Below are 144,179 nucleotides of genomic sequence, written 5' to 3' on the forward strand. Positions count from 1 at the left end.
AAAAAATTCCAATTGGAGGTCTACATGTCTTGCAAATTTCGTGAAAATAAAAACTTTGTATTTCGTTCCAAGTTTAATTTATTTCGATTAAGCCTGACGTACTGATTCAAAAAAGATATACATACCCCTATGAGAAAATGCACCGTTTGGCCGGAAAATGGAAAAAACTATAATTTTTTGTAATATTTGTTCATCATTTAAACATCCTTTAATCGGATATATGTGCACATTTCTTACATAAAATTTGCTACTTGTTCTTCTCAAGTTCTCAGATTTTTTCTACGTCTTACGGTTCGTGAGAAAAATTTCCAATTGGAGGTCTACATGTCTTGCAAATTTCGTGAAAATAAAAACTTTGTATTTCGTTTCAAATTTAATTTATTTCGATTAAGCCTGATGTACTGATTCAAAAAAGATATACATACCCCTATGAGAAAATGCACCGTTTGGCCGGAAAATGGAAAAAACTGAAAATTTTTAATTCGATTTTTCCATTATTTTTGCCAAACTGTGGGTAGGGGATAGAAAAAAAACACATATTTGGAATAAGTTATACCTAGTGTATATATTAACATTAAAAAAACAATTTCCTAAAATTGGAATTTGCCCAAAAATGTTTAAAGGGGGTACCCTTGGATTTTTTTCAAAATTCAATAATCGGGCATATTGGTGTCAATTTCGGTCCTAGAGTCAAACCGGTGCACTTTTCCTACATAAAATTTGCTACTTATTCTTCTCAAGTTCTCAGATTTTTTCTACGTCTTACGGTTCGTGAGAAAAAATTCCAATTGGAGGTCTACATGTCTTGCAAATTTCGTGAAAATAAAAACTTTGTATTTCGTTCCAAGTTTAATTTATTTCGATTAAGCCTGACGTACTGATTCAAAAAGATATACATACCCCCATGAGAAAATGCACCGTTTGGCCGCAAAATGGAAAAAAACTATAATTTTTTGTAATATTTGTTCATCATTTAAACATCCTTTAATCGGATATATTGGCGTCAATTCCGGTCCTAGAGTCAAACCGGTGCACATTTCTTACATAAAATTTGCTACTTGTTCTTCTCAAGTTCCCAGATTTTTTCTACGTCTTACGGTTCTTGAGAAAAAATTCCAATTGTAGGTCTACATGTCTTGCAAATTTCGTGAAAATAAAAACTTTGTATTTCGTTCCAAATTTAATTTATTTCGATTAAGCCTGACGTACTGATTCAAAAAGATATACATACTCCTATGAGAAAATGCACCGTTTGGCCGGAAAACGGAAAAAACTGAAAATTTTTAATTCGATTTTTCCATTATTTTTGCCAAACTGTGGGTAGGGGATAGAAAAAAAACACATATTTGGAATAAGTTATACCTAGTGTATATATTAACATTAAAAAAACAATTTCCTAAAATTGGAATTTGCCCAAAAATGTTTAAAGGGGGTACCCTTGGATTTTTTTCAAAATTCAATAATCGGGCATATTGGTGTCAATTTCGGTCCTAGAGTCAAACCGGTGCACTTTTCCTCCATAAAATTTGCTACTTATTCTTCTCAAGTTCTCAGATTTTTTCTACGTCTTACGGTTCGTGAGAAAAAATTCCAATTGGAGGTCTACATGTCTTGCAAATTTCGTGAAAATAAAAACTTTGTATTTCGTTCCAAGTTTAATTTATTTCGATTAAGCCTGACGTACTGATTCAAAAAAGATATACATACCCCTATGAGAAAATGCACCGTTTGGCCGGAAAATGGAAAAAACTGAAAATTTTTAATTCGATTTTTCCATTATTTTTGCCAAACTGTGGGTAGGGGATAGAAAAAAAACACATATTTGGAATAAGTTAGACCTAGTGTATATATCAACATTAAAAAAACAATTTCCTAAAATTGGAATTTGCCCAAAAATGTTTAAAGGGGGTACCCTTGGATTTTTTTCAAAATTCAATAATCGGGCATATTGGTGTCAATTTCGGTCCTAGAGTTAAACCGGTGCACATTTCCTACATAAAATTTGCTACTTGTTCTTCTCAAGTTCTCAGATTTTTTCTACGTCTTACGGTTCGTGAGAAAAAATTCCAATTGGAGGTCTACATGTCTTGCAAATTTCGTGAAAATAAAAACTTTGTATTTCGTTACAAATTTAATTTATTTCGATTAAGCCTGACGTACTGATTCAAAAAAGATATACATACCCCTATGAGTAAATGCACCGTTTGGCCAGAAAACGGAAAAAACTGAAAATTTTTAATTCGATTTTTCCATTATTTTTGCCAAACTGTGGGTAGGGGATAGAAAAAAAACACATATTTGGAATAAGTTATACCTAGTGTATATATTAACATTAAAAAAACAATTTCCTAAAATTGGAATTTGCCCAAAAATGTTTAAAGGGGGTACCCTTGGATTTTTTTCAAAATTCAATAATCGGGCATATTGGTGTCAATTTCGGTCCTAGAGTCAAACCGGTGCACTTTTCCTACATAAAATTTGCTACTTATTCTTCTCAAGTTCTCAGATTTTTTCTACGTCTTACGGTTCGTGAGAAAAAATTCCAATTGGAGGTCTACATGTCTTGCAAATTTCGTGAAAATAAAAACTTTGTATTTCGTTCCAAGTTTAATTTATTTCGATTAAGCCTGACGTACTGATTCAAAAAAGATATACATACCCCTATGAGAAAATGCACCGTTTGGCCGGAAAATGGAAAAAACTATAATTTTTTGTAATATTTGTTCATCATTTAAACATCCTTTAATCGGATATATTGGCGTCAATTCCGGTCCTAGAGTCAAACCGGTGCACATTTCTTACATAAAATTTGCTACTTGTTCTTCTCAAGTTCTCAGATTTTTTCTACGTCTTACGGTTCGTGAGAAAAATTTCCAATTGGAGGTCTACATGTCTTGCAAATTTCGTGAAAATAAAAACTTTGTATTTCGTTTCAAATTTAATTTATTTCGATTAAGCCTGATGTACTGATTCAAAAAAGATATACATACCCCTATGAGAAAATGCACCGTTTGGCCGGAAAATGGAAAAAAACTGAAAATTTTTAATTCGATTTTTCCATTATTTTTGCCAAACTGTGGGTAGGGGATAGAAAAAAAACACATATTTGAAATAAGTTATACCTAGTGTATATATTAACATTAAAAAAACAATTTCCTAAAATTGGAATTTGCCCAAAAATGTTTAAAGGGGGTACCCTTGGATTTTTTTCAAAATTCAATAATCGGGCATATTGGTGTCAATTTCGGTCCTAGAGTCAAACCGGTGCACTTTTCCTACATAAAATTTGCTACTTATTCTTCTCAAGTTCTCAGATTTTTTCTACGTCTTACGGTTCGTGAGAAAAAATTCCAATTGGAGGTCTACATGTCTTGCAAATTTCGTGAAAATAAAAACTTTGTATTTCGTTCCAAGTTTAATTTATTTCGATTAAGCCTGACGTACTGATTCAAAAAATAAATACATACCCCTATGAGAAAATGCACCGTTTGGCCGGAAAATGGAAAAAACTATAATTTTTTGTAATATTTGTTCATCATTTAAACATCCTTTAATCGGATATATTGGCGTCAATTCCGGTCCTAGAGTCAAACCGGTGCACATTTCTTACATAAAATTTGCTACTTGTTCTTCTCAAGTTCCCAGATTTTTTCTACGTCTTACGGTTCTTGAGAAAAAATTCCAATTGTAGGTCTACATGTCTTGCAAATTTAGTGAAAATAAAAACTTTGTATTTCGTTCCAAATTTAATTTATTTCGATTAAGCCTGACGTACTGATTCAAAAAAGATATACATACCCCTATGAGAAAATGCACCGTTTGGCCAGAAAACGGAAAAAACTGAAAATTTTTAATTCGATTTTTCCATTATTTTTGCCAAACTGTGGGTAGGGGATAGAAAAAAAACACATATTTGGAATAAGTTATACCTAGTGTATATATTAACATTAAAAAAACAATTTCCTAAAATTGGAATTTGCCCAAAAATGTTTAAAGGGGGTACCCTTGGATTTTTTTCAAAATTCAATAATCGGGCATATTGGTGTCAATTTCGGTCCTAGAGTCAAACCGGTGCACTTTTCCTACATAAAATTTGCTACTTATTCTTCTCAAGTTCTCAGATTTTTTCTACGTCTTACGGTTCGTGAGAAAAAATTCCAATTGGAGGTCTACATGTCTTGCAAATTTCGTGAAAATAAAAACTTTGTATTTCGTTCCAAGTTTAATTTATTTCGATTAAGCCTGACGTACTGATTCAAAAAAGATATTCATACCCCTATGAGAAAATGCACCGTTTGGCTGCAAAATGGAAAAAACTATAATTTTTTGTAATATTTGTTCATCATTTAAACATCCTTTAATCGGATATATTGGCGTCAATTCCGGTCCTAGAGTCAAACCGGTGCACATTTCTTACATAAAATATGCTACTTGTTCTTCTGAAGTTCCCAGATTTTTTCTACGTCTTACGGTTCTTGAGAAAAAATTCCAATTGTAGGTCTACATGTCTTGCAAATTTCGTGAAAATAAAAACTTTGTATTTCGTTCCAAATTTAATTTATTTCGATTAAGCCTGACGTACTGATTCAAAAAAGATATACATACCCTTATGAGAAAATGCACCGTTTGGCCGGAAAACGGAAAAAACTAAAAAATTTTATTTCGATTTTTCCATTATTTTTGCCAAACTGTGGGTAGGGGATAGAAAAAAAACACATATTTGGAATAAGTTATACCTAGTGTATATATTAACATTAAAAAAACAATTTCCTAAAATTGGAATTTGCCCAAAAATGTTTAAAGGGGGTACCCTTGGATTTTTTTCAAAATTCAATAATCGGGCATATTGGTGTCAATTTCGGTCCTAGAGTCAAACCGGTGCACTTTTCCCACATAAAATTTGCTACTTATTCTTCTCAAGTTCTCAGATTTTTTCTACGTCTTACGGTTCGTGAGAAAAAATTCCAATTGGAGGTCTACATGTCTTGCAAATTTCGTGAAAATAAAAACTTTGTATTTCGTTCCAAGTTTAATTTATTTCGATTAAGCCTGACGTACTGATTCAAAAAAGATATACATACCCCTATGAGAAAATGCACCGTTTGGCCGGAAAATGGAAAAAATTATAATTTTTTGTAATATTTGTTCATCATTTAAACATCCTTTAATCGGATATATTGGCGTCAATTCCGGTCCTAGAGTCAAAACGGTGCACATTTCTTACATAAAATTTGCTACTTGTTCTTCTCAAGTTCTCAGATTTTTTCTACGTCTTACGGTTCGTGAGAAAAATTTCCAATTGGAGGTCTACATGTCTTGCAAATTTCGTGAAAATAAAAACTTTGTATTTCGTTCCAAATTTAATTTATTTCGATTAAGCCTGACGTACTGATTCAAAAAAGATATACATACCCCTATGAGAAAATGCACCGTTTGGCCGGAAAATGGAAAAAACTGAAAATTTTTAATTCGATTTTTCCATTATTTTTGCCAAACTGTGGGTAGGGGATAGAAAAAAAACACATATTTGGAATAAGTTAGACCTAGTGTATTTATTAACATTAAAAAAACAATTTCCTAAAATTGGAATTTGCCCAAAAATGTTTAAAGGGGTACCCTTGGATTTTTTTCAAAATTCAATAATCGGGCATATTGGTGTCAATTTCGGTCCTAGAGTCAAACCGGTGCACATTTCCTACATAAAATTTGCTACTTGTTCTTCTCAAGTTCTCAGATTTTTTCTACGTCTTACGGTTCGTGAGAAAAAATTCCAATTGGAGGTCTACATGTCTTGCAAATTTCGTGAAAATAAAAACTTTGTATTTCGTTCCAAGTTTAATTTATTTCGATTAAGCCTGACGTACTGATTCAAAAAAGATATACATACCCCTATGAGAAAATGCACCGTTTGGCCGGAAAATGGAAAAAACTGAAAATTTTTAATTCGATTTTTCCATTATTTTTGCCAAACTGTGGGTAGGGGATAGAAAAAAAACACATATTTGGAATAAGTTAGACCTAGTGTATATATCAACATTAAAAAAACAATTTCCTAAAATTGGAATTTGCCCAAAAATGTTTAAAGGGGGTACCCTTGGATTTTTTTCAAAATTCAATAATCGGGCATATTGGTGTCAATTTCGGTCCTAGAGTTAAACCGGTGCACATTTCCTACATAAAATTTGCTACTTGTTCTTCTCAAGTTCTCAGATTTTTTCTACGTCTTACGGTTCGTGAGAAAAAATTCCAATTGGAGGTCTACATGTCTTGCAAATTTCGTGAAAATAAAAACTTTGTATTTCGTTACAAATTTAATTTATTTCGATTAAGCCTGACGTACTGATTCAAAAAAGATATACATACCCCTATGAGTAAATGCACCGTTTGGCCAGAAAACGGAAAAAACTGAAAATTTTTAATTCGATTTTTCCATTATTTTTGCCAAACTGTGGGTAGGGGATAGAAAAAAAACACATATTTGGAATAAGTTATACCTAGTGTATATATTAACATTAAAAAAACAATTTCCTAAAATTGGAATTTGCCCAAAAATGTTTAAAGGGGGTACCCTTGGATTTTTTTCAAAATTCAATAATCGGGCATATTGGTGTCAATTTCGGTCCTAGAGTCAAACCGGTGCACTTTTCCTACATAAAATTTGCTACTTATTCTTCTCAAGTTCTCAGATTTTTTCTACGTCTTACGGTTCGTGAGAAAAAATTCCAATTGGAGGTCTACATGTCTTGCAAATTTCGTGAAAATAAAAACTTTGTATTTCGTTCCAAGTTTAATTTATTTCGATTAAGCCTGACGTACTGATTCAAAAAAGATATACATACCCCTATGAGAAAATGCACCGTTTGGCCGGAAAATGGAAAAAACTATAATTTTTTGTAATATTTGTTCATCATTTAAACATCCTTTAATCGGATATATTGGCGTCAATTCCGGTCCTAGAGTCAAACCGGTGCACATTTCTTACATAAAATTTGCTACTTGTTCTTCTCAAGTTCTCAGATTTTTTCTACGTCTTACGGTTCGTGAGAAAAATTTCCAATTGGAGGTCTACATGTCTTGCAAATTTCGTGAAAATAAAAACTTTGTATTTCGTTTCAAATTTAATTTATTTCGATTAAGCCTGATGTACTGATTCAAAAAAGATATACATACCCCTATGAGAAAATGCACCGTTTGGCCGGAAAATGGAAAAAACTGAAAATTTTTAATTCGATTTTTCCATTATTTTTGCCAAACTGTGGGTAGGGGATAGAAAAAAAACACATATTTGGAATAAGTTATACCTAGTGTATATATTAACATTAAAAAAACAATTTCCTAAAATTGGAATTTGCCCAAAAATGTTTAAAGGGGGTACCCTTGGATTTTTTTCAAAATTCAATAATCGGGCATATTGGTGTCAATTTCGGTCCTAGAGTCAAACCGGTGCACTTTTCCTACATAAAATTTGCTACTTATTCTTCTCAAGTTCTCAGATTTTTTCTACGTCTTACGGTTCGTGAGAAAAAATTCCAATTGGAGGTCTACATGTCTTGCAAATTTCGTGAAAATAAAAACTTTGTATTTCGTTCCAAGTTTAATTTATTTCGATTAAGCCTGACGTACTGATTCAAAAAATAAATACATACCCCTATGAGAAAATGCACCGTTTGGCCGGAAAATGGAAAAAACTATAATTTTTTGTAATATTTGTTCATCATTTAAACATCCTTTAATCGGATATATTGGCGTCAATTCCGGTCCTAGAGTCAAACCGGTGCACATTTCTTACATAAAATTTGCTACTTGTTCTTCTCAAGTTCCCAGATTTTTTCTACGTCTTACGGTTCTTGAGAAAAAATTCCAATTGTAGGTCTACATGTCTTGCAAATTTAGTGAAAATAAAAACTTTGTATTTCGTTCCAAATTTAATTTATTTCGATTAAGCCTGACGTACTGATTCAAAAAAGATATACATACCCCTATGAGAAAATGCACCGTTTGGCCAGAAAACGGAAAAAACTGAAAATTTTTAATTCGATTTTTCCATTATTTTTGCCAAACTGTGGGTAGGGGATAGAAAAAAAACACATATTTGGAATAAGTTATACCTAGTGTATATATTAACATTAAAAAAACAATTTCCTAAAATTGGAATTTGCCCAAAAATGTTTAAAGGGGGTACCCTTGGATTTTTTTCAAAATTCAATAATCGGGCATATTGGTGTCAATTTCGGTCCTAGAGTCAAACCGGTGCACTTTTCCTACATAAAATTTGCTACTTATTCTTCTCAAGTTCTCAGATTTTTTCTACGTCTTACGGTTCGTGAGAAAAAATTCCAATTGGAGGTCTACATGTCTTGCAAATTTCGTGAAAATAAAAACTTTGTATTTCGTTCCAAGTTTAATTTATTTCGATTAAGCCTGACGTACTGATTCAAAAAAGATATTCATACTCCTATGAGAAAATGCACCGTTTGGCTGCAAAATGGAAAAAACTATAATTTTTTGTAATATTTGTTCATCATTTAAACATCCTTTAATCGGATATATTGGCGTCAATTCCGGTCCTAGAGTCAAACCGGTGCACATTTCTTACATAAAATATGCTACTTGTTCTTCTCAAGTTCCCAGATTTTTTCTACGTCTTACGGTTCTTGAGAAAAAATTCCAATTGTAGGTCTACATGTCTTGCAAATTTCGTGAAAATAAAAACTTTGTATTTCGTTCCAAATTTAATTTATTTCGATTAAGCCTGACGTACTGATTCAAAAAAGATATACATACCCTTATGAGAAAATGCACCGTTTGGCCGGAAAACGGAAAAAACTGAAAAATTTTATTTCGATTTTTCCATTATTTTTGCCAAACTGTGGGTAGGGGATAGAAAAAAAACACATATTTGGAATAAGTTATACCTAGTGTATATATTAACATTAAAAAAACAATTTCCTAAAATTGGAATTTGCCCAAAAATGTTTAAAGGGGGTACCCTTGGATTTTTTTCAAAATTCAATAATCGGGCATATTGGTGTCAATTTCGGTCCTAGAGTCAAACCGGTGCACTTTTCCTACATAAAATTTGCTACTTATTCTTCTCAAGTTCTCAGATTTTTTCTACGTCTTACGGTTCGTGAGAAAAAATTCCAATTGGAGGTCTACATGTCTTGCAAATTTCGTGAAAATAAAAACTTTGTATTTCGTTCCAAGTTTAATTTATTTCGATTAAGCCTGACGTACTGATTCAAAAAAGATATACATACCCCTATGAGAAAATGCACCGTTTGGCCGGAAAATGGAAAAAATTATAATTTTTTGTAATATTTGTTCATCATTTAAACATCCTTTAATCGGATATATTGGCGTCAATTCCGGTCCTAGAGTCAAAACGGTGCACATTTCTTACATAAAATTTGCTACTTGTTCTTCTCAAGTTCTCAGATTTTTTCTACGTCTTACGGTTCGTGAGAAAAATTTCCAATTGGAGGTCTACATGTCTTGCAAATTTCGTGAAAATAAAAACTTTGTATTTCGTTTCAAATTTAATTTATTTCGATTAAGCCTGACGTACTGATTCAAAAAAGATATACATACCCCTATGAGAAAATGCACTGTTTGGCCGCAAAATGGAAAAAACTATAATTTTTTGTAATATTTGTTCATCATTTAAACATCCTTTAATCGGATATATTGGCGTCAATTCCGGTCCTAGAGTCAAACCGGTGCACATTTCTTACCTAAAATTTGCTACTTGTTCTTCTCAAGTTCCCAGATTTTTTCTACGTCTTACGGTTCGTGAGAAAAAATTCCAATTGTAGGTCTACATGTCTTGCAAATTTCGTGAAAATAAAAACTTTGTATTTCGTTACAAATTTAATTTATTTCGATTAAGCCTGACGTACTGATTCAAAAAAGATATACATACCCCTATGAGAAAATGCACCGTTTGGCCGGAAAACGGAAAAAACTGAAAATTTTTAATTCGATTTTTCCATTATTTTTGCCAAACTGTGGGTAGGGGATAGAAAAAAAACACATATTTGGAATAAGTTATACCTAGTGTATATATTAACATTAAAAAAACAATTTCCTAAAATTGGAATTTGCCCAAAAATGTTTAAAGGGGGTACCCTTGGATTTTTTTCAAAATTCAATAATCGGGCATATTGGTGTCAATTTCGGTCCTAGAGTCAAACCGGTGCACTTTTCCTACATAAAATTTGCTACTTATTCTTCTCAAGTTCTCAGATTTTTTCTACGTCTTACGGTTCGTGAGAAAAAATTCCAATTGGAGGTCTACATGTCTTGCAAATTTCGTGAAAATAAAAACTTTGTATTTCGTTCCAAGTTTAATTTATTTCGATTAAGCCTGACGTACTGATTCAAAAAATAAATACATACCCCTATGAGAAAATGCACCGTTTGGCCGGAAAATGGAAAAAACTATAATTTTTTGTAATATTTGTTCATCATTTAAACATCCTTTAATCGGATATATTGGCGTCAATTCCGGTCCTAGAGTCAAACCGGTGCACATTTCTTACATAAAATATGCTACTTGTTCTTTTTAAGTTCCCAGATTTTTTTCTACGTCTTACGGTTCGTGAGAAAAAATTCCAATTGTAGGTCTACATGTCTTGCAAATTTCGTGAAAATAAAAACTTTGTATTTCGTTCCAAATTTAATTTATTTCGATTAAGCCTGACGTACTGATTCAAAAAAGATATACATACCTTTATGAGAAAATGCACCGTTTGGCCGGAAAACGGAAAAAACTGAAAATTTTTAATTCGATTTTTCCATTATTTTTGCCAAACTGTGGGTAGGGGATAGAAAAAAAACACATATTTGGAATAAGTTATACCTAGTGTATATATTAACATTAAAAAAACAGTTTCCTAAAATTGGAATTTGCCCAAAAATGTTTAAAGGGGGTACCCTTGGATTTTTTTCAAAATTCAATAATCGGGCATATTGGTGTCAATTTCGGTCCTAGAGTCAAACCGGTGCACTTTTCCTTCATAAAATTTGCTACTTATTCTTCTCAAGTTCTCAGATTTTTTCTACGTCTTACGGTTCGTGAGAAAAAATTCCAATTGGAGGTCTACATGTCTTGCAAATTTCGTGAAAATAAAAACTTTGTATTTCGTTCCAAGTTTAATTTATTTCGATTAAGCCTGACGTACTGATTCAAAAAAGATATACATACCCCTATGAGAAAATGCACCGTTTGGCCGGAAAATGGAAAAAACTGAAAATTTTTAATTCGATTTTTCCATTATTTTTGCCAAACTGTGGGTAGGGGATAGAAAAAAAACACATATTTGGAATAAGTTAGACCTAGTGTATATATTAACATTAAAAAAACAATTTCCTAAAATTGGAATTTGCCCAAAAATGTTTAAAGGGGGTACCCTTGGATTTTTTTCAAAATTCAATAATCGGGCATATTGGTGTCAATTTCGGTCCTAGAGTCAAACCGGTGCACTTTTCCTACATAAAATTTGCTACTTATTCTTCTCAAGTTCTCAGATTTTTTCTACGTCTTACGGTTCGTGAGAAAAAATTCCAATTGGAGGTCTACATGTCTTGCAAATTTCGTGAAAATAAAAACTTTGTATTTCGTTCCAAGTTTAATTTATTTCGATTAAGCCTGACGTACTGATTCAAAAAAGATATACATACGCCTATAAGAAAATGCACCGTTTGGCCGCAAAATGGAAAAAACTATAATTTTTTGTAATATTTGTTCATCATTTAAACATCCTTTAATCGGATATATTGGCGTCAATTCCGGTCCTAGAGTCAAACCGGTGCACATTTCTTACATAAAATTTGCTACTTGTTCTTCTCGAGTTCCCAGATTTTTTCTACGTCTTACGGTTCGTGAGAAAAAATTCCAATTGTAGGTCTACATGTCTTGCAAATTTCGTGAAAATAAAAACTTTGTATTTCGTTCCAAATTTAATTTATTTCGATTAAGCCTGACGTACTGATTCAAAAAAGATATACATACCCCTATGAGAAAATGCACCGTTTGGCCGGAAAACGGAAAAAACTGAAAATTTTTAATTCGATTTTTCCATTATTTTTGCCAAACTGTGGGTAGGGGATAGAAAAAAAACACATATTTGGAATAAGTTATACCTAGTGTATATATTAACATTAAAAAAACAATTTCCTAAAATTGGAATTTGCCCAAAAATGTTTAAATGGGGTACCCTTGGATTTTTTTCAAAATTCAATAATCGGGCATATTGGTGTCAATTTCGGTCCTAGAGTCAAACCGGTGCACTTTTCCTACATAAAATTTGCTACTTATTCTTCTCAAGTTCTCAGATTTTTTCTACGTCTTACGGTTCGTGAGAAAAAATTCCAATTGGAGGTCTACATGTCTTGCAAATTTCGTGAAAATAAAAACTTTGTATTTTGTTCCAAGTTTAATTTATTTCGATTAAGCCTGACGTACTGATTCAAAAAAGATATACATACCTCTATGAGAAAATGCACCGTTTGGCCGCAAAATGGAAAAAACTATAATTTTTTGTAATATTTGTTCATCATTTAAACATCCTTTAATCGGATATATTGGCGTCAATTCCGGTCCTAGAGTCAAACCGGTGCACATTTCTTACATAAAATTTGCTACTTGTTCTTCTCAAGTTACCAGATTTTTTCTACGTCTTACGGTTCTTGAGAAAAAATTCCAATTGTAGGTCTACATGTCTTGCAAATTTCGTGAAAATAAAAACTTTGTATTTCGTTCCAAATTTAATTTATTTCGATTAAGCCTGACGTACTGATTCAAAAAAGATATACATACCCCTATGAGAAAATGCACCGTTTGGCCGGAAAACGGAAAAAACTGAAAATTTTTAATTCGATTTTTCCATTATTTTTGCCAAACTGTGGGTAGGGGATAGAAAAAAAACACATATTTGGAATAAGTTATACCTAGTGTATATATTAACATTAAAAAAACAATTTCCTAAAATTGGAATTTGCCCAAAAATGTTTAAAGGGGGTACCCTTGGATTTTTTTCAAAATTCAATAATCGGGCATATTCGTGTCAATTTCGGTCCTAGAGTCAAACCGGTGCACTTTTCCTACAAAAAATTTGCTACTTATTCTTCTCAAGTTCTCAGATTTTTTCTACGTCTTACGGTTCGTGAGAAAAAATTCCAATTGGAGGTCTACATGTCTTGCAAATTTCGTGAAAATAAAAACTTTGTATTTCGTTCCAAGTTTAATTTATTTCGATTAAGCCTGACGTACTGATTCAAAAAAGATATTCATACCCCTATGAGAAAATGCACCGTTTGGCTGCAAAATGGAAAAAACTATAATTTTTTGTAATATTTGTTCATCATTTAAACATCCTTTAATCGGATATATTGGCGTCAATTCCGGTCCTAGAGTCAAACCGGTGCACATTTCTTACATAAAATATGCTACTTGTTCTTTTTAAGTTCCCAGATTTTTTTCTACGTCTTACGGTTCGTGAGAAAAAATTCCAATTGTAGGTCTACATGTCTTGCAAATTTCGTGAAAATAAAAACTTTGTATTTCGTTCCAAATTTAATTTATTTCGATTAAGCCTGACGTACTGATTCAAAAAAGATATACATACCTTTATGAGAAAATGCACCGTTTGGCCGGAAAACGGAAAAAACTGAAAATTTTTAATTCGATTTTTCCATTATTTTTGCCAAACTGTGGGTAGGGGATAGAAAAAAAACACATATTTGGAATAAGTTATACCTAGTGTATATATTAACATTAAAAAAACAGTTTCCTAAAATTGGAATTTGCCCAAAAATGTTTAAAGGGGGTACCCTTGGATTTTTTTCAAAATTCAATAATCGGGCATATTGGTGTCAATTTCGGTCCTAGAGTCAAACCGGTGCACTTTTCCTACATAAAATTTGCTACTTATTCTTCTCAAGTTCTCAGATTTTTTCTACGTCTTACGGTTCGTGAGAAAAAATTCCAATTGGAGGTCTACATGTCTTGCAAATTTCGTGAAAATAAAAACTTTGTATTTCGTTCCAAGTTTAATTTATTTCGATTAAGCCTGACGTACTGATTCAAAAAAGATATACATACCCCTATGAGAAAATGCACCGTTTGGCCGGAAAATGGAAAAAACTGAAAATTTTTAATTCGATTTTTCCATTATTTTTGCCAAACTGTGGGTAGGGGATAGAAAAAAAACACATATTTGGAATAAGTTAGACCTAGTGTATATATTAACATTAAAAAAACAATTTCCTAAAATTGGAATTTGCCCAAAAATGTTTAAAGGGGGTACCCTTGGATTTTTTTCAAAATTCAATAATCGGGCATATTGGTGTCAATTTCGGTCCTAGAGTCAAACCGGTGCACTTTTCCTACATAAAATTTGCTACTTATTCTTCTCAAGTTCTCAGATTTTTTCTACGTCTTACGGTTCGTGAGAAAAAATTCCAATTGGAGGTCTACATGTCTTGCAAATTTCGTGAAAATAAAAACTTTGTATTTCATTCCAAGTTTAATTTATTTCGATTAAGCCTGACGTACTGATTCAAAAAAGATATACATACGCCTATAAGAAAATGCACCGTTTGGCCGCAAAATGGAAAAAACTATAATTTTTTGTAATATTTGTTCATCATTTAAACATCCTTTAATCGGATATATTGGCGTCAATTCCGGTCCTAGAGTCAAACCGGTGCACATTTCTTACATAAAATTTGCTACTTGTTCTTCTCGAGTTCCCAGATTTTTTCTACGTCTTACGGTTCGTGAGAAAAAATTCCAATTGTAGGTCTACATGTCTTGCAAATTTCGTGAAAATAAAAACTTTGTATTTCGTTTCAAATTTAATTTATTTCGATTAAGCCTGACGTACTGATTCAAAAAAGATATACATACCCCTATGAGAAAATGCACCGTTTGGCCGGAAAACGGAAAAAACTGAAAATTTTTAATTCGATTTTTCCATTATTTTTGCCAAACTGTGGGTAGGGGATAGAAAAAAAACACATATTTGGAATAAGTTATACCTAGTGTATATATTAACATTAAAAAAACAATTTCCTAAAATTGGAATTTGCCCAAAAATGTTTAAATGGGGTACCCTTGGATTTTTTTCAAAATTCAATAATCGGGCATATTGGTGTCAATTTCGGTCCTAGAGTCAAACCGGTGCACTTTTCCTACATAAAATTTGCTACTTATTCTTCTCAAGTTCTCAGATTTTTTCTACGTCTTACGGTTCGTGAGAAAAAATTCCAATTGGAGGTCTACATGTCTTGCAAATTTCGTGAAAATAAAAACTTTGTATTTTGTTCCAAGTTTAATTTATTTCGATTAAGCCTGACGTACTGATTCAAAAAAGATATACATACCTCTATGAGAAAATGCACCGTTTGGCCGCAAAATGGAAAAAACTATAATTTTTTGTAATATTTGTTCATCATTTAAACATCCTTTAATCGGATATATTGGCGTCAATTCCGGTCCTAGAGTCAAACCGGTGCACATTTCTTACATAAAATTTGCTACTTGTTCTTCTCAAGTTCCCAGATTTTTTCTACGTCTTACGGTTCTTGAGAAAAAATTTAAATTGTAGGTCTACATGTCTTGCAAATTTCGTGAAAATAAAAACTTTGTATTTCGTTCCAAATTTAATTTATTTCGATTAAGCCTGACGTACTGATTCAAAAAAGATATACATACCCTTATGAGAAAATGCACCGTTTGGCCGGAAAACGGAAAAAACTGAAAAATTTTATTTCGATTTTTCCATTATTTTTGCCAAACTGTGGGTAGGGGATAGAAAAAAAACACATATTTGGAATAAGTTATACCTAGTGTATATATTAACATTAAAAAAACAATTTCCTAAAATTGGAATTTGCCCAAAAATGTTTAAAGGGGGTACCCTTGGATTTTTTTCAAAATTCAATAATCGGGCATATTGGTGTCAATTTCGGTCCTAGAGTCAAACCGGTGCACTTTTCCTACATAAAATTTGCTACTTATTCTTCTCAAGTTCTCAGATTTTTTCTACGTCTTACGGTTCGTGAGAAAAAATTCCAATTGGAGGTCTACATGTCTTGCAAATTTCGTGAAAATAAAAACTTTGTATTTCGTTCCAAGTTTAATTTATTTCGATTAAGCCTGACGTACTGATTCAAAAAAGATATACATACCCCTATGAGAAAATGCACCGTTTGGCCGGAAAATGGAAAAAATTATAATTTTTTGTAATATTTGTTCATCATTTAAACATCCTTTAATCGGATATATTGGCGTCAATTCCGGTCCTAGAGTCAAAACGGTGCACATTTCTTACATAAAATTTGCTACTTGTTCTTCTCAAGTTCTCAGATTTTTTCTACGTCTTACGGTTCGTGAGAAAAATTTCCAATTGGAGGTCTACATGTCTTGCAAATTTCGTGAAAATAAAAACTTTGTATTTCGTTCCAAATTTAATTTATTTCGATTAAGCCTGACGTACTGATTCAAAAAAGATATACATACCCCTATGAGAAAATGCACCGTTTGGCCGGAAAATGGAAAAAACTGAAAATTTTTAATTCGATTTTTCCATTATTTTTGCCAAACTGTGGGTAGGGGATAGAAAAAAAACACATATTTGGAATAAGTTAGACCTAGTGTATATATTAACATTAAAAAAACAATTTCCTAAAATTGGAATTTGCCCAAAAATGTTTAAAGGGGGTACCCTTGGATTTTTTTCAAAATTCAATAATCGGGCATATTGGTGTCAATTTCGGTCCTAGAGTCAAACCGGTGCACATTTCCTACATAAAATTTGCTACTTGTTCTTCTCAAGTTCTCAGATTTTTTCTACGTCTTACGGTTCGTGAGAAAAAATTCCAATTGGAGGTCTACATGTCTTGCAAATTTCGTGAAAATAAAAACTTTGTATTTCGTTTCAAATTTAATTTATTTCGATTAAGCCTGACGTACTGATTCAAAAAAGATATACATACCCCTATGAGAAAATGCACTGTTTGGCCGCAAAATGGAAAAAACTATAATTTTTTGTAATATTTGTTCATCATTTAAACATCCTTTAATCGGATATATTGGCGTCAATTCCGGTCCTAGAGTCAAACCGGTGCACATTTCTTACCTAAAATTTGCTACTTGTTCTTCTCAAGTTCCCAGATTTTTTCTACGTCTTACGGTTCGTGAGAAAAAATTCCAATTGTAGGTCTACATGTCTTGCAAATTTCGTGAAAATAAAAACTTTGTATTTCGTTCCAAATTTAATTTATTTCGATTAAGCCTGACGTACTAATTCAAAAAAGTTATACATACCCCTATGAGAAAATGCACCGTTTGGCCGGAAAACGGAAAAAACTATAATTTTTTGTAATATTTGTTCATCATTTAAACATCCTTTAATCGGATATATTGGCGTCAATTCCGGTCCTAGAGTCAAACCGGTGCACATTTCTTACATAAAATTTGCTACTTGTTCTTCTCAAGTTCTCAGAGTTTTTCTACGTCTTACGGTTCGTGAGAAAAATTTCCAATTGGAGGTCTACATGTCTTGCAAATTTCGTGAAAATAAAAACTTTGTATTTCGTTCCAAATTTAATTTATTTCGATTAAGCCTGATGTACTGATTCAAAAAAGATATACATACCCCTATGAGAAAATGCACCGTTTGGCCGGAAAATGGAAAAAACTGAAAATTTTTAATTCGATTTTTCCATTATTTTTGCCAAACTGTGGGTAGGGGATAGAAAAAAAACACATATTTGGAATAAGTTAGACCTAGTGTATATATCAACATTAAAAAAACAATTTCCTAAAATTGGAATTTGCCCAAAAATGTTTAAAGGGGGTACCCTTGGATTTTTTTCAAAATTTAATAATCGGGCATATTGGTGTCAATTTCGGTCCTAGAGTCAAACCGGTGCACATTTCCTACATAAAATTTGCTACTTGTTCTTCTCAAGTTCTCAGATTTTTTCTACGTCTTACGGTTCGTGAGAAAAAATTCCAATTGGAGGTCTACATGTCTTGCAAATTTCGTGAAAATAAAAACTTTGTATTTTGTTCCAAGTTTAATTTATTTCGATTAAGCCTGACGTACTGATTCAAAAAAGATATACATACCTCTATGAGAAAATGCACCGTTTGGCCGCAAAATGGAAAAAACTATAATTTTTTGTAATATTTGTTCATCATTTAAACATCCTTTAATCGGATATATTGGCGTCAATTCCGGTCCTAGAGTCAAACCGGTGCACATTTCTTACATAAAATTTGCTACTTGTTCTTCTCAAGTTCCCAGATTTTTTCTACGTCTTACGGTTCTTGAGAAAAAATTCCAATTGTAGGTCTACATGTCTTGCAAATTTCGTGAAAATAAAAACTTTGTATTTCGTTCCAAATTTAATTTATTTCGATTAAGCCTGACGTACTGATTCAAAAAAGATATACATACCCTTATGAGAAAATGCACCGTTTGGCCGGAAAACGGAAAAAATTGAAAAATTTTATTTCGATTTTTCCATTATTTTTGCCAAACTGTGGGTAGGGGATAGAAAAAAAACACATATTTGGAATAAGTTATACCTAGTGTATATATTAACATTAAAAAAACAATTTCCTAAAATTGGAATTTGCCCAAAAATGTTTAAAGGGGGTACCCTTGGATTTTTTTCAAAATTCAATAATCGGGCATATTGGTGTCAATTTCGGTCCTAGAGTCAAACCGGTGCACTTTTCCTACATAAAATTTGCTACTTATTCTTCTCAAGTTCTCAGATTTTTTCTACGTCTTACGGTTCGTGAGAAAAAATTCCAATTGGAGGTCTACATGTCTTGCAAATTTCGTGAAAATAAAAACTTTGTATTTCGTTCCAAGTTTAATTTATTTCGATTAAGCCTGACGTACTGATTCAAAAAAGATATACATACCCCTATGAGAAAATGCACCGTTTGGCCGGAAAATGGAAAAAATTATAATTTTTTGTAATATTTGTTCATCATTTAAACATCCTTTAATCGGATATATTGGCGTCAATTCCGGTCCTAGAGTCAAAACGGTGCACATTTCTTACATAAAATTTGCTACTTGTTCTTCTCAAGTTCTCAGATTTTTTCTACGTCTTACGGTTCGTGAGAAAAATTTCCAATTGGAGGTCTACATGTCTTGCAAATTTCGTGAAAATAAAAACTTTGTATTTCGTTCCAAATTTAATTTATTTCGATTAAGCCTGACGTACTGATTCAAAAAAGATATACATACCCCTATGAGAAAATGCACCGTTTGGCCGGAAAATGGAAAAAACTGAAAATTTTTAATTCGATTTTTCCATTATTTTTGCCAAACTGTGGGTAGGGGATAGAAAAAAAACACATATTTGGAATAAGTTAGACCTAGTGTATATATTAACATTAAAAAAACAATTTCCTAAAATTGGAATTTGCCCAAAAATGTTTAAAGGGGGTACCCTTGGATTTTTTTCAAAATTCAATAATCGGGCATATTGGTGTCAATTTCGGTCCTAGAGTCAAACCGGTGCACATTTCCTACATAAAATTTGCTACTTGTTCTTCTCAAGTTCTCAGATTTTTTCTACGTCTTACGGTTCGTGAGAAAAAATTCCAATTGGAGGTCTACATGTCTTGCAAATTTCGTGAAAATAAAAACTTTGTATTTCGTTTCAAATTTAATTTATTTCGATTAAGCCTGACGTACTGATTCAAAAAAGATATACATACCCCTATGAGAAAATGCACTGTTTGGCCGCAAAATGGAAAAAACTATAATTTTTTGTAATATTTGTTCATCATTTAAACATCCTTTAATCGGATATATTGGCGTCAATTCCGGTCCTAGAGTCAAACCGGTGCACATTTCTTACCTAAAATTTGCTACTTGTTCTTCTCAAGTTCCCAGATTTTTTCTACGTCTTACGGTTCGTGAGAAAAAATTCCAATTGTAGGTCTACATGTCTTGCAAATTTCGTGAAAATAAAAACTTTGTATTTCGTTCCAAATTTAATTTATTTCGATTAAGCCTGACGTACTAATTCAAAAAAGTTATACATACCCCTATGAGAAAATGCACCGTTTGGCCGGAAAACGGAAAAAACTATAATTTTTTGTAATATTTGTTCATCATTTAAACATCCTTTAATCGGATATATTGGCGTCAATTCCGGTCCTAGAGTCAAACCGGTGCACATTTCTTACATAAAATTTGCTACTTGTTCTTCTCAAGTTCTCAGAGTTTTTCTACGTCTTACGGTTCGTGAGAAAAATTTCCAATTGGAGGTCTACATGTCTTGCAAATTTCGTGAAAATAAAAACTTTGTATTTCGTTCCAAATTTAATTTATTTCGATTAAGCCTGATGTACTGATTCAAAAAAGATATACATACCCCTATGAGAAAATGCACCGTTTGGCCGGAAAATGGAAAAAACTGAAAATTTTTAATTCGATTTTTCCATTATTTTTGCCAAACTGTGGGTAGGGGATAGAAAAAAAACACATATTTGGAATAAGTTAGACCTAGTGTATATATCAACATTAAAAAAACAATTTCCTAAAATTGAAATTTGCCCAAAAATGTTTAAAGGGGGTACCCTTGGATTTTTTTCAAAATTCAATAATCGGGCATATTGGTGTCAATTTCGGTCCTAGAGTCAAACCGGTGCACATTTCCTACATAAAATTTGCTACTTGTTCTTCTCAAGTTCTCAGATTTTTTCTACGTCTTACGGTTCGTGAGAAAAAATTCCAATTGGAGGTCTACATGACTTGCAAATTTCGTGAAAATAAAAACTTTGTATTTCGTTACAAATTTAATTTATTTCGATTAAGCCTGACGTACTGATTCAAAAAAGATATACATACCCCTATGAGAAAATGCACCGTTTGGCCGGAAAACGGAAAAAACTGAAAATTTTTAATTCGATTTTTCCATTATTTTTGCCAAACTGTGGGTAGGGGATAGAAAAAAAACACATATTTGGAATAAGTTATACCTAGTGTATATATTAACATTAAAAAAACAATTTCCTAAAATTGGAATTTGCCCAAAAATGTTTAAAGGGGGTACCCTTGGATTTTTTTCAAAATTCAATAATCGGGCATATTGGTGTCAATTTCGGTCCTAGAGTCAAACCGGTGCACTTTTCCTACATAAAATTTGCTACTTATTCTTCTCAAGTTCTCAGATTTTTTCTACGTCTTACGGTTCGTGAGAAAAAATTCCAATTGGAGGTCTACATGTCTTGCAAATTTCGTGAAAATAAAAACTTTGTATTTCGTTGCAAGTTTAATTTATTTCGATTAAGCCTGACGTACTGATTCAAAAAAGATATACATACCCCTATGAGAAAATGCACCGTTTGGCCGGAAAATGGAAAAAACTATAATTTTTTGTAATATTTGTTCATCATTTAAACATCCTTTAATCGGATATATTGGCGTCAATTCCGGTCCTAGAGTCAAACCGGTGCACATTTCTTACATAAAATTTGCTACTTGTTCTTCTCAAGTTCTCAGATTTTTTCTACGTCTTACGGTTCGCGAGAAAAAATTCCAATTGGAGGTCTACATGTCTTGCAAATTTCGTGAAAATAAAAACTTTGTATTTCGTTTCAAATTTAATTTATTTCGATTAAGCCTGACGTACTGATTCAAAAAAGATATACATACCCCTATGAGAAAATGCACTGTTTGGCCGCAAAATGGAAAAAACTATAATTTTTTGTAATATTTGTTCATCATTTAAACATCCTTTAATCGGATATATTGGCGTCAATTCCGGTCCTAGAGTCAAACCGGTGCACATTTCTTACCTAAAATTTGCTACTTGTTCTTCTCAAGTTCCCAGATTTTTTCTACGTCTTACGGTTCGTGAGAAAAAATTCCAATTGTAGGTCTACATGTCTTGCAAATTTCGTGAAAATAAAAACTTTGTATTTTGTTCCAAATTTAATTTATTTCGATTAAGCCTGACGTACTAATTCAAAAAAGTTATACATACCCCTATGAGAAAATGCACCGTTTGGCCGGAAAACGGAAAAAACTATAATTTTTTGTAATATTTGTTCATCATTTAAACATCCTTTAATCGGATATATTGGCGTCAATTCCGGTCCTAGAGTCAAACCGGTGCACATTTCTTACATAAAATTTGCTACTTGTTCTTCTCAAGTTCTCAGAGTTTTTCTACGTCTTACGGTTCGTGAGAAAAATTTCCAATTGGAGGTCTACATGTCTTGCAAATTTCGTGAAAATAAAAACTTTGTATTTCGTTCCAAATTTAATTTATTTCGATTAAGCCTGATGTACTGATTCAAAAAAGATATACATACCCCTATGAGAAAATGCACCGTTTGGCCGGAAAATGGAAAAAACTGAAAATTTTTAATTCGATTTTTCCATTATTTTTGCCAAACTGTGGGTAGGGGATAGAAAAAAAACACATATTTGGAATAAGTTAGACCTAGTGTATATATCAACATTAAAAAAACAATTTCCTAAAATTGGAATTTGCCCAAAAATGTTTAAAGGGGGTACCCTTGGATTTTTTTCAAAATTCAATAATCGGGCATATTGGTGTCAATTTCGGTCCTAGAGTCAAACCGGTGCACATTTCCTACATAAAATTTGCTACTTGTTCTTCTCAAGTTCTCAGATTTTTTCTACGTCTTACGGTTCGTGAGAAAAAATTCCAATTGGAGGTCTACATGTCTTGCAAATTTCGTGAAAATAAAAACTTTGTATTTCGTTACAAATTTAATTTATTTCGATTAAGCCTGACGTACTGATTCAAAAAAGATATACATACCCCTATGAGAAAATGCACCGTTTGGCCGGAAAACGGAAAAAACTGAAAATTTTTAATTCGATTTTTCCATTATTTTTGCCAAACTGTGGGTAGGGGATAGAAAAAAAACACATATTTGGAATAAGTTATACCTAGTGTATATATTAACATTAAAAAAACAATTTCCTAAAATTGGAATTTGCCCAAAAATGTTTAAAGGGGGTACCCTTGGATTTTTTTCAAAATTCAATAATCGGGCATATTGGTGTCAATTTCGGTCCTAGAGTTAAACCGGTGCACTTTTCCTACATAAAATTTGCTACTTATTTTTCTCAAGTTCTCAGATTTTTTCTACGTCTTACGGTTCGTGAGAAAAAATTCCAATTGGAGGTCTACATGTCTTGCAAATTTCGTGAAAATAAAAACTTTGTATTTCGTTGCAAGTTTAATTTATTTCGATTAAGCCTGACGTACTGATTCAAAAAAGATATACATACCCCTATGAGAAAATGCACCGTTTGGCCGGAAAATGGAAAAAACTATAATTTTTTGTAATATTTGTTCATCATTTAAACATCCTTTAATCGGATATATTGGCGTCAATTCCGGTCCTAGAGTCAAACCGGTGCACATTTCTTACATAAAATTTGCTACTTGTTCTTCTCAAGTTCTCAGATTTTTTCTACGTCTTACGGTTCGTGAGAAAAAATTCCAATTGGAGGTCTACATGTCTTGCAAATTTCGTGAAAATAAAAACTTTGTATTTCGTTGCAAGTTTAATTTATTTCGAATAAGCCTGACGTACTGATTCAAAAAAGATATACATACCCCTATGAGAAAATGCACCGTTTGGCCGGAAAATGGAAAAAACTATAATTTTTTGTAATATTTGTTCATCATTTAAACATCCTTTAATCGGATATATTGGCGTCAATTCCGGTCCTAGAGTCAAACCGGTGCACATTTCTTACATAAAATTTGCTACTTGTTCTTCTCAAGTTCTCAGATTTTTTCTACGTCTTACGGTTCGTGAGAAAAATTTCCAATTGGAGGTCTACATGTCTTGCAAATTTCGTGAAAATAAAAACTTTGTATTTCGTTCCAAATTTAATTTATTTCGATTAAGCCTGATGTACTGATTCAAAAAAGATATACATACCCCTATGAGAAAATGCACCGTTTGGCCGGAAAATGGAAAAAACTGAAAATTTTTAATTCGATTTTTCCATTATTTTTGCCAAACTGTGGGTAGGGGATAGAAAAAAAACACATATTTGGAATAAGTTAGACCTAGTGTATATATCAACATTAAAAAAACAATTTCCTAAAATTGGAATTTGCCCAAAAATGTTTAAAGGGGGTACCCTTGGATTTTTTTCAAAATTCAATAATCGGGCATATTGGTGTCAATTTCGGTCCTAGAGTCAAACCGGTGCACTTTTCCTACATAAAATTTGCTACTTATTCTTCTCAAGTTCTCAGATTTGTTCTACGTCTTACGGTTCGGGAGAAAAAATTCCAATTGGAGGTCTACATGTCTTGCAAATTTCGTGAAAATAAAAACTTTGTATTTTGTTCCAAGTTTAATTTATTTCGATTAAGCCTGACGTACTGATTCAAAAAAGATATACATACCTCTATGAGAAAATGCACCGTTTGGCCGCAAAATGGAAAAAACTATAATTTTTTGTAATATTTGTTCATCATTTAAACATCCTTTAATCGGATATATTGGCGTCAATTCCGGTCCTAGAGTCAAACCGGTGCACATTTCTTACATAAAATTTGCTACTTGTTCTTCTCAAGTTCCCAGATTTTTTCTACGTCTTACGGTTCTTGAGAAAAAATTCCAATTGTAGGTCTACATGTCTTGCAAATTTCGTGAAAATAAAAACTTTGTATTTCGTTCCAAATTTAATTTATTTCGATTAAGCCTGACGTACTGATTCAAAAAAGATATACATACCCTTATGAGAAAATGCACCGTTTGGCCGGAAAACGGAAAAAATTGAAAAATTTTATTTCGATTTTTCCATTATTTTTGCCAAACTGTGGGTAGGGGATAGAAAAAAAACACATATTTGGAATAAGTTATACCTAGTGTATATATTAACATTAAAAAAACAATTTCCTAAAATTGGAATTTGCCCAAAAATGTTTAAAGGGGGTACCCTTGGATTTTTTTCAAAATTCAATAATCGGGCATATTGGTGTCAATTTCGGTCCTAGAGTCAAACCGGTGCACTTTTCCTACATAAAATTTGCTACTTATTCTTCTCAAGTTCTCAGATTTTTTCTACGTCTTACGGTTCGTGAGAAAAAATTCCAATTGGAGGTCTACATGTCTTGCAAATTTCGTGAAAATAAAAACTTTGTATTTCGTTCCAAGTTTAATTTATTTCGATTAAGCCTGACGTACTGATTCAAAAAAGATATACATACCCCTATGAGAAAATGCACCGTTTGGCCGGAAAATGGAAAAAATTATAATTTTTTGTAATATTTGTTCATCATTTAAACATCCTTTAATCGGATATATTGGCGTCAATTCCGGTCCTAGAGTCAAAACGGTGCACATTTCTTACATAAAATTTGCTACTTGTTCTTCTCAAGTTCTCAGATTTTTTCTACGTCTTACGGTTCGTGAGAAAAATTTCCAATTGGAGGTCTACATGTCTTGCAAATTTCGTGAAAATAAAAACTTTGTATTTCGTTCCAAATTTAATTTATTTCGATTAAGCCTGACGTACTGATTCAAAAAAGATATACATACCCCTATGAGAAAATGCACCGTTTGGCCGGAAAATGGAAAAAACTGAAAATTTTTAATTCGATTTTTCCATTATTTTTGCCAAACTGTGGGTAGGGGATAGAAAAAAAACACATATTTGGAATAAGTTAGACCTAGTGTATATATTAACATTAAAAAAACAATTTCCTAAAATTGGAATTTGCCCAAAAATGTTTAAAGGGGGTACCCTTGGATTTTTTTCAAAATTCAATAATCGGGCATATTGGTGTCAATTTCGGTCCTAGAGTCAAACCGGTGCACATTTCCTACATAAAATTTGCTACTTGTTCTTCTCAAGTTCTCAGATTTTTTCTACGTCTTACGGTTCGTGAGAAAAAATTCCAATTGGAGGTCTACATGTCTTGCAAATTTCGTGAAAATAAAAACTTTGTATTTCGTTTCAAATTTAATTTATTTCGATTAAGCCTGACGTACTGATTCAAAAAAGATATACATACCCCTATGAGAAAATGCACTGTTTGGCCGCAAAATGGAAAAAACTATAATTTTTTGTAATATTTGTTCATCATTTAAACATCCTTTAATCGGATATATTGGCGTCAATTCCGGTCCTAGAGTCAAACCGGTGCACATTTCTTACCTAAAATTTGCTACTTGTTCTTCTCAAGTTCCCAGATTTTTTCTACGTCTTACGGTTCGTGAGAAAAAATTCCAATTGTAGGTCTACATGTCTTGCAAATTTCGTGAAAATAAAAACTTTGTATTTCGTTGCAAGTTTAATTTATTTCGAATAAGCCTGACGTACTGATTCAAAAAAGATATACATACCCCTATGAGAAAATGCACCGTTTGGCCGGAAAATGGAAAAAACTATAATTTTTTGTAATATTTGTTCATCATTTAAACATCCTTTAATCGGATATATTGGCGTCAATTCCGGTCCTAGAGTCAAACCGGTGCACATTTCTTACATAAAATTTGCTACTTGTTCTTCTCAAGTTCTCAGATTTTTTCTACGTCTTACGGTTCGTGAGAAAAATTTCCAATTGGAGGTCTACATGTCTTGCAAATTTCGTGAAAATAAAAACTTTGTATTTCGTTCCAAATTTAATTTATTTCGATTAAGCCTGATGTACTGATTCAAAAAAGATATACATACCCCTATGAGAAAATGCACCGTTTGGCCGGAAAATGGAAAAAACTGAAAATTTTTAATTCGATTTTTCCATTATTTTTGCCAAACTGTGGGTAGGGGATAGAAAAAAAACACATATTTGGAATAAGTTAGACCTAGTGTATATATCAACATTAAAAAAACAATTTCCTAAAATTGGAATTTGCCCAAAAATGTTTAAAGGGGGTACCCTTGGATTTTTTTCAAAATTCAATAATCGGGCATATTGGTGTCAATTTCGGTCCTAGAGTCAAACCGGTGCACTTTTCCTACATAAAATTTGCTACTTATTCTTCTCAAGTTCTCAGATTTGTTCTACGTCTTACGGTTCGGGAGAAAAAATTCCAATTGGAGGTCTACATGTCTTGCAAATTTCGTGAAAATAAAAACTTTGTATTTTGTTCCAAGTTTAATTTATTTCGATTAAGCCTGACGTACTGATTCAAAAAAGATATACATACCTCTATGAGAAAATGCACCGTTTGGCCGCAAAATGGAAAAAACTATAATTTTTTGTAATATTTGTTCATCATTTAAACATCCTTTAATCGGATATATTGGCGTCAATTCCGGTCCTAGAGTCAAACCGGTGCACATTTCTTACATAAAATTTGCTACTTGTTCTTCTCAAGTTCCCAGATTTTTTCTACGTCTTACGGTTCTTGAGAAAAAATTCCAATTGTAGGTCTACATGTCTTGCAAATTTCGTGAAAATAAAAACTTTGTATTTCGTTCCAAATTTAATTTATTTCGATTAAGCCTGACGTACTGATTCAAAAAAGATATACATACCCTTATGAGAAAATGCACCGTTTGGCCGGAAAACGGAAAAAATTGAAAAATTTTATTTCGATTTTTCCATTATTTTTGCCAAACTGTGGGTAGGGGATAGAAAAAAAACACATATTTGGAATAAGTTATACCTAGTGTATATATTAACATTAAAAAAACAATTTCCTAAAATTGGAATTTGCCCAAAAATGTTTAAAGGGGGTACCCTTGGATTTTTTTCAAAATTCAATAATCGGGCATATTGGTGTCAATTTCGGTCCTAGAGTCAAACCGGTGCACTTTTCCTACATAAAATTTGCTACTTATTCTTCTCAAGTTCTCAGATTTTTTCTACGTCTTACGGTTCGTGAGAAAAAATTCCAATTGGAGGTCTACATGTCTTGCAAATTTCGTGAAAATAAAAACTTTGTATTTCGTTCCAAGTTTAATTTATTTCGATTAAGCCTGACGTACTGATTCAAAAAAGATATACATACCCCTATGAGAAAATGCACCGTTTGGCCGGAAAATGGAAAAAATTATAATTTTTTGTAATATTTGTTCATCATTTAAACATCCTTTAATCGGATATATTGGCGTCAATTCCGGTCCTAGAGTCAAAACGGTGCACATTTCTTACATAAAATTTGCTACTTGTTCTTCTCAAGTTCTCAGATTTTTTCTACGTCTTACGGTTCGTGAGAAAAATTTCCAATTGGAGGTCTACATGTCTTGCAAATTTCGTGAAAATAAAAACTTTGTATTTCGTTCCAAATTTAATTTATTTCGATTAAGCCTGACGTACTGATTCAAAAAAGATATACATACCCCTATGAGAAAATGCACCGTTTGGCCGGAAAATGGAAAAAACTGAAAATTTTTAATTCGATTTTTCCATTATTTTTGCCAAACTGTGGGTAGGGGATAGAAAAAAAACACATATTTGGAATAAGTTAGACCTAGTGTATATATTAACATTAAAAAAACAATTTCCTAAAATTGGAATTTGCCCAAAAATGTTTAAAGGGGGTACCCTTGGATTTTTTTCAAAATTCAATAATCGGGCATATTGGTGTCAATTTCGGTCCTAGAGTCAAACCGGTGCACATTTCCTACATAAAATTTGCTACTTGTTCTTCTCAAGTTCTCAGATTTTTTCTACGTCTTACGGTTCGTGAGAAAAAATTCCAATTGGAGGTCTACATGTCTTGCAAATTTCGTGAAAATAAAAACTTTGTATTTCGTTTCAAATTTAATTTATTTCGATTAAGCCTGACGTACTGATTCAAAAAAGATATACATACCCCTATGAGAAAATGCACTGTTTGGCCGCAAAATGGAAAAAACTATAATTTTTTGTAATATTTGTTCATCATTTAAACATCCTTTAATCGGATATATTGGCGTCAATTCCGGTCCTAGAGTCAAACCGGTGCACATTTCTTACCTAAAATTTGCTACTTGTTCTTCTCAAGTTCCCAGATTTTTTCTACGTCTTACGGTTCGTGAGAAAAAATTCCAATTGTAGGTCTACATGTCTTGCAAATTTCGTGAAAATAAAAACTTTGTATTTCGTTCCAAATTTAATTTATTTCGATTAAGCCTGACGTACTAATTCAAAAAAGTTATACATACCCCTATGAGAAAATGCACCGTTTGGCCGGAAAACGGAAAAAACTATAATTTTTTGTAATATTTGTTCATCATTTAAACATCCTTTAATCGGATATATTGGCGTCAATTCCGGTCCTAGAGTCAAACCGGTGCACATTTCTTACATAAAATTTGCTACTTGTTCTTCTCAAGTTCTCAGAGTTTTTCTACGTCTTACGGTTCGTGAGAAAAATTTCCAATTGGAGGTCTACATGTCTTGCAAATTTCGTGAAAATAAAAACTTTGTATTTCGTTCCAAATTTAATTTATTTCGATTAAGCCTGATGTACTGATTCAAAAAAGATATACATACCCCTATGAGAAAATGCACCGTTTGGCCGGAAAATGGAAAAAACTGAAAATTTTTAATTCGATTTTTCCATTATTTTTGCCAAACTGTGGGTAGGGGATAGAAAAAAAACACATATTTGGAATAAGTTAGACCTAGTGTATATATCAACATTAAAAAAACAATTTCCTAAAATTGGAATTTGCCCAAAAATGTTTAAAGGGGGTACCCTTGGATTTTTTTCAAAATTTAATAATCGGGCATATTGGTGTCAATTTCGGTCCTAGAGTCAAACCGGTGCACATTTCCTACATAAAATTTGCTACTTGTTCTTCTCAAGTTCTCAGATTTTTTCTACGTCTTACGGTTCGTGAGAAAAAATTCCAATTGGAGGTCTACATGTCTTGCAAATTTCGTGAAAATAAAAACTTTGTATTTTGTTCCAAGTTTAATTTATTTCGATTAAGCCTGACGTACTGATTCAAAAAAGATATACATACCTCTATGAGAAAATGCACCGTTTGGCCGCAAAATGGAAAAAACTATAATTTTTTGTAATATTTGTTCATCATTTAAACATCCTTTAATCGGATATATTGGCGTCAATTCCGGTCCTAGAGTCAAACCGGTGCACATTTCTTACATAAAATTTGCTACTTGTTCTTCTCAAGTTCCCAGATTTTTTCTACGTCTTACGGTTCTTGAGAAAAAATTCCAATTGTAGGTCTACATGTCTTGCAAATTTCGTGAAAATAAAAACTTTGTATTTCGTTCCAAATTTAATTTATTTCGATTAAGCCTGACGTACTGATTCAAAAAAGATATACATACCCTTATGAGAAAATGCACCGTTTGGCCGGAAAACGGAAAAAATTGAAAAATTTTATTTCGATTTTTCCATTATTTTTGCCAAACTGTGGGTAGGGGATAGAAAAAAAACACATATTTGGAATAAGTTATACCTAGTGTATATATTAACATTAAAAAAACAATTTCCTAAAATTGGAATTTGCCCAAAAATGTTTAAAGGGGGTACCCTTGGATTTTTTTCAAAATTCAATAATCGGGCATATTGGTGTCAATTTCGGTCCTAGAGTCAAACCGGTGCACTTTTCCTACATAAAATTTGCTACTTATTCTTCTCAAGTTCTCAGATTTTTTCTACGTCTTACGGTTCGTGAGAAAAAATTCCAATTGGAGGTCTACATGTCTTGCAAATTTCGTGAAAATAAAAACTTTGTATTTCGTTCCAAGTTTAATTTATTTCGATTAAGCCTGACGTACTGATTCAAAAAAGATATACATACCCCTATGAGAAAATGCACCGTTTGGCCGGAAAATGGAAAAAATTATAATTTTTTGTAATATTTGTTCATCATTTAAACATCCTTTAATCGGATATATTGGCGTCAATTCCGGTCCTAGAGTCAAAACGGTGCACATTTCTTACATAAAATTTGCTACTTGTTCTTCTCAAGTTCTCAGATTTTTTCTACGTCTTACGGTTCGTGAGAAAAATTTCCAATTGGAGGTCTACATGTCTTGCAAATTTCGTGAAAATAAAAACTTTGTATTTCGTTCCAAATTTAATTTATTTCGATTAAGCCTGACGTACTGATTCAAAAAAGATATACATACCCCTATGAGAAAATGCACCGTTTGGCCGGAAAATGGAAAAAACTGAAAATTTTTAATTCGATTTTTCCATTATTTTTGCCAAACTGTGGGTAGGGGATAGAAAAAAAACACATATTTGGAATAAGTTAGACCTAGTGTATATATTAACATTAAAAAAACAATTTCCTAAAATTGGAATTTGCCCAAAAATGTTTAAAGGGGGTACCCTTGGATTTTTTTCAAAATTCAATAATCGGGCATATTGGTGTCAATTTCGGTCCTAGAGTCAAACCGGTGCACATTTCCTACATAAAATTTGCTACTTGTTCTTCTCAAGTTCTCAGATTTTTTCTACGTCTTACGGTTCGTGAGAAAAAATTCCAATTGGAGGTCTACATGTCTTGCAAATTTCGTGAAAATAAAAACTTTGTATTTCGTTTCAAATTTAATTTATTTCGATTAAGCCTGACGTACTGATTCAAAAAAGATATACATACCCCTATGAGAAAATGCACTGTTTGGCCGCAAAATGGAAAAAACTATAATTTTTTGTAATATTTGTTCATCATTTAAACATCCTTTAATCGGATATATTGGCGTCAATTCCGGTCCTAGAGTCAAACCGGTGCACATTTCTTACCTAAAATTTGCTACTTGTTCTTCTCAAGTTCCCAGATTTTTTCTACGTCTTACGGTTCGTGAGAAAAAATTCCAATTGTAGGTCTACATGTCTTGCAAATTTCGTGAAAATAAAAACTTTGTATTTCGTTCCAAATTTAATTTATTTCGATTAAGCCTGACGTACTAATTCAAAAAAGTTATACATACCCCTATGAGAAAATGCACCGTTTGGCCGGAAAACGGAAAAAACTATAATTTTTTGTAATATTTGTTCATCATTTAAACATCCTTTAATCGGATATATTGGCGTCAATTCCGGTCCTAGAGTCAAACCGGTGCACATTTCTTACATAAAATTTGCTACTTGTTCTTCTCAAGTTCTCAGAGTTTTTCTACGTCTTACGGTTCGTGAGAAAAATTTCCAATTGGAGGTCTACATGTCTTGCAAATTTCGTGAAAATAAAAACTTTGTATTTCGTTCCAAATTTAATTTATTTCGATTAAGCCTGATGTACTGATTCAAAAAAGATATACATACCCCTATGAGAAAATGCACCGTTTGGCCGGAAAATGGAAAAAACTGAAAATTTTTAATTCGATTTTTCCATTATTTTTGCCAAACTGTGGGTAGGGGATAGAAAAAAAACACATATTTGGAATAAGTTAGACCTAGTGTATATATCAACATTAAAAAAACAATTTCCTAAAATTGAAATTTGCCCAAAAATGTTTAAAGGGGGTACCCTTGGATTTTTTTCAAAATTCAATAATCGGGCATATTGGTGTCAATTTCGGTCCTAGAGTCAAACCGGTGCACATTTCCTACATAAAATTTGCTACTTGTTCTTCTCAAGTTCTCAGATTTTTTCTACGTCTTACGGTTCGTGAGAAAAAATTCCAATTGGAGGTCTACATGACTTGCAAATTTCGTGAAAATAAAAACTTTGTATTTCGTTACAAATTTAATTTATTTCGATTAAGCCTGACGTACTGATTCAAAAAAGATATACATACCCCTATGAGAAAATGCACCGTTTGGCCGGAAAACGGAAAAAACTGAAAATTTTTAATTCGATTTTTCCATTATTTTTGCCAAACTGTGGGTAGGGGATAGAAAAAAAACACATATTTGGAATAAGTTATACCTAGTGTATATATTAACATTAAAAAAACAATTTCCTAAAATTGGAATTTGCCCAAAAATGTTTAAAGGGGGTACCCTTGGATTTTTTTCAAAATTCAATAATCGGGCATATTGGTGTCAATTTCGGTCCTAGAGTCAAACCGGTGCACTTTTCCTACATAAAATTTGCTACTTATTCTTCTCAAGTTCTCAGATTTTTTCTACGTCTTACGGTTCGTGAGAAAAAATTCCAATTGGAGGTCTACATGTCTTGCAAATTTCGTGAAAATAAAAACTTTGTATTTCGTTGCAAGTTTAATTTATTTCGATTAAGCCTGACGTACTGATTCAAAAAAGATATACATACCCCTATGAGAAAATGCACCGTTTGGCCGGAAAATGGAAAAAACTATAATTTTTTGTAATATTTGTTCATCATTTAAACATCCTTTAATCGGATATATTGGCGTCAATTCCGGTCCTAGAGTCAAACCGGTGCACATTTCTTACATAAAATTTGCTACTTGTTCTTCTCAAGTTCTCAGATTTTTTCTACGTCTTACGGTTCGCGAGAAAAAATTCCAATTGGAGGTCTACATGTCTTGCAAATTTCGTGAAAATAAAAACTTTGTATTTCGTTTCAAATTTAATTTATTTCGATTAAGCCTGACGTACTGATTCAAAAAAGATATACATACCCCTATGAGAAAATGCACTGTTTGGCCGCAAAATGGAAAAAACTATAATTTTTTGTAATATTTGTTCATCATTTAAACATCCTTTAATCGGATATATTGGCGTCAATTCCGGTCCTAGAGTCAAACCGGTGCACATTTCTTACCTAAAATTTGCTACTTGTTCTTCTCAAGTTCCCAGATTTTTTCTACGTCTTACGGTTCGTGAGAAAAAATTCCAATTGTAGGTCTACATGTCTTGCAAATTTCGTGAAAATAAAAACTTTGTATTTTGTTCCAAATTTAATTTATTTCGATTAAGCCTGACGTACTAATTCAAAAAAGTTATACATACCCCTATGAGAAAATGCACCGTTTGGCCGGAAAACGGAAAAAACTATAATTTTTTGTAATATTTGTTCATCATTTAAACATCCTTTAATCGGATATATTGGCGTCAATTCCGGTCCTAGAGTCAAACCGGTGCACATTTCCTACATAAAATTTGCTACTTGTTCTTCTCAAGTTCTCAGAGTTTTTCTACGTCTTACGGTTCGTGAGAAAAATTTCCAATTGGAGGTCTACATGTCTTGCAAATTTCGTGAAAATAAAAACTTTGTATTTCGTTCCAAATTTAATTTATTTCGATTAAGCCTGATGTACTGATTCAAAAAAGATATACATACCCCTATGAGAAAATGCACCGTTTGGCCGGAAAATGGAAAAAACTGAAAATTTTTAATTCGATTTTTCCATTATTTTTGCCAAACTGTGGGTAGGGGATAGAAAAAAAACACATATTTGGAATAAGTTAGACCTAGTGTATATATCAACATTAAAAAAACAATTTCCTAAAATTGGAATTTGCCCAAAAATGTTTAAAGGGGGTACCCTTGGATTTTTTTCAAAATTCAATAATCGGGCATATTGGTGTCAATTTCGGTCCTAGAGTCAAACCGGTGCACATTTCCTACATAAAATTTGCTACTTGTTCTTCTCAAGTTCTCAGATTTTTTCTACGTCTTACGGTTCGTGAGAAAAAATTCCAATTGGAGGTCTACATGTCTTGCAAATTTCGTGAAAATAAAAACTTTGTATTTCGTTACAAATTTAATTTATTTCGATTAAGCCTGACGTACTGATTCAAAAAAGATATACATACCCCTATGAGAAAATGCACCGTTTGGCCGGAAAACGGAAAAAACTGAAAATTTTTAATTCGATTTTTCCATTATTTTTGCCAAACTGTGGGTAGGGGATAGAAAAAAAACACATATTTGGAATAAGTTATACCTAGTGTATATATTAACATTAAAAAAACAATTTCCTAAAATTGGAATTTGCCCAAAAATGTTTAAAGGGGGTACCCTTGGATTTTTTTCAAAATTCAATAATCGGGCATATTGGTGTCAATTTCGGTCCTAGAGTTAAACCGGTGCACTTTTCCTACATAAAATTTGCTACTTATTCTTCTCAAGTTCTCAGATTTTTTCTACGTCTTACGGTTCGTGAGAAAAAATTCCAATTGGAGGTCTACATGTCTTGCAAATTTCGTGAAAATAAAAACTTTGTATTTCGTTGCAAGTTTAATTTATTTCGATTAAGCCTGACGTACTGATTCAAAAAAGATATACATACCCCTATGAGAAAATGCACCGTTTGGCCGGAAAATGGAAAAAACTATAATTTTTTGTAATATTTGTTCATCATTTAAACATCCTTTAATCGGATATATTGGCGTCAATTCCGGTCCTAGAGTCAAACCGGTGCACATTTCTTACATAAAATTTGCTACTTGTTCTTCTCAAGTTCTCAGATTTTTTCTACGTCTTACGGTTCGTGAGAAAAAATTCCAATTGGAGGTCTACATGTCTTGCAAATTTCGTGAAAATAAAAACTTTGTATTTCGTTGCAAGTTTAATTTATTTCGAATAAGCCTGACGTACTGATTCAAAAAAGATATACATACCCCTATGAGAAAATGCACCGTTTGGCCGGAAAATGGAAAAAACTATAATTTTTTGTAATATTTGTTCATCATTTAAACATCCTTTAATCGGATATATTGGCGTCAATTCCGGTCCTAGAGTCAAACCGGTGCACATTTCTTACATAAAATTTGCTACTTGTTCTTCTCAAGTTCTCAGATTTTTTCTACGTCTTACGGTTCGTGAGAAAAATTTCCAATTGGAGGTCTACATGTCTTGCAAATTTCGTGAAAATAAAAACTTTGTATTTCGTTCCAAATTTAATTTATTTCGATTAAGCCTGATGTACTGATTCAAAAAAGATATACATACCCCTATGAGAAAATGCACCGTTTGGCCGGAAAATGGAAAAAACTGAAAATTTTTAATTCGATTTTTCCATTATTTTTGCCAAACTGTGGGTAGGGGATAGAAAAAAAACACATATTTGGAATAAGTTAGACCTAGTGTATATATCAACATTAAAAAAACAATTTCCTAAAATTGGAATTTGCCCAAAAATGTTTAAAGGGGGTACCCTTGGATTTTTTTCAAAATTCAATAATCGGGCATATTGGTGTCAATTTCGGTCCTAGAGTCAAACCGGTGCACTTTTCCTACATAAAATTTGCTACTTATTCTTCTCAAGTTCTCAGATTTGTTCTACGTCTTACGGTTCGGGAGAAAAAATTCCAATTGGAGGTCTACATGTCTTGCAAATTTCGTGAAAATAAAAACTTTGTATTTCGTTCCAAGTTTAATTTATTTCGATTAAGCCTGACGTACTGATTCAAAAAAGATATACATACCCCTATGAGAAAATGCACCGTTTGGCCGCAAAATGGAAAAAACTATAATTTTTTGTAATATTTGTTCATCATTTAAACATCCTTTAATCGGATATATTGGCGTCAATTCCGGTCCTAGAGTCAAACCGGTGCACATTTCTTACATAAAATTTGCTACTTGTTCTTTTTAAGTTCCCAGATTTTTTCTACGTCTTACGGTTCGTGAGAAAAAATTCCAATTGTAGGTCTACATGTCTTGCAAATTTCGTGAAAATAAAAACTTTGTATTTCGTTCCAAATTTAATTTATTTCGATTAAGCCTGATGTACTGATTCAAAAAAGATATACATACCTCTATGAGAAAATGCACCGTTTGGCCGGAAAACGGAAAAAACTGAAAATTTTTAATTCGATTTTTCCATTATTTTTGCCAAACTGTGGGTAGGGGATAGAAAAAAAACACATATTTGGAATAAGTTAGACCTAGTGTATATATCAACATTAAAAAAACAATTTCCTAAAATTGGAATTTGCCCAAAAATGTTTAAAGGGGGTACCCTTGGATTTTTTTCAAAATTCAATAATCGGGCATATTGGTGTCAATTTCGGTCCTAGAGTCAAACCGGTGCACTTTTCCTACATAAAATTTGCTACTTATTCTTCTCAAGTTCTCAGATTTTTTCTACGTCTTACGGTTCGTGAGAAAAAATTCCAATTGGAGGTCTACATGTCTTGCAAATTTCGTGAAAATAAAAACTTTGTATTTTGTTCCAAATTTAATTTATTTCGATTAAGCCTGACGTACTAATTCAAAAAAGATATACATACCCCTATGAGAAAATGCACCGTTTGGCCGCAAAATGGAAAAAACTATAATTTTTTGTAATATTTGTTCATCATTTAAACATCCTTTAATCGGATATATTGGCGTCAATTCCGGTCCTAGAGTCAAACCGGTGCACATTTCTTACATAAAATTTGCTACTTGTTCCTTTTAAGTTCCCAGATTTTTTCTACGTCTTACGGTTCGTGAGAAAAAATTCCAATTGGAGGTCTACATGTCTTGCAAATTTCGTGAAAATAAAAACTTTGTATTTCGTTGCAAGTTTAATTTATTTCGATTAAGCCTGACGTACTGATTCAAAAAAGATGTACATACCCCTATGAGAAAATGCACCGTTTGGCCGGAAAATGGAAAAAACTATAATTTTTTGTAATATTTGTTCATCATTTAAACATCCTTTAATCGGATATATTGGCGTCAATTCCGGTCCTAGAGTCAAACCGGTGCACATTTCTTACATAAAATTTGCTACTTGTTCTTCTCAAGTTCCCAGATTTTTTCTACGTCTTACGGTTCGTGAGAAAAAATTCCAATTGTAGGTCTAAATGTCTTGCAAATTTCGTGAAAATAAAAACTTTGTATTTCGTTGCAAGTTTAATTTATTTCGAATAACCCTGACGTACTGATTCAAAAAAGATATACATACCCCTATGAGAAAATGCACCGTTTGGCCGGAAAATGGAAAAAACTATAATTTTTTGTAATATTTGTTCATCATTTAAACATCCTTTAATCGGATATATTGGCGTCAATTCCGGTCCTAGAGTCAAACCGGTGCACATTTCTTACATAAAATTTGCTACTTGTTCTTCTCAAGTTCCCAGATTTTTTCTACGTCTTACGGTTCGTGAGAAAAAATTCCAATTGTAGGTCTAAATGTCTTGCAAATTTCGTGAAAATAAAAACTTTGTATTTTGTTCCAAATTTAATTTATTTCGATTAAGCCTGACGTACTAATTCAAAAAAGATATACATACCCCTATGAGAAAATGCACCGTTTGGCCGGAAAACGGAAAAAACTATAATTTTTTGTAATATTTGTTCATCATTTAAACATCCTTTAATCGGATATATTGGCGTCAATTCCGGTCCTAGAGTCAAACCGGTGCACATTTCTTACATAAAATTTGCTACTTGTTCTTCTCAAGTTCCCAGATTTTTTCTACGTCTTACGGTTCGTGAGAAAAAATTCCAATTGTAGGTCTACATGTCTTGCAAATTTCGTGAAAATAAAAACTTTGTATTTCGTTCCAAATTTAATTTATTTCGATTAAGCCTGACGTACTGATTCAAAAAAGATATACATACCCCTATGAGAAAATGCACCGTTTGGCCGGAAAACGGAAAAAACTGAAAATTTTTAATTCGATTTTTCCATTATTTTTGCCAAACTGTGGGTAGGGGATAGAAAAAAAACACATATTTGGAATAAGTTATACCTAGTGTATATATTAACATTAAAAAAACAATTTCCTAAAATTGGAATTTGCCCAAAAATGTTTAAAGGGGGTACCCTTGGATTTTTTTCAAAATTCAATAATCGGGCATATTGGTGTCAATTTCGGTCCTAGAGTTAAACCGGTGCACATTTCCTGCATAAAAATTCCAATTGGAGGTCTACATGTCTTGCAAATTTCGTGAAAATAAAAACTTTGTATTTCGTTCCAAGTTTAATTTATTTCGATTAAGTTTGACGTACTGATTCAAAAAAGATATACATACCCCTATGAGAAAATGCACCGTTTGGCCGGAAAATGGAAAAAACTATAATTTTTTGTAATATTTGTTCATCATTTAAACATCCTTTAATCGGATATATTGGCGTCAATTCCGGTCCTAGAGTCAAACCGGTGCACATTTCTTACATAAAATTTGCTACTTGTTCTTCTCAAGTTCTCAGATTTTTTCTACGTCTTACGGTTCGTGAGAAAAATTTCCAATTGGAGGTCTACATGTCTTGCAAATTTCGTGAAAATAAAAACTTTGTATTTCGTTCCAAATTTAATTTATTTCGATTAAGCCTGATGTACTGATTCAAAAAAGATATACGTACCCTTATGAGAAAATGCACCGTTTGGCCGGAAAATGGAAAAAACTGAAAATTTTTAATTCGATTTTTCCATTATTTTTGCCAAACTGTGGGTAGGGGATAGAAAAAAAACACATATTTGGAATAAGTTAGACCTAGTGTATATATCAACATTAAAAAAACAATTTCCTAAAATTGGAATTTGCCCAAAAATGTTTAAAGGGGGTACCCTTGGATTTTTTTCAAAATTCAATAATCGGGCATATTGGTGTCAATTTCGGTCCTAGAGTCAAACCGGTGCACATTTCCTACATAAAATTTGCTACTTGTTCTTCTCAAGTTCTCAGATTTTTTCTACGTCTTACGGTTCGTGAGAAAAAATTCCAATTGGAGGTCTACATGTCTTGCAAATTTCGTGAAAATAAAAACTTTGTATTTCGTTCCAAATTTAATTTATTTCGATTAAGCCTGACGTACTGATTCAAAAAAGATATACATACCCCTATGAGAAAATGCACCGTTTGGCCGGAAACCGGAAAAAACTGAAAATTTTTAATTCGATTTTTCCATTATTTTTGCCAAACTGTGGGTAGGGGATAGAAAAAAAACACATATTTGGAATAAGTTATACCTAGTGTATATATTAACATTAAAAAAACAATTTCCTAAAATTGGAATTTGCCCAAAAATGTTTAAAGGGGGTACCCTTGGATTTTTTTCAAAATTCAATAATCGGGCATATTGGTGTCAATTTCGGTCCTAGAGTCAAACCGGTGCACTTTTCCTACATAAAATTTGCTACTTATTCTTCTCAAGTTCTCAGATTTTTTCTACGTCTTACGGTTCGTGAGAAAAAATTCCAATTGGAGGTCTACATGTCTTGCAAATTTCGTGAAAATAAAAACTTTGTATTTTGTTCCAAATTTAATTTATTTCGATTAAGCCTGACGTACTAATTCAAAAAAGATATACATACCCCTATGAGAAAATGCACCGTTTGGCCGCAAAATGGAAAAAACTATAATTTTTTGTAATATTTGTTCATCATTTAAACATCCTTTAATCGGATATATTGGCGTCAATTCCGGTCCTAGAGTCAAACCGGTGCACATTTCTTACATAAAATTTGCTACTTGTTCCTTTTAAGTTCCCAGATTTTTTCTACGTCTTACGGTTCGTGAGAAAAAATTCCAATTGGAGGTCTACATGTCTTGCAAATTTCGTGAAAATAAAAACTTTGTATTTCGTTGCAAGTTTAATTTATTTCGATTAAGCCTGACGTACTGATTCAAAAAAGATGTACATACCCCTATGAGAAAATGCACCGTTTGGCCGGAAAATGGAAAAAACTATAATTTTTTGTAATATTTGTTCATCATTTAAACATCCTTTAATCGGATATATTGGCGTCAATTCCGGTCCTAGAGTCAAACCGGTGCACATTTCTTACATAAAATTTGCTACTTGTTCTTCTCAAGTTCCCAGATTTTTTCTACGTCTTACGGTTCGTGAGAAAAAATTCCAATTGTAGGTCTAAATGTCTTGCAAATTTCGTGAAAATAAAAACTTTGTATTTTGTTCCAAATTTAATTTATTTCGATTAAGCCTGACGTACTAATTCAAAAAAGATATACATACCCCTATGAGAAAATGCACCGTTTGGCCGGAAAACGGAAAAAACTATAATTTTTTGTAATATTTGTTCATCATTTAAACATCCTTTAATCGGATATATTGGCGTCAATTCCGGTCCTAGAGTCAAACCGGTGCACATTTCTTACATAAAATTTGCTACTTGTTCTTCTCAAGTTCCCAGATTTTTTCTACGTCTTACGGTTCGTGAGAAAAAATTCCAATTGTGGGTCTACATGTCTTGCAAATTTCGTGAAAATAAAAACTTTGTATTTCGTTCCAAATTTAATTTATTTCGATTAAGCCTGACGTACTGATTCAAAAAAGATATACATACCCCTATGAGAAAATGCACCGTTTGGCCGGAAAACGGAAAAAACTGAAAATTTTTAATTCGATTTTTCCATTATTTTTGCCAAACTGTGGGTAGGGGATAGAAAAAAAACACATATTTGGAATAAGTTATACCTAGTGTATATATTAACATTAAAAAAACAATTTCCTAAAATTGGAATTTGCCCAAAAATGTTTAAAGGGGGTACCCTTGGATTTTTTTCAAAATTCAATAATCGGGCATATTGGTGTCAATTTCGGTCCTAGAGTTAAACCGGTGCACATTTCCTGCATAAAAATTCCAATTGGAGGTCTACATGTCTTGCAAATTTCGTGAAAATAAAAACTTTGTATTTCGTTCCAAGTTTAATTTATTTCGATTAAGTTTGACGTACTGATTCAAAAAAGATATACATACCCCTATGAGAAAATGCACCGTTTGGCCGGAAAATGGAAAAAACTATAATTTTTTGTAATATTTGTTCATCATTTAAACATCCTTTAATCGGATATATTGGCGTCAATTCCGGTCCTAGAGTCAAACCGGTGCACATTTCTTACATAAAATTTGCTACTTGTTCTTCTCAAGTTCTCAGATTTTTTCTACGTCTTACGGTTCGTGAGAAAAATTTCCAATTGGAGGTCTACATGTCTTGCAAATTTCGTGAAAATAAAAACTTTGTATTTCGTTCCAAATTTAATTTATTTCGATTAAGCCTGATGTACTGATTCAAAAAAGATATACGTACCCTTATGAGAAAATGCACCGTTTGGCCGGAAAATGGAAAAAACTGAAAATTTTTAATTCGATTTTTCCATTATTTTTGCCAAACTGTGGGTAGGGGATAGAAAAAAAACACATATTTGGAATAAGTTAGACCTAGTGTATATATCAACATTAAAAAAACAATTTCCTAAAATTGGAATTTGCCCAAAAATGTTTAAAGGGGGTACCCTTGGATTTTTTTCAAAATTCAATAATCGGGCATATTGGTGTCAATTTCGGTCCTAGAGTCAAACCGGTGCACATTTCCTACATAAAATTTGCTACTTGTTCTTCTCAAGTTCTCAGATTTTTTCTACGTCTTACGGTTCGTGAGAAAAAATTCCAATTGGAGGTCTACATGTCTTGCAAATTTCGTGAAAATAAAAACTTTGTATTTCGTTCCAAATTTAATTTATTTCGATTAAGCCTGACGTACTGATTCAAAAAAGATATACATACCCCTATGAGAAAATGCACCGTTTGGCCGGAAACCGGAAAAAACTGAAAATTTTTAATTCGATTTTTCCATTATTTTTGCCAAACTGTGGGTAGGGGATAGAAAAAAAACACATATTTGGAATAAGTTATACCTAGTGTATATATTAACATTAAAAAAACAATTTCCTAAAATTGGAATTTGCCCAAAAATGTTTAAAGGGGGTACCCTTGGATTTTTTTCAAAATTCAATAATCGGGCATATTGGTGTCAATTTCGGTCCTAGAGTCAAACCGGTGCACTTTTCCTACATAAAATTTGCTACTTATTCTTCTCAAGTTCTCAGATTTTTTCTACGTCTTACGGTTCGTGAGAAAAAATTCCAATTGGAGGTCTACATGTCTTGCAAATTTCGTGAAAATAAAAACTTTGTATTTCGTTCCAAGTTTAATTTATTTCGATTAAGCCTGACGTACTGATTCAAAAAAGATATACATACCCCTATGAGAAAATGCACCGTTTGGCCGGAAAATGGAAAAAACTATAATTTTTTGTAATATTTGTTCATCATTTAAACATCCTTTAATCGGATATATTGGCGTCAATTCCGGTCCTAGAGTCAAACCGGTGCACATTTCTTACATAAAATTTGCTACTTGTTCTTCTCAAGTTCTCAGATTTTTTCTACGTCTTACGGTTCGTGAGAAAAATTTCCAATTGGAGGTCTACATGTCTTGCAAATTTCGTGAAAATAAAAACTTTGTATTTCGTTCCAAATTTAATTTATTTCGATTAAGCCTGATGTACTGATTCAAAAAAGATATACATACCCCTATGAGAAAATGCACCGTTTGGCCGGAAAATGGAAAAAACTGAAAATTTTTAATTCAATTTTTCCATTATTTTTGCCAAACTGTGGGTAGGGGATAGAAAAAAAACACATATTTGGAATAAGTTAGACCTAGTGTATATATCAACATTAAAAAAACAATTTCCTAAAATTGGAATTTGCCCAAAAATGTTTAAAGGGGGCACCCTTGGATTTTTTTCAAAATTCAATAATCGGGCATATTGGTGTCAATTTCGGTCCTAGAGTCAAACCGGTGCACATTTCCTACATAAAATTTGCTACTTGTTCTTCTCAAGTTCTCAGATTTTTTCTACGTCTTACGGTTCGTGAGAAAAAATTCCAATTGGAGGTCTACATGTCTTGCAAATTTCGTGAAAATAAAAACTTTGTATTTCGTTACAAATTTAATTTATTTTGATTAAGCCTGACGTACTGATTCAAAAAAGATATACATACCCCTATGAGAAAATGCACCGTTTGGCCGGAAAACGGAAAAAACTGAAAATTTTTAATTCGATTTTTCCATTATTTTTGCCAAACTGTGGGTAGGGGATAGAAAAAAAACACATATTTGGAATAAGTTATACCTAGTGTATATATTAACATTAAAAAAACAATTTCCTAAAATTGGAATTTGCCCAAAAATGTTTAAAGGGGGTACCCTTGGATTTTTTTCAAAATTCAATAATCGGGCATATTGGTGTCAATTTCGGTCCTAGAGTCAAACCGGTGCACTTTTCCTACATAAAATTTGCTACTTATTCTTCTCAAGTTCTCAGATTTTTTCTACGTCTTACGGTTCGTGAGAAAAAATTCCAATTGGAGGTCTACATGTCTTGCAAATTTCGTGAAAATAAAAACTTTGTATTTCGTTGCAAGTTTAATTTATTTCGATTAAGCCTGACGTACTGATTCAAAAAAGATATACATACCCCTATGAGAAAATGCACCGTTTGGCCGGAAAATGGAAAAAACTATAATTTTTTGTAATATTTGTTCATCATTTAAACATCTCTTAATCGGATATATTGGCGTCAATTCCGGTCCTAGAGTCAAACCGGTGCACATTTCTTACATAAAATTTGCTACTTGTTCTTCTCAAGTTCTCAGATTTTTTCTACGTCTTACGGTTCGTGAGAAAAATTTCCAATTGGAGGTCTACATGTCTTGCAAATTTCGTGAAAATAAAAACTTTGTATTTCGTTCCAAGTTTAATTTATTTCGATTAAGCCTGACGTACTGATTCAAAAAAGATATACATACCCCTATGAGAAAATGCACCGTTTGGCCGCAAAATGGAAAAAACTATAATTTTTTGTAATATTTGTTCATCATTTAAACATCCTTTAATCGGATATATTGGCGTCAATTCCGGTCCTAGAGTCAAACCGGTGCACATTTCTTACATAAAATTTGCTACTTGTTCTTCTCAAGTTCTCAGATTTTTTCTACGTCTTACGGTTCGTGAGAAAAATTTCCAATTGGAGGTCTACATGTCTTGCAAATTTCGTGAAAATAAAAACTTTGTATTTCGTTCCAAATTTAATTTATTTCGATTAAGCCTGATGTACTGATTCAAAAAAGATATACATACCCCTATGAGAAAATGCACCGTTTGGCCGGAAAATGGAAAAAACTGAAAATTTTTAATTCGATTTTTCCATTATTTTTGCCAAACTGTGGGTAGGGGATAGAAAAAAAACACATATTTGGAATAAGTTAGACCTAGTGTATATATTAACATTAAAAAAACAATTTCCTAAAATTGGAATTTGCCCAAAAATGTTTAAAGGGGGTACCCTTGGATTTTTTTCAAAATTCAATAATCGGGCATATTGGTGTCAATTTCGGTCCTAGAGTCAAACCGGTGCACATTTCCTACATAAAATTTGCTACTTGTTCTTCTCAAGTTCTCAGATTTTTTCTACGTCTTACGGTTCGTGAGAAAAAATTCCAATTGGAGGTCTACATGTCTTGCAAATTTCGTGAAAATAAAAACTTTGTATTTCGTTACAAATTTAATTTATTTTGATTAAGCCTGACGTACTGATTCAAAAAAGATATACATACCCCCATGAGAAAATGCACCGTTTGGCCGGAAAACGGAAAAAACTGAAAATTTTTAATTCGATTTTTCCATTATTTTTGCCAAACTGTGGGTAGGGGATAGAAAAAAAACACATATTTGGAATAAGTTATACCTAGTGTATATATTAACATTAAAAAAACAATTTCCTAAAATTGGAATTTGCCCAAAAATGTTTAAAGGGGGTACCCTTGGATTTTTTTCAAAATTCAATAATCGGGCATATTGGTGTCAATTTCGGTACTAGAGTCAAACCGGTGCACTTTTCCTACATAAAATTTGCTACTTATTCTTCTCAAGTTCTCAGATTTTTTCTACGTCTTACGGTTCGTGAGAAAAAATTCCAATTGGAGGTCTACATGTCTTGCAAATTTCGTGAAAATAAAAACTTTGTATTTCGTTGCAAGTTTAATTTATTTCGATTAAGCCTGACGTACTGATTCAAAAAAGATATACATACCCCTATGAGAAAATGCACCGTTTGGCCGGAAAATGGAAAAAACTATAATTTTTTGTAATATTTGTTCATCATTTAAACATCCCTTAATCGGATATATTGGCGTCAATTCCGGTCCTAGAGTCAAACCGGTGCACATTTCTTACATAAAATTTGCTACTTGTTCTTCTCAAGTTCTCAGATTTTTTCTACGTCTTACGGTTCGTGAGAAAAATTTCCAATTGGAGGTCTACATGTCTTGCAAATTTCGTGAAAATAAAAACTTTGTATTTCGTTCCAAGTTTAATTTATTTCGATTAAGCCTGACGTACTGATTCAAAAAAGATATACATACCCCTATGAGAAAATGCACCGTTTGGCCGCAAAATGGAAAAAACTATAATTTTTTGTAATATTTGTTCATCATTTAAACATCTTTTAATCAGATATATTGGCGTCAATTCCGGTCCTAGAGTCAAACCGGTGCACATTTCTTACATAAAATTTGCTACTTGTTCTTCTCAAGTTCTCAGATTTTTTCTACGTCTTACGGTTCGTGAGAAAAATTTCCAATTGGAGGTCTACATGTCTTGCAAATTTCGTGAAAATAAAAACTTTGTATTTCGTTCCAAATTTAATTTATTTCGATTAAGCCTGATGTACTGATTCAATAAAGATATACATACCCCTATGAGAAAATGCACCGTTTGGCCGGAAAATGGAAAAAACTGAAAATTTTTAATTCGATTTTTCCATTATTTTTGCCAAACTGTGGGTAGGGGATAGAAAAAAAACACATATTTGGAATAAGTTAGACCTAGTGTATATATCAACATTAAAAAAACAATTTCCTAAAATTGGAATTTGCCCAAAAATGTTTAAAGGGGGTACCCTTGGATTTTTTTCAAAATTCAATAATCGGGCATATTGGTGTCAATTTCGGTCCTAGAGTCAAACCGGTGCACTTTTCCTACATAAAATTTGCTACTTATTCTTCTCAAGTTCTCAGATTTTTTCTACGTCTTACGGTTCGTGAGAAAAAATTCCAATTGGAGGTCTACATGTCTTGCAAATTTCGTGAAAATAAAAACTTTGTATTTCGTTCCAAGTTTAATTTATTTCGATTAAGCCTGACGTACTGATTCAAAAAAGATATACATACCCCTATGAGAAAATGCACCGTTTGGCCGCAAAATGGAAAAAACTATAATTTTTTGTAATATTTGTTCATCATTTAAACATCCTTTAATCGGATATATTGGCGTCAATTCCGGTCCTAGAGTCAAACCGGTGCACATTTCTTACATAAAATTTGCTACTTGTTCTTTTTAAGTTCCCAGATTTTTTCTACGTCTTACGGTTCGTGAGAAAAAATTCCAATTGTAGGTCTACATGTCTTGCAAATTTCGTGAAAATAAAAACTTTGTATTTCGTTCCAAATTTAATTTATTTCGATTAAGCCTGACGTACTGATTCAAAAAAGATATACATACCTCTATGAGAAAATGCACCGTTTGGCCGGAAAACGGAAAAAACTGAAAATTTTTAATTCGATTTTTCCATTATTTTTGCCAAACTGTGGGTAGGGGATAGAAAAAAAACACATATTTGGAATAAGTTATACCTAGTGTATATATTAACATTAAAAAAACAGTTTCCTAAAATTGGAATTTGCCCAAAAATGTTTAAAGGGGGTACCCTTGGATTTTTTTCAAAATTCAATAATCGGGCATATTGGTGTCAATTTCGGTCCTAGAGTCAAACCGGTGCAGTTTTCCTACATAAAATTTGCTACTTATTCTTCTCAAGTTCTCAGATTTTTTCTACGTCTTACGGTTCGTGAGAAAAAATTCCAATTGGAGGTCTACATGTCTTGCAAATTTCGTGAAAATAAAAACTTTGTATTTCGTTCCAAGTTTAACTTATTTCGATTAAGCCTGACGTACTGATTCAAAAAAGATATACATACCCCTATGAGAAAATGCACCGTTTGGCCGGAAAATGGAAAAAATTATAATTTTTTGTAATATTTGTTCATCATTTAAACATCCTTTAATCGGATATATTGGCGTCAATTCCGGTCCTAGAGTCAAACCGGTGCACATTTCTTACATAAAATTTGCTACTTGTTCTTCTCAAGTTCTCAGATTTTTTCTACGTCTTACGGTTCGTGAGAAAAATTTCCAATTGGAGGTCTACATGTCTTGCAAATTTCGTGAAAATAAAAACTTTGTATTTCGTTCCAAATTTAATTTATTTCGATTAAGCCTGATGTACTGATTCAAAAAAGATATACATACCCCTATGAGAAAATGCACCGTTTGGCCGGAAAATGGAAAAAACTGAAAATTTTTAATTCGATTTTTCCATTATTTTTGCCAAACTGTGGGTAGGGGATAGAAAAAAAACACATATTTGGAATAAGTTAGACCTAGTGTATATATTAACATTAAAAAAACAATTTCCTAAAATTGGAATTTGCCCAAAAATGTTTAAAGGGGGTACCCTTGGATTTTTTTCAAAACTCAATAATCGGACATATTGGTGTCAATTTCGGTCCTAGAGTCAAACCGGTGCACATTTCCTACATAAAATTTGCTACTTGTTCTTCTCAAGTTCTCAGATTTTTTCTACGTCTTACGGTTCGTGAGAAAAAATTCCAATTGGAGGTCTACATGTCTTGCAAATTTCGTGAAAATAAAAACTTTGTATTTCGTTTTAAATTTAATTTATTTCGATTAAGCCTGACGTACTGATTCAAAAAAGATATACATACCCCTATGAGAAAATGCACCGTTTGGCCGCAAAATGGAAAAAACTATAATTTTTTGTAATATTTGTTCATCATTTAAACATCCTTTAATCGGATATATTGGCGTCAATTCCGGTCCTAGAGTCAAACCGGTGCACATTTCTTACATAAAATTTGCTACTTGTTCTTCTCAAGTTCCCAGATTTTTTCTACGTCTTACGGTTCGTGAGAAAAAATTCCAATTGTAGGTCTACATGTCTTGCAAATTTCGTGAAAATAAAAACTTTGTATTTCGTTCCAAATTTAATTTATTTCGATTAAGCCTGACGTACTAATTCAAAAAAGATATACATACCCCTATGAGAAAATGCACCGTTTGGCCGGAAAACGGAAAAAACTATAATTTTTTGTAATATTTGTTCATCATTTAAACATCCTTTAATCGGATATATTGGCGTCAATTCCGGTCCTAGAGTCAAACCGGTGCACATTTCTTACATAAAATTTGCTACTTGTTCTTCTCAAGTTCCCAGATTTTTTCTACGTCTTACGGTTCGTGAGAAAAAATTCCAATTGTAGGTCTACATGTCTTGCAAATTTCGTGAAAATAAAAACTTTGTATTTCGTTCCAAATTTAATTTATTTCGATTAAGCCTGACGTACTGATTCAAAAAAGATATACATACCCCTATGAGAAAATGCACCGTTTGGCCGGAAAACGGAAAAAACTGAAAATTTTTAATTCGATTTTTCCATTATTTTTGCCAAACTGTGGGTAGGGGATAGAAAAAAAACACATATTTGGAATAAGTTATACCTAGTGTATATATTAACATTAAAAAAACAATTTCCTAAAATTGGAATTTGCCCAAAAATGTTTAAAGGGGGTACCCTTGGATTTTTTTCAAAATTCAATAATCGGACATATTGGTGTCAATTTCGGTCCTAGAGTCAAACCGGTGCACTTTTCCTACATAAAATTTGCTACTTATTCTTCTCAAGTTCTCAGATTTTTTCTACGTCTTACGGTTCGTGAGAAAAAATTCCAATTGGAGGTCTACATGTCTTGCAAATTTCGTGAAAATAAAAACTTTGTATTTCGTTCCAAGTTTAATTTATTTCGATTAAGCCTGACGTACTGATTCAAAAAAGATATACATACCCCTATGAGAAAATGCACCGTTTGGCCGGAAAATGGAAAAAACTATAATTTTTTGTAATATTTGTTCATCATTTAAACATCCTTTAATCGGATATATTGGCGTCAATTCCGGTCCTAGAGTCAAACCGGTGCACATTTCTTACATAAAATTTGCTACTTGTTCTTCTCAAGTTCTCAGATTTTTTTTACGTCTTACGGTTCGTGAGAAAAATTTCCAATTGGAGGTCTACATGTCTTGCAAATTTCGTGAAAATAAAAACTTTGTATTTCGTTCCAAATTTAATTCATTTCGATTAAGCCTGATGTACTGATTCAAAAAAGATATACATACCCCTATGAGAAAATGCACCGTTTGGCCGGAAAATGGAAAAAACTGAAAATTTTTAATTCGATTTTTCCATTATTTTTGCCAAACTGTGGGCAGGGGATAGAAAAAAAACACATATTTGGAATAAGTTAGACCTAGTGTATATATCAACATTAAAAAAACAATTTCCTAAAATTGGAATTTGCCCAAAAATGTTTAAAGGGGGTACCCTTGGATTTTTTTCAAAATTCAATAATCGGGCATATTGGTGTCAATTTCGGTCCTAGAGTCAAACCGGTGCACATTTCCTACATAAAATTTGCTACTTGTTCTTCTCAAGTTCTCAGATTTTTTCTACGTCTTACGGTTCGTGAGAAAAAATTCCAATTGGAGGTCTACATGTCTTGCAAATTTCGTGAAAATAAAAACTTTGTATTTCGTTACAAATTTAATTTATTTCGATTAAGCCTGACGTACTGATTCAAAAAAGATATACATACCCCTATGAGAAAATGCACCGTTTGGCCGGAAAACGGAAAAAACTGAAAATTTTTAATTCGATTTTTCCATTATTTTTGCCAAACTGTGGGTAGGGGATAGAAAAAAAACACATATTTGGAATAAGTTATACCTAGTGTATATATTAACATTAAAAAAACAATTTCCTAAAATTGGAATTTGCCCAAAAATGTTTAAAGGGGGTACCCTTGGATTTTTTTCAAAATTCAATAATCGGGCATATTGGTGTCAATTTCGGTCCTAGAGTCAAACCGGTGCACTTTTCCTACATAAAATTTGCTACTTATTCTTCTCAAGTTCTCAGATTTTTTCTACGTCTTACGGTTCGTGAGAAAAAATTCCAATTGGAGGTCTACATGTCTTGCAAATTTCGTGAAAATAAAAACTTTGTATTTCGTTGCAAGTTTAATTTATTTCGATTAAGCCTGACGTACTGATTCAAAAAAGATATACATACCCCTATGAGAAAATGCACCGTTTGGCCGGAAAATGGAAAAAACTATAATTTTTTGTAATATTTGTTCATCATTTAAACATCCTTTAATCGGATATATTGGCGTCAATTCCGGACCTAGAGTCAAACCGGTGCACATTTCTTACATAAAATTTGCTACTTGTTCTTCTCAAGTTCTCAGATTTTTTCTACGTCTTACGGTTCGTGAGAAAAATTTCCAATTGGAGGTCTACATGTCTTGCAAATTTCGTGAAAATAAAAACTTTGTATTTCGTTCCAAGTTTAATTTATTTCGATTAAGCCTGACGTACTTATTCAAAAAAGATATACATACCCCTATGAGAAAATGCACCGTTTGGCCGCAAAATGGAAAAAACTATAATTTTTTGTAATATTTGTTCATCATTTAAACATCCTTTAATCGGATATATTGGCGTCAATTCCGGTCCTAGAGTCAAACCGGTGCACATTTCTTACATAAAATTTGCTACTTGTTCTTCTCAAGTTCCCAGATTTTTTCTACGTCTTACGGTTCGTGAGAAAAAATTCCAATTGTAGGTCTACATGTCTTGCAAATTTCGTGAAAATAAAAACTTTGTATTTCGTTCCAAATTTAATTTATTTCGATTAAGCCTGACGTACTAATTCAAAAAAGATATACATACCCCTATGAGAAAATGCACCGTTTGGCCGGAAAACGGAAAAAACTATAATTTTTTGTAATATTTGTTCATCATTTAAACATCCTTTAATCGGATATATTGGCGTCAATTCCGGTCCTAGAGTCAAACCGGTGCACATTTCTTACATAAAATTTGCTACTTGTTCTTCTCAAGTTCCCAGATTTTTTCTACGTCTTACGGTTCGTGAGAAAAAATTCCAATTGTAGGTCTACATGTCTTGCAAATTTCGTGAAAATAAAAACTTTGTATTTCGTTCCAAATTTAATTTATTTCGATTAAGCCTGACGTACTGATTCAAAAAAGATATACATACCCCTATGAGAAAATTCACCGTTTGGCCGGAAAACGGAAAAAACTGAAAATTTTTAATTCGATTTTTCCATTATTTTTGCCAAACTGTGGGTAGGGGATAGAAAAAAAACACATATTTGGAATAAGTTATACCTAGTGTATATATTAACATTAAAAAAACAGTTTCCCAAAATTGGAATTTGCCCAAAAATGTTTAAAGGGGGTACCCTTGGATTTTTTTCAAAATTCAATAATCGGGCATATTGGTGTCAATTTCGGTCCTAGAGTCAAACCGGTGCACTTTTCCTACATAAAATTTGCTACTTATTCTTCTCAAGTTCTCAGATTTTTTCTACGTCTTACGGTTCGTGAGAAAAAATTCCAATTGGAGGTCTACATGTCTTGCAAATTTCGTGAAAATAAAAACTTTGTATTTCGTTGCAAGTTTAATTTATTTCGATTAAGCCTGACGTACTGATTCAAAAAAGATATACATACCCCTATGAGAAAATGCACCGTTTGGCCGGAAAATGGAAAAAACTATAATTTTTTGTAATATTTGTTCATCATTTAAACATCCTTTAATCGGATATATTGGCGTCAATTCCGGACCTAGAGTCAAACCGGTGCACATTTCTTACATAAAATTTGCTACTTGTTCTTCTCAAGTTCTCTGATTTTTTCTACGTCTTACGGTTCGTGAGAAAAATTTCCAATTGAGGTCTACATGTCTTGCAAATTTCGTGAAAATAAAAACTTTGTATTTCGTTCCAAGTTTAATTTATTTCGATTAAGCCTGACGTACTTATTCAAAAAAGATATACATACCCCTATGAGAAAATGCACCGTTTGGCCGCAAAATGGAAAAAACTATAATTTTTTGTAATATTTGTTCATCATTTAAACATCCCTTAATCGGATATATTGGCGTCAATTCCGGTCCTAGAGTCAAACCGGTGCACATTTCTTACATAAAATTTGCTACTTGTTCTTCTCAAGTTCTCAGATTTTTTCTACGTCTTACGGTTCGTGAGAAAAATTTCCAATTGGAGGTCTACATGTCTTGCAAATTTCGTGAAAATAAAAACTTTGTATTTCGTTCCAAGTTTAATTTATTTCGATTAAGCCTGACGTACTGATTCAAAAAAGATATACATACCCCTATGAGAAAATGCACCGTTTGGCCGCAAAATGGAAAAAACTATAATTTTTTGTAATATTTGTTCATCATTTAAACATCCTTTAATCAGATATATTGGCGTCAATTCGGTCCTAGAGTCAAACCGGTGCACATTTCTTACATAAAATTTGCTACTTGTTCTTCTCAAGTTCTCAGATTTTTTCTACGTCTTACGGTTCGTGAGAAAAATTTCCAATTGGAGGTCTACATGTCTTGCAAATTTCGTGAAAATAAAAACTTTGTATTTCGTTCCAAATTTAATTTATTTCGATTAAGCCTGATGTACTGATTCAAAAAAGATATACATACCCCTATGAGAAAATGCACCGTTTGGCCGGAAAATGGAAAAAACTGAAAATTTTTAATTCGATTTTTCCATTATTTTGCCAAACTGTGGGTAGGGGATAGAAAAAAAACACATATTTGGAATAAGTTAGACCTAGTGTATATATCAACATTAAAAAAACAATTTCCTAAAATTGGAATTTGCCCAAAAATGTTTAAAGGGGGTACCCTTGGATTTTTTCAAAATTCAATAATCGGGCATATTGGTGTCAATTTCGGTCCTAGAGTCAAACCGGTGCACTTTTCCTACATAAAATTTGCTACTTATTCTTCTCAAGTTCTCAGATTTTTTCTACGTCTTACGGTTCGTGAGAAAAAATTCCAATTGGAGGTCTACATGTCTTGCAAATTTCGTGAAAATAAAAACTTTGTATTTCGTTCCAAGTTTAATTTATTTCGATTAAGCCTGACGTACTGATTCAAAAAAGATATACATACCTCTATGAGAAAATGCACCGTTTGGCCGGAAAACGGAAAAAACTGAAAATTTTTAATTCGATTTTTCCATTATTTTTGCCAAACTGTGGGTAGGGGATAGAAAAAAAAACACATATTTGGAATAAGTTATACCTAGTGTATATATTAACATTAAAAAAACAGTTTCCTAAAATTGGAATTTGCCCAAAAATGTTTAAAGGGGGTACCCTTGGATTTTTTTCAAAATTCAATAATCGGGCATATTGGTGTCAATTTCGGTCCTAGAGTCAAACCGGTGCAGTTTTCCTACATAAAATTTGCTACTTATTCTTCTCAAGTTCTCAGATTTTTTCTACGTCTTACGGTTCGTGAGAAAAAATTCCAATTGGAGGTCTACATGTCTTGCAAATTTCGTGAAAATAAAAACTTTGTATTTCGTTCCAAGTTTAACTTATTTCGATTAAGCCTGACGTACTGATTCAAAAAAGATATACATACCCCTATGAGAAAATGCACCGTTTGGCCGGAAAATGGAAAAAATTATAATTTTTTGTAATATTTGTTCATCATTTAAACATCCTTTAATCGGATATATTGGCGTCAATTCCGGTCCTAGAGTCAAACCGGTGCACATTTCTTACATAAAATTTGCTACTTGTTCTTCTCAAGTTCTCAGATTTTTTCTACGTCTTACGGTTCGTGAGAAAAATTTCCAATTGGAGGTCTACATGTCTTGCAAATTTCGTGAAAATAAAAACTTTGTATTTCGTTCCAAATTTAATTTATTTCGATTAAGCCTGATGTACTGATTCAAAAAAGATATACATACCCCTATGAGAAAATGCACCGTTTGGCCGGAAAATGGAAAAAACTGAAAATTTTTAATTCGATTTTTCCATTATTTTTGCCAAACTGTGGGTAGGGGATAGAAAAAAAACACATATTTGGAATAAGTTAGACCTAGTGTATATATTAACATTAAAAAAACAATTTCCTAAAATTGGAATTTGCCCAAAAATGTTTAAAGGGGGTACCCTTGGATTTTTTTCAAAACTCAATAATCGGACATATTGGTGTCAATTTCGGTCCTAGAGTCAAACCGGTGCACATTTCTTACATAAAATTTGCTACTTGTTCTTCTCAAGTTCCCAGATTTTTTCTACGTCTTACGGTTCGTGAGAAAAAATTCCAATTGTAGGTCTACATGTCTTGCAAATTTCGTGAAAATAAAAACTTTGTATTTCGTTCCAAATTTAATTTATTTCGATTAAGCCTGACGTACTAATTCAAAAAAGATATACATACCCCTATGAGAAAATGCACCGTTTGGCCGGAAAACGGAAAAAACTATAATTTTTTGTAATATTTGTTCATCATTTAAACATCCTTTAATCGGATATATTGGCGTCAATTCCGGTCCTAGAGTCAAACCGGTGCACATTTCTTACATAAAATTTGCTACTTGTTCTTCTCAAGTTCCCAGATTTTTTCTACGTCTTACGGTTCGTGAGAAAAAATTCCAATTGTAGGTCTACATGTCTTGCAAATTTCGTGAAAATAAAAACTTTGTATTTCGTTCCAAATTTAATTTATTTCGATTAAGCCTGACGTACTGATTCAAAAAAGATATACATACCCCTATGAGAAAATGCACCGTTTGGCCGGAAAACGGAAAAAACTGAAATTTTTAATTCGATTTTTCCATTATTTTTGCCAAACTGTGGGTAGGGGATAGAAAAAAAACACATATTTGGAATAAGTTATACCTAGTGTATATATTAACATTAAAAAAACAATTTCCTAAATTGGAATTTGCCCAAAAATGTTTAAAGGGGGTACCCTTGGATTTTTTTCAAAATTCAATAATCGGGCATATTGGTGTCAATTTCGGTCCTAGAGTCAAACCGGTGCACTTTTCCTACATAAAATTTGCTACTTATTCTTCTCAAGTTCTCAGATTTTTTCTACGTCTTACGGTTCGTGAGAAAAAATTCCAATTGGAGGTCTACATGTCTTGCAAATTTCGTGAAAATAAAAACTTTGTATTTCGTTCCAAGTTTAACTTATTTCGATTAAGCCTGACGTACTGATTCAAAAAAGATATACATACCCCTATGAGAAAATGCACCGTTTGGCCGCAAAATGGAAAAAACTATAATTTTTTGTAATATTTGTTCATCATTTAAACATCCTTTAATCAGATATATTGGCGTCAATTCCGGTCCTAGAGTCAAACCGGTGCACATTTCTTACATAAAATTTGCTACTTGTTCTTCTCAAGTTCTCAGATTTTTTCTACGTCTTACGGTTCGTGAGAAAAATTTCCAATTGGAGGTCTACATGTCTTGCAAATTTCGTGAAAATAAAAACTTTGTATTTCGTTCCAAATTTAATTTATTTCGATTAAGCCTGATGTACTGATTCAAAAAAGATATACATACCCCTATGAGAAAATGCACCGTTTGGCCGGAAAATGGAAAAAACTGAAAATTTTTAATTCGATTTTTCCATTATTTTTGCCAAACTGTGGGTAGGGGATAGAAAAAAAACACATATTTGGAATAAGTTAGACCTAGTGTATATATCAACATTAAAAAAACAATTTCCTAAAATTGGAATTTGCCCAAAAATGTTTAAAGGGGGTACCCTTGGATTTTTTTCAAATTCAATAATCGGGCATATTGGTGTCAATTTCGGTCCTAGAGTCAAACCGGTGCACTTTTCCTACATAAAATTTGCTACTTATTCTTCTCAAGTTCTCAGATTTTTTCTACGTCTTACGGTTCGTGAGAAAAAATTCCAATTGGAGGTCTACATGTCTTGCAAATTTCGTGAAAATAAAAACTTTGTATTTCGTTCCAAGTTTAATTTATTTCGATTAAGCCTGACGTACTGATTCAAAAAAGATATACATACCTCTATGAGAAAATGCACCGTTTGGCCGGAAAACGGAAAAAACTGAAAATTTTTAATTCGATTTTTCCATTATTTTTGCCAAACTGTGGGTAGGGGATAGAAAAAAAACACATATTTGGAATAAGTTATACCTAGTGTATATATTAACATTAAAAAAACAGTTTCCTAAAATTGGAATTTGCCCAAAAATGTTTAAAGGGGGTACCCTTGGATTTTTTTCAAAATTCAATAATCGGGCATATTGGTGTCAATTTCGGTCCTAGAGTCAAACCGGTGCAGTTTTCCTACATAAAATTTGCTACTTATTCTTCTCAAGTTCTCAGATTTTTTCTACGTCTTACGGTTCGTGAGAAAAAATTCCAATTGGAGGTCTACATGTCTTGCAAATTTCGTGAAAATAAAAACTTTGTATTTCGTTCCAAGTTTAACTTATTTCGATTAAGCCTGACGTACTGATTCAAAAAAGATATACATACCCCTATGAGAAAATGCACCGTTTGGCCGGAAAATGGAAAAAATTATAATTTTTTGTAATATTTGTTCATCATTTAAACATCCTTTAATCGGATATATTGGCGTCAATTCCGGTCCTAGAGTCAAACCGGTGCACATTTCTTACATAAAATTTGCTACTTGTTCTTCTCAAGTTCTCAGATTTTTTCTACGTCTTACGGTTCGTGAGAAAAATTTCCAATTGGAGGTCTACATGTCTTGCAAATTTCGTGAAAATAAAAACTTTGTATTTCGTTCCAAATTTAATTTATTTCGATTAAGCCTGATGTACTGATTCAAAAAGATATACATACCCCTATGAGAAAATGCACCGTTTGGCCGGAAAATGGAAAAAACTGAAAATTTTTAATTCGATTTTTCCATTATTTTTGCCAAACTGTGGGTAGGGGATAGAAAAAAAACACATATTTGGAATAAGTTAGACCTAGTGTATATATTAACATTAAAAAAACAATTTCCTAAAATTGGAATTTGCCCAAAAATGTTTAAAGGGGGTACCCTTGGATTTTTTTCAAAACTCAATAATCGGACATATTGGTGTCAATTTCGGTCCTAGAGTCAAACCGGTGCACATTTCTTACATAAAATTTGCTACTTGTTCTTCTCAAGTTCCCAGATTTTTTCTACGTCTTACGGTTCGTGAGAAAAATTCCAATTGTAGGTCTACATGTCTTGCAAATTTCGTGAAAATAAAAACTTTGTATTTCGTTCCAAATTTAATTTATTTCGATTAAGCCTGACGTACTAATTCAAAAAAGATATACATACCCCTATGAGAAAATGCACCGTTTGGCCGGAAAACGGAAAAAACTATAATTTTTTGTAATATTTGTTCATCATTTAAACATCCTTTAATCGGATATATTGGCGTCAATTCCGGTCCTAGAGTCAAACCGGTGCACATTTCTTACATAAAATTTGCTACTTGTTCTTCTCAAGTTCCCAGATTTTTTCTACGTCTTACGGTTCGTGAGAAAAAATTCCAATTGTAGGTCTACATGTCTTGCAAATTTCGTGAAAATAAAATCTTTGTATTTCGTTCCAAATTTAATTTATTTCGATTAAGCCTGACGTACTGATTCAAAAAAGATATACATACCCCTATGAGAAAATGCACCGTTTGGCCGGAAAACGGAAAAAACTGAAAATTTTTAATTCGATTTTTCCATTATTTTTGCCAAACTGTGGGTAGGGGATAGAAAAAAAACACATATTTGGAATAAGTTATACCTAGTGTATATATTAACATTAAAAAAACAATTTCCTAAAATTGGAATTTGCCCAAAAATGTTTAAAGGGGGTACCCTTGGATTTTTTTCAAAATTCAATAATCGGGCATATTGGTGTCAATTTCGGTCCTAGAGTCAAACCGGTGCACTTTTCCTACATAAAATTTGCTACTTATTCTTCTCAAGTTCTCAGATTTTTTCTACGTCTTACGGTTCGTGAGAAAAAATTCCAATTGGAGGTCTACATGTCTTGCAAATTTCGTGAAAATAAAAACTTTGTATTTCGTTCCAAGTTTAATTTATTTCGATTAAGCCTGACGTACTGATTCAAAAAAGATATACATACCCCTATGAGAAAATGCACCGTTTGGCCGGAAAATGGAAAAAACTATAATTTTTTGTAATATTTGTTCATCATTTAAACATCCTTTAATCGGATATATTGGCGTCAATTCCGGTCCTAGAGTCAAACCGGTGCACATTTCTTACATAAAATTTGCTACTTGTTCTTCTCAAGTTCTCAGATTTTTTTTACGTCTTACGGTTCGTGAGAAAAATTTCCAATTGGAGGTCTACATGTCTTGCAAATTTCGTGAAAATAAAAACTTTGTATTTCGTTCCAAATTTAATTCATTTCGATTAAGCCTGATGTACTGATTCAAAAAAGATATACATACCCCTATGAGAAAATGCACCGTTTGGCCGGAAAATGGAAAAAACTGAAAATTTTTAATTCGATTTTTCCATTATTTTTGCCAAACTGTGGGCAGGGGATAGAAAAAAAACACATATTTGGAATAAGTTAGACCTAGTGTATATATCAACATTAAAAAAACAATTTCCTAAAATTGGAATTTGCCCAAAAATGTTTAAAGGGGGTACCCTTGGATTTTTTTCAAAATTCAATAATCGGGCATATTGGTGTCAATTTCGGTCCTAGAGTCAAACCGGTGCACATTTCCTACATAAAATTTGCTACTTGTTCTTCTCAAGTTCTCAGATTTTTTCTACGTCTTACGGTTCGTGAGAAAAAATTCCAATTGGAGGTCTACATGTCTTGCAAATTTCGTGAAAATAAAAACTTTGTATTTCGTTACAAATTTAATTTATTTCGATTAAGCCTGACGTACTGATTCAAAAAAGATATACATACCCCTATGAGAAAATGCACCGTTTGGCCGGAAAACGGAAAAAACTGAAAATTTTTAATTCGATTTTTCCATTATTTTTGCCAAACTGTGGGTAGGGGATAGAAAAAAAACACATATTTGGAATAAGTTATACCTAGTGTATATATTAACATTAAAAAAACAATTTCCTAAAATTGGAATTTGCCCAAAAATGTTTAAAGGGGGTACCCTTGGATTTTTTTCAAAATTCAATAATCGGGCATATTGGTGTCAATTTCGGTCCTAGAGTCAAACCGGTGCACTTTTCCTACATAAAATTTGCTACTTATTCTTCTCAAGTTCTCAGATTTTTTCTACGTCTTACGGTTCGTGAGAAAAAATTCCAATTGGAGGTCTACATGTCTTGCAAATTTCGTGAAAATAAAAACTTTGTATTTCGTTGCAAGTTTAATTTATTTCGATTAAGCCTGACGTACTGATTCAAAAAAGATATACATACCCCTATGAGAAAATGCACCGTTTGGCCGGAAAATGGAAAAAACTATAATTTTTTGTAATATTTGTTCATCATTTAAACATCCTTTAATCGGATATATTGGCGTCAATTCCGGACCTAGAGTCAAACCGGTGCACATTTCTTACATAAAATTTGCTACTTGTTCTTCTCAAGTTCTCAGATTTTTTCTACGTCTTACGGTTCGTGAGAAAAATTTCCAATTGGAGGTCTACATGTCTTGCAAATTTCGTGAAAATAAAAACTTTGTATTTCGTTCCAAGTTTAATTTATTTCGATTAAGCCTGACGTACTTATTCAAAAAAGATATACATACCCCTATGAGAAAATGCACCGTTTGGCCGCAAAATGGAAAAAACTATAATTTTTTGTAATATTTGTTCATCATTTAAACATCCTTTAATCGGATATATTGGCGTCAATTCCGGTCCTAGAGTCAAACCGGTGCACATTTCTTACATAAAATTTGCTACTTGTTCTTCTCAAGTTCCCAGATTTTTTCTACGTCTTACGGTTCGTGAGAAAAAATTCCAATTGTAGGTCTACATGTCTTGCAAATTTCGTGAAAATAAAAACTTTGTATTTCGTTCCAAATTTAATTTATTTCGATTAAGCCTGACGTACTAATTCAAAAAAGATATACATACCCCTATGAGAAAATGCACCGTTTGGCCGGAAAATGGAAAAAACTATAATTTTTTGTAATATTTGTTCATCATTTAAACATCCTTTAATCGGATATATTGGCGTCAATTCCGGACCTAGAGTCAAACCGGTGCACATTTCTTACATAAAATTTGCTACTTGTTCTTCTCAAGTTCTCAGATTTTTTCTACGTCTTACGGTTCGTGAGAAAAATTTCCAATTGGAGGTCTACATGTCTTGCAAATTTCGTGAAAATAAAAACTTTGTATTTCGTTCCAAGTTTAATTTATTTCGATTAAGCCTGACGTACTTATTCAAAAAAGATATACATACCCCTATGAGAAAATGCACCGTTTGGCCGCAAAATGGAAAAAACTATAATTTTTTGTAATATTTGTTCATCATTTAAACATCCTTTAATCGGATATATTGGCGTCAATTCCGGTCCTAGAGTCAAACCGGTGCACATTTCTTACATAAAATTTGCTACTTGTTCTTCTCAAGTTCCCAGATTTTTTCTACGTCTTACGGTTCGTGAGAAAAAATTCCAATTGTAGGTCTACATGTCTTGCAAATTTCGTGAAAATAAAAACTTTGTATTTCGTTCCAAATTTAATTTATTTCGATTAAGCCTGACGTACTAATTCAAAAAAGATATACATACCCCTATGAGAAAATGCACCGTTTGGCCGGAAAACGGAAAAAACTATAATTTTTTGTAATATTTGTTCATCATTTAAACATCCTTTAATCGGATATATTGGTGTCAATTCCGGTCCTAGAGTCAAACCGGTGCACATTTCTTACATAAAATTTGCTATTTGTTCTTCTCAAGTTCCCAGATTTTTTCTACGTCTTACGGTTCGTGAGAAAAAATTCCAATTGTAGGTCTACATGTCTTGCAAATTTCGTGAAAATAAAAACTTTGTATTTCGTTCCAAATTTAATTTATTTCGATTAAGCCTGACGTACTGATTCAAAAAAGATATACATACCCCTATGAGAAAATGCACCGTTTGGCCGGAAAACGGAAAAAACTGAAAATTTTTAATTCGATTTTTCCATTATTTTTGCCAAACTGTGGGTAGGGGATAGAAAAAAAAACACATATTTGGAATAAGTTGTACCTAGTGTATATATTAACATTAAAAAAACAATTTCCTAAAATTGGAATTTGCCCAAAAATGTTTAAAGGGGGTACCCTTGGATTTTTTTCAAAATTCAATAATCGGGCATATTTGTGTCAATTTCGGTCCTAGAGTCAAACCGGTGCACTTTTCCTACATAAAATTTGCTACTTATTCTTCTCAAGTTCTCAGATTTTTTCTACGTCTTACGGTTCGTGAGAAAAAATTCCAATTGGAGGTCTACATGTCTTGCAAATTTCGTGAAAATAAAAACTTTGTATTTCGTTCCAAGTTTAATTTATTTCGATTAAGCCTGACGTACTGATTCAAAAAAGATATACATACCCCTATGAGAAAATGCACCGTTTGGCCGCAAAATGGAAAAAACTATAATTTTTTGTAATATTTGTTCATCATTTAAACATCCTTTAATCGGATATATTGGCGTCAATTCCGGTCCTAGAGTCAAACCGGTGCACATTTCTTACATAAAATTTGCTACTTGTTCTTTTTAAGTTCCCAGATTTTTTCTACGTCTTACGGTTCGTGAGAAAAAATTCCAATTGTAGGTCTACATGTCTTGCAAATTTCGTGAAAATAAAAACTTTGTATTTCGTTCCAAATTTAATTTATTTCGATTAAGCCTGACGTACTGATTCAAAAAAGATATACATACCTCTATGAGAAAATGCACCGTTTGGCCGGAAAACGGAAAAAACTGAAAATTTTTAATTCGATTTTTCCATTATTTTTGCCAAACTGTGGGTAGGGGATAGAAAAAAAACACATATTTGGAATAAGTTATACCTAGTGTATATATTAACATTAAAAAAACAGTTTCCTAAAATTGGAATTTGCCCAAAAATGTTTAAAGGGGGTACCCTTGGATTTTTTTCAAAATTCAATAATCGGGCATATTGGTGTCAATTTCGGTCCTAGAGTCAAACCGGTGCACTTTTCCTACATAAAATTTGCTACTTATTCTTCTCAAGTTCTCAGATTTTTTCTACGTCTTACGGTTCGTGAGAAAAAATTCCAATTGGAGGTCTACATGTCTTGCAAATTTCGTGAAAATAAAAACTTTGTATTTCGTTGCAAGTTTAATTTATTTCGATTAAGCCTGACGTACTGATTCAAAAAAGATATACATACCCCTATGAGAAAATGCACCGTTTGGCCGGAAAATGGAAAAAACTATAATTTTTTGTAATATTTGTTCATCATTTAAACATCCTTTAATCGGATATATTGGCGTCAATTCCGGACCTAGAGTCAAACCGGTGCACATTTCTTACATAAAATTTGCTACTTGTTCTTCTCAAGTTCTCAGATTTTTTCTACGTCTTACGGTTCGTGAGAAAAATTTCCAATTGGAGGTCTACATGTCTTGCAAATTTCGTGAAAATAAAAACTTTGTATTTCGTTCCAAGTTTAATTTATTTCGATTAAGCCTGACGTACTTATTCAAAAAAGATATACATACCCCTATGAGAAAATGCACCGTTTGGCCGCAAAATGGAAAAAACTATAATTTTTTGTAATATTTGTTCATCATTTAAACATCCTTTAATCGGATATATTGGCGTCAATTCCGGTCCTAGAGTCAAACCGATGCACATTTCTTACATAAAATTTGCTACTTGTTCTTCTCAAGTTCCCAGATTTTTTCTACGTCTTACGGTTCGTGAGAAAAAATTCCAATTGGAGGTCTACATGTCTTGCAAATTTCGTGAAAATAAAAACTTTGTATTTCGTTCCAAGTTTAATTTATTTCGATTAAGCCTTACGTACTGATTCAAAAAAGATATACATACCCCTATGAGAAAATGCACCGTTTGGCCGCAAAATGGAAAAAACTATAATTTTTTGTAATATTTGTTCATCATTTAAACATCCTTTAATCGGATATATTGGCGTCAATTCCGGTCCTAGAGTCAAACCGGTGCACATTTCTTACATAAAATTTGCTACTTGTTCTTCTCAAGTTCTCAGATTTTTTCTACGTCTTACGGTTCGTGAGAAAAATTTCCAATTGGAGGTCTACATGTCTTGCAAATTTCGTGAAAATAAAAACTTTGTATTTCGTTCCAAATTTAATTTATTTCGATTAAGCCTGATGTACTGATTCAAAAAAGATATACATACCCCTATGAGAAAATGCACCGTTTGGCCGGAAAATGGAAAAAACTGAAAATTTTTAATTCGATTTTTCCATTATTTTTGCCAAACTGTGGGTAGGGGATAGAAAAAAAAACACATATTTGGAATAAGTTGTACCTAGTGTATATATTAACATTAAAAAAACAATTTCCTAAAATTGGAATTTGCCCAAAAATGTTTAAAGGGGGTACCCTTGGATTTTTTTCAAAATTCAATAATCGGGCATATTTGTGTCAATTTCGGTCCTAGAGTCAAACCGGTGCACTTTTCCTACATAAAATTTGCTACTTATTCTTCTCAAGTTCTCAGATTTTTTCTACGTCTTACGGTTCGTGAGAAAAAATTCCAATTGGAGGTCTACATGTCTTGCAAATTTCGTGAAAATAAAAACTTTGTATTTCGTTCCAAGTTTAATTTATTTCGATTAAGCCTGACGTACTGATTCAAAAAAGATATACATACCCCTATGAGAAAATGCACCGTTTGGCCGCAAAATGGAAAAAACTATAATTTTTTGTAATATTTGTTCATCATTTAAACATCCTTTAATCGGATATATTGGCGTCAATTCCGGTCCTAGAGTCAAACCGGTGCACATTTCTTACATAAAATTTGCTACTTGTTCTTTTTAAGTTCCCAGATTTTTTCTACGTCTTACGGTTCGTGAGAAAAAATTCCAATTGTAGGTCTACATGTCTTGCAAATTTCGTGAAAATAAAAACTTTGTATTTCGTTCCAAATTTAATTTATTTCGATTAAGCCTGACGTACTGATTCAAAAAAGATATACATACCTCTATGAGAAAATGCACCGTTTGGCCGGAAAACGGAAAAAACTGAAAATTTTTAATTCGATTTTTCCATTATTTTTGCCAAACTGTGGGTAGGGGATAGAAAAAAAACACATATTTGGAATAAGTTATACCTAGTGTATATATTAACATTAAAAAAACAGTTTCCTAAAATTGGAATTTGCCCAAAAATGTTTAAAGGGGGTACCCTTGGATTTTTTTCAAAATTCAATAATCGGGCATATTGGTGTCAATTTCGGTCCTAGAGTCAAACCGGTGCAGTTTTCCTACATAAAATTTGCTACTTATTCTTCTCAAGTTCTCAGATTTTTTCTACGTCTTACGGTTCGTGAGAAAAAATTCCAATTGGAGGTCTACATGTCTTGCAAATTTCGTGAAAATAAAAACTTTGTATTTCGTTCCAAGTTTAATTTATTTCGATTAAGCCTGACGTACTGATTCAAAAAAGATATACATACCCCTATGAGAAAATGCACCGTTTGGCCGCAAAATGGAAAAAACTATAATTTTTTGTAATATTTGTTCATCATTTAAACATCCTTTAATCGGATATATTGGCGTCAATTCCGGTCCTAGAGTCAAACCGGTGCACATTTCTTACATAAAATTTGCTACTTGTTCTTCTCAAGTTCCCAGATTTTTTCTACGTCTTACGGTTCGTGAGAAAAAATTCCAATTGTAGGTCTACATGTCTTGCAAATTTCGTGAAAATAAAAACTTTGTATTTCGTTCCAAATTTAATTTATTTCGATTAAGCCTGACGTACTAATTCAAAAAAGATATACATACCCCTATGAGAAAATGCACCGTTTGGCCGGAAAACGGAAAAAACTATAATTTTTTGTAATATTTGTTCATCATTTAAACATCCTTTAATCGGATATATTGGCGTCAATTCCGGTCCTAGAGTCAAACCGGTGCACATTTCTTACATAAAATTTGCTACTTGTTCTTCTCAAGTTCCCAGATTTTTTCTACGTCTTACGGTTCGTGAGAAAAAATTCCAATTGTAGGTCTACATGTCTTGCAAATTTCGTGAAAATATAAACTTTGTATTTCGTTCCAAATTTAATTTATTTCGATTAAGCCTGACGTACTGATTCAAAAAAGATATACATACCCCTATGAGAAAATGCACCGTTTGGCCGGAAAATAGAAAAAACTGAAAATTTTTAATTCGATTTTTCCATTATTTTTGCCAAACTGTGGGTAGGGGATAGAAAAAAAACACATATTTGGAATAAGTTAGACCTAGTGTATATATCAACATTAAAAAAACAATTTCCTAAAATTGGAATTTGCCCAAAAATGTTTAAAGGGGGTACCCTTCGATTTTTTTCAAAATTCAATAATCGGGCATATTGGTGTCAATTTCGGTCCTAGAGTCAAACCGGTGCACATTTCCTACATAAAATTTGCTACTTGTTCTTCTCAAGTTCTCAGATTTTTTCTACGTCTTACGGTTCGTGAGAAAAAATTCCAATTGGAGGTCTACATGTCTTGCAAATTTCGTGAAAATAAAAACTTTGTATTTCGTTACAAATTTAATTTATTTCGATTAAGCCTGACGTACTGATTCAAAAAAGATATACATACCCCTATGAGAAAATGCACCGTTTGGCCGGAAAACGGAAAAAACTGAAAATTTTTAATTCGATTTTTCCATTATTTTTGCCAAACTGTGGGTGGGGGATAGAAAAAAAACACATATTTGGAATAAGTTATACCTAGTGTATATATTAACATTAAAAAAACAATTTCCTAAAATTGGAATTTGCCCAAAAATGTTTAAAGGGGGTACCCTTGGATTTTTTTCAAAATTCAATAATCGGGCATATTGGTGTCAATTTCGGTCCTAGAGTCAAACCGGTGCACTTTTCCTACATAAAATTTGCTACTTATTCTTCTCAAGTTCTCAGATTTTTTCTACATCTTACGGTTCGTGAGAAAAAATTCCAATTGGAGGTCTACATGTCTTGCAAATTTCGTGAAAATAAAAACTTTGTATTTCGTTGCAAATTTAATTTATTTCGATTAAGCCTGACGTACTGATTCAAAAAAGATATACATACCCCTATGAGAAAATGCACCGTTTGGCCGCAAAATGGAAAAAACTATAATTTTTTGTAATATTTGTTCATCATTTAAACATCCTTTAATCGGATATATTGGCGTCAATTCCGGTCCTAGAGTCAAACCGGTGCACATTTCTTACATAAAATTTGCTACTTGTTCTTCTCAAGTTCCCAGATTTTTTCTACGTCTTACGGTTCGTGAGAAAAAATTCCAATTGTAGGTCTACATGTCTTGCAAATTTCGTGAAAATAAAAACTTTGTATTTCGTTCCAAGTTTAATTTATTTCGATTAAGCCTTACGTACTGATTCAAAAAAGATATACATACCCCTATGAGAAAATGCACCGTTTGGCCGCAAAATGGAAAAAACTATAATTTTTTGTAATATTTGTTCATCATTTAAACATCCTTTAATCGGATATATTGGCGTCAATTCCGGTCCTAGAGTCAAACCGGTGCACATTTCTTACATAAAATTTGCTACTTGTTCTTTTTAAGTTCCCAGATTTTTTCTACGTCTTACGGTTCGTGAGAAAAAATTCCAATTGTAGGTCTACATGTCTTGCAAATTTCGTGAAAATAAAAACTTTGTATTTCGTTCCAAATTTAATTTATTTCGATTAAGCCTGACGTACTGATTCAAAAAAGATATACATACCTCTATGAGAAAATGCACCGTTTGGCCGGAAAACGGAAAAAACTGAAAATTTTTAATTCGATTTTTCCATTATTTTTGCCAAACTGTGGGTAGGGGATAGAAAAAAAACACATATTTGGAATAAGTTATACCTAGTGTATATATTAACATTAAAAAAACAGTTTCCTAAAATTGGAATTTGCCCAAAAATGTTTAAAGGGGGTACCCTTGGATTTTTTTCAAAATTCAATAATCGGGCATATTGGTGTCAATTTCGGTCCTAGAGTCAAACCGGTGCAGTTTTCCTACATAAAATTTGCTACTTATTCTTCTCAAGTTCTCAGATTTTTTCTACGTCTTACGGTTCGTGAGAAAAAATTCCAATTGGAGGTCTACATGTCTTGCAAATTTCGTGAAAATAAAAACTTTGTATTTCGTTCCAAGTTTAATTTATTTCGATTAAGCATGACGTACTGATTCAAAAAAGATATACATACCCCTATGAGAAAATGCACCGTTTGGCCGGAAAATGGAAAAAATTATAATTTTTTGTAATATTTGTTCATCATTTAAACATCCTTTAATCGGATATATTGGCGTCAATTCCGGTCCTAGAGTCAAACCGGTGCACATTTCTTACATAAAATTTGCTACTTGTTCTTCTCAAGTTCTCAGATTTTTTCTACGTCTTACGGTTCGTGAGAAAAATTTCCAATTGGAGGTCTACATGTCTTGCAAATTTCGTGAAAATAAAAACTTTGTATTTCGTTCCAAATTTAATTTATTTCGATTAAGCCTGATGTACTGATTCAAAAAAGATATACATACCCCTATGAGAAAATGCACCGTTTGGCCGGAAAATGGAAAAAACTGAAAATTTTTAATTCGATTTTTCCATTATTTTTGCCAAACTGTGGGTAGGGGATAGAAAAAAAAACACATATTTGGAATAAGTTGTACCTAGTGTATATATTAACATTAAAAAAACAATTTCCTAAAATTGGAATTTGCCCAAAAATGTTTAAAGGGGGTACCCTTGGATTTTTTTCAAAATTCAATAATCGGGCATATTTGTGTCAATTTCGGTCCTAGAGTCAAACCGGTGCACTTTTCCTACATAAAATTTGCTACTTATTCTTCTCAAGTTCTCAGATTTTTTCTACGTCTTACGGTTCGTGAGAAAAAATTCCAATTGGAGGTCTACATGTCTTGCAAATTTCGTGAAAATAAAAACTTTGTATTTCGTTCCAAGTTTAATTTATTTCGATTAAGCCTGACGTACTGATTCAAAAAAGATATACATACCCCTATGAGAAAATGCACCGTTTGGCCGCAAAATGGAAAAAACTATAATTTTTTGTAATATTTGTTCATCATTTAAACATCCTTTAATCGGATATATTGGCGTCAATTCGGTCCTAGAGTCAAACCGGTGCACATTTCTTACATAAAATTTGCTACTTGTTCTTTTTAAGTTCCCAGATTTTTTCTACGTCTTACGGTTCGTGAGAAAAAATTCCAATTGTAGGTCTACATGTCTTGCAAATTTCGTGAAAATAAAAACTTTGTATTTCGTTCCAAATTTAATTTATTTCGATTAAGCCTGACGTACTGATTCAAAAAAGATATACATACCTCTATGAGAAAATGCACCGTTTGGCCGGAAAACGGAAAAAACTGAAAATTTTTAATTCGATTTTTCCATTATTTTTGCCAAACTGTGGGTAGGGGATAGAAAAAAAACACATATTTGGAATAAGTTATACCTAGTGTATATATTAACATTAAAAAAACAGTTTCCTAAAATTGGAATTTGCCCAAAAATGTTTAAAGGGGGTACCCTTGGATTTTTTTCAAAATTCAATAATCGGGCATATTGGTGTCAATTTCGGTCCTAGAGTCAAACCGGTGCAGTTTTCCTACATAAAATTTGCTACTTATTCTTCTCAAGTTCTCAGATTTTTTCTACGTCTTACGGTTCGTGAGAAAAAATTCCAATTGGAGGTCTACATGTCTTGCAAATTTCGTGAAAATAAAAACTTTGTATTTCGTTCCAAGTTTAATTTATTTCGATTATGCCTGACGTACTGATTCAAAAAAGATATACATACTCCTATGAGAAAATGCACCGTTTGGCCGCAAAATGGAAAAAACTATAATTTTTTGTAATATTTGTTCATCATTTAAACATCCTTTAATCGGATATATTGGCGTCAATTCCGGTCCTAGAGTCAAACCGGTGCACATTTCTTACATAAAATTTGCTACTTGTTCTTCTCAAGTTCCCAGATTTTTTCTACGTCTTACGGTTCGTGAGAAAAAATTCCAATTGTAGGTCTACATGTCTTGCAAATTTCGTGAAAATAAAAACTTTGTATTTCGTTCCAAATTTAATTTATTTCGATTAAGCCTGACGTACTAATTCAAAAAAGATATACATACCCCTATGAGAAAATGCACCGTTTGGCCGGAAAACGGAAAAAACTATAATTTTTTGTAATATTTGTTCATCATTTAAACATCCTTTAATCGGATATATTGGCGTCAATTCCGGTCCTAGAGTCAAACCGGTGCACATTTCTTACATAAAATTTGCTACTTGTTCTTCTCAAGTTCTCAGATTTTTTCTACGTCTTACGGTTCGTGAGAAAAATTTCCAATTGGAGGTCTACATGTCTTGCAAATTTCGTGAAAATAAAAACTTTGTATTTCGTTCCAAATTTAATTTATTTCGATTAAGCCTGATGTACTGATTCAAAAAAGATATACATACCCCTATGAGAAAATGCACCGTTTGGCCGGAAAATGGAAAAAACTGAAAATTTTTAATTCGATTTTTCCATTATTTTTGCCAAACTGTGGGTAGGGGATAGAAAAAAAAACACATATTTGGAATAGTTGTACCTAGTGTATATATTAACATTAAAAAAACAATTTCCTAAAATTGGAATTTGCCCAAAAATGTTTAAAGGGGGTACCCTTGGATTTTTTTCAAAATTCAATAATCGGGCATATTTGTGTCAATTTCGGTCCTAGAGTCAAACCGGTGCACTTTTCCTACATAAAATTTGCTACTTATTCTTCTCAAGTTCTCAGATTTTTTCTACGTCTTACGGTTCGTGAGAAAAAATTCCAATTGGAGGTCTACATGTCTTGCAAATTTCGTGAAAATATAAACTTTGTATTTCGTTCCAAATTTAATTTATTTCGATTAAGCCTGACGTACTGATTCAAAAAAGATATACATACCCCTATGAGAAAATGCACCGTTTGGCCGGAAAACGGAAAAAACTGAAAATTTTTAATTCGATTTTTCCATTATTTTTGCCAAACTGTGGGTGGGGGATAGAAAAAAAACACATATTTGGAATAAGTTATACCTAGTGTATATATTAACATTAAAAAAACAATTTCCTAAAATTGGAATTTGCCCAAAAATGTTTAAAGGGGGTACCCTTGGATTTTTTTCAAAATTCAATAATCGGGCATATTGGTGTCAATTTCGGTCCTAGAGTCAAACCGGTGCACTTTTCCTACATAAAATTTGCTACTTATTCTTCTCAAGTTCTCAGATTTTTTCTACATCTTACGGTTCGTGAGAAAAAATTCCAATTGGAGGTCTACATGTCTTGCAAATTTCGTGAAAATAAAAACTTTGTATTTCGTTGCAAGTTTAATTTATTTCGATTAAGCCTGACGTACTGATTCAAAAAAGATATACATACCCCTATGAGAAAATGCACCGTTTGGCCGGAAAATGGAAAAAACTATAATTTTTTGTAATATTTGTTCATCATTTAAACATCCTTTAATCGGATATATTGGCGTCAATTCCGGTCCTAGAGTCAAACCGGTGCACATTTCTTACATAAAATTTGCTACTTGTTCTTCTCAAGTTCTCAGATTTTTTCTACGTCTTACGGTTCGTGAGAAAAATTTCCAATTGGAGGTCTACATGTCTTGCAAATTTCGTGAAAATAAAAACTTTGTATTTCGTTCCAAGTTTAATTTATTTCGATTAAGCCTGACGTACTTATTCAAAAAAGATATACATACCCCTATGAGAAAATGCACCGTTTGGCCGCAAAATGGAAAAAACTATAATTTTTTGTAATATTTGTTCATCATTTAAACATCCTTTAATCGGATATATTGGCGTCAATTCCGGTCCTAGAGTCAAACCGGTGCACATTTCTTACATAAAATTTGCTACTTGTTCTTCTCAAGTTCCCAGATTTTTTCTACGTCTTACGGTTCGTGAGAAAAAATTCCAATTGTAGGTCTACATGTCTTGCAAATTTCGTGAAAATAAAAACTTTGTATTTCGTTCCAAATTTAATTTATTTCGATTAAGCCTGACGTACTAATTCAAAAAAGATATACATACCCCCATGAGAAAATGCACCGTTTGGCCGGAAAACGGAAAAAACTATAATTTTTTGTAATATTTGTTCATCATTTAAACATCCTTTAATCGGATATATTGGCGTCAATTCCGGTCCTAGAGTCAAACCGGTGCACATTTCTTACATAAAATTTGCTACTTGTTCTTCTCAAGTTCTCAGATTTTTTTTACGTCTTACTGTTCGTGAGAAAAATTTCCAATTGGAGGTCTACATGTCTTGCAAATTTCGTGAAAATAAAAACTTTGTATTTCGTTCCAAATTTAATTCATTTCGATTAAGCCTGATGTACTGATTCAAAAAAGATATACATACCCCTATGAGAAAATGCACCGTTTGGCCGGAAAACGGAAAAAACTGAAAATTTTTAATTCGATTTTTCCATTATTTTTGCCAAACTGTGGGTAGGGGATAGAAAAAAAACACATATTTGGAATAAGTTATACCTAGTGTATATATTAACATTAAAAAAACAATTTCCTAAAATTGGAATTTGCCCAAAAATGTTTAAAGGGGGTACCCTTGGATTTTTTTCAAAATTCAATAATCGGGCATATTGGTGTCAATTTCGGTCCTAGAGTCAAACCGGTGCACTTTTCCTACATAAAATTTGCTACTTATTCTTCTCAAGTTCTCAGATTTTTTCTACGTCTTACGGTTCGTGAGAAAAAATTCCAATTGGAGGTCTACATGTCTTGCAAATTTCGTGAAAATAAAAACTTTGTATTTCGTTCCAAGTTTAATTTATTTCGATTAAGCCTGACGTACTGATTCAAAAAAGATATACATACTCCTATGAGAAAATGCACCGTTTGGCCGGAAAATGGAAAAAACTATAATTTTTTGTAATATTTGTTCATCATTTAAACATCCTTTAATCGGATATATTGGCGTCAATTCCGGTCCTAGAGTCAAACCGGTGCACATTTCTTACATAAAATTTGCTACTTGTTCTTCTCAAGTTCTCAGATTTTTTTTACGTCTTACGGTTCGTGAGAAAAATTTCCAATTGGAGGTCTACATGTCTTGCAAATTTCGTGAAAATAAAAACTTTGTATTTCGTTCCAAATTTAATTCATTTCGATTAAGCCTGATGTACTGATTCAAAAAAGATATACATACCCCTATGAGAAAATGCACCGTTTGGCCGGAAAATGGAAAAAACTGAAAATTTTTAATTCGATTTTTCCATTATTTTTGCCAAACTGTGGGCAGGGGATAGAAAAAAAACACATATTTGGAATAAGTTAGACCTAGTGTATATATCAACATTAAAAAAACAATTTCCTAAAATTGGAATTTGCCCAAAAATGTTTAAAGGGGGTACCCTTGGATTTTTTTCAAAATTCAATAATCGGGCATATTGGTGTCAATTTCGGTCCTAGAGTCAAACCGGTGCACTTTTCCTACATAAAATTTGCTACTTGTTCTTCTCAAGTTCTCAGATTTTTTCTACGTCTTACGGTTCGTGAGAAAAATTTCCAATTGGAGGTCTACATGTCTTGCAAATTTCGTGAAAATAAAAACTTTGTATTTCGTTCCAAATTTAATTTATTTCGATTAAGCCTGATGTACTGATTCAAAAAAGATATACATACCCCTATGAGAAAATGCACCGTTTGGCCGGAAAATGGAAAAAACTGAAAATTTTTAATTCGATTTTTCCATTATTTTTGCCAAACTGTGGGTAGGGGATAGAAAAAAAAACACATATTTGGAATAAGTTGTACCTAGTGTATATATTAACATTAAAAAAACAATTTCCTAAAATTGGAATTTGCCCAAAAATGTTTAAAGGGGGTACCCTTGGATTTTTTTCAAAATTCAATAATCGGGCATATTTGTGTCAATTTCGGTCCTAGAGTCAAACCGGTGCACTTTTCCTACATAAAATTTGCTACTTATTCTTCTCAAGTTCTCAGATTTTTTCTACGTCTTACGGTTCGTGAGAAAAAATTCCAATTGGAGGTCTACATGTCTTGCAAATTTCGTGAAAATAAAAACTTTGTATTTCGTTCCAAGTTTAATTTATTTCGATTAAGCCTGACGTACTGATTCAAAAAAGATATACATACCCCTATGAGAAAATGCACCGTTTGGCCGCAAAATGGAAAAAACTATAATTTTTTGTAATATTTGTTCATCATTTAAACATCCTTTAATCGGATATATTGGCGTCAATTCCGGTCCTAGAGTCAAACCGGTGCACATTTCTTACATAAAATTTGCTACTTGTTCTTTTTAAGTTCCCAGATTTTTTCTACGTCTTACGGTTCGTGAGAAAAAATTCCAATTGTAGGTCTACATGTCTTGCAAATTTCGTGAAAATAAAAACTTTGTATTTCGTTCCAAATTTAATTTATTTCGATTAAGCCTGACGTACTGATTCAAAAAAGATATACATACCTCTATGAGAAAATGCACCGTTTGGCCGGAAAACGGAAAAAACTGAAAATTTTTAATTCGATTTTTCCATTATTTTTGCCAAACTGTGGGTAGGGGATAGAAAAAAAACACATATTTGGAATAAGTTATACCTAGTGTATATATTAACATTAAAAAAACAGTTTCCTAAAATTGGAATTTGCCCAAAAATGTTTAAAGGGGGTACCCTTGGATTTTTTTCAAAATTCAATAATCGGGCATATTGGTGTCAATTTCGGTCCTAGAGTCAAACCGGTGCAGTTTTCCTACATAAAATTTGCTACTTATTCTTCTCAAGTTCTCAGATTTTTTCTACGTCTTACGGTTCGTGAGAAAAAATTCCAATTGGAGGTCTACATGTCTTGCAAATTTCGTGAAAATAAAAACTTTGTATTTCGTTCCAAGTTTAATTTATTTCGATTAAGCATGACGTACTGATTCAAAAAAGATATACATACCCCTATGAGAAAATGCACCGTTTGGCCGGAAAATGGAAAAAATTATAATTTTTTGTAATATTTGTTCATCATTTAAACATCCTTTAATCGGATATATTGGCGTCAATTCCGGTCCTAGAGTCAAACCGGTGCACATTTCTTACATAAAATTTGCTACTTGTTCTTCTCAAGTTCTCAGATTTTTTCTACGTCTTACGGTTCGTGAGAAAAATTTCCAATTGGAGGTCTACATGTCTTGCAAATTTCGTGAAAATAAAAACTTTGTATTTCGTTCCAAATTTAATTTATTTCGATTAAGCCTGATGTACTGATTCAAAAAAGATATACATACCCCTATGAGAAAATGCACCGTTTGGCCGGAAAATGAAAAAAACTGAAAATTTTTAATTCGATTTTTCCATTATTTTTGCCAAACTGTGGGTAGGGGATAGAAAAAAAAACACATATTTGGAATAAGTTGTACCTAGTGTATATATTAACATTAAAAAAACAATTTCCTAAAATTGGAATTTGCCCAAAAATGTTTAAAGGGGGTACCCTTGGATTTATTTCAAAATTCAATAATCGGGCATATTTGTGTCAATTTCGGTCCTAGAGTCAAACCGGTGCACTTTTCCTACATAAAATTTGCTACTTATTCTTCTCAAGTTCTCAGATTTTTTCTACGTCTTACGGTTCGTGAGAAAAAATTCCAATTGGAGGTCTACATGTCTTGCAAATTTCGTGAAAATAAAAACTTTGTATTTCGTTCCAAGTTTAATTTATTTCGATTAAGCCTGACGTACTGATTCAAAAAAGATATACATACCCCTATGAGAAAATGCACCGTTTGGCCGCAAAATGGAAAAAACTATAATTTTTTGTAATATTTGTTCATCATTTAAACATCCTTTAATCGGATATATTGGCGTCAATTCCGGTCCTAGAGTCAAACCGGTGCACATTTCTTACATAAAATTTGCTACTTGTTCTTTTTAAGTTCCCAGATTTTTTCTACGTCTTACGGTTCGTGAGAAAAAATTCCAATTGTAGGTCTACATGTCTTGCAAATTTCGTGAAAATAAAAACTTTGTATTTCGTTCCAAATTTAATTTATTTCGATTAAGCCTGACGTACTGATTCAAAAAAGATATACATACCTCTATGAGAAAATGCACCGTTTGGCCGGAAAACGGAAAAAACTGAAAATTTTTAATTCGATTTTTCCATTATTTTTGCCAAACTGTGGGTAGGGGATAGAAAAAAAACACATATTTGGAATAAGTTATACCTAGTGTATATATTAACATTAAAAAAACAGTTTCCTAAAATTGGAATTTGCCCAAAAATGTTTAAAGGGGGTACCCTTGGATTTTTTTCAAAATTCAATAATCGGGCATATTGGTGTCAATTTCGGTCCTAGAGTCAAACCGGTGCAGTTTTCCTACATAAAATTTGCTACTTATTCTTCTCAAGTTCTCAGATTTTTTCTACGTCTTACGGTTCGTGAGAAAAAATTCCAATTGGAGGTCTACATGTCTTGCAAATTTCGTGAAAATAAAACTTTGTATTTCGTTCCAAGTTTAATTTATTTCGATTAAGCATGACGTACTGATTCAAAAAAGATATACATACCCCTATGAGAAAATGCACCGTTTGGCCGGAAAATGGAAAAAATTATAATTTTTTGTAATATTTGTTCATCATTTAAACATCCTTTAATCGGATATATTGGCGTCAATTCCGGTCCTAGAGTCAAACCGGTGCACATTTCTTACATAAAATTTGCTACTTGTTCTTCTCAAGTTCTCAGATTTTTTCTACGTCTTACGGTTCGTGAGAAAAATTTCCAATTGGAGGTCTACATGTCTTGCAAATTTCGTGAAAATAAAAACTTTGTATTTCGTTCCAAATTTAATTTATTTCGATTAAGCCTGATGTACTGATTCAAAAAAGATATACATACCCCTATGAGAAAATGCACCGTTTGGCCGGAAAATGGAAAAAACTGAAAATTTTTAATTCGATTTTTCCATTACTTTTGCCAAACTGTGGGTAGGGGATAGAAAAAAAACACATATTTGGAATAAGTTAGACCTAGTGTATATATTAACATTAAAAAAACAATTTCCTTAAATTGGAATTTGCCCAAAAATGTTTAAAGGGGGTACCCTTGGATTTTTTTCAAAATTCAATAATCGGACATATTGGTGTCAATTTCGGTCCTAGAGTCAAACCGGTGCACATTTCCTACATAAAATTTGCTACTTGTTCATCTCAAGTTCTCAGATTTTTTCTACGTCTTACGGTTCGTGAGAAAAAATTCCAATTGGAGGTCTACATGTCTTGCAAATTTCGTGAAAATAAAAACTTTGTATTTCGTTTCAAATTTAATTTATTTCGATTAAGCCTGACGTACTGATTCAAAAAAGATATACATACCCCTATGAGAAAATGCACCGTTTGGCCGCAAAATGGAAAAAACTATAATTTTTTGTAATATTTGTTCATCATTTAAACATCCTTTAATCGGATATATTGGCGTCAATTCCGGTCCTAGAGTCAAACCGGTGCACATTTCTTACATAAAATTTGCTACTTGTTCTTCTCAAGTTCCCAGATTTTTTCTACGTCTTACGGTTCGTGAGAAAAAATTCCAATTGTAGGTCTACATGTCTTGCAAATTTCGTGAAAATAAAAACTTTGTATTTCGTTCCAAATTTAATTTATTTCGATTAAGCCTGACGTACTAATTCAAAAAAGATATACATACCCCTATGAGAAAATGCACCGTTTGGCCGGAAAACGGAAAAAACTATAATTTTTTGTAATATTTGTTCATCATTTAAACATCCTTTAATCGGATATATTGGCGTCAATTCCGGTCCTAGAGTCAAACCGGTGCACATTTCTTACATAAAATTTGCTACTTGTTCTTCTCAAGTTCCCAGATTTTTTCTACGTCTTACGGTTCGTGAGAAAAAATTCCAATTGTAGGTCTACATGTCTTGCAAATTTCGTGAAAATATAAACTTTGTATTTCGTTCCAAATTTAATTTATTTCGATTAAGCCTGACGTACTGATTCAAAAAAGATATACATACCCCTATGAGAAAATGCACCGTTTGGCCGGAAAATAGAAAAAACTGAAAATTTTTAATTCGATTTTTCCATTATTTTTGCCAAACTGTGGGTAGGGGATAGAAAAAAAACACATATTTGGAATAAGTTAGACCTAGTGTATATATCAACATTAAAAAAACAATTTCCTAAAATTGGAATTTGCCCAAAAATGTTTAAAGGGGGTACCCTTGGATTTTTTTCAAAATTCAATAATCGGGCATATTGGTGTCAATTTCGGTCCTAGAGTCAAACCGGTGCACATTTCCTACATAAAATTTGCTACTTGTTCTTCTCAAGTTCTCAGATTTTTTCTACGTCTTACGGTTCGTGAGAAAAAATTCCAATTGGAGGTCTACATGTCTTGCAAATTTCGTGAAAATAAAAACTTTGTATTTCGTTACAAATTTAATTTATTTCGATTAAGCCTGACGTACTGATTCAAAAAAGATATACATACCCCTATGAGAAAATGCACCGTTTGGCCGGAAAACGGAAAAAACTGAAAATTTTTAATTCGATTTTTCCATTATTTTTGCCAAACTGTGGGTGGGGGATAGAAAAAAAACACATATTTGGAATAAGTTATACCTAGTGTATATATTAACATTAAAAAAACAATTTCCTAAAATTGGAATTTGCCCAAAAATGTTTAAAGGGGGTACCCTTGGATTTTTTTCAAAATTCAATAATCGGGCATATTGGTGTCAATTTCGGTCCTAGAGTCAAACCGGTGCACTTTTCCTACATAAAATTTGCTACTTATTCTTCTCAAGTTCTCAGATTTTTTCTACGTCTTACGGTTCGTGAGAAAAAATTCCAATTGGAGGTCTACATGTCTTGCAAATTTCGTGAAAATAAAAACTTTGTATTTCGTTGCAAGTTTAATTTATTTCGATTAAGCCTGACGTACTGATTCAAAAAAGATATACATACCCCTATGAGAAAATGCACCGTTTGGCCGGAAAATGGAAAAATCTATAATTTTTTGTAATATTTGTTCATCATTTAAACATCCTTTAATCGGATATATTGGCGTCAATTCCGGTCCTAGAGTCAAACCGGTGCACATTTCTTACATAAAATTTGCTACTTGTTCTTCTCAAGTTCTCAGATTTTTTCTACGTCTTACGGTTCGTGAGAAAAATTTCCAATTGGAGGTCTACATGTCTTGCAAATTTCGTGAAAATAAAAACTTTGTATTTCGTTCCAAGTTTAATTTATTTCGATTAAGCCTGACGTACTTATTCAAAAAAGATATACATACCCCTATGAGAAAATGCACCGTTTGGCCGCAAAATGGAAAAAACTATAATTTTTTGTAATATTTGTTCATCATTTAAACATCCTTTAATCGGATATATTGGCGTCAATTCCGGTCCTAGAGTCAAACCGGTGCACATTTCTTACATAAAATTTGCTACTTGTTCTTCTCAAGTTCCCAGATTTTTTCTACGTCTTACGGTTCGTGAGAAAAAATTCCAATTGTAGGTCTACATGTCTTGCAAATTTCGTGAAAATAAAAACTTTGTATTTCGTTCCAAATTTAATTTATTTCGATTAAGCCTGACGTACTAATTCAAAAAAGATATACATACCCCCATGAGAAAATGCACCGTTTGGCCGGAAAACGGAAAAAACTATAATTTTTTGTAATATTTGTTCATCATTTAAACATCCTTTAATCGGATATATTGGCGTCAATTCCGGTCCTAGAGTCAAACCGGTGCACATTTCTTACATAAAATTTGCTACTTGTTCTTCTCAAGTTCCCAGATTTTTTCTACGTCTTACGGTTCGTGAGAAAAAATTCCAATTGTAGGTCTACATGTCTTGCAAATTTCGTGAAAATAAAAACTTTGTATTTCGTTCCAAATTTAATTTATTTCGATTAAGCCTGATGTACTGATTCAAAAAAGATATACATACCCCTATGAGAAAATGCACCGTTTGGCCGGAAAACGGAAAAAACTGAAAATTTTTAATTCGATTTTTCCATTATTTTTGCCAAACTGTGGGTAGGGGATAGAAAAAAAACACATATTTGGAATAAGTTGTATCTAGTGTATATATTAACATTAAAAAAACAATTTCCTAAAATTGGAATTTGCCCAAAAATGTTTAAAGGGGGTACCCTTGGATTTTTTTCAAAATTCAATAATCGGGCATATTGGTGTCAATTTCGGTCCTAGAGTCAAACCGGTGCACTTTTCCTACATAAAATTTGCTACTTATTCTTCTCAAGTTCTCAGATTTTTTCTACGTCTTACGGTTCGTGAGAAAAAATTCCAATTGGAGGTCTACATGTCTTGCAAATTTCGTGAAAATAAAAACTTTGTATTTCGTTAGAAGTTTAATTTATTTCGATTAAGCCTGACGTACTGATTCAAAAAAGATATACATACCCCTTTGAGAAAATGCACCGTTCGGCCGGAAAATGGAAAAAACTATAATTTTTTGTAATATTTGTTCATCATTTAAACATCCTTTAATCGGATATATTGGCGTCAATTCCGGTCCTAGAGTCAAACCGGTGCACATTTCTTACATAAAATTTGCTACTTGTTCTTCTCAAGTTCTCAGATTTTTTCTACGTCTTACGGTTCGTGAGAAAAATTTCCAATTGGAGGTCTACATGTCTTGCAAATTTCGTGAAAATAAAAACTTTGTATTTCGTTCCAAATTTAATTTATTTCGATTAAGCCTGATGTACTGATTCAAAAAAGATATACATACTCCTATGAGAAAATGCACCGTTTGGCCGGAAAATGGAAAAAACTGAAAATTTTTAATTCGATTTTTCCATTATTTTTGCCAAACTGTGGGTAGGGGATAGAAAAAAAACACATATTTGGAATAAGTTAGACCTAGTGTATATATCAACATTAAAAAAACAATTTCCTAAAATTGGAATTTGCCCAAAAATGTTTAAAGGGGGTACCCTTGGATTTTTTTCAAAATTCAATAATCGGGCATATTGGTGTCAATTTCGGTCCTAGGGTCAAACCGGTGCACATTTCCTACATAAAATTTGCTACTTGTTCTTCTCAAGTTCTCAGATTTTTTCTACGTCTTACGGTTCGTGAGAAAAAATTCCAATTGGAGGTCTACATGTCTTGCAAATTTCGTGAAAATAAAAACTTTGTATTTCGTTACAAATTTAATTTATTTCGATTAAGCCTGACGTACTGATTCAAAAAAGATATACATACCCCTATGAGAAAATGCACCGTTTGGCCGGAAAACGGAAAAAACTGAAAATTTTTAATTCGATTTTTCCATTATTTTTGCCAAACTGTGGGTAGGGGATAGAAAAAAAACACATATTTGGAATAAGTTATACCTAGTGTATATATTAACATTAAAAAAACAATTTCCTAAAATTGGAATTTGCCCAAAAATGTTTAAAGGGGGTACCCTTGGATTTTTTTCAAAATTCAATAATCGGGCATATTGGTGTCAATTTCGGTCCTAGAGTCAAACCGGTGCACTTTTCCTACATAAAATTTGCTACTTATTCTTCTCAAGTTCTCAGATTTTTTCTACGTCTTACGGTTCGTGAGAAAAAATTCCAATTGGAGGTCTACATGTCTTGCAAATTTCGTGAAAATAAAAACTTTGTATTTCGTTAGAAGTTTAATTTATTTCGATTAAGCCTGACGTACTGATTCAAAAAAGATATACATACCCCTTTGAGAAAATGCACCGTTCGGCCGGAAAATGGAAAAAACTATAATTTTTTGTAATATTTGTTCATCATTTAAACATCCTTTAATCGGATATATTGGCGTCAATTCCGGTCCTAGAGTCAAACCGGTGCACATTTCTTACATAAAATTTGCTACTTGTTCTTCTCAAGTTCTCAGATTTTTTCTACGTCTTACGGTTCGTGAGAAAAATTCCAATTGGAGGTCTACATGTCTTGCAAATTTCGTGAAAATAAAAACTTTGTATTTCGTTCCAAATTTAATTTATTTCGATTAAGCCTGATGTACTGATTCAAAAAAGATATACATACCCCTATGAGAAAATGCACCGTTTGGCCGGAAAATGGAAAAAACTGAAAATTTTTAATTCGATTTTTCCATTATTTTTGCCAAACTGTGGGTAGGGGATAGAAAAAAAACACATATTTGGAATAAGTTAGACCTAGTGTATATATCAACATTAAAAAAACAATTTCCTAAAATTGGAATTTGCCCAAAAATGTTTAAAGGGGGTACCCTTGGATTTTTTTCAAAATTCAATAATCGGGCATATTGGTGTCAATTTCGGTCCTAGAGTCAAACCGGTGCACATTTCCTACATAAAATTTGCTACTTGTTCTTCTCAAGTTCTCAGATTTTTTCTACGTCTTACGGTTCGTGAGAAAAAATTCCAATTGGAGGTCTACATGTCTTGCAAATTTCGTGAAAATAAAAACTTTGTATTTCGTTACAAATTTAATTTATTTCGATTAAGCCTGACGTACTGATTCAAAAAAGATATACATACCCCTATGAGAAAATGCACCGTTTGGCCGGAAAACGGAAAAAACTGAAAATTTTTAATTCGATTTTTCCATTATTTTTGCCAAACTGTGGGTAGGGGAGAGAAAAAAAAACACATATTTGGAATAAGTTATACCTAGTGTATATATTAACATTAAAAAACAATTAATTGGAATTTGCCCAAAAATGTTTAAAGGGGGTACCCTTGGATTTTTTTCAAAATTCAATAATCGGGCATATTGGTGTCAATTTCGGTCCTAGAGTCAAACCGGTGCACTTTTCCTACATAAAATTTGCTACTTATTCTTCTCAAGTTCTCAGATTTTTTCTACGTCTTACGGTTCGTGAGAAAAAATTCCAATTGGAGGTCTACATGTCTTGCAAATTTCGTGAAAATAAAAACTTTGTATTTCGTTGCAAGTTTAATTTATTTTGATTAAGCCTGACGTACTGATTCAAAAAAGATATACATACCCCTATGAGAAAATGCACCGTTTGGCCGGAAAATGGAAAAAACTATAATTTTTTGTAATATTTGTTCATCATTTAAACATCCCTTAATCGGATATATTGGCGTCAACTCCGGTCCTAGAGTCAAACCGGTGCACATTTCTTACATAAAATTTGCTACTTGTTCTTCTCAAGTTCTCAGATTTTTTCTACGTCTTACGGTTCGTGAGAAAAATTTCCAATTGGAGGTCTACATGTCTTGCAAATTTCGTGAAAATAAAAACTTTGTATTTCGTTCCAAGTTTAATTTATTTCGATTAAGCCTGACGTACTGATTCAAAAAAGATATACATACCCCTATGAGAAAATGCACCGTTTGGCCGCAAAATGGAAAAAACTATAATTTTTTGTAATATTTGTTCATCATTTAAACATCCTTTAATCGGATATATTGGCGTCAATTCCGGTCCTAGAGTCAAACCGGTGCACATTTCTTACATAAAATTTGCTACTTGTTCTTCTCAAGTTCCCAGATTTTTTCTTCGTCTTACGGTTCGTGAGAAAAAATTCCAATTGTAGGTCTACATGTCTTGCAAATTTCGTGAAAATAAAAACTTTGTATTTCGTTCCAAATTTAATTTATTTCGATTAAGCCTGACGTACTGATTCAAAAAAGATATACATACCCCTATGAGAAAATGCACCGTTTGGCCGGAAAACGGAAAAAACTGAAAATTTTTAATTCGATTTTTCCATTATTTTTGCCAAACTGTGGGTAGGGGATAGAAAAAAAACACATATTTGGAATAAGTTATACCTAGTGTATATATTAACATTAAAAAAACAATTTCCTAAAATTGGAATTTGCCCAAAAATGTTTAAAGGGGGTACCCTTGGATTTTTTTCAAAATTCAATAATCGGGCATATTGGTGTCAATTTCGGTCCTAGAGTCAAACCGGTGCACTTTTCCTACATAAAATTTGCTACTTATTCTTCTCAAGTTCTCAGATTTTTTCTACGTCTTACGGTTCGTGAGAAAAAATTCAATTGGAGGTCTACATGTCTTGCAAATTTCGTGAAAATAAAAACTTTGTATTTCGTTCCAAGTTTAATTTATTTCGATTAAGCCTGACGTACTGATTCAAAAAAGATATACATACCCCCATGAGAAAATGCACCGTTTGGCCGCAAAATGGAAAAAACTATAATTTTTTGTAATATTTGTTCATCATTTAAACATCCTTTAATCGGATATATTGGCGTCAATTCCGGTCCTAGAGTCAAACCGGTGCACATTTCTTACATAAAATTTGCTACTTGTTCTTCTCAAGTTCTCAGATTTTTTCTACGTCTTACGGTTCGTGAGAAAAATTTCCAATTGGAGGTCTACATGTCTTGCAAATTTCGTGAAAATAAAAACTTTGTATTTCGTTCCAAATTTAATTTATTTCGATTAAGCCTGATGTACTGATTCAAAAAAGATATACATACTCCTATGAGAAAATGCACCGTTTGGCCGGAAAATGGAAAAAACTGAAAATTTTAATTCGATTTTTCCATTATTTTTGCCAAACTGTGGGTAGGGGATAGAAAAAAAACACATATTTGGAATAAGTTAGACCTAGTGTATATATCAACATTAAAAAAACAATTTCCTAAAATTGGAATTTGCCCAAAAATGTTTAAAGGGGGTACCCTTGGATTTTTTTCAAAATTCAATAATCGGGCATATTGGTGTCAATTTCGGTCCTAGAGTCAAACCGGTGCACATTTCCTACATAAAATTTGCTACTTGTTCTTCTCAAGTTCTCAGATTTTTTCTACGTCTTACGGTTCGTGAGAAAAAATTCCAATTGGAGGTCTACATGTCTTGCAAATTTCGTGAAAATAAAAACTTTGTATTTCGTTACAAATTTAATTTATTTCGATTAAGCCTGACGTACTGATTCAAAAAAGATATACATACCCCTATGAGAAAATGCACCGTTTGGCCGGAAAACGGAAAAAACTGAAAATTTTTAATTCGATTTTTCCATTATTTTTGCCAAACTGTGGGTAGGGGATAGAAAAAAAACACATATTTGGAATAAGTTATACCTAGTGTATATATTAACATTAAAAAAAACAATTTCCTAAAATTGGAATTTGCCCAAAAATGTTTAAAGGGGGTACCCTTGGATTTTTTTCAAAATTCAATAATCGGGCATATTGGTGTCAATTTCGGTCCTAGAGTCAAACCGGTGCACTTTTCCTACATAAAATTTGCTACTTATTCTTCTCAAGTTCTCAGATTTTTTCTACGTCTGACGGTTCGTGAGAAAAAATTCCAATTGGAGGTCTACATGTCTTGCAAATTTCGTGAAAATAAAAACTTTGTATTTCGTTCCAAATTTAATTTATTTCGATTAAGCCTGACGTACTAATTCAAAAAAGATATACATACCCCTATGAGAAAATGCACCGTTTGGCCGGAAAACGGAAAAAACTATAATTTTTTGTAATATTTGTTCATCATTTAAACATCCTTTAATCGGATATATTGGCGTCAATTCCGGTCCTAGAGTCTAACCGGTGCACATTTCTTACACAAAATTTGCTACTTGTTCTTCTCAAGTTCCCAGATTTTTTCTACGTCTTACGGTTCGTGAGAAAAAATTCCAATTGGAGGTCTACATGTCTTGCAAATTTCGTGAAAATAAAAACTTTGTATTTCGTTCCAAGTTTAATTTATTTTGATTAAGCCTGACGTACTGATTCAAAAAAGATATACATACCTCTATGAGAAAATGCACCGTTTGGCCGGAAAATGGAAAAAACTATAATTTTTTGTAATATTTGTTCATCATTTAAACATCCTTTAATCGGATATATTGGCGTCAATTCCGGTCCTAGAGTCAAACCGGTGCACATTTCTTACATAAAATTTGCTACTTGTTCTTCTCAAGTCTCAGATTTTTTCTACGTCTTACGGTTCGTGAGAAAAATTTCCAATTGAGGTCTACATGTCTTGCAAATTTCGTGAAAATAAAAACTTTGTATTTCGTTCCAAATTTAATTTATTTCGATTAAGCCTGATGTACTGATTCAAAAAGATATACATACCCCTATGAGAAAATGCACCGTTTGCCGGAAAATGGAAAAAACTGAAAATTTTTAATTCGATTTTTCCATTATTTTTGCCAAACTGTGGGTAGGGGATAGAAAAAAAACACATATTTGGAATAAGTTAGACCTAGTGTATATATCAACATTAAAAAAACAATTTCCTAAAATTGGAATTTGCCCAAAAATGTTTAAAGGGGGGTACCCTTGGATTTTTTTCAAAATTCAATAATCGGGCATATTGGTGTCAATTTCGGTCCTAGAGTCAAACCGGTGCACATTTCCTACATAAAATTTGCTACTTGTTCTTCTCAAGTTCTCAGATTTTTTCTACGTCTTACGGTTCGTGAGAAAAAATTCAATTGGAGGTCTACATGTCTTGCAAATTTCGTGAAAATAAAAACTTTGTATTTCGTTACAAATTTAATTTATTTCGATTAAGCCTGACGTACTGATTCAAAAAAGATATACATACCCCTATGAGAAAATGCACCGTTTGGCCGGAAAACGGAAAAAACTGAAAATTTTTAATTCGATTTTTCCATTATTTTTGCCAAACTGTGGGTAGGGATAGAAAAAAAACACATATTTGGAATAAGTTATACCTAGTGTATATATTAACATTAAAAAAACAATTCCTAAAATTGGAATTTGCCCAAAAATGTTTAAAGGGGGGTACCCTTGGATTTTTTTTCAAAATTCAATAATCGGGCATATTGTGTCAATTTCGGTCCTAGAGTCAAACCGGTGCACTTTTCCTACATAAAATTTGCTACTTATTCTTCTCAAGTTCTCAGATTTTTTCTACGTCTTACGGTTCGTGAGAAAAAATTCCAATTGGAGGTCTACATGTCTTGCACATTTCGTGAAAATAAAAACTTTGTATTTCGTTCCAAGTTTAATTTATTTCGATTAAGCCTGACGTACTGATTCAAAAAAGATATACATACACCTATGAGAAAATGCACCGTTTGGCCGGAAACGGAAAAAACTATAATTTTTGTAATATTTGTTCATCATTTAAACATCCTTTAATCGGATATATTGGCGTCAATTCCGTCCTAGAGTCAAACCGGTGCACATTTCTTACATAAAATTTGCTACTTGTTCTTCTCAAGTTCTCAGATTTTTTCTACGTCTGACGGTTCGTGAGAAAAAATTCCAATTGGAGGTCTACATGTCTTGCAAATTTCGTGAAATAAAAACTTTGTATTTCGTTCCAAATTTAATTTATTTCGATTAAGCCTGACGTACTAATTCAAAAAAGATATACATACCCCTATGAGAAAATGCACCGTTTGGCCGGAAAACGTAATTTTTTGTAATATTTGTTCATCATTTAAACATCCTTTAATCGGATATATTGGCGTCAATTCCGGTCCTAGAGTCAAACCGGTGCACATTTCTTACATAAAATTTGCTACTTGTTCTTCTCAAGTTCCCAGATTTTTTCTACGTCTTACGGTTCGTGAGAAAAAATTCCAATTGGAGGTCTACATGTCTTGCAAATTTCGTGAAAATAAAAACTTTGTATTTCGTTCCAAGTTTAATTTATTTCGATTAAGCCTGACGTACTGATTCAAAAAAGATATACATACCCCTATGAGAAAATGCACCGTTTGGCCGGAAAATGGAAAAAACTATAATTTTTTGTAATATTTGTTCATCATTTAAACATCCTTTAATCGGATATATTGGCGTCAATTCGGTCCTAGAGTCAAACCGGTGCACATTTCTTACATAAAATTTGCTACTTGTTCTTCTCAAGTTCTCAGATTTTTTCTACGTCTTACGGTTCGTGAGAAAAATTTCCAATTGGAGGTCTACATGTCTTGCAAATTTCGTGAAAATAAAAACTTTGTATTTCGTTCCAAATTTAATTTATTTCGATTAAGCCTGATGTACTGATTCAAAAAAGATATACATACCCCTATGAGAAAATGCACCGTTTGGCCGGAAAATGGAAAAAACTGAAAATTTTTAATTCGATTTTTCCATTATTTTTGCCAAACTGTGGGTAGGGATAGAAAAAAAACACATATTTGGAATAAGTTAGACCTAGTGTATATATCAACATTAAAAAAACAATTTCCTAAAATTGGAATTTGCCCAAAAATGTTTAAAGGGGGTACCCTTGGATTTTTTTCAAAATTCAATAATCGGGCATATTGGTGTCAATTTCGGTCCTAGAGTCAAACCGGTGCACATTTCCTACATAAAATTTGCTACTTGTTCTTCTCAAGTTCTCAGATTTTTTCTACGTCTTACGGTTCGTGAGAAAAAATTCCAATTGGAGGTCTACATGTCTTGCAAATTTCGTGAAAAAATAAAACTTTGTATTTCGTTCCAAATTTAATTATTTCGATTAAGCCTGACGTACTAATTCAAAAAAGATATACATACCCCTATGAGAAAATGCACCGTTTGGCCGGAAAACGGAAAAAACTATAATTTTTTGTAATATTTGTTCATCATTTAAACATCCTTTAATCGGATATATTGGCGTCAATTCCGGTCCTAGAGTCAAACCGGTGCACATTTCTTACATAAAATTTGCTACTTGTTCTTCTCAAGTTCCCAGATTTTTTCTACGTCTTACGGTTCGTGAGAAAAAATTCCAATTGGAGGTCTACATGTCTTGCAAATTTCGTGAAAATAAAAACTTTGTATTTCGTTCCAAATTTAATTTATTTCGATTAAGCCTGATGTACTGATTCAAAAAGATATACATACCCCTATGAGAAAATGCACCGTTTGGCCGGAAAATGGAAAAAACTGAAAATTTTTAATTCGATTTTTCCATTATTTTTGCCAAACTGTGGGTAGGGGATAGAAAAAAACACATATTTGGAATAAGTTAGACCTAGTGTATATATCAACATTAAAAAAACAATTTCCTAAAATTGGAATTTGCCCAAAAATGTTTAAAGGGGGTACCCTTGGATTTTTTTCAAAATTCAATAATCGGGCATATTGGTGTCAATTTCGGTCCTAGAGTCAAACCGGTGCACATTTCCTACATAAAATTTGCTACTTGTTCTTCTCAAGTTCTCAGATTTTTTCTACGTCTTACGGTTCGTGAGAAAAAATTCCAATTGGAGGTCTACATGTCTTGCAAATTTCGTGAAAAAATAAAACTTTGCATTTCGTTCCAAATTTAATTTATTTCGATTAAGCCTGACGTACTAATTCAAAAAGATATACATACCCCTATGAGAAAATGCACCGTTTGGCCGGAAAACGGAAAAAACTATAATTTTTTGTAATATTTGTTCATCATTTAAACATCCTTTAATCGGATATATTGGCGTCAATTCCGGTCCTAGAGTCAAACCGGTGCACATTTCTTACATAAAATTTGCTACTTGTTCTTCTCAAGTTCCCAGATTTTTTCTACGTCTTACGGTTCGTGAGAAAAAATTCCAATTGGAGGTCTACATGTCTTGCAAATTTCGTGAAAATAAAAACTTTGTATTTCGTTCCAAGTTTAATTTATTTCGATTAAGCCTGACGTACTGATTCAAAAAAGATATACATACCCCTATGAGAAAATGCACCGTTTGGCCGGAAAATGGAAAAAACTATAATTTTTTGTAATATTTGTTCATCATTTAAACATCCTTTAATCGGATATATTGGCGTCAATTCCGGTCCTAGAGTCAAACCGGTGCACATTTCTTACATAAAATTTGCTACTTGTTCTTCTCAAGTTCTCAGATTTTTTCTACGTCTTACGGTTCGTGAGAAAAATTCCAATTGGAGGTCTACATGTCTTGCAAATTTCGTGAAAATAAAAACTTTGTATTTCGTTCCAAATTTAATTTATTTCGATTAAGCCTGATGTACTGATTCAAAAAAGATATACATACCCCTATGAGAAAATGCACCGTTTGGCCGGAAAATGGAAAAATCTGAAAATTTTTAATTCGATTTTTCCATTATTTTTGCCAAACTGTGGGTAGGGGATAGAAAAAAAACACATATTTGGAATAAGTTAGACCTAGTGTATATATCAACATTAAAAAAACAATTTCCTAAAATTGGAATTTGCCCAAAAATGTTTAAAGGGGGTACCCTTGGATTTTTTCAAAATTCAATAATCGGGCATATTGGTGTCAATTTCGGTCCTAGAGTCAAACCGGTGCACATTTCCTACATAAAATTTGCTACTTGTTCTTCTCAAGTTCTCAGATTTTTTCTACGTCTTACGGTTCGTGAGAAAAAATTCCAATTGGAGGTCTACATGTCTTGCAAATTTCGTGAAAATAAAAACTTTGTATTTCGTTACAAATTTAATTTATTTCGATTAAGCCTGACGTACTGATTCAAAAAAGATATACATACCCCTATGAGAAAAGGCACCGTTTGGCCGGAAAACGGAAAAAACTGAAAATTTTTAATTCGATTTTTCCATTATTTTTGCCAAACTGTGGGTAGGGATAGAAAAAAAACACATATTTGGAATAAGTTATACCTAGTGTATATATTAACATTAAAAAACAATTTCCTAAAATTGGAATTTGCCCAAAAATGTTTAAAGGGGGTACCCTTGGATTTTTTTCAAATTCAATAATCGGGCATATTGGTGTCAATTTCGGTCCTAGAGTCAAACCGGTGCACTTTTCCTACATAAAATTTGCTACTTATTCTTCTCAAGTTCTCAGATTTTTTCTACGTCTTACGGTTCGTGAGAAAAAATTCCAATTGGAGGTCTACATGTCTTGCACATTTCGTGAAAATAAAAACTTTGTATTTCGTTCCAAGTTTAATTTATTTCGATTAAGCCTGACGTACTGATTCAAAAAAGATATACATACACCTATGAGAAAATGCACCGTTTGGCCGGAAAACGGAAAAAACTATAATTTTTTGTAATATTTGTTCATCATTTAAACATCCTTTAATCGGATATATTGGCGTCAATTCCGGTCCTAGAGTCAAACCGGTGCACATTTCTTACATAAAGTTTGCTACTTGTTCTTCTCAAGTTCTCAGATTTTTTCTACGTCTTACGGTTCGTGAGAAAAAATTCCAATTGTAGGTCTACATGTCTTGCAAATTTCGTGAAAATAAAACTGTGTATTTCGTTCCAAATTTATTTTATTTCGATTAAGCCTGACGTACTGATTCAAAAAAGATATACATACCCCTATGAGAAAATGCACCGTTTGGCCGGAAAACGAAAAAAACTGAAAACTTTTAATTCGATTTTTCCATTATTTTTGCCAAACTGTGGGTAGGGGATAGAAAAAAAACACATATTTGGAATAAGTGATTATTCAGATATTCATACTCTCAGATTTTTTCTACGTCTTACGGTTCGTGAGAAAAATTTCCAATTGGAGGTCTACATATCTTGCAAATTTCGTGAAAATAAAAACTTTGTATTTCGTTCCAAATTTAATTTATTTCGATTAAGCCTGATGTACTGATTCAAAAAAGATATACATACCCCTATGAGAAAATGCACCGTTTGGCCGGAAAATGGAAAAAACTGAAAATTTTAATTCGATTTTTCCATTATTTTTGCCAAACTGTGGGTAGGGGATAGAAAAAAAAACACATATTTGGAATAGTTAGACCTAGTGTATATATCAACATTAAAAAAACAATTTCCGAAAATTGGAATTTGCCCAAAAATGTTTAAAGGGGGTACCCTTGGATTGTTTTCAAAATTCAATAATCGGGCATATTGGTGTCAATTTCGGTCCTAGAGTCAAACCGGTGCACATTTCCTACATAAAGTTTGCTACTTGTTCTTCTCAAGTTCTCAGATTTTTTCTTCGTCTTACGGTTCGTGAGAAAAAATTCCAATTGGAGGTCTACATGTCTTGCAAATTTCGTGAAAATAAAAACTTTGTATTTCGTTCCAAGTTTAATTTATTTCGATTAAGCCTGACGTACTGATTCAAAAAAGATATACATACCCCTATGAGAAAATGCACCGTTTGGCCGCAAAATGGAAAAAACTATAATTTTTTGTAATATTTGTTCATCATTTAAACATCCTTTAATCGGATATAGTGGCGTCAATTCGGTCCTAGAGTCAAACCGGTGCACATTTCTTACATAAAATTTGCTACTTGTTCTTTTTAAGTTCCCAGATTTTTTCTACGTCTTACGGTTCGTGAGAAAAAATTCCAATTGTAGGTCTACATGTCTTGCAAATTTCGTGAAAATAAAAACTTTGTATTTCGTTCCAAATTTAATTTATTTCGATTAAGCCTGACGTACTGATTCAAAAAAGATATACATACCCCTATGAGAAAATGCACCTCCCTAGTCCTCCCTGTCCTAGAGTCAAACCGGTGCACTTTTCCTACATAAAATTTGCTACTTGTTCTTTTTAAGTTCCCAGATTTTTTCTACGTCTTACGGTTCGTGAGAAAAAATTCCAATTGTAGGTCTACATGTCTTGCAAATTTCGTGAAAATAAAAACTTTGTATTTCGTTCCAAATTTAATTTATTTCGATTAAGCCTGACGTACTGATTCAAAAAAGATATACATACCCCTATGAGAAAATGCACCGTTTGGCCGGAAAACGAAAAAAACTGAAAACTTTTAATTCGATTTTTCCATTATTTTTGCCAAACTGTGGGTAGGGGATAGAAAAAAAACACATATTTGGAATAAGTTATACCTAGTGTATATATTAACATTAAAAAAACAATTTCCTAAAATTGGAATTTGCCCAAAAATGTTTAAAGGGGGTACCCTTGGATTTTTTTCAAAATTCAATAATCGGGCATATTGGTGTCAATTTCGGTCCTAGAGTCAAACCGGTGCACTTTTCCTACATAAAATTTGCTACTTATTCTTCTCAAGTTCTCAGATTTTTTCTACGTCTTACGGTTCGTGAGAAAAAATTTAAAATTGGAGGTCTACATGTCTTGCAAATTTCGTGAAAATAAAAACTTTGTATTTCGTTCCAAGTTTAATTTATTTCGATTAAGCCTGACGTACTGATTCAAAAAAGATATACATACCCCTATGAGAAAATGCACCGTTTGGCCGGAAAATGGAAAAAACTATAATTTTTTGTAATATTTGTTCATCATTTAAACATCCTTTAATCGGATATATTGGCGTCAATTCCGGTCCTAGAGTCAAACCGGTGCACATTTCTTACATAAAATTTGCTACTTGTTCTTCTCAAGTTCTCAGATTTTTTCTACGTCTTACGGTTCGTGAGAAAAATTTCCAATTGGAGGTCTACATGTCTTGCAAATTTCGTGAAAATAAAAACTTTGTATTTCGTTCCAAATTTAATTTATTTCGATTAAGCCTGATGTACTGATTCAAAAAAGATATACATACCCCTATGAGAAAATGCACCGTTTGGCCGGAAAATGGAAAAAACTGAAAATTTTTAATTCGATTTTTCCATTATTTTTGCCAAACTGTGGGTAGGGGATAGAAAAAAAACACATATTTGGAATAAGTTAGACCTAGTGTATATATCAACATTAAAAAAACAATTTCCGAAAATTGAATTTGCCCAAAAATGTTTAAAGGGGGTACCCTTGGATTGTTTTCAAAATTCAATAATCGGGCATATTGGTGTCAATTTCGGTCCTAGAGTCAAACCGGTGCACATTTCCTACATAAAGTTTGCTACTTGTTCTTCTCAAGTTCTCAGATTTTTTCTACGTCTTACGGTTCGTGAGAAAAAATTCCAATTGGAGGTCTACATGTCTTGCAAATTTCGTGAAAATAAAAACTTTGTATTTCGTTCCAAGTTTAATTTATTTCGATTAAGCCTGACGTACTGATTCAAAAAAGATATACATACCCCTATGAGAAAATGCACCGTTTGGCCGCAAAATGGAAAAAACTATAATTTTTTGTAATATTTGTTCATCATTTAAACATCCTTTAATCGGATATATTGGCGTCAATTCCGGTCCTAGAGTCAAACCGGTGCACATTTCTTACATAAAATTTGCTACTTGTTCTTCTCAAGTTCTCAGATTTTTTCTACGTCTTACGGTTCGTGAGAAAAAATTCCAATTGTAGGTCTACATGTCTTGCAAATTTCGTGAAAATAAAAACTGTGTATTTCGTTCCAAATTTAATTTATTTCGATTAAGCCTGACGTACTGATTCAAAAAAGATATACATACCCCTATGAGAAAATGCACCGTTTAGCCGCAAAATGGAAAAAACTATAATTTTTTGTAATATTTGTTCATCATTTAAACATCCTTTAATCGGATATATTGGCGTCAATTCCGGTCCTAGAGTCACACCGGTGCACATTTCTTACATAAAATTTGCTACTTGTTCTTCTCAAGTTCCCAGATTTTTTCTACGTCTTACGGTTCGTGAGAAAAAATTCCAATTGTAGGTCTACATGTCTTGCAAATTTCGTGAAAATAAAAACTTTGTATTTCGTTCCTAATTTAATTTATTTCGATTAAGCCTGACGTACTGATTCAAAAAAGATATACATACACCTATGAGAAAATGCACCGTTTGGCCGGAAAACGGAAAAAACTATAATTTTTTGTAATATTTGTTCATCATTTAAACATCCTTTAATCGGATATATTGGCGTCAATTCCGGTCCTAGAGTCAAACCGGTGCACATTTCTTACATAAAATTTGCTACTTGTTCTTCTCAAGTTCTCAGATTTTTTCTACGTCTTACGGTTCGTGAGAAAAAATTCCAATTGTAGGTCTACATGTCTTGCAAATTTCGTGAAAATAAAAACTGTGTATTTCGTTCCAAATTTATTTTATTTCGATTAAGCCTGACGTACTGATTCAAAAAAGATATACATACCCCTATGAGAAAATGCACCGTTTGGCCGGAAAACGGAAAAAACTGAAAACTTTTAATTCGATTTTTCCATTATTTTTGCCAAACTGTGGGTAGGGGATAGAAAAAAAAACACATATTTGGAATAAGTTATACCTAGTGTATATATTAACATTAAAAAAACAATTTCCTAAAATTGGAATTTGCCCAAAAATGTTTAAAGGGGGTACCCTTGGATTTTTTTCAAAATTCAATAATCGGGCATATTGGTGTCAATTTCGGTCCTAGAGTCAAACCGGTGCACTTTTCCTACATAAAATTTGCTACTTATTCTTCTCAAGTTCTCAGATTTTTTCTACGTCTTACGGTTCGTGAGAAAAAATTCCAATTGGAGGTCTACATGTCTTGCAAATTTCGTGAAAATAAAAACTTTGTATTTCGTTCCAAATTTAATTTATTTCGATTAAGCCTGACGTACTGATTCAAAAAAGATATACATACACCTATGAGAAAATGCACCGTTTGGCCGGAAAACGGAAAAAACTATAATTTTTTGTAATATTTGTTCATCATTTAAACATCCTTTAATCGGATATATTGGCGTCAATTCCGGTCGTGAGTCAAACCGGTGCACATTTCTTACATAAAATTTGCTACTTGTTCTTCTCAAGTTCTCAGATTTTTTCTACGTCTTACGGTTCGTGAGAAAAAATTCCAATTGTAGGTCTACATGTCTTGCAAATTTCGTGAAAATAAAAACTGTGTATTTCGTTCCAAATTTATTTTATTTCGATTAAGCCTGACGTACTGATTCAAAAAAGATATACATACCCCTATGAGAAAATGCACCGTTTGGCCGGAAAACGGAAAAAACTGAAAACTTTTAATTCGATTTTTCCATTATTTTTGCCAAACTGTGGGTAGGGGATAGAAAAAAAACACATATTTGGAATAAGTTATACCTAGTGTATATATTAACATTAAAAAAACAATTTCCTAAAATTGGAATTTGCCCAAAAATGTTTAAAGGGGGTACCCTTGGATTTTTTTCAAAATTCAATAATCGGGCATATTGGTGTCAATTTCGGTCCTAGAGTCAAACCGGTACACTTTTCCTACATAAAATTTGCTACTTATTCTTCTCAAGTTCTCAGATTCTTTCTACGTCTTACGGTTCGTGAGAAAAAATTCCAATTGGAGGTCTACATGTCTTGCAAATTTCGTGAAAATAAAAACTTTGTATTTCGTTCCAAGTTTAATTTACTTCGATTAAGCCTGACGTACTGATTCAAGAAAGATATACATACCCCTATGAGAAAATGCACCGTTTGGCCGGAAAATGGAAAAAACTATAATTTTTTGTAATATTTGTTCATCATTTAAACATCCTTTAATCGGATATATTGGCGTCAATTCCGGTCCTAGAGTCAAACCGGTGCACATTTCTTACATAAAATTTGCTACTTGTTCTTCTCAAGTTCTCAGATTTTTTCTACGTCTTACGGTTCGTGAGAAAAAATTCCAATTGTAGGTCTACATGTCTTGCAAATTTCGTGAAAATAAAAACTGTGTATTTCGTTCCAAATTTATTTTATTTCGATTAAGCCTGACGTACTGATTCAAAAAAGATATACATACCCCTATGAGAAAATGCACCGTTTGGGTGGAAAATGGAAAAAACTGAAAATTTTTAATTCGATTTTTCCATTATTTTTGCCAAACTGTGGGTAGGGGATAGAAAAAAAACACATATTTGGAATAAGTTAGACCTAGTGTATATATCAACATTAAAAAAACAATTTCCTAAAATTGGAATTTGCCCAAAAATGTTTAAAGGGGGTACCCTTGGATTTTTTTCAAAATTCAATAATCGGGCATATTGGTGTCAATTTCGGTCCTAGAGTCAAATCGGTGCACATTTCCTACATAAAATTTGCTACTTGTTCTTCTCAAGTTCTCAGATTTTTTCTACGTCTTACGGTTCGTGAGAAAAAATTCCAATTGTAGGTCTACATGTCTTGCAAATTTCGTGAAAATAAAAACTTTGTATTTCGTTCCTAATTTAATTTATTTCGATTAAGCCTGACGTACTGATTCAAAAAAGATATACATACACCTATGAGAAAATGCACCGTTTGGCCGGAAAACGGAAAAAACTATAATTTTTTGTAATATTTGTTCATCATTTAAACATCCTTTAATCGGATATATTGGCGTCAATTCCGGTCCTAGAGTCACACCGGTGCACATTTCTTACATAAAATTTGCTACTTGTTCTTCTCAAGTTCCCAGATTTTTTCTACGTCTTACGGTTCGTGAGAAAAAATTCCAATTGTAGGTCTACATGTCTTGCAAATTTCGTGAAAATAAAAACTTTGTATTTCGTTCCTAATTTAATTTATTTCAATTAAGCCTGACGTACTGATTCAAAAAAGATATACATACACCTATGAGAAAATGCACCGTTTGGCCGGAAAACGGAAAAAACTATAATTTTTTGTAATATTTGTTCATCATTTAAACATCCTTTAATCGGATATATTGGCGTCAATTCCGGTCCTAGAGTCAAACCGGTGCACATTTCTTACATAAAATTTGCTACTTGTTCTTCTCAAGTTCTCAGATTTTTTCTACGTCTTACGGTTCGTGAGAAAAAATTCCAATTGTAGGTCTACATGTCTTGCAAATTTCGTGAAAATAAAAACTGTGTATTTCGTTCCAAATTTATTTTATTTCGATTAAGCCTGACGTACTGATTCAAAAAAGATATACATACCCCTATGAGAAAATGCACCGTTTGGCCGGAAAACGGAAAAAACTGAAAACTTTTAATTCGATTTTTCCATTATTTTTGCCAAACTGTGGGTAGGGGATAGAAAAAAAAACACATATTTGGAATAAGTTATACCTAGTGTATATATTAACATTAAAAAAACAATTTCCTAAAATTGGAATTTGCCCAAAAATGTTTAAAGGGGGTACCCTTGGATTTTTTTCAAAATTCAATAATCGGGCATATTGGTGTCAATTTCGGTCCTAGAGTCAAACCGGTGCACTTTTCCTACATAAAATTTGCTACTTATTCTTCTCAAGTTCTCAGATTTTTTCTACGTCTTACGGTTCGTGAGAAAAAATTCCAATTGGAGGTCTACATGTCTTGCAAATTTCGTGAAAATAAAAACTTTGTATTTCGTTCCAAATTTAATTTATTTCGATTAAGCCTGATGTACTGATTTAAAAAAGATATACATACCCCTATGAGAAAATGCACCGTTTGGCCGGAAAATGGAAAAAACTGAAAATTTTTAATTCGATTTTTCCATTATTTTTGCCAAACTGTGGGTAGGGGATAGAAAAAAAACACATATTTGGAATAAGTTAGACCTAGTGTATATATCAACATTAAAAAAACAATTTCCGAAAATTGGAATTTGCCCAAAAATGTTTAAAGGGGGTACCCTTGGATTTTTTCAAAATTCAATAATCGGGCATATTGGTGTCAATTTCGGTCCTAGAGTCAAACCGGTGCACATTTCCTACATAAAATTTGCTACTTGTTCTTCTCAAGTTCTCAGATTTTTTCTACGTCTTACGGTTCGTGAGAAAAAATTCCAATTGGAGGTCTACATGTCTTGCAAATTTCGCGAAAATAAAAACTTTGTATTTCGTTACAAATTTAATTTATTTCGATTAAGCCTGACGTACTGATTCAAAAAAGATATACATACCCCTATGAGAAAATGCACCGTTTGGCCGGAAAACGGAAAAAACTGAAAATTTTTAATTCGATTTTTCCATTATTTTTGCCAAACTGTGGGTAGGGGATAGAAAAAAAACACATATTTGGAATAAGTTATACCTAGTGTATATATTAACATTAAAAAAACAATTTCCTAAAATTGGAATTTGCCCAAAAATGTTTAAAGGGGGTACCCTTGGATTTTTTTCAAAATTCAATAATCGGGCATATTGGTGTCAATTTCGGTCCTAGAGTCAAACCGGTGCACTTTTCCTACATAAAATTTGCTACTTATTCTTCTCAAGTTCTCAGATTTTTTCTACGTCTTACGGTTCGTGAGAAAAAATTCCAATTGGAGGTCTACATGTCTTGCAAATTTCGTGAAAATAAAAACTTTGTATTTCGTTGCAAGTTTAATTTATTTCGATTAAGCCTGACGTACTGATTCAAAAAAGATATACATACCCCTATGAGAAAATGCACCGTTTGGCCGGAAAATGGAAAAAACTATAATTTTTTGTAATATTTGTTCATCATTTAAACATCCTTTAATCGGATATATTGGCGTCAATTCCGGTCCTAGAGTCAAACCGGTGCACATTTCTTACATAAAATTTGCTACTTGTTCTTCTCAAGTTCTCAGATTTTTTCTACGTCTTACGGTTCGTGAGAAAAATTTCCAATTGGAGGTCTACATGTCTTGCAAATTTCGTGAAAATAAAAACTTTGTATTTCGTTGCAAGTTTAATTTATTTCGATTAAGCCTGACGTACTGATTCAAAAAAGATATACATACCCCTATGAGAAAATGCACCGTTTGGCCGCAAAATGGAAAAAACTATAATTTTTTGTAATATTTGTTGATCATTTAAACATCCTTTAATCGGATATATTGGCGTCAATTCCGGTCCTAGAGTCAAACCGGTGCACATTTCTTACATAAAATTTACTACTTGTTCTTCTCAAGTTCTCAGATTTTTTCTACGTCTTACGGTTCGTGAGAAAAAATTCCAATTGGAGGTCTACATGTCTTGCAAATTTCGTGAAAATAAAAACTTTGTATTTCGTTACAAATTTAATTTATTTCGATTAAGCCTGACGTACTGATTCAAAAAAGATATACATACCCCTATGAGAAAATGCACCGTTTGGCCGGAAAACGGAAAAAACTGAAAATTTTTAATTCGATTTTTCCATTATTTTTGCCAAACTGTGGGTAGGGAATAGAAAAAAAACACATATTTGGAATAAGTTATACCTAGTGTATATATTAACATTAAAAAAACAATTTCCTAAAATTGGAATTTGCCCAAAAATGTTTAAAGGGGGTACCCTTGGATTTTTTTCAAAATTCAATAATCGGGCATATTGGTGTCAATTTCGGTCCTAGAGTCAAACCGGTGCACTTTTCCTACATAAAATTTGCTACTTATTCTTCTCAAGTTCTCAGATTTTTTCTACGTCTTACGGTTCGTGAGAAAAAATTCCAATTGGAGGTCTACATGTCTTGCAAATTTCGTGAAAATAAAAACTTTGTATTTCGTTGCAAGTTTAATTTATTTCGATTAAGCCTGACGTACCGATTCAAAAAAGATATACATACCCCTATGAGAAAATGCACCGTTTGGCCGGAAAATGGAAAAAACTATAATTTTTTGTAATATTTGTTCATCATTTAAACATCCTTTAATCGGATATAATGGCGTCAATTCCGGTCCTAGAGTCAAACCGGTGCACATTTCTTACATAAAATTTGCTACTTGTTCTTCTCAAGTTCTCAGATTTTTTCTACGTCTTACGGTTCGTGAGAAAAATTTCCAATTGGAGGTCTACATGTCTTGCAAATTTCGTGAAAATAAAAACTTTGTATTTCGTTCCAAGTTTAATTTATTTCGATTAAGCCTGACGTACTGATTCAAAAAAGATATACATACCCCTATGAGAAAATGCACCGTTTGGCCGGAAAACGGAAAAAACTGAAAATTTTTAATTCGATTTTTCCATTATTTTTGCCAAACTGTGGGTAGGGAATAGAAAAAAAACACATATTTGGAATAAGTTATACCTAGTGTATATATTAACATTAAAAAAACAATTTCCTAAAATTGGAATTTGCCCAAAAATGTTTAAAGGGGGTACCCTTGGATTTTTTTCAAAATTCAATAATCGGGCATATTGGTGTCAATTTCGGTCCTAGAGTCAAACCGGTGCACTTTTCCTACATAAAATTTGCTACTTATTCTTCTCAAGTTCTCAGATTTTTTCTACGTCTTACGGTTCGTGAGAAAAAATTCCAATTGGAGGTCTACATGTCTTGCAAATTTCGTGAAAATAAAAACTTTGTATTTCGTTGCAAGTTTAATTTATTTCGATTAAGCCTGACGTACTGATTCAAAAAAGATATACATACCCCTATGAGAAAATGCACCGTTTGGCCGGAAAACGGAAAAAACTGAAAATTTTTAATTCGATTTTTCCATTATTTTTGCCAAACTGTGGGTAGGGGATAGAAAAAAAACACATATTTGGAATAAGTTATACCTAGTGTATATATTAACATTAAAAAAACAATTTCCTAAAATTGGAATTTGCCCAAAAATGTTTAAAGGGGGTACCCTTGGATTTTTTTCAAAATTCAATAATCGGGCATATTGGTGTCAATTTCGGTCCTAGAGTCAAACCGGTGCACTTTTCCTACATAAAATTTGCTACTTATTCTTCTCAAGTTCTCAGATTTTTTCTACGTCTTACGGTTCGTGAGAAAAAATTCCAATTGGAGGTCTACATGTCTTGCAAATTTCGTGAAAATAAAAACTTTGTATTTCGTTGCAACTTTAATTTATTTCGATTAAGCCTGACGTACTGATTCAAAAAAGATATACATACCCCTATGAGAAAATGCACCGTTTGGCCGGAAAATGGAAAAAACTATAATTTTTTGTAATATTTGTTCATCATTTAAACATCCTTTAATCGGATATATTGGCGTCAATTCCGGTCCTAGAGTCAAACCGGTGCACATTTCTTACATAAAATTTGCTACTTGTTCTTCTCAAGTTCTCAGATTTTTTCTACGTCTTACGGTTCGTGAGAAAAATTTCCAATTGGAGGTCTACATGTCTTGCAAATTTCGTGAAAATAAAAACTTTGTATTTCGTTGCAAGTTTAATTTATTTCGATTAAGCCTGACGTACTGATTCAAAAAAGATATACATACCCCTATGAGAAAATGCACCGTTTGGCCGCAAAATGGAAAAAACTATAATTTTTTGTAATATTTGTTGATCATTTAAACATCCTTTAATCGGATATATTGGCGTCAATTCCGGTCCTAGAGTCAAACCGGTGCACATTTCTTACATAAAATTTACTACTTGTTCTTCTCAAGTTCTCAGATTTTTTCTACGTCTTACGGTTCGTGAGAAAAAATTCCAATTGGAGGTCTACATGTCTTGCAAATTTCGTGAAAATAAAAACTTTGTATTTCGTTACAAATTTAATTTATTTCGATTAAGCCTGACGTACTGATTCAAAAAAGATATACATACCCCTATGAGAAAATGCACCGTTTGGCCGGAAAACGGAAAAAACTGAAAATTTTTAATTCGATTTTTCCATTATTTTTGCCAAACTGTGGGTAGGGAATAGAAAAAAAACACATATTTGGAATAAGTTATACCTAGTGTATATATTAACATTAAAAAAACAATTTCCTAAAATTGGAATTTGCCCAAAAATGTTTAAAGGGGGTACCCTTGGATTTTTTTCAAAATTCAATAATCGGGCATATTGGTGTCAATTTCGGTCCTAGAGTCAAACCGGTGCACTTTTCCTACATAAAATTTGCTACTTATTCTTCTCAAGTTCTCAGATTTTTTCTACGTCTTACGGTTCGTGAGAAAAAATTCCAATTGGAGGTCTACATGTCTTGCAAATTTCGTGAAAATAAAAACTTTGTATTTCGTTGCAAGTTTAATTTATTTCGATTAAGCCTGACGTACCGATTCAAAAAAGATATACATACGCCTATGAGAAAATGCACCGTTTGGCCGGAAAATGGAAAAAACTATAATTTTTTGTAATATTTGTTCATCATTTAAACATCCTTTAATCGGATATAATGGCGTCAATTCCGGTCCTAGAGTCAAACCGGTGCACATTTCTTACATAAAATTTGCTACTTGTTCTTCTCAAGTTCTCAGATTTTTTCTACGTCTTACGGTTCGTGAGAAAAATTTCCAATTGGAGGTCTACATGTCTTGCAAATTTCGTGAAAATAAAAACTTTGTATTTCGTTCCAAGTTTAATTTATTTCGATTAAGCCTGACGTACTGATTCAAAAAAGATATACATACCCCTATGAGAAAATGCACCGTTTGGCCGGAAAACGGAAAAAACTGAAAATTTTTAATTCGATTTTTCCATTATTTTTGCCAAACTGTGGGTAGGGAATAGAAAAAAAACACATATTTGGAATAAGTTATACCTAGTGTATATATTAACATTAAAAAAACAATTTCCTAAAATTGGAATTTGCCCAAAAATGTTTAAAGGGGGTACCCTTGGATTTTTTTCAAAATTCAATAATCGGGCATATTGGTGTCAATTTCGGTCCTAGAGTCAAACCGGTGCACTTTTCCTACATAAAATTTGCTACTTATTCTTCTCAAGTTCTCAGATTTTTTCTACGTCTTACGGTTCGTGAGAAAAAATTCCAATTGGAGGTCTACATGTCTTGCAAATTTCGTGAAAATAAAAACTTTGTATTTCGTTGCAAGTTTAATTTATTTCGATTAAGCCTGACGTACTGATTCAAAAAAGATATACATACCCCTATGAGAAAATGCACCGTTTGGCCGGAAAACGGAAAAAACTGAAAATTTTTAATTCGATTTTTCCATTATTTTTGCCAAACTGTGGGTAGGGGATAGAAAAAAAACACATATTTGGAATAAGTTATACCTAGTGTATATATTAACATTAAAAAAACAATTTCCTAAAATTGGAATTTGCCCAAAAATGTTTAAAGGGGGTACCCTTGGATTTTTTTCAAAATTCAATAATCGGGCATATTGGTGTCAATTTCGGTCCTAGAGTCAAACCGGTGCACTTTTCCTACATAAAATTTGCTACTTATTCTTCTCAAGTTCTCAGATTTTTTCTACGTCTTACGGTTCGTGAGAAAAAATTCCAATTGGAGGTCTACATGTCTTGCAAATTTCGTGAAAATAAAAACTTTGTATTTCGTTCCAAGTTTAATTTATTTCGATTAAGCCTGACGTACTGATTCAAAAAAGATATACATACCCCTATGAGAAAATGCACCGTTTGGCCGGAAAATGGAAAAAACTATAATTTTTTGTAATATTTGTTCATCATTTAAACATCCTTTAATCGGATATATTGGCGTCAATTCCGGTCCTAGAGTCAAACCGGTGCACATTTCTTACATAAAATTTGCTACTTGTTCTTCTCAAGTTCTCAGATTTTTTCTACGTCTTACGGTTCGTGAGAAAAAATTCCAATTGTAGGTCTACATGTCTTGCAAATTTCGTGAAAATAAAAACTGTGTATTTCGTTCCAAATTTATTTTATTTCGATTAAGCCTGACGTACTGATTCAAAAAAGATATACATACCCCTATGAGAAAATGCACCGTTTGGCCGGAAAATGGAAAAAACTGAAAATTTTTAATTCGATTTTTCCATTATTTTTGCCAAACTGTGGGTAGGGGATAGAAAAAAAACACATATTTGGAATAAGTTAGACCTAGTGTATATATCAACATTAAAAAAACAATTTCCTAAAATTGGAATTTGCCCAAAAATGTTTAAAGGGGGTACCCTTGGATTTTTTTCAAAATTCAATAATCGGGCATATTGGTGTCAATTTCGGTCCTAGAGTCAAACCGGTGCACATTTCCTACATAAAATTTGCTACTTGTTCTTCTCAAGTTCTCAGATTTTTTCTACGTCTTACGGTTCGTGAGAAAAAATTCCAATTGGAGGTCTACATGTCTTGCAAATTTCGTGAAAATAAAAACTTTGTATTTCGTTCCAAATTTAATTTATTTCGATTAAGCCTGACGTACTGATTCAAAAAAGATATACATACCCCTATGAGAAAATGCACCGTTTAGCCGCAAAATGGAAAAAACTATAATTTTTTGTAATATTTGTTCATCATTTAAACATCCTTTAATCGGATATATTGGCGTCAATTCCGGTCCTAGAGTCACACCGGTGCACATTTCTTACATAAAATTTGCTACTTGTTCTTCTCAAGTTCCCAGATTTTTTCTACGTCTTACGGTTCGTGAGAAAAAATTCCAATTGTAGGTCTACATGTCTTGCAAATTTCGTGAAAATAAAAACTTTGTATTTCGTTCCTAATTTAATTTATTTCGATTAAGCCTGACGTACTGATTCAAAAAAGATATACATACACCTATGAGAAAATGCACCGTTTGGCCGGAAAACGGAAAAAACTATAATTTTTTGTAATATTTGTTCATCATTTAAACATCCTTTAATCGGATATATTGGCGTCAATTCCGGTCCTAGAGTCAAACCGGTGCACATTTCTTACATAAAATTTGCTACTTGTTCTTCTCAAGTTCTCAGATTTTTTCTACGTCTTACGGTTCGTGAGAAAAAATTCCAATTGTAGGTCTACATGTCTTGCAAATTTCGTGAAAATAAAAACTGTGTATTTCGTTCCAAATTTATTTTATTTCGATTAAGCCTGACGTACTGATTCAAAAAAGATATACATACCCCTATGAGAAAATGCACCGTTTGGCCGGAAAACGGAAAAAACTGAAAACTTTTAATTCGATTTTTCCATTATTTTTGCCAAACTGTGGGTAGGGGATAGAAAAAAAAACACATATTTGGAATAAGTTATACCTAGTGTATATATTAACATTAAAAAAACAATTTCCTAAAATTGGAATTTGCCCAAAAATGTTTAAAGGGGGTACCCTTGGATTTTTTTCAAAATTCAATAATCGGGCATATTGGTGTCAATTTCGGTCCTAGTGTCAAACCGGTGCACTTTTCCTACATAAAATTTGCTACTTATTCTTCTCAAGTTCTCAGATTTTTTCTACGTCTTACGGTTCGTGAGAAAAAATTCCAATTGGAGGTCTACATGTCTTGCAAATTTCGTGAAAATAAAAACTTTGTATTTCGTTCCAAGTTTAATTTATTTCGATTAAGCCTGACGTACTGATTTAAAAAAGATATACATACCCCTATGAGAAAATGCACCGTTTGGCCGGAAAATGGAAAAAACTATAATTTTTTGTAATATTTGTTCATCATTTAAACATCCTTTAATCGGATATATTGGCGTCAATTCCGGTCCTAGAGTCAAACCGGTGCACATTTCTTACATAAAATTTGCTACTTGTTCTTCTCAAGTTCTCAGATTTTTTCTACGTCTTACGGTTCGTGAGAAAAATTTCCAATTGGAGGTCTACATGTCTTGCAAATTTCGTGAAAATAAAAACTTTGTATTTCGTTCCAAATTTAATTTATTTCGATTAAGCCTGATGTACTGATTTAAAAAAGATATACATACCCCTATGAGAAAATGCACCGTTTGGCCGGAAAATGGAAAAAACTGAAAATTTTTAATTCGATTTTTCCATTATTTTTGCCAAACTGTGGGTAGGAGATAGAAAAAAAACACATATTTGGAATAAGTTAGACCTAGTGTATATATCAACATTAAAAAAACAATTTCCGAAAATTGGAATTTGCCCAAAAATGTTTAAAGGGGGTACCCTTGGATTTTTTCAAAATTCAATAATCGGGCATATTGGTGTCAATTTCGGTCCTAGAGTCAAACCGGTGCACATTTCCTACATAAAATTTGCTACTTGTTCTTCTCAAGTTCTCAGATTTTTTCTACGTCTTACGGTTCGTGAGAAAAAATTCCAATTGGAGGTCTACATGTCTTGCAAATTTCGTGAAAATAAAAACTTTGTATTTCGTTACAAATTTAATTTATTTCGATTAAGCCTGACGTACTGATTCAAAAAAGATATACATACCCCTATGAGAAAATGCACCGTTTGGCCGGAAAACGGAAAAAACTGAAAATTTTTAATTCGATTTTTCCATTATTTTTGCCAAACTGTGGGTAGGGGATAGAAAAAAAACACATATTTGGAATAAGTTATACCTAGTGTATATATTAACATTAAAAAAACAATTTCCTAAAATTGGAATTTGCCCAAAAATGTTTAAAGGGGGTACCCTTGGATTTTTTTCAAAATTCAATAATCGGGCATATTGGTGTCAATTTCGGTCCTAGAGTCAAACCGGTGCACTTTTCCTACATAAAATTTGCTACTTATTCTTCTCAAGTTCTCAGATTTTTTCTACGTCTTACGGTTCGTGAGAAAAAATTCCAATTGGAGGTCTACATGTCTTGCAAATTTCGTGAAAATAAAAACTTTGTATTTCGTTGCAAGTTTAATTTATTTCGATTAAGCCTGACGTACTGATTCAAAAAAGATATACATACCCCTATGAGAAAATGCACCGTTTGGCCGGAAAATGGAAAAAACTATAATTTTTTGTAATATTTGTTCATCATTTAAACATCCTTTAATCGGATATATTGGCGTCAATTCCGGTCCTAGAGTCAAACCGGTGCACATTTCTTACATAAAATTTGCTACTTGTTCTTCTCAAGTTCTCAGATTTTTTCTACGTCTTACGGTTCGTGAGAAAAATTTCCAATTGGAGGTCTACATGTCTTGCAAATTTCGTGAAAATAAAAACTTTGTATTTCGTTGCAAGTTTAATTTATTTCGATTAAGCCTGACGTACTGATTCAAAAAAGATATACATACCCCTATGAGAAAATGCACCGTTTGGCCGCAAAATGGAAAAAACTATAATTTTTTGTAATATTTGTTCATCATTTAAACATCCTTTAATCGGATATATTGGCGTCAATTCCGGTCCTAGAGTCAAACCGGTGCACATTTCTTACATAAAATTTACTACTTGTTCTTCTCAAGTTCTCAGATTTTTTCTACGTCTTACGGTTCGTGAGAAAAAATTCCAATTGGAGGTCTACATGTCTTGCAAATTTCGTGAAAATAAAAACTTTGTATTTCGTTACAAATTTAATTTATTTCGATTAAGCCTGACGTACTGATTCAAAAAAGATATACATACCCCTATGAGAAAATGCACCGTTTGGCCGGAAAACGGAAAAAACTGAAAATTTTTAATTCGATTTTTCCATTATTTTTGCCAAACTGTGGGTAGGGAATAGAAAAAAAACACATATTTGGAATAAGTTATACCTAGTGTATATATTAACATTAAAAAAACAATTTCCTAAAATTGGAATTTGCCCAAAAATGTTTAAAGGGGGTACCCTTGGATTTTTTTCAAAATTCAATAATCGGGCATATTGGTGTCAATTTCGGTCCTAGAGTCAAACCGGTGCACTTTTCCTACATAAAATTTGCTACTTATTCTTCTCAAGTTCTCAGATTTTTTCTACGTCTTACGGTTCGTGAGAAAAAATTCCAATTGGAGGTCTACATGTCTTGCAAATTTCGTGAAAATAAAAACTTTGTATTTCGTTGCAAGTTTAATTTATTTCGATTAAGCCTGACGTACCGATTCAAAAAAGATATACATACCCCTATGAGAAAATGCACCGTTTGGCCGGAAAATGGAAAAAACTATAATTTTTTGTAATATTTGTTCATCATTTAAACATCCTTTAATCGGATATAATGGCGTCAATTCCGGTCCTAGAGTCAAACCGGTGCACATTTCTTACATAAAATTTGCTACTTGTTCTTCTCAAGTTCTCAGATTTTTTCTACGTCTTACGGTTCGTGAGAAAAATTTCCAATTGGAGGTCTACATGTCTTGCAAATTTCGTGAAAATAAAAACTTTGTATTTCGTTCCAAGTTTAATTTATTTCGATTAAGCCTGACGTACTGATTCAAAAAAGATATACATACCCCTATGAGAAAATGCACCGTTTGGCCGGAAAACGGAAAAAACTGAAAATTTTTAATTCGATTTTTCCATTATTTTTGCCAAACTGTGGGTAGGGAATAGAAAAAAAACACATATTTGGAATAAGTTATACCTAGTGTATATATTAACATTAAAAAAACAATTTCCTAAAATTGGAATTTGCCCAAAAATGTTTAAAGGGGGTACCCTTGGATTTTTTTCAAAATTCAATAATCGGGCATATTGGTGTCAATTTCGGTCCTAGAGTCAAACCGGTGCACTTTTCCTACATAAAATTTGCTACTTATTCTTCTCAAGTTCTCAGATTTTTTCTACGTCTTACGGTTCGTGAGAAAAAATTCCAATTGGAGGTCTACATGTCTTGCAAATTTCGTGAAAATAAAAACTTTGTATTTCGTTGCAAGTTTAATTTATTTCGATTAAGCCTGACGTACTGATTCAAAAAAGATATACATACCCCTATGAGAAAATGCACCGTTTGGCCGGAAAACGGAAAAAACTGAAAATTTTTAATTCGATTTTTCCATTATTTTTGCCAAACTGTGGGTAGGGGATAGAAAAAAAACACATATTTGGAATAAGTTATACCTAGTGTATATATTAACATTAAAAAAACAATTTCCTAAAATTGGAATTTGCCCAAAAATGTTTAAAGGGGGTACCCTTGGATTTTTTTCAAAATTCAATAATCGGGCATATTGGTGTCAATTTCGGTCCTAGAGTCAAACCGGTGCACTTTTCCTACATAAAATTTGCTACTTATTCTTCTCAAGTTCTCAGATTTTTTCTACGTCTTACGGTTCGTGAGAAAAAATTCCAATTGGAGGTCTACATGTCTTGCAAATTTCGTGAAAATAAAAACTTTGTATTTCGTTCCAAGTTTAATTTATTTCGATTAAGCCTGACGTACTGATTCAAAAAAGATATACATACCCCTATGAGAAAATGCACCGTTTGGCCGGAAAATGGAAAAAACTATAATTTTTTGTAATATTTGTTCATCATTTAAACATCCTTTAATCGGATATAATGGCGTCAATTCCGGTCCTAGAGTCAAACCGGTGCACATTTCTTACATAAAATTTGCTACTTGTTCTTCTCAAGTTCTCAGATTTTTTCTACGTCTTACGGTTCGTGAGAAAAATTTCCAATTGGAGGTCTACATGTCTTGCAAATTTCGTGAAAATAAAAACTTTGTATTTCGTTCCAAGTTTAATTTATTTCGATTAAGCCTGACGTACTGATTCAAAAAAGATATACATACCCCTATGAGAAAATGCACCGTTTGGCCGGAAAACGGAAAAAACTGAAAATTTTTAATTCGATTTTTCCATTATTTTTGCCAAACTGTGGGTAGGGAATAGAAAAAAAACACATATTTGGAATAAGTTATACCTAGTGTATATATTAACATTAAAAAAACAATTTCCTAAAATTGGAATTTGCCCAAAAATGTTTAAAGGGGGTACCCTTGGATTTTTTTCAAAATTCAATAATCGGGCATATTGGTGTCAATTTCGGTCCTAGAGTCAAACCGGTGCACTTTTCCTACATAAAATTTGCTACTTATTCTTCTCAAGTTCTCAGATTTTTTCTACGTCTTACGGTTCGTGAGAAAAAATTCCAATTGGAGGTCTACATGTCTTGCAAATTTCGTGAAAATAAAAACTTTGTATTTCGTTGCAAGTTTAATTTATTTCGATTAAGCCTGACGTACTGATTCAAAAAAGATATACATACCCCTATGAGAAAATGCACCGTTTGGCCGGAAAACGGAAAAAACTGAAAATTTTTAATTCGATTTTTCCATTATTTTTGCCAAACTGTGGGTAGGGGATAGAAAAAAAACACATATTTGGAATAAGTTATACCTAGTGTATATATTAACATTAAAAAAACAATTTCCTAAAATTGGAATTTGCCCAAAAATGTTTAAAGGGGGTACCCTTGGATTTTTTTCAAAATTCAATAATCGGGCATATTGGTGTCAATTTCGGTCCTAGAGTCAAACCGGTGCACTTTTCCTACATAAAATTTGCTACTTGTTCTTCTCAAGTGCTCAGATCTTTTCTACGTCTTACGGTTCGTGAGAAAAAATTCCAATTGGAGGTCTACATGTCTTGCAAATTTCGTGAAAATAAAAACTTTGTATTTCGTTCCAAATTTAATTTATTTCGATTAAGCCTGACGTACTGATTCAAAAAAGATATACATACCCCTATGAGAAAATGCACCGTTTGGCCGGAAAATGGAAAAAACTATAATTTTTTGTAATATTTGTTCATCATTTAAACATCCTTTAATCGGATATATTGGCGTCAATTCCGGTCCTAGAGTCAAACCGGTGCACATTTCTTACATAAAATTTGCTACTTGTTCTTCTCAAGTGCTCAGATTTTTTCTACGTCTTACGGTTCGTGAGAAAAAATTCCAATTGTAGGTCTACATGTCTTGCAAATTTCGTGAAAATAAAAACTTTGTATTTCGTTCCAAATTTAATTTATTTCGATTAAACCTGACGTACTGATTCAAAAAAGATATACATACCCCTATGAGAAAATGCACCGTTTGGCCGAAAAATGGAAAAAACTGAAAATTTTTAATTCGATTTTTCCATTATTTTTGCCAAACTGTGGGTAGGGGATAGAAAAAAAACACATATTTGGAATAAGTTAGACCTAGTGTATATATTAACATTAAAAAAACAATTTCCTAAAATTGGAATTTGCCCAAAAATGTTTAAAGGGGGTACCCTTGGATTTTTTTCAAAATTCAATAATCGGGCATATTGGCGTCAATTTCGGTCCTAGAGTCAAACCGGTGCACTTTTCCTACATAAAATTTGCTACTTGTTCTTCTCAAGTGCTCAGATCTTTTCTACGTCTTACGGTTCGTGAGAAAAAATTCCAATTGGAGGTCTACATGTCTTGCAAATTTCGTGAAAATAAAAACTTTGTATTTCGTTCCAAATTTAATTTATTTCGATTAAGACTGACGTACTGATTCAAAAAAGATATACACACCCCTATGAGAAAATGCACTGTTTGGCCGGAAAATGGAAAAAACTATAATTTTTTGTAATATTTGTTCATCATTTAAACATCCTTTAATCGGATATATTGGCGTCAATTCCGGTCCTAGAGTCAAACCGGTGCACATTTCTTACATAAAATTTGCTACTTGTTCTTCTCAAGTGCTCAGATTTTTTCTACGTCTTACGGTTCGTGAGAAAAAATTCCAATTGGAGGTCTACATGTCTTGCAAATTTCGTGAAAATAAAAACTTTGTATTTCGTTCCAAATTTAATTTATTTCGATTAAACCTGACGTACTGATTCAAAAAAGATATACATACCCCTATGAGAAAATGCACCGTTTGGCCGGAAAATGGAAAAAACTGAAAATTTTTAATTCGATTTTTCCATTATTTTTGCCAAACTGTGGGTAGGGGATAGAAAAAAAACACATATTTGGAATAAGTTAGACCTAGTGTATATATTAACATTAAAAAAACAATTTCCTAAAATTGGAATTTGCCCAAAAATGTTTAAAGGGGGTACCCTTGGATTTTTTTCAAAATTCAATAATCGGGCATATTGGCGTCAATTTCGGTCCTAGAGTCAAACCGGTGCACTTTTCCTACATAAAATTTGCTACTTGTTCTTCTCAAGTGCTCAGATCTTTTCTACGTCTTACGGTTCGTGAGAAAAAATTCCAATTGGAGGTCTACATGTCTTGCAAATTTCGTGAAAATAAAAACTTTGTATTTCGTTCCAAATTTAATTTATTTCGATTAAGCCTGACGTACTGATTCAAAAAAGATATACATACCCCTATGAGAAAATGCACCGTTTGGCCGGAAAATGGAAAAAACTGAAAATTTTTAATTCGATTTTTCCATTATTTTTGCCAAACTGTGGGTAGGGGATAGAAAAAAAACACATATTTGGAATAAGTTAGACCTAGTGTATATATTAACATTAAAAAAACAATTTCCTAAAATTGGAATTTGCCCAAAAATGTTTAAAGGGGGTACCCTTGGATTTTTTTCAAAATTCAATAATCGGGCATATTGGCGTCAATTTCGGTCCTAGAGTCAAACCGGTGCACTTTTCCTACATAAAATTTGCTACTTGTTCTTCTCAAGTGCTCAGATCTTTTCTACGTCTTACGGTTCGTGAGAAAAAATTCCAATTGGAGGTCTACATGTCTTGCAAATTTCGTGAAAATAAAAACTTTGTATTTCGTTCCAAATTTAATTTATTTCGATTAAGCCTGACGTACTGATTCAAAAAAGATATACATACCCCTATGAGAAAATGCACCGTTTGGCCGGAAAATGGAAAAAACTATAATTTTTTGTAATATTTGTTCATCATTTAAACATCCTTTAATCGGATATATTGGCGTCAATTCCGGTCCTAGAGTGAAACCGGTGCACATTTCTTACATAAAATTTGCTACTTGTTCTTCTCAAGTGCTCAGATTTTTTCTACGTCTTACGGTTCGTGAGAAAAAATTCCAATTGGAGGTCTACATGTCTTGCAAATTTCGTGAAAATAAAAACTTTGTATTTCGTTCCAAATTTAATTTATTTCGATTAAACCTGACGTACTGATTCAAAAAAGATATACATACCCCTATGAGAAAATGCACCGTTTGGCCGGAAAATGGAAAAAACTGAAAATTTTTAATTCGATTTTTCCATTATTTTTGCCAAACTGTGGGTAGGGGATAGAAAAAAAACACATATTTGGAATAAGTTAGACCTAGTGTATATATTAACATTAAAAAAACAATTTCCTAAAATTGGAATTTGCCCAAAAATGTTTAAAGGGGGTACCCTTGGATTTTTTTCAAAATTCAATAATCGGGCATATTGGCGTCAATTTCGGTCCTAGAGTCAAACCGGTGCACTTTTCCTACATAAAATTTGCTACTTGTTCTTCTCAAGTGCTCAGATCTTTTCTACGTCTTACGGTTCGTGAGAAAAAATTCCAATTGGAGGTCTACATGTCTTGCAAATTTCGTGAAAATAAAAACTTTGTATTTCGTTCCAAATTTAATTTATTTCGATTAAGCCTGACGTACTGATTCAAAAAAGATATACATACCCCTATGAGAAAATGCACCGTTTGGCCGGAAAATGGAAAAAACTGAAAATTTTTAATTCGATTTTTCCATTATTTTTGCCAAACTGTGGGTAGGGGATAGAAAAAAAACACATATTTGGAATAAGTTAGACCTAGTGTATATATTAACATTAAAAAAACAATTTCCTAAAATTGGAATTTGCCCAAAAATGTTTAAAGGGGGTACCCTTGGATTTTTTTCAAAATTCAATAATCGGGCATATTGGCGTCAATTTCGGTCCTAGAGTCAAACCGGTGCACTTTTCCTACATAAAATTTGCTACTTGTTCTTCTCAAGTGCTCAGATCTTTTCTACGTCTTACGGTTCGTGAGAAAAAATTCCAATTGGAGGTCTACATGTCTTGCAAATTTCGTGAAAATAAAAACTTTGTATTTCGTTCCAAATTTAATTTATTTCGATTAAGCCTGACGTACTGATTCAAAAAAGATATACATACCCCTATGAGAAAATGCACCGTTTGGCCGGAAAATGGAAAAAACTATAATTTTTTGTAATATTTGTTCATCATTTAAACATCCTTTAATCGGATATATTGGCGTCAATTCCGGTCCTAGAGTCAAACCGGTGCACATTTCTTACATAAAATTTGCTACTTGTTCTTCTCAAGTGCTCAGATTTTTTCTACGTCTTACGGTTCGTGAGAAAAAATTCCAATTGTAGGTCTACATGTCTTGCAAATTTCGTGAAAATAAAAACTTTGTATTTCGTTCCAAATTTAATTTATTTCGATTAAACCTGACGTACTGATTCAAAAAAGATATACATACCCCTATGAGAAAATGCACCGTTTGGCCGAAAAATGGAAAAAACTGAAAATTTTTAATTCGATTTTTCCATTATTTTTGCCAAACTGTGGGTAGGGGATAGAAAAAAAACACATATTTGGAATAAGTTAGACCTAGTGTATATATTAACATTAAAAAAACAATTTCCTAAAATTGGAATTTGCCCAAAAATGTTTAAAGGGGGTACCCTTGGATTTTTTTCAAAATTCAATAATCGGGCATATTGGCGTCAATTTCGGTCCTAGAGTCAAACCGGTGCACTTTTCCTACATAAAATTTGCTACTTGTTCTTCTCAAGTGCTCAGATCTTTTCTACGTCTTACGGTTCGTGAGAAAAAATTCCAATTGGAGGTCTACATGTCTTGCAAATTTCGTGAAAATAAAAACTTTGTATTTCGTTCCAAATTTAATTTATTTCGATTAAGCCTGACGTACTGATTCAAAAAAGATATACATACCCCTATGAGAAAATGCACCGTTTGGCCGGAAAATGGAAAAAACTATAATTTTTTGTAATATTTGTTCATCATTTAAACATCCTTTAATCGGATATATTGGCGTCAATTCCGGTCCTAGAGTGAAACCGGTGCACATTTCTTACATAAAATTTGCTACTTGTTCTTCTCAAGTGCTCAGATTTTTTCTACGTCTTACGGTTCGTGAGAAAAAATTCCAATTGGAGGTCTACATGTCTTGCAAATTTCGTGAAAATAAAAACTTTGTATTTCGTTCCAAATTTAATTTATTTCGATTAAACCTGACGTACTGATTCAAAAAAGATATACATACCCCTATGAGAAAATGCACCGTTTGGCCGGAAAATGGAAAAAACTGAAAATTTTTAATTCGATTTTTCCATTATTTTTGCCAAACTGTGGGTAGGGGATAGAAAAAAAACACATATTTGGAATAAGTTAGACCTAGTGTATATATTAACATTAAAAAAACAATTTCCTAAAATTGGAATTTGCCCAAAAATGTTTAAAGGGGGTACCCTTGGATTTTTTTCAAAATTCAATAATCGGGCATATTGGCGTCAATTTCGGTCCTAGAGTCAAACCGGTGCACTTTTCCTACATAAAATTTGCTACTTGTTCTTCTCAAGTGCTCAGATCTTTTCTACGTCTTACGGTTCGTGAGAAAAAATTCCAATTGGAGGTCTACATGTCTTGCAAATTTCGTGAAAATAAAAACTTTGTATTTCGTTCCAAATTTAATTTATTTCGATTAAGCCTGACGTACTGATTCAAAAAAGATATACATACCCCTATGAGAAAATGCACCGTTTGGCCGGAAAATGGAAAAAACTATAATTTTTTGTAATATTTGTTCATCATTTAAACATCCTTTAATCGGATATATTGGCGTCAATTCCGGTCCTAGAGTCAAACCGGTGCACATTTCTTACATAAAATTTGCTACTTGTTCTTCTCAAGTGCTCAGATTTTTTCTACGTCTTACGGTTCGTGAGAAAAAATTCCAATTGGAGGTCTACATGTCTTGCAAATTTCGTGAAAATAAAAACTTTGTATTTCGTTCCAAATTTAATTTATTTCGATTAAACCTGACGTACTGATTCAAAAAAGATATACATACCCCTATGAGAAAATGCACCGTTTGGCCGGAAAATGGAAAAAACTGAAAATTTTTAATTCGATTTTTCCATTATTTTTGCCAAACTGTGGGTAGGGGATAGAAAAAAAACACATATTTGGAATAAGGTAGACCTAGTGTATATATTAACATTAAAAAAACAATTTCCTAAAATTGGAATTTGCCCAAAAATGTTTAAAGGGGGTACCCTTGGATTTTTTTCAAAATTCAATAATCGGGCATATTGGCGTCAATTTCGGTCCTAGAGTCAAACCGGTGCACTTTTCCTACATAAAATTTGCTACTTGTTCTTCTCAAGTGCTCAGATCTTTTCTACGTCTTACGGTTCGTGAGAAAAAATTCCAATTGGAGGTCTACATGTCTTGCAAATTTCGTGAAAATAAAAACTTTGTATTTCGTTCCAAATTTAATTTATTTCGATTAAGCCTGACGTACTAATTCAAAAAAGATATACATACCCCTATGAGAAAATGCACCGTTTGGCCGGAAAATGAAAAAAAACTGAAAATTTTTAATTCGATTTTTCCATTATTTTTGCCAAACTGTGGGTAGGGGATAGAAAAAAAACACATATTTGGAATAAGTTAGACCTAGTGTATATATTAACATTAAAAAAACAATTTCCTAAAATTGGAATTTGCCCAAAAATGTTTAAAGGGGGTACCCTTGGATTTTTTTCAAAATTCAATAATCGGGCATATTGGCGTCAATTTCGGTCCTAGAGTCAAACCGGTGCACTTTTCCTACATAAAATTTGCTACTTGTTCTTCTCAAGTGCTCAGATCTTTTCTACATCTTACGGTTCGTGAGAAAAAATTCCAATTGGAGGTCTACATGTCTTGCAAATTTCGTGAAAATAAAAACTTTGTATTTCGTTCCAAATTTAATTTATTTCGATTAAGCCTGACGTACTGATCCAAAAAAATATACATACCCCTATGAGAAAATGCACCGTTTGGCCGGAAAATGGAAAAAACTGAAAATTTTTAATTCGATTTTTCCATTATTTTTGCCAAACTGTGGGTAGGGGATAGAAAAAAAACACATATTTGGAATAATTTAGACCTAGTGTATATATTAACATTAAAAAAACAATTTCCTAAAATTGGAATTTGCCCAAAAATGTTTAAAGGGGGTACCCTTGGATTTTTTTCAAAATTCAATAATCGGGCATATTGGCGTCAATTTCGGTCCTAGAGTCAAACCGGTGCACTTTTCCTACATAAAATTTGCTACTTGTTCTTCTCAAGTGCTCAGATCTTTTCTACGTCTTACGGTTCGTGAGAAAAAATTCCAATTGGAGGTCTACATGTCTTGCAAATTTCGTGAAAATAAAAACTTTGTATTTCGTTCCAAATTTAATTTATTTCGATTAAGCCTGACGTACTGATTCAAAAAAGATATACATACCCCTATGAGAAAATGCACCGTTTGGCCGGAAAATGGAAAAAACTGAAAATTTTTAATTCGATTTTTCCATTATTTTTGCCAAACTGTGGGTAGGGGATAGAAAAAAAACACATATTTGGAATAAGGTAGACCTAGTGTATATATTAAGATTAAAAAAACAATTTCCTAAAATTGGAATTTGCCCAAAAATGTTTAAAGGGGGTACCCTTGGATTTTTTTCAAAATTCAATAATCGGGCATATTGGCGTCAATTTCGGTCCTAGAGTCAAACCGGTGCACTTTTCCTACATAAAATTTGCTACTTGTTCTTCTCAAGTGCTCAGATCTTTTCTACGTCTTACGGTTCGTGAGAAAAAATTCCAATTGGAGGTCTACATGTCTTGCAAATTTCGTGAAAATAAAAACTTTGTATTTCGTTCCAAATTTAATTTATTTCGATTAAGCCTGACGTACTGATTCAAAAAAGATATACATACCCCTATGAGAAAATGCACCGTTTGGCCGGAAAATGGAAAAAACTATAATTTTTTGTAATATTTGTTCATCATTTAAACATCCTTTAATCGGATATATTGGCGTCAATTCCGGTCCTAGAGTCAAACCGGTGCACATTTCTTACATAAAATTTGCTACTTGTTCTTCTCAAGTGCTCAGATTTTTTCTACGTCTTACGGTTCGTGAGAAAAAATTCCAATTGGAGGTCTACATGTCTTGCAAATTTCGTGAAAATAAAAACTTTGTATTTCGTTCCAAATTTAATTTATTTCGATTAAACCTGACGTACTGATTCAAAAAAGATATACATACCCCTATGAGAAAATGCACCGTTTGGCCGGAAAATGGAAAAAACTGAAAATTTTTAATTCGATTTTTCCATTATTTTTGCCAAACTGTGGGTAGGGGATAGAAAAAAAACACATATTTGGAATAAGTTAGACCTAGTGTATATATTAACATTAAAAAAACAATTTCCTAAAATTGGAATTTGCCCAAAAATGTTTAAAGGGGGTACCCTTGGATTTTTTTCAAAATTCAATAATCGGGCATATTGGCGTCAATTTCGGTCCTAGAGTCAAACCGGTGCACTTTTCCTACATAAAATTTGCTACTTGTTCTTCTCAAGTGCTCAGATCTTTTCTACGTCTTACGGTTCGTGAGAAAAAATTCCAATTGGAGGTCTACATGTCTTGCAAATTTCGTGAAAATAAAAACTTTGTATTTCGTTCCAAATTTAATTTATTTCGATTAAGCCTGACGTACTGATTCAAAAAAGATATACATACCCCTATGAGAAAATGCACCGTTTGGCCGGAAAATGGAAAAAACTATAATTTTTTGTAATATTTGTTCATCATTTAAACATCCTTTAATCGGATATATTGGCGTCAATTCCGGTCCTAGAGTCAAACCGGTGCACATTTCTTACATAAAATTTGCTACTTGTTCTTCTCAAGTGCTCAGATTTTTTCTACGTCTTACGGTTCGTGAGAAAAAATTCCAATTGGAGGTCTACATGTCTTGCAAATTTCGTGAAAATAAAAACTTTGTATTTCGTTCCAAATTTAATTTATTTCGATTAAACCTGACGTACTGATTCAAAAAAGATATACATACCCCTATGAGAAAATGCACCGTTTGGCCGGAAAATGGAAAAAACTGAAAATTTTTAATTCGATTTTTCCATTATTTTTGCCAAACTGTGGGTAGGGGATAGAAAAAAAACACATATTTGGAATAAGGTAGACCTAGTGTATATATTAACATTAAAAAAACAATTTCCTAAAATTGGAATTTGCCCAAAAATGTTTAAAGGGGGTACCCTTGGATTTTTTTCAAAATTCAATAATCGGGCATATTGGCGTCAATTTCGGTCCTAGAGTCAAACCGGTGCACTTTTCCTACATAAAATTTGCTACTTGTTCTTCTCAAGTGCTCAGATCTTTTCTACGTCTTACGGTTCGTGAGAAAAAATTCCAATTGGAGGTCTACATGTCTTGCAAATTTCGTGAAAATAAAAACTTTGTATTTCGTTCCAAATTTAATTTATTTCGATTAAGCCTGACGTACTGATTCAAAAAAGATATACATACCCCTATGAGAAAATGCACCGTTTGGCCGGAAAATGGAAAAAACTATAATTTTTTGTAATATTTGTTCATCATTTAAACATCCTTTAATCGGATATATTGGCGTCAATTCCGGTCCTAGAGTCAAACCGGTGCACATTTCTTACATAAAATTTGCTACTTGTTCTTCTCAAGTGCTCAGATCTTTTCTACGTCTTACGGTTCGTGAGAAAAAATTCCAATTGGAGGTCTACATGTCTTGCAAATTTCGTGAAAATAAAAACGTTGTATTTCGTTCCAAATTTAATTTATTTCGATTAAGCCTGACGTACTGATTCAAAAAAGATATACATACCCCTATGAGAAAATGCACCGTTTGGCCGGAAAATGGAAAAAACTGAAAATTTTTAATTCGATTTTTCCATTATTTTTGCCAAACTGTGGGTAGGGGATAGAAAAAAAACACATATTTGGAATAAGTTAGACCTAGTGTATATATTAACATTAAAAAAACAATTTCCTAAAATTGGAATTTGCCCAAAATTGTTTAAAGGGGGTACCCTTGGATTTTTTTCAAAATTCAATAATCGGGCATATTGGCGTCAATTTCGGTCCTAGAGTCAAACCGGTGCACTTTTCCTACATAAAATTTGCTACTTGTTCTTCTCAAGTGCTCAGATCTTTTCTACATCTTACGGTTCGTGAGAAAAAATTCCAATTGGAGGTCTACATGTCTTGCAAATTTCGTGAAAATAAAAACTTTGTATTTCGTTCCAAATTTAATTTATTTCGATTAAGCCTGACGTACTGATTCAAAAAAGATATACATACCCCTATGAGAAAATGCACCGTTTGGCCGGAAAATGGAAAAAACTAAAAATTTTTAATTCGATTTTTCCATTATTTTTGCCAAACTGTGGGTAGGGGATAGAAAAAAAACACATATTTGGAATAAGTTAGACCTAGTGTATATATTAACATTAAAAAAACAATTTCCTAAAATTGGAATTTGCCCAAAAATGTTTAAAGGGGGTACCCTTGGATTTTTTTCAAAATTCAATAATCGGGCATATTGGCGTCAATTTCGGTCCTAGAGTCAAACCGGTGCACTTTTCCTACATAAAATTTGCTACTTGTTCTTCTCAAGTGCTCAGATCTTTTCTACATCTTACGGTTCGTGAGAAAAAATTCCAATTGGAGGTCTACACTACATGTCTTGCAAATTTCGTGAAAATAAAAACTTTGTATTTCGTTCCAAATTTAATTTATTTCGATTAAGCCTGACGTACTGATTCAAAAAAGATATACATACCCCCATGAGAAAATGCACCGTTTGGCCGGAAAATGGAAAAAACTGAAAATTTTTAATTCGATTTTTCCATTATTTTTGCCAAACTGTGGGTAGGGGATAGAAAAAAAACACATATTTGGAATAAGGTAGACCTAGTGTATATATTAACATTAAAAAAACAATTTCCTAAAAAATGTTTAAAGGGGGTACCCTTGGATTTTTTTCAAAATTCAATAATCGGGCATATTGGCGTCAATTTCGGTCCTAGAGTCAAACCGGTGCACTTTTCCTACATAAAATTTGCTACTTGTTCTTCTCAAGTGCTCAGATCTTTTCTACGTCTTACGGTTCGTGAGAAAAAATTCCAATTGGAGGTCTACATGTCTTGCAAATTTCGTGAAAATAAAAACTTTGTATTTCGTTCCAAATTTAATTTATTTCGATTAGGCCTGACGTACTGATTCAAAAAAGATATACATACCCCTATGAGAAAATGCACCGTTTGGCCGGAAAATGGAAAAAACTGAAAATTTTTAATTCGATTTTTCCATTATTTTTGCCAAACTGTGGGTAGGGGATAGAAAAAAAACACATATTTGGAATAAGGTAGACCTAGTGTATATATTAACATTAAAAAAACAATTTCCTAAAATTGGAATTTGCCCAAAAATGTTTAAAGGGGGTACCCTTGGATTTTTTTCAAAATTCAATAATCGGGCATATTGGCGTCAATTTCGGTCCTAGAGTCAAACCGGTGCACTTTTCCTACATAAAATTTGCTACTTGTTCTTCTCAAGTGCTCAGATCTTTTCTACGTCTTACGGTTCGTGAGAAAAAATTCCAATTGGAGGTCTACATGTCTTGCAAATTTCGTGAAAATAAAAACTTTGTATTTCGTTCCAAATTTAATTTATTTCGATTAAGCCTGACGTACTGATTCAAAAAAGATATACATACCCCTATGAGAAAATGCACCGTTTGGCCGGAAAATGGAAAAAACTGAAAATTTTTAATTCGATAAATTTCGTGAAAATAAAAACTTTGTATTTCGTTCCAAATTTAATTTATTTCGATTAAGCCTGACGTACTGATTCAAAAAAGATATACATACCCCTATGAGAAAATGCACCGTTTGGCCGAAAAATGGAAAAAACTGAAAATTTTTAATTCGATAAATTTCGTGAAAATAAAAACTTTGTATTTCGTTCCAAATTTAATTTATTTCGATTAAGACTGACGTACTGATTCAAAAAAGATATACATACCCCTATGAGAAAATGCACCGTTTGGCCGGAAAATGGAAAAAACTGAAAATTTTTAATTCGATTTTTCCATTATTTTTGCCAAACTGTGGGTAGGGGATAGAAAAAAAACACATATTTGGAATAAGGTAGACCTAGTGTATATATTAACATTAAAAAAACAATTTCCTAAAATTGGAATTTGCCCAAAAATGTTTAAAGGGGGTACCCTTGGATTTTTTTCAAAATTCAATAATCGGGCATATTGGCGTCAATTTCGGTCCTAGAGTCAAACCGGTGCACTTTTCCTACATAAAATTTGCTACTTGTTCTTCTCAAGTGCTCAGATCTTTTCTACGTCTTACGGTTCGTGAGAAAAAATTCCAATTGGAGGTCTACATGTCTTGCAAATTTCGTGAAAATAAAAACTTTGTATTTCGTTCCAAATTTAATTTATTTCGATTAAGCCTGACGTACTGATTCAAAAAAGATATACATACCCCTATGAGAAAATGCACCGTTTGGCCGGAAAATGAAAAAAAACTGAAAATTTTTAATTCGATTTTTCCATTATTTTTGCCAAACTGTGGGTAGGGGATAGAAAAAAAACACATATTTGGAATAAGTTAGACCTAGTGTATATATTAACATTAAAAAAACAATTTCCTAAAATTGGAATTTGCCCAAAAATGTTTAAAGGGGGTACCCTTGGATTTTTTTCAAAATTCAATAATCGGGCATATTGGCGTCAATTTCGGTCCTAGAGTCAAACCGGTGCACTTTTCCTACATAAAATTTGCTACTTGTTCTTCTTAAGTGCTCAGATCTTTTCTACATCTTACGGTTCGTGAGAAAAAATTCCAATTGGAGGTCTACATGTCTTGCAAATTTCGTGAAAATAAAAACTTTGTATTTCGTTCCAAATTTAATTTATTTCGATTAAGCCTGACGTACTGATTCAAAAAAGATATACATACCCCTATGAGAAAATGCACCGTTTGGCCGGAAAATGGAAAAAACTATAATTTTTTGTAATATTTGTTCATCATTTAAACATCCTTTAATCGGATATATTGGCGTCAATTCCGGTCCTAGAGTCAAACCGGTGCACATTTCTTACATAAAATTTGCTACTTGTTCTTCTCAAGTGCTCAGATCTTTTCTACGTCTTACGGTTCGTGAGAAAAAATTCCAATTGGAGGTCTACAAGTCTTGCAAATTTCGTGAAAATAAAAACGTTGTATTTCGTTCCAAATTTAATTTATTTCGATTAAGCCTGACGTACTGATTCAAAACAGATATACATACCCCTATGAGAAAATGCACCGTTTGGCCGGAAAATGGAAAAAACTGAAAATTTTTAATTCGATTTTTCCATTATTTTTGCCAAACTGTGGGTAGGGGATAGAAAAAAAACACATATTTGGAATAAGTTAGACCTAGTGTATATATTAACATTAAAAAAACAATTTCCTAAAATTGGAATTTGCCCAAAAATGTTTAAAGGGGGTACCCTTGGATTTTTTTCAAAATTCAATAATCGGGCATATTGGCGTCAATTTCGGTCCTAGAGTCAAACCGGTGCACTTTTCCTACATAAAATTTGCTACTTGTTCTTCTCAAGTGCTCAGATCTTTTCTACATCTTACGGTTCGTGAGAAAAAATTCCAATTGGAGGTCTACATGTCTTGCAAATTTCGTGAAAATAAAAACTTTGTATTTCGTTCCAAATTTAATTTATTTCGATTAAGCCTGACGTACTGATTCAAAAAAGATATACATACCCCGATGAGAAAATGCACCGTTTGGCCGGAAAATGGAAAAAACTGAAAATTTTTAATTCGATTTTTCCATTATTTTTGCCAAACTGTGGGTAGGGGATAGAAAAAAAACACATATTTGGAATAAGTTAGACCTAGTGTATATATTAACATTAAAAAAACAATTTCCTAAAATTGGAATTTGCCCAAAAATGTTTAAAGGGGGTACCCTTGGATTTTTTTCAAAATTCAATAATCGGGCATATTGGCGTCAATTTCGGTCCTAGAGTCAAACCGGTGCACTTTTCCTACATAAAATTTGCTACTTGTTCTTCTCAAGTGCTCAGATCTTTTCTACGTCTTACGGTTCGTGAGAAAAAATTCCAATTGGAGGTCTACATGTCTTGCAAATTTCGTGAAAATAAAAACTTTGTATTTCGTTCCAAATTTAATTTATTTCGATTAAGCCTGACGTACTGATTCAAAAAAGATATACATACCCCTATGAGAAAATGCACCGTTTGGCCGGAAAATGGAAAAAACTATAATTTTTTGTAATATTTGTTCATCATTTAAACATCCTTTAATCGGATATATTGGCGTCAATTCCGGTCCTAGAGTCAAACCGGTGCACATTTCTTACATAAAATTTGCTACTTGTTCTTCTCAAGTGCTCAGATTTTTTCTACGTCTTACGGTTCGTGAGAAAAAATTCCAATTGTAGGTCTACATGTCTTGCAAATTTCGTGAAAATAAAAACTTTGTATTTCGTTCCAAATTTAATTTATTTCGATTAAACCTGACGTACTGATTCAAAAAAGATATACATACCCCTATGAGAAAATGCACCGTTTGGCCGAAAAATGGAAAAAACTGAAAATTTTTAATTCGATTTTTCCATTATTTTTGCCAAACTGTGGGTAGGGGATAGAAAAAAAACACATATTTGGAATAAGTTAGACCTAGTGTATATATTAACATTAAAAAAACAATTTCCTAAAATTGGAATTTGCCCAAAAATGTTTAAAGGGGGTACCCTTGGATTTTTTTCAAAATTCAATAATCGGGCATATTGGCGTCAATTTCGGTCCTAGAGTCAAACCGGTGCACTTTTCCTACATAAAATTTGCTACTTGTTCTTCTCAAGTGCTCAGATCTTTTGTACGTCTTATGGTTGGTGAGAAAAAATTCCAATTGGAGGTCTACATGTCTTGCAAATTTCGTGAAAATAAAAACTTTGTATTTCGTTCCAAATTTAATTTATTTCGATTAAGCCTGACGTACTGATTCAAAAAAGATATACATACCCCCATGAGAAAATGCACCGTTTGGCCGGAAAATGGAAAAAACTGAAAATTTTTAATTCGATTTTTCCATTATTTTTGCCAAACTGTGGGTAGGGGATAGAAAAAAAACACATATTTGGAATAAGGTAGACCTAGTGTATATATTAACATTAAAAAAACAATTTCCTAAAAAATGTTTAAAGGGGGTACCCTTGGATTTTTTTCAAAATTCAATAATCGGGCATATTGGCGTCAATTTCGGTCCTAGAGTCAAACCGGTGCACTTTTCCTACATAAAATTTGCTACTTGTTCTTCTCAAGTGCTCAGATCTTTTCTACGTCTTACGGTTCGTGAGAAAAAATTCCAATTGGAGGTCTACATGTCTTGCAAATTTCGTGAAAATAAAAACTTTGTATTTCGTTCCAAATTTAATTTATTTCGATTAGGCCTGACGTACTGATTCAAAAAAGATATACATACCCCTATGAGAAAATGCACCGTTTGGCCGGAAAATGGAAAAAACTGAAAATTTTTAATTCGATTTTTCCATTATTTTTGCCAAACTGTGGGTAGGGGATAGAAAAAAAACACATATTTGGAATAAGGTAGACCTAGTGTATATATTAACATTAAAAAAACAATTTCCTAAAATTGGAATTTGCCCAAAAATGTTTAAAGGGGGTACCCTTGGATTTTTTTCAAAATTCAATAATCGGGCATATTGGCGTCAATTTCGGTCCTAGAGTCAAACCGGTGCACTTTTCCTACATAAAATTTGCTACTTGTTCTTCTCAAGTGCTCAGATCTTTTCTACGTCTTACGGTTCGTGAGAAAAAATTCCAATTGGAGGTCTACATGTCTTGCAAATTTCGTGAAAATAAAAACTTTGTATTTCGTTCCAAATTTAATTTATTTCGATTAAGCCTGACGTACTGATTCAAAAAAGATATACATACCCCTATGAGAAAATGCACCGTTTGGCCGGAAAATGGAAAAAACTGAAAATTTTTAATTCGATAAATTTCGTGAAAATAAAAACTTTGTATTTCGTTCCAAATTTAATTTATTTCGATTAAGCCTGACGTACTGATTCAAAAAAGATATACATACCCCTATGAGAAAATGCACCGTTTGGCCGGAAAATGGAAAAAACTGAAAATTTTTAATTCGATAAATTTCGTGAAAATAAAAACTTTGTATTTCGTTCCAAATTTAATTTATTTCGATTAAGCCTGACGTACTGATTCAAAAAAGATATACATACCCCTATGAGAAAATGCACCGTTTGGCCGGAAAATGGAAAAAACTGAAAATTTTTAATTCGATTTTTACATTATTTTTGCCAAACTGTGGGTAGGGGATAGAAAAAAAACACATATTTGGAATAAGGTAGACCTAGTGTATATATTAACATTAAAAAAACAATTTCCTAAAATTGGAATTTGCCCAAAAATGTTTAAAGGGGGTACCCTTGGATTTTTTTCAAAATTCAATAATCGGGCATATTGGCGTCAATTTCGGTCCTAGAGTCAAACCGGTGCACTTTTCCTACATAAAATTTGCTACTTGTTCTTCTCAAGTGCTCAGATCTTTTCTACGTCTTACGGTTCGTGAGAAAAAATTCCAATTGGAGGTCTACATGTCTTGCAAATTTCGTGAAAATAAAAACTTTGTATTTCGTTCCAAATTTAATTTATTTCGATTAAGCCTGACGTACTGATTCAAAAAAGATATACATACCCCTATGAGAAAATGCACCGTTTGGCCGGAAAATGAAAAAAAACTGAAAATTTTTAATTCGATTTTTCCATTATTTTTGCCAAACTGTGGGTAGGGGATAGAAAAAAAACACATATTTGGAATAAGTTAGACCTAGTGTATATATTAACATTAAAAAAACAATTTCCTAAAATTGGAATTTGCCCAAAAATGTTTAAAGGGGGTACCCTTGGATTTTTTTCAAAATTCAATAATCGGGCATATTGGCGTCAATTTCGGTCCTAGAGTCAAACCGGTGCACTTTTCCTACATAAAATTTGCTACTTGTTCTTCTTAAGTGCTCAGATCTTTTCTACATCTTACGGTTCGTGAGAAAAAATTCCAATTGGAGGTCTACATGTCTTGCAAATTTCGTGAAAATAAAAACTTTGTATTTCGTTCCAAATTTAATTTATTTCGATTAAGCCTGACGTACTGATTCAAAAAAGATATACATACCCCTATGAGAAAATGCACCGTTTGGCCGGAAAATGGAAAAAACTATAATTTTTTGTAATATTTGTTCATCATTTAAACATCCTTTAATCGGATATATTGGCGTCAATTCCGGTCCTAGAGTCAAACCGGTGCACATTTCTTACATAAAATTTGCTACTTGTTCTTCTCAAGTGCTCAGATCTTTTCTACGTCTTACGGTTCGTGAGAAAAAATTCCAATTGGAGGTCTACAAGTCTTGCAAATTTCGTGAAAATAAAAACGTTGTATTTCGTTCCAAATTTAATTTATTTCGATTAAGCCTGACGTACTGATTCAAAACAGATATACATACCCCTATGAGAAAATGCACCGTTTGGCCGGAAAATGGAAAAAACTGAAAATTTTTAATTCGATAAATTTCGTGAAAATAAAAACTTTGTATTTCGTTCCAAATTTAATTTATTTCGATTAAGCCTGACGTACTGATTCAAAAAAGATATACATACCCCTATGAGAAAATGCACCGTTTGGCCGGAAAATGGAAAAAACTGAAAATTTTTAATTCGATAAATTTCGTGAAAATAAAAACTTTGTATTTCGTTCCAAATTTAATTTATTTCGATTAAGCCTGACGTACTGATTCAAAAAAGATATACATACCCCTATGAGAAAATGCACCGTTTGGCCGGAAAATGGAAAAAACTGAAAATTTTTAATTCGATTTTTCCATTATTTTTGCCAAACTGTGGGTAGGGGATAGAAAAAAAACACATATTTGGAATAAGGTAGACCTAGTGTATATATTAACATTAAAAAACAATTTCCTAAAATTGGAATTTGCCCAAAAATGTTTAAAGGGGGTACCCTTGGATTTTTTTCAAAATTCAATAATCGGGCATATTGGCGTCAATTTCGGTCCTAGAGTCAAACCGGTGCACTTTTCCTACATAAAATTTGCTACTTGTTCTTCTCAAGTGCTCAGATCTTTTCTACGTCTTACGGTTCGTGAGAAAAAATTCCAATTGGAGGTCTACATGTCTTGCAAATTTCGTGAAAATAAAAACTTTGTATTTCGTTCCAAATTTAATTTATTTCGATTAAGCCTGACGTACTGATTCAAAAAAGATATACATACCCCTATGAGAAAATGCACCGTTTGGCCGGAAAATGAAAAAAAACTGAAAATTTTTAATTCGATTTTTCCATTATTTTTGCCAAACTGTGGGTAGGGGATAGAAAAAAAACACATATTTGGAATAAGTTAGACCTAGTGTATATATTAACATTAAAAAAACAATTTCCTAAAATTGGAATTTGCCCAAAAATGTTTAAAGGGGGTACCCTTGGATTTTTTTCAAAATTCAATAATCGGGCATATTGGCGTCAATTTCGGTCCTAGAGTCAAACCGGTGCACTTTTCCTACATAAAATTTGCTACTTGTTCTTCTTAAGTGCTCAGATCTTTTCTACATCTTACGGTTCGTGAGAAAAAATTCCAATTGGAGGTCTACATGTCTTGCAAATTTCGTGAAAATAAAAACTTTGTATTTCGTTCCAAATTTAATTTACTTCGATTAAGCCTGACGTACTGATTCAAAAAAGATATACATACCTCTATGAGAAAATGCACCGTTTGGCCGGAAAATGGAAAAAACTATAATTTTTTGTAATATTTGTTCATCATTTAAACATCCTTTAATCGGATATATTGGCGTCAATTCCGGTCCTAGAGTCAAACCGGTGCACATTTCTTACATAAAATTTGCTACTTGTTCTTCTCAAGTACTCAGATCTTTTCTACGTCTTACGGTTCGTGAGAAAAAATTCCAATTGGAGGTCTACAAGTCTTGCAAATTTCGTGAAAATAAAACGTTGTATTTCGTTCCAAATTTAATTTATTTCGATTAAGCCTGACGTACTGATTCAAAACAGATATACATACCCCTATGAGAAAATGCACCGTTTGGCCGGAAAATGGAAAAAACTGAAAATTTTTAATTCGACTTTCCATTATTTTTGCCAAACTGTGGGTAGGGGATAGAAAAAAAACACATATTTGGAATAAGTTAGACCTAGTGTATATATTAACATTAAAAAAACAATTTCCTAAAATTGGAATTTGCCCAAAAATGTTTAAAGGGGGTACCCTTGGATTTTTTTCAAAATTCAATAATCGGGCATATTGGCGTCAATTTCGGTCCTAGAGTCAAACCGGTGCACTTTTCCTACATAAAATTTGCTACTTGTTCTTCTCAAGTGCTCAGATCTTTTCTACATCTTACGGTTCGTGAGAAAAAATTCCAATTGGAGGTCTACATGTCTTGCAAATTTCGTGAAAATAAAAACTTTGTATTTCGTTCCAAATTTAATTTATTTCGATTAAGCCTGACGTACTGATTCAAAAAAGATATACATACCCCTATGAGAAAATGCACCGTTTGGCCGGAAAATGGAAAAAACTGAAAATTTTTAATTCGATTTTTCCATTATTTTTGCCAAACTGTGGGTAGGGGATAGAAAAAAAACACATATTTGGAATAAGTTAGACCTAGTGTATATATTAACATTAAAAAAACAATTTCCTAAAATTGGAATTTGCCCAAAAATGTTTAAAGGGGGTACCCTTGGATTTTTTTCAAAATTCAATAATCGGGCATATTGGCGTCAATTTCGGTCCTAGAGTCAAACCGGTGCACTTTTCCTACATAAAATTTGCTACTTGTTCTTCTCAAGTGCTCAGATCTTTTCTACGTCTTACGGTTCGTGAGAAAAAATTCCAATTGGAGGTCTACATGTCTTGCAAATTTCGTGAAAATAAAAACTTTGTATTTCGTTCCAAATTTAATTTATTTCGATTAAGCCTGACGTACTGATTCAAAAAAGATATACATACCCCTATGAGAAAATGCACCGTTTGGCCGGAAAATGGAAAAAACTGAAAATTTTTAATTCGATAAATTTCGTGAAAATAAAAACTTTGTATTTCGTTCCAAATTTAATTTATTTCGATTAAGCCTGACGTACTGATTCAAAAAAGATATACATACCCCTATGAGAAAATGCACCGTTTGGCCGGAAAATGGAAAAAACTGAAAATTTTTAATTCGATTTTTCCATTATTTTTGCCAAACTGTGGGTAGGGGATAGAAAAAAAACACATATTTGGAATAAGGTAGACCTAGTGTATATATTAACATTAAAAAAACAATTTCCTAAAATTGGAATTTGCCCAAAAATGTTTAAAGGGGGTACCCTTGGATTTTTTTCAAAATTCAATAATCGGGCATATTGGCGTCAATTTCGGTCCTAGAGTCAAACCGGTGCACTTTTCCTACATAAAATTTGCTACTTGTTCTTCTCAAGTGCTCAGATCTTTTCTACGTCTTACGGTTCGTGAGAAAAAATTCCAATTGGAGGTCTACATGTCTTGCAAATTTCGTGAAAATAAAAACTTTGTATTTCGTTCCAAATTTAATTTATTTCGATTAAGCCTGACGTACTGATTCAAAAAAGATATACATACCCCTATGAGAAAATGCACCGTTTGGCCGGAAAATGAAAAAAAACTGAAAATTTTTAATTCGATTTTTCCATTATTTTTGCCAAACTGTGGGTAGGGGATAGAAAAAAAACACATATTTGGAATAAGTTAGACCTAGTGTATATATTAACATTAAAAAAACAATTTCCTAAAATTGGAATTTGCCCAAAAATGTTTAAAGGGGGTACCCTTGGATTTTTTTCAAAATTCAATAATCGGGCATATTGGCGTCAATTTCGGTCCTAGAGTCAAACCGGTGCACTTTTCCTACATAAAATTTGCTACTTGTTCTTCTTAAGTGCTCAGATCTTTTCTACATCTTACGGTTCGTGAGAAAAAATTCCAATTGGAGGTCTACATGTCTTGCAAATTTCGTGAAAATAAAAACTTTGTATTTCGTTCCAAATTTAATTTATTTCGATTAAGCCTGACGTACTGATTCAAAAAAGATATACATACCCCTATGAGAAAATGCACCGTTTGGCCGGAAAATGGAAAAAACTATAATTTTTTGTAATATTTGTTCATCATTTAAACATCCTTTAATCGGATATATTGGCGTCAATTCCGGTCCTAGAGTCAAACCGGTGCACATTTCTTACATAAAATTTGCTACTTGTTCTTCTCAAGTGCTCAGATCTTTTCTACGTCTTACGGTTCGTGAGAAAAAATTCCAATTGGAGGTCTACAAGTCTTGCAAATTTCGTGAAAATAAAAACGTTGTATTTCGTTCCAAATTTAATTTATTTCGATTAAGCCTGACGTACTGATTCAAAACAGATATACATACCCCTATGAGAAAATGCACCGTTTGGCCGGAAAATGGAAAAAACTGAAAATTTTTAATTCGATTTTTCCATTATTTTTGCCAAACTGTGGGTAGGGGATAGAAAAAAAACACATATTTGGAATAAGTTAGACCTAGTGTATATATTAACATTAAAAAAACAATTTCCTAAAATTGGAATTTGCCCAAAAATGTTTAAAGGGGGTACCCTTGGATTTTTTTCAAAATTCAATAATCGGGCATATTGGCGTCAATTTCGGTCCTAGAGTCAAACCGGTGCACTTTTCCTACATAAAATTTGCTACTTGTTCTTCTCAAGTGCTCAGATCTTTTCTACATCTTACGGTTCGTGAGAAAAAATTCCAATTGGAGGTCTACATGTCTTGCAAATTTCGTGAAAATAAAAACTTTGTATTTCGTTCCAAATTTAATTTATTTCGATTAAGCCTGACGTACTGATTCAAAAAAGATATACATACCCCTATGAGAAAATGCACCGTTTGGCCGGAAAATGGAAAAAACTGAAAATTTTTAATTCGATTTTTCCATTATTTTTGCCAAACTGTGGGTAGGGGATAGAAAAAAAACACATATTTGGAATAAGTTAGACCTAGTGTATATATTAACATTAAAAAAACAATTTCCTAAAATTGGAATTTGCCCAAAAATGTTTAAAGGGGGTACCCTTGGATTTTTTTCAAAATTCAATAATCGGGCATATTGGCGTCAATTTCGGTCCTAGAGTCAAACCGGTGCACTTTTCCTACATAAAATTTGCTACTTGTTCTTCTCAAGTGCTCAGATCTTTTCTACGTCTTACGGTTCGTGAGAAAAAATTCCAATTGGAGGTCTACATGTCTTGCAAATTTCGTGAAAATAAAAACTTTGTATTTCGTTCCAAATTTAATTTATTTCGATTAAGCCTGACGTACTGATTCAAAAAAGATATACATACCCCTATGAGAAAATGCACCGTTTGGCCGGAAAATGGAAAAAACTATAATTTTTTGTAATATTTGTTCATCATTTAAACATCCTTTAATCGGATATATTGGCGTCAATTCCGGTCCTAGAGTCAAACCGGTGCACATTTCTTACATAAAATTTGCTACTTGTTCTTCTCAAGTGCTCAGATTTTTTCTACGTCTTACGGTTCGTGAGAAAAAATTCCAATTGTAGGTCTACATGTCTTGCAAATTTCGTGAAAATAAAAACTTTGTATTTCGTTCCAAATTTAATTTATTTCGATTAAACCTGACGTACTGATTCAAAAAAGATATACATACCCCTATGAGAAAATGCACCGTTTGGCCGAAAAATGGAAAAAACTGAAAATTTTTAATTCGATTTTTCCATTATTTTTGCCAAACTGTGGGTAGGGGATAGAAAAAAAACACATATTTGGAATAAGTTAGACCTAGTGTATATATTAACATTAAAAAAACAATTTCCTAAAATTGGAATTTGCCCAAAAATGTTTAAAGGGGGTACCCTTGGATTTTTTTCAAAATTCAATAATCGGGCATATTGGCGTCAATTTCGGTCCTAGAGTCAAACCGGTGCACTTTTCCTACATAAAATTTGCTACTTGTTCTTCTCAAGTGCTCAGATCTTTTCTACGTCTTACGGTTCGTGAGAAAAAATTCCAATTGGAGGTCTACATGTCTTGCAAATTTCGTGAAAATAAAAACTTTGTATTTCGTTCCAAATTTAATTTATTTCGATTAAGCCTGACGTACTGATTCAAAAAAGATATACACACCCCTATGAGAAAATGCACTGTTTGGCCGGAAAATGGAAAAAACTATAATTTTTTGTAATATTTGTTCATCATTTAAACATCCTTTAATCGGATATATTGGCGTCAATTCCGGTCCTAGAGTCAAACCGGTGGACATTTCTTACATAAAATTTGCTACTTGTTCTTCTCAAGTGCTCAGATTTTTTCTACGTCTTACGGTTCGTGAGAAAAAATTCCAATTGGAGGTCTACATGTCTTGCAAATTTCGTGAAAATAAAAACTTTGTATTTCGTTCCAAATTTAATTTATTTCGATTAAACCTGACGTACTGATTCAAAAAAGATATACATACCCCTATGAGAAAATGCACCGTTTGGCCGGAAAATGGAAAAAACTGAAAATTTTTAATTCGATTTTTCCATTATTTTTGCCAAACTGTGGGTAGGGGATAGAAAAAAAACACATATTTGGAATAAGTTAGACCTAGTGTATATATTAACATTAAAAAAACAATTTCCTAAAATTGGAATTTGCCCAAAAATGTTTAAAGGGGGTACCCTTGGATTTTTTTCAAAATTCAATAATCGGGCATATTGGCGTCAATTTCGGTCCTAGAGTCAAACCGGTGCACTTTTCCTACATAAAATTTGCTACTTGTTCTTCTCAAGTGCTCAGATCTTTTCTACGTCTTACGGTTCGTGAGAAAAAATTCCAATTGGAGGTCTACATGTCTTGCAAATTTCGTGAAAATAAAAACTTTGTATTTCGTTCCAAATTTAATTTATTTCGATTAAGCCTGACGTACTGATTCAAAAAAGATATACATACCCCTATGAGAAAATGCACCGTTTGGCCGGAAAATGGAAAAAACTGAAAATTTTTAATTCGATTTTTCCATTATTTTTGCCAAACTGTGGGTAGGGGATAGAAAAAAAACACATATTTGGAATAAGTTAGACCTAGTGTATATATTAACATTAAAAAAACAATTTCCTAAAATTGGAATTTGCCCAAAAATGTTTAAAGGGGGTACCCTTGGATTTTTTTCAAAATTCAATAATCGGGCATATTGGCGTCAATTTCGGTCCTAGAGTCAAACCGGTGCACTTTTCCTACATAAAATTTGCTACTTGTTCTTCTCAAGTGCTCAGATCTTTTCTACGTCTTACGGTTCGTGAGAAAAAATTCCAATTGGAGGTCTACATGTCTTGCAAATTTCGTGAAAATAAAAACTTTGTATTTCGTTCCAAATTTAATTTATTTCGATTAAGCCTGACGTACTGATTCAAAAAAGATATACATACCCCTATGAGAAAATGCACCGTTTGGCCGGAAAATGGAAAAAACTATAATTTTTTGTAATATTTGTTCATCATTTAAACATCCTTTAATCGGATATATTGGCGTCAATTCCGGTCCTAGAGTGAAACTGGTGCACATTTCTTACATAAAATTTGCTACTTGTTCTTCTCAAGTGCTCAGATTTTTTCTACGTCTTACGGTTCGTGAGAAAAAATTCCAATTGGAGGTCTACATGTCTTGCAAATTTCGTGAAAATAAAAACTTTGTATTTCGTTCCAAATTTAATTTATTTCGATTAAACCTGACGTACTGATTCAAAAAAGATATACATACCCCTATGAGAAAATGCACCGTTTGGCCGGAAAATGGAAAAAACTGAAAATTTTTAATTCGATTTTTCCATTATTTTTGCCAAACTGTGGGTAGGGGATAGAAAAAAAACACATATTTGGAATAAGTTAGACCTAGTGTATATATTAACATTAAAAAAACAATTTCCTAAAATTGGAATTTGCCCAAAAATGTTTAAAGGGGGTACCCTTGGATTTTTTTCAAAATTCAATAATCGGGCATATTGGCGTCAATTTCGGTCCTAGAGTCAAACCGGTGCACTTTTCCTACATAAAATTTGCTACTTGTTCTTCTCAAGTGCTCAGATCTTTTCTACGTCTTACGGTTCGTGAGAAAAAATTCCAATTGGAGGTCTACATGTCTTGCAAATTTCGTGAAAATAAAAACTTTGTATTTCGTTCCAAATTTAATTTATTTCGATTAAGCCTGACGTACTGATTCAAAAAAGATATACATACCCCTATGAGAAAATGCACCGTTTGGCCGGAAAATGGAAAAAACTATAATTTTTTGTAATATTTGTTCATCATTTAAACATCCTTTAATCGGATATATTGGCGTCAATTCCGGTCCTAGAGTCAAACCGGTGCACATTTCTTACATAAAATTTGCTACTTGTTCTTCTCAAGTGCTCAGATTTTTTCTACGTCTTACGGTTCGTGAGAAAAAATTCCAATTGGAGGTCTACATGTCTTGCAAATTTCGTGAAAATAAAAACTTTGTATTTCGTTCCAAATTTAATTTATTTCGATTAAACCTGACGTACTGATTCAAAAAAGATATACATACCCCTATGAGAAAATGCACCGTTTGGCCGGAAAATGGAAAAAACTGAAAATTTTTAATTCGATTTTTCCATTATTTTTGCCAAACTGTGGGTAGGGGATAGAAAAAAAACACATATTTGGAATAAGGTAGACCTAGTGTATATATTAACATTAAAAAAACAATTTCCTAAAATTGGAATTTGCCCAAAAATGTTTAAAGGGGGTACCCTTGGATTTTTTTCAAAATTCAATAATCGGGCATATTGGCGTCAATTTCGGTCCTAGAGTCAAACCGGTGCACTTTTCCTACATAAAATTTGCTACTTGTTCTTCTCAAGTGCTCAGATCTTTTCTACATCTTACGGTTCGTGAGAAAAAATTCCAATTGGAGGTCTACATGTCTTGCAAATTTCGTGAAAATAAAAACTTTGTATTTCGTTCCAAATTTAATTTATTTCGATTAAGCCTGACGTACTGATCCAAAAAAATATACATACCCCTATGAGAAAATGCACCGTTTGGCCGGAAAATGGAAAAAACTGAAAATTTTTAATTCGATTTTTCCATTATTTTTGCCAAACTGTGGGTAGGGGATAGAAAAAAAACACATATTTGGAATAATTTAGACCTAGTGTATATATTAACATTAAAAAAACAATTTCCTAAAATTGGAATTTGCCCAAAAATGTTTAAAGGGGGTACCCTTGGATTTTTTTCAAAATTCAATAATCGGGCATATTGGCGTCAATTTCGGTCCTAGAGTCAAACCGGTGCACTTTTCCTACATAAAATTTGCTACTTGTTCTTCTCAAGTGCTCAGATCTTTTCTACGTCTTACGGTTCGTGAGAAAAAATTCCAATTGGAGGTCTACATGTCTTGCAAATTTCGTGAAAATAAAAACTTTGTATTTCGTTCCAAATTTAATTTATTTCGATTAAGCCTGACGTACTGATTCAAAAAAGATATACATACCCCTATGAGAAAATGCACCGTTTGGCCGGAAAATGGAAAAAACTGAAAATTTTTAATTCGATTTTTCCATTATTTTTGCCAAACTGTGGGTAGGGGATAGAAAAAAAACACATATTTGGAATAAGGTAGACCTAGTGTATATATTAACATTAAAAAAACAATTTCCTAAAATTGGAATTTGCCCAAAAATGTTTAAAGGGGGTACCCTTGGATTTTTTTCAAAATTCAATAATCGGGCATATTGGCGTCAATTTCGGTCCTAGAGTCAAACCGGTGCACTTTTCCTACATAAAATTTGCTACTTGTTCTTCTCAAGTGCTCAGATCTTTTCTACGTCTTACGGTTCGTGAGAAAAAATTCCAATTGGAGGTCTACATGTCTTGCAAATTTCGTGAAAATAAAAACTTTGTATTTCGTTCCAAATTTAATTTATTTCGATTAAGCCTGACGTACTGATTCAAAAAAGATATACAATTGGAGGTCTACATGTCTTGCAAATTTCGTGAAAATAAAAACTTTGTATTTCGTTCCAAATTTAATTTATTTCGATTAAGCCTGACGTACTGATTCAAAAAAGATATACATACCCCTATGAGAAAATGCACCGTTTGGCCGGAAAATGGAAAAAACTGAAAATTTTTAATTCGATTTTTCCATTATTTTTGCCAAACTGTGGGTAGGGGATAGAAAAAAAACACATATTTGGAATAAGGTAGACCTAGTGTATATATTAACATTAAAAAAACAATTTCCTAAAAAATGTTTAAAGGGGGTACCCTTGGATTTTTTTCAAAATTCAATAATCGGGCATATTGGCGTCAATTTCGGTCCTAGAGTCAAACCGGTGCACTTTTCCTACATAAAATTTGCTACTTGTTCTTCTCAAGTGCTCAGATCTTTTCTACGTCTTACGGTTCGTGAGAAAAAATTCCAATTGGAGGTCTACATGTCTTGCAAATTTCGTGAAAATAAAAACTTTGTATTTCGTTCCAAATTTAATTTATTTCGATTAGGCCTGACGTACTGATTCAAAAAAGATATACATACCCCTATGAGAAAATGCACCGTTTGGCCGGAAAATGGAAAAAACTGAAAATTTTTAATTCGATTTTTCCATTATTTTTGCCAAACTGTGGGTAGGGGATAGAAAAAAAACACATATTTGGAATAAGGTAGACCTAGTGTATATATTAACATTAAAAAAACAATTTCCTAAAATTGGAATTTGCCCAAAAATGTTTAAAGGGGGTACCCTTGGATTTTTTTCAAAATTCAATAATCGGGCATATTGGCGTCAATTTCGGTCCTAGAGTCAAACCGGTGCACTTTTCCTACATAAAATTTGCTACTTGTTCTTCTCAAGTGCTCAGATCTTTTCTACGTCTTACGGTTCGTGAGAAAAAATTCCAATTGGAGGTCTACATGTCTTGCAAATTTCGTGAAAATAAAAACTTTGTATTTCGTTCCAAATTTAATTTATTTCGATTAAGCCTGACGTACTGATTCAAAAAAGATATACATACCCCTATGAGAAAATGCACCGTTTGGCCGGAAAATGGAAAAAACTGAAAATTTTTAATTCGATAAATTTCGTGAAAATAAAAACTTTGTATTTCGTTCCAAATTTAATTTATTTCGATTAAGCCTGACGTACTGATTCAAAAAAGATATACATACCCCTATGAGAAAATGCACCGTTTGGCCGGAAAATGGAAAAAACTGAAAATTTTTAATTCGATAAATTTCGTGAAAATAAAAACTTTGTATTTCGTTCCAAATTTAATTTATTTCGATTAAGCCTGACGTACTGATTCAAAAAAGATATACATACCCCTATGAGAAAATGCACCGTTTGGCCGGAAAATGGAAAAAACTGAAAATTTTTAATTCGATTTTTCCATTATTTTTGCCAAACTGTGGGTAGGGGATAGAAAAAAAACACATATTTGGAATAAGGTAGACCTAGTGTATATATTAACATTAAAAAAACAATTTCCTAAAATTGGAATTTGCCCAAAAATGTTTAAAGGGGGTACCCTTGGATTTTTTTCAAAATTCAATAATCGGGCATATTGGCGTCAATTTCGGTCCTAGAGTCAACCCGGTGCACTTTTCCTACATAAAATTTGCTACTTGTTCTTCTCAAGTGCTCAGATCTTTTCTACGTCTTACGGTTCGTGAGAAAAAATTCCAATTGGAGGTCTACATGTCTTGCAAATTTCGTGAAAATAAAAACTTTGTATTTCGTTCCAAATTTAATTTATTTCGATTAAGCCTGACGTACTGATTCAAAAAAGATATACATACCCCTATGAGAAAATGCACCGTTTGGCCGGAAAATGAAAAAAAACTGAAAATTTTTAATTCGATTTTTCCATTATTTTTGCCAAACTGTGGGTAGGGGATAGAAAAAAAACACATATTTGGAATAAGTTAGACCTAGTGTATATATTAACATTAAAAAAACAATTTCCTAAAATTGGAATTTGCCCAAAAATGTTTAAAGAGGGTACCCTTGGATTTTTTTCAAAATTCAATAATCGGGCATATTGGCGTCAATTTCGGTCCTAGAGTCAAACCGGTGCACTTTTCCTACATAAAATTTGCTACTTGTTCTTCTCAAGTGCTCAGATCTTTTCTACATCTTACGGTTCGTGAGAAAAAATTCCAATTGGAGGTCTACATGTCTTGCAAATTTCGTGAAAATAAAAACTTTGTATTTCGTTCCAAATTTAATTTATTTCGATTAAGCCTGACGTACTGATTCAAAAAAGATATACATACCCCTATGAGAAAATGCACCGTTTGGCCGGAAAATGGAAAAAACTATAATTTTTTGTAATATTTGTTCATCATTTAAACATCCTTTAATCGGATATATTGGCGTCAATTCCGGTCCTAGAGTCAAACCGGTGCACATTTCTTACATAAAATTTGCTACTTGTTCTTCTCAAGTGCTCAGATCTTTTCTACGTCTTACGGTTCGTGAGAAAAAATTCCAATTGGAGGTCTACATGTCTTGCAAATTTCGTGAAAATAAAAACGTTGTATTTCGTTCCAAATTTAATTTATTTCGATTAAGCCTGACGTACTGATTCAAAAAAGATATACATACCCCTATGAGAAAATGCACCGTTTGGCCGGAAAATGGAAAAAACTAAAAATTTTTAATTCGATTTTTCCATTATTTTTGCCAAACTGTGGGTAGGGGATAGAAAAAAAACACATATTTGGAATAAGTTAGACCTAGTGTATATATTAACATTAAAAAAACAATTTCCTAAAATTGGAATTTGCCCAAAAATGTTTAAAGGGGGTACCCTTGGATTTTTTTCAAAATTCAATAATCGGGCATATTGGCGTCAATTTCGGTCCTAGAGTCAAACCGGTGCACTTTTCCTACATAAAATTTGCTACTTGTTCTTCTCAAGTGCTCAGATCTTTTCTACATCTTACGGTTCGTGAGAAAAAATTCCAATTGGAGGTCTACATGTCTTGCAAATTTCGTGAAAATAAAAACTTTGTATTTCGTTCCAAATTTAATTTATTTCGATTAAGCCTGACGTACTGATTCAAAAAAGATATACATACCCCTATGAGAAAATGCACCGTTTGGCCGGAAAATGGAAAAAACTAAAAATTTTTAATTCGATTTTTCCATTATTTTTGCCAAACTGTGGGTAGGGGATAGAAAAAAAACACATATTTGGAATAAGTTAGACCTAGTGTATATATTAACATTAAAAAAACAATTTCCTAAAATTGGAATTTGCCCAAAAATGTTTAAAGGGGGTACCCTTGGATTTTTTTCAAAATTCAATAATCGGGCATATTGGCGTCAATTTCGGTCCTAGAGTCAAACCGGTGCACTTTTCCTACATAAAATTTGCTACTTGTTCTTCTCAAGTGCTCAGATCTTTTGTACGTCTTATGGTTGGTGAGAAAAAATTCCAATTGGAGGTCTACATGTCTTGCAAATTTCGTGAAAATAAAAACTTTGTATTTCGTTCCAAATTTAATTTATTTCGATTAAGCCTGACGTACTGATTCAAAAAAGATATACATACCCCTATGAGAAAATGCACCGTTTGGCCGGAAAATGGAAAAAACTGAAAATTTTTAATTCGATTTTTCCATTATTTTTGCCAAACTGTGGGTAGGGGATAGAAAAAAAACACATATTTGGAATAAGGTAGACCTAGTGTATATATTAACATTAAAAAAACAATTTCCTAAAAAATGTTTAAAGGGGGTACCCTTGGATTTTTTTCAAAATTCAATAATCGGGCATATTGGCGTCAATTTCGGTCCTAGAGTCAAACCGGTGCACTTTTCCTACATAAAATTTGCTACTTGTTCTTCTCAAGTGCTCAGATCTTTTCTACGTCTTACGGTTCGTGAGAAAAAATTCCAATTGGAGGTCTACATGTCTTGCAAATTTCGTGAAAATAAAAACTTTGTATTTCGTTCCAAATTTAATTTATTTCGATTAGGCCTGACGTACTGATTCAAAAAAGATATACATACCCCTATGAGAAAATGCACCGTTTGGCCGGAAAATGGAAAAAACTGAAAATTTTTAATTCGATTTTTCCATTATTTTTGCCAAACTGTGGGTAGGGGATAGAAAAAAAACACATATTTGGAATAAGGTAGACCTAGTGTATATATTAACATTAAAAAAACAATTTCCTAAAATTGGAATTTGCCCAAAAATGTTTAAAGGGGGTACCCTTGGATTTTTTTCAAAATTCAATAATCGGGCATATTGGCGTCAATTTCGGTCCTAGAGTCAAACCGGTGCACTTTTCCTACATAAAATTTGCTACTTGTTCTTCTCAAGTGCTCAGATCTTTTCTACGTCTTACGGTTCGTGAGAAAAAATTCCAATTGGAGGTCTACATGTCTTGCAAATTTCGTGAAAATAAAAACTTTGTATTTCGTTCCAAATTTAATTTATTTCGATTAAGCCTGACGTACTGATTCAAAAAAGATATACATACCCCTATGAGAAAATGCACCGTTTGGCCGGAAAATGGGAAAAACTGAAAATTTTTAATTCGATAAATTTCGTGAAAATAAAAACTTTGTATTTCGTTCCAAATTTAATTTATTTCGATTAAGCCTGACGTACTGATTCAAAAAAGATATACATACCCCTATGAGAAAATGCACCGTTTGGCCGGAAAATGGAAAAAACTGAAAATTTTTAATTCGATTTTTCCATTATTTTTGCCAAACTGTGGGTAGGGGATAGAAAAAAAACACATATTTGGAATAAGGTAGACCTAGTGTATATATTAACATTAAAAAAACAATTTCCTAAAATTGGAATTTGCCCAAAAATGTTTAAAGGGGGTACCCTTGGATTTTTTTCAAAATTCAATAATCGGGCATATTGGCGTCAATTTCGGTCCTAGAGTCAAACCGGTGCACTTTTCCTACATAAAATTTGCTACTTGTTCTTCTCAAGTGCTCAGATCTTTTCTACGTCTTACGGTTCGTGAGAAAAAATTCCAATTGGAGGTCTACATGTCTTGCAAATTTCGTGAAAATAAAAACTTTGTATTTCGTTCCAAATTTAATTTATTTCGATTAAGCCTGACGTACTGATTCAAAAAAGATATACATACCCCTATGAGAAAATGCACCGTTTGGCCGGAAAATGAAAAAAAACTGAAAATTTTTAATTCGATTTTTCCATTATTTTTGCCAAACTGTGGGTAGGGGATAGAAAAAAAACACATATTTGGAATAAGTTAGACCTAGTGTATATATTAACATTAAAAAAACAATTTCCTAAAATTGGAATTTGCCCAAAAATGTTTAAAGGGGGTACCCTTGGATTTTTTTCAAAATTCAATAATCGGGCATATTGGCGTCAATTTCGGTCCTAGAGTCAAACCGGTGCACTTTTCCTACATAAAATTTGCTACTTGTTCTTCTCAAGTGCTCAGATCTTTTCTACATCTTACGGTTCGTGAGAAAAAATTCCAATTGGAGGTCTACATGTCTTGCAAATTTCGTGAAAATAAAAACTTTGTATTTCGTTCCAAATTTAATTTATTTCGATTAAGCCTGACGTACTGATTCAAAAAAGATATACATACCCCTATGAGAAAATGCACCGTTTGGCCGGAAAATGGAAAAAACTGAAAATTTTTAATTCGATTTTTCCATTATTTTTGCCAAACTGTGGGTAGGGGATAGAAAAAAAACACATATTTGGAATAATTTAGACCTAGTGTATATATTAACATTAAAAAAACAATTTCCTAAAATTGGAATTTGCCCAAAAATGTTTAAAGGGGGTACCCTTGGATTTTTTTCAAAATTCAATAATCGGGCATATTGGCGTCAATTTCGGTCCTAGAGTCAAACCGGTGCACTTTTCCTACATAAAATTTGCTACTTGTTCTTCTCAAGTGCTCAGATCTTTTCTACGTCTTACGGTTCGTGAGAAAAAATTCCAATTGGAGGTCTACATGTCTTGCAAATTTCGTGAAAATAAAAACTTTGTATTTCGTTCCAAATTTAATTTATTTCGATTAAGCCTGACGTACTGATTCAAAAAAGATATACATACCCCTATGAGAAAATGCACCGTTTGGCCGGAAAATGGAAAAAACTGAAAATTTTTAATTCGATTTTTCCATTATTTTTGCCAAACTGTGGGTAGGGGATAGAAAAAAAACACATATTTGGAATAAGGTAGACCTAGTGTATATATTAACATTAAAAAAACAATTTCCTAAAATTGGAATTTGCCCAAAAATGTTTAAAGGGGGTACCCTTGGATTTTTTTCAAAATTCAATAATCGGGCATATTGGCGTCAATTTCGGTCCTAGAGTCAAACCGGTGCACTTTTCCTACATAAAATTTGCTACTTGTTCTTCTCAAGTGCTCAGATCTTTTCTACGTCTTACGGTTCGTGAGAAAAAATTCCAATTGGAGGTCTACATGTCTTGCAAATTTCGTGAAAATAAAAACTTTGTATTTCGTTCCAAATTTAATTTATTTCGATTAAGCCTGACGTACTGATTCAAAAAAGATATACATACCCCTATGAGAAAATGCACCGTTTGGCCGGAAAATGGAAAAAACTATAATTTTTTGTAATATTTGTTCATCATTTAAACATCCTTTAATCGGATATATTGGCGTCAATTCCGGTCCTAGAGTCAAACCGGTGCACATTTCTTACATAAAATTTGCTACTTGTTCTTCTCAAGTGCTCAGATCTTTTCTACGTCTTACGGTTCGTGAGAAAAAATTCCAATTGGAGGTCTACATGTCTTGCAAATTTCGTGAAAATAAAAACGTTGTATTTCGTTCCAAATTTAATTTATTTCGATTAAGCCTGACGTACTGATTCAAAAAAGATATACATACCCCTATGAGAAAATGCACCGTTTGGCCGGAAAATGGAAAAAACTG

Source organism: Diabrotica undecimpunctata, unplaced genomic scaffold (assembly GCF_040954645.1).
Source record: "Diabrotica undecimpunctata isolate CICGRU unplaced genomic scaffold, icDiaUnde3 ctg00000689.1, whole genome shotgun sequence".
Lineage (NCBI taxonomy): Eukaryota > Metazoa > Arthropoda > Insecta > Coleoptera > Chrysomelidae > Diabrotica > Diabrotica undecimpunctata.